At 32.9% G+C, this 144,179-nt stretch overlaps 2 protein-coding genes across 3 annotated transcripts; one reads left to right on the top strand and one right to left on the bottom strand.

Annotated features, from left to right (window-relative positions):
* Positions 1-38,196: 38,196 nt before the first annotated feature.
* WC2_10 (blue light receptor) lies at positions 38,197-98,713 on the top strand (the record flags this gene model as incomplete). Of its 2 annotated transcripts, XM_051215400.1 has the most annotated exons (7): positions 38,197-39,159; positions 82,966-83,166; positions 86,236-86,463; positions 88,828-89,100; positions 91,016-91,261; positions 92,568-92,948; positions 96,648-98,713. In XM_051215400.1, the coding sequence occupies exons 1-7, from the start codon at positions 38,658-38,660 to the stop codon at positions 98,711-98,713; spliced, it is 3,897 nt and encodes a 1,298-aa protein (XP_051073669.1). In that variant the 5' UTR covers positions 38,197-38,657. The 2 variants fall into 2 exon arrangements, with proteins under 2 accessions (XP_051073669.1, XP_012798269.3); XM_012942815.3 differs by lacking the exon at positions 38,197-39,159 and having other exon boundaries at positions 82,740-83,166.
* MGME1 (Mitochondrial genome maintenance exonuclease 1) lies at positions 94,652-109,580 on the bottom strand. Its single transcript, XM_051215388.1, has 7 exons — positions 109,210-109,580; positions 106,645-109,175; positions 106,365-106,609; positions 106,119-106,329; positions 105,217-105,364; positions 99,429-99,557; positions 94,652-94,897 (listed from the first exon to the last, which is right to left on the bottom strand). The coding sequence occupies exons 2-7, from the start codon at positions 106,668-106,670 to the stop codon at positions 94,871-94,873; spliced, it is 786 nt and encodes a 261-aa protein (XP_051073668.1). The 5' UTR covers positions 106,671-109,175; positions 109,210-109,580; the 3' UTR covers positions 94,652-94,870.
* Between the last annotated feature and the right edge of the window lie 34,599 nt (positions 109,581-144,179).

Genomic DNA, 144,179 nt, shown 5'->3' with positions numbered 1-144,179 from the left:
TATTGTAGGTTTCGAACATTTTTAAAGCACAGCTTTAATTATGTGCAGAACTTTCTAATACCTAACAGAGTGGTTTGGGGATGGTCTTACACCGGACTTTTACAATATAAAACACTTGACTCCCGACTGAACATCATCTGCACTCACTGTTCTTGCTCATGAATACACTGAACCTAGCGTTACCACCTTCAGTGATTCACTTTCAACTATATGTGATGATTTTAATTCATGTGATTATATCTTTCTTTCATCACCAAAATGCAGGGAATTTTTCCTCTCGTCTGAATGCCCATTTAGACTTAGTTTTCATTGATGATGTGGGAATATACATGACTTAAACCTACTCCAAGGTCTAGTTCTATTCGTTTTATAATTTGTGTTCTACCTAAGGTGTATGACAAACTTGTAAAGAGCACACACATCAGACAAATATAGTCAAATAGAAGAATTACTCAGAAGAAAATATCAAAAGTCTGAAATACATGTTTCGTACGACTAGTTGGGGATTATTAACAAATGAATCATTGGAAAACGTCATTCATGTTATTATTTGTTATTTTAGATTCCGTCTCGAGATTTGTTGTTTCACTGGAACGATTTTTGTAAGTATTGGGCGACTTACATATCCACAACTAAAACGGTTGCGGAAGACAAAAGAAAGAATGTACAATGAGAAAAACGCCAACAATCGGTTTCTGAATAGCGGATGTCTAACTAAAAATCAGTATCATTGCTCTGCCTTCCATTTATTTCTGCATGTTTGTTCAAATGCTCCTATTCACTCTCTTGTTTGCATGTTTGTATTCGGCCCGAGTTTTGACTTTCTATGTTCTTGTTCGACCGTTGAGAATTGTTTTCTTCTTGTTCTTCCTTCTTCGTATCCTGCCCAGAGTATCGGCAGAAGTTTATCCTTCGTGATGATGATTCTTGTGACCCGGAGCTTCGTAGCGTGTCAAAGTTAAAGCTTCTTTGATGCCGTTGCAGTTGTTTACCATGGTGGTTTCCTCTTCTTCTGGCAGATCCTGTGCGGTGTAGAGCCTGTTGCTGAGAGCTATCTTGAACTTGTTCAGCTTGTCAGTATCTCAAGGGAAGGCTATACTAAGCGGCTGTAATGCTGTTTCTCTAGCTGTTAAGTGCTTCTTCAGCCTCAGTTCCATCTCGATCACAACCAGGTAGTGATCTGAAGCAGTGTCGGCTAATCTTTTTGTTCTCACTTCTTCCAGTAAACTGAACCTTTTAGTGATGTGAATGTGATGGACCTGGTCCTTTGTTGTGTGGTCCGATGAAACCCATGTAGCTTTGCGCATGCATTTGCAGAGGAATACAGTGCCACCCATAGCCGTTTTGTTGAATGCACATAAATATGCAAATCTCTCACCATTCTCGTATCTTTCTCATAGTTCATGTCTTTTAGGTCTTCCATCAGGATGGCCAGATCCTTCCCTGACAACTTCTGTACGATTTTTCCTGGTTAGCGATTTCTAAGTAACGTTCTCCTATACATCACGGGGTTATTGACTTTACGCTAAACGGATTGGGCTGCATATCTGTAGTATATGCTTTTCATGTATTTGGGCGATCACAAATATTATGTATTTCAATATCAGACATTATCGTTCCTATAACAAATTGTTGCGTCTAAATTTACTTACAAACTTCGGCACGTGGAGAACCAAACAAGGAAGGCAAGCAAAATAATCTAATATTAAATATGAAACATATTATATACAAATGAAGAGATTTCCAAAACCAACTTCGTTATTATCACACTTTCTCACTTGACAGGATGATTTATATCAGAAATTTAGACCTTCATTCTATTCATTCCTAGTGATCGAACAGGATTTTCAATAAACGTGAATAGAATATTGTCTTAAGGAATACATCGTTGAGGTTTAAACTACGTTAAATCTAAACATTATAGGTCTCCATAGATAATTTTCATTGCACGTATTGATATTCAACTTGTGATCAGTATTCCATTTACTGATAGTTTCGTTTTACAAAAGTATATTCGCTTCGTACTAATTACTGTTGTGTTAAAATTTACACAGATTTAACTTATTGTGTTATAATACAAACACCATTCAGGTTTTTCTCAAGATGTCCACCACCAACCTAGTATCACCTTAATATATTATCTTTTATGTTTAAACAAAAAAGTTGAAATAGATTTACAGTTTCATACAAGCAATCAGTAAGTTTTATCATTTGATTTCTTATAAAAGTACATGGAAAGTGGAAAACAATCGAGTTATAATGAATCCTATTTTAATTCGAAATATTTACAGATTTATTTAAATTACTTAGATTCGAAAAGTATTTAAAACAAAGTCATAATAGTAATGAGGGAACAATAATTTCAAGTATAGAATCAATTATAATAAATAAAATTGAATGGAGAGTTTGATAATCATGTTCATTTAAATAATACATAACCTTAACGAAACAATATTATTAGAAAGTATAATATTTCAAATACTCTGCTTGACACCATAATATGAAATATCGTATCTGTGTATGAAAATTAAGTTAATTCTGTGAAATTGATTAAACAGCAGGAGATCATAATGACTATATTGTTAGCTTTTTTAAATTGCTTTTCATAAACTATTGATATTTCAATAAAATAATACAAATAATAATGTAATCATTTGTTCTAACTTGATATAATAATTCAGAACGAGATGTAATACATCCCTAGTAAACTACGAAGTAAAAGAGCATCATTTGATATAATGAAGCCTTCAACCAAACTGAGTTACTCTCCATACTTTGAATGATATTTGAATGAGTGAAGGTTATATGCACGTTATAAAATGTTAAGGATACAGTTAAGTTATATTGAGACACTATTGTTATAAATTTAAGCAACTGATTCCATATTATTTATAATCAGTTTTGATTTTTTCAATCTTCGTATTTTCAGCTAAGAAAAAATATGCATTCTTAATAGGGTTTTGATTTATGAATCATTTTTGATATTCACAAGACACTTTTTCTGCTTTATGATGGCAAAGCATACCCTTTCTTATAAATTTAAAGGTTATTAAGCATTGTATAAACAGTGTTTAGAGAATTTTGTCATTGACTGTTACCTTAAACAGAATCACTCCCCAAGTACTATTGTTTACTTGATTATCTAATACCCGAATAAAGCAAAAACACTATTCTCTAATGAAAGAATGAAAAGTTTCATTTGAATAGCACTAAGTGAATAAAATAGCTTAGCTTTATTATAATTTTATCAATAATGGCTTCATTCAATAGTATATTTTTGGTAAAATATAGGATTCACAGCAAAAGGTATTTCAATAAGTTATTTTACCGAGAAAGAACGAAAAAGGTGAAAGAAACCGGTAGCTGTATACATACATAGGTTAAGTAGATAAACTACCTGTAAATCAATGAATTGTTTTTCAAGAAGATTTGAACCTGAACAACATTTTCAATTAGAAACATGTTTAGGAATACAAGCTATTGACTAAGTCAACTCTAACGACCTGTCCGTCACATAATATATTTGCTAGACATGATATTGTAGAGCTTGTATATTTTCGCTTGCGTGAATGTATTCCAATGTATTGACGTCTCGTTCTACCAGACGATTCACAAGGAGACAGATATGAGGGAAGTGGATGGTTTATATCTGATAAGATAACACCTCTCAGGACTTTACGAAACTTAAAATGTCTATCCACAACAATAATAATAATGACCTCAAAAGATTCACCACATACCCTGATAATGGTGTTCAGCACTCCCGGCAATACGGCAAACTTTTCTGCAAATCCGAGAAAAGTAAAATGGAGAACAGTGAAGAAAATTAGGTAGTATACAAGAATTGACAAATTGTAAGAGTAAATGTCATGTAATCCTAAAAGCATGCAGCACCATTATGTAGTACATCAGACGGGAAGCCTTCCTCAATAATAATAAAACATGAGAAGACCAAGAAAGATCAAAGGAAAAACGTACAACAAGGCAAACGACTTTTGACACTGTGTTAACTAAGGAATTTCCAACGATACGAGTTTAACGGGATTCCAATAGGGTGTTCAGGTGCTGTTTGTTATGACATTTGCCCAGTTAATTATCACGTGATATGATCGTCATTTGGAACACGAATTACACCATCTTGACACAGCTAAACAAATGACGTGTTTACCAGTACTAGTGGCGTAGAGTGTACTATGAGTCCTTGTTGATTCTTTTCGCCTAGACCTGTTCGTTTTAATTCAGAACACAATCTTAGCTTCCAGTGTATGAATCATGTATTTCAAACATACTCAGTTTATATATTAGCAAATAAGACCAAACCATAGCATAAAAAAGAAAATAACAATCATACAAGTTCAAGCCAAAAGCGGCTGTATGTGTGTGAGACTGTAACCAATAAACTGGGGATAACTTAAGAATATTAAATCGTATAATGGTAGTCAATAGGTCAAATAAAAGTTTCTGATAAAAGGAATATATATATATATATACAATGATGATGTGAAACCTAGTGAGTAATTGATGATATAGTTTAAAATGAAAATAACATATGAAACTCATCCCTGATTTATTAATAAGTAAATCGGAATTTCTGAAGTTCTAAACAGAGGGAAAAAATAGGAAATCATTCATCAGTATTAATTGATTTAATACACGTTACATTCTAAAACCTTCTATTAAAAGACACTTTCACTATCAGAGATTGATATTCAATTAATTCAAATAATTCTTAAGGTAACTATTTATTCATATACTGATACTTAAACTATTTATCCCCCGTATAAGTTATTTTTTACTTTACATATACGTTTCACGCAACGAATAGATAACTGCAACTAACAATAACCACAGTAGCAACTGTGAAAGTTTTGGTAATCTTCTGAAATTATACATTACTATTAAAATTCGACAATACCCTGATAGTTTAACAACGACTGGAATCAGAAACAAAATAAAATCTACGTAAATTTTAAATTCCTACAAAAAATAACAAATTTCATAGTTTTGTGAGAAGAACTGTTATGTCAGTAAACATTCTATTTATTTTACAGAAATCAAAGTGTATTTATTTATGTCCGTATACGAAACGTTTTTCATTAATATAACCTGTGTAATATGATTTACAAAAACCTAGACCTATTAACCTAGAAAATAATTTCTTAAATGTTTTACGCAAAGCAGTTTATTGTGAAGATGGTGTTGTTTGTTGAAAAAGAAATAATTTCAAACAACACAAATTCAATGTCAACTTGTTTTATACAGAGACAGGAGTCTATGAACAGAAGATATTAGATCATTAGTCTATCCCAAATAACCTTGACCGAATTCAGATTTTTTATTTTGCATCATTAAGTATCTCTATAATATTGAAAAGATATTCCAACCATAACTGTAACAGGTCATTGATACACATATACTTATGGAAATTAAAATAACCAAATCTTAGTCCTCAGATTGAGCAAAACATAATCATAACTGTTCTCCAACGAAGATTCGGAAGTAGATACTGTGTTTTGCTGATGAATTTAAAGATAAGTTAATCAAATAGCTGGCGATCTATATCCTTTTATTAAACCAAGTTCAACCGATTAAAATATCTTTCATAGTGTAGAATATTTTTAACAATTAGGTTCCAAATTCAAAACGCACTTTATCTACTTTGGTTTGGGCAATCGGTTAGTAATATCATCCCCTACGCTTATAGTGCAATTCATACATGAATATTTGGTGAGTGGATTAGTTAGAAAGAATGAAATAGTGATTTTTTTCGGTATATTAAAAGGTTATGTGTAACGAATATAGTTAAGTAACTTTGCAGACCGTCAGCTAAAATTGAAACAATCATTATGGTCATTAAAATATACTTAATCAAAAAAGTCCTTTGATAAGTAATATTACCAGCGTTTAGTAGTTTATTTATAGAAAAATCTCTGTCCTATTTAAAACTACTAAAACAACAAAATATCTTATCAGTATTTAGGATTATTCATTATGATACATAAGAATTTGTAATAGAATGATAAGTTTATTAGGTTATTTGCACTTTAAAACACCATAAAACACAGTTGTAAATATTTAACTGATATGCTAAAATTACAAGCATCAAAATTATGGAATATAAACAGGTACATGGTTCGCCAGTTCACTGTATACTGAATAAGTCATCCGATCAACATTAACAATGTTTAAAGTAGCCATATGCATCAGTGTGTAAGAGACATATGGTGTGAAACGAAAAGTGTTAAGGTAATAGATTGTGTGTATACGTGAATAGTGTGAGGAGCAATTTCTCTGGTCGGTGAATTTTAAGAAAACATAATTTTGTATATGGTATAAATCAAAACTGTCACAGCATGCATAAAATGAAGACATATACAAGATAAATGAATGAATTCAAAGATGGAGAATGTATTTGAAACTGAATGTTTGTGTTATTTCAGTGTTCCAGTTAATAGCTTAACATATTCAGATAAGACAACTGATTAGAACCGTTAAATTTAATTAATGTTATTCAGATAATAAGCGATAGATAAAATGGAATAAGGAGTTCAAGTTTACTTATTAATTATTAGTTGCCATGACACATGTAATTGTATTTCATCTCTCTCATTAATACTGTTTGGATTTGCCCATAAGTGTAGGGCTTCGGCTGTTATTCTTTCTTAGTAAGAACGAAAGTTTTTTTGAAGGTTCGAATCTTGTGGGGGGCGGGATCGTGGATGCGCACTGCTGAGGAGTCCCATACTGGGACGAAGCGGCCATCCAGTACTTCTAGGATTTCCATGGTGGTTTAGCTTCAATTGACTCATGATTTCAACTATTGAAATTTCTAGAAAATCTCCACAAAACCTCTTCTGATAATAATCATCTCCGCACTAGTGACTAACTTCAAGAGGCATTTCCTAGAGTTCTAATGAGAGGCCGTGACCAGTGGAGTTCAACTAGGTTTGTTGTGAGATATCTACTCACTGAAGACAATGGTGTACAGTGGCGTAACGCCGTGGATTGGTTGAAGTTAGACATTAACACCGCTGGATGACGGCTCAGTGGTCTAGTGGTTAAGCGCTCGCTAGCGAGCTGATAGGTCCTGAGCTCGAATCTCGCGAGGCGGGATCGTGGATGCGCACTTCTGAGGAGTCCCGCAATAGGACGGAACATCCGTCCAGTGCTTCCAGGTTATCCATGGTTGTCTAGCTTCAACTGACTCATGATTTCAACCACTGAAATTTTCTGAATATGTTAAACAATTAACTGGAACATTGAAATAACACAAATATTCAGTCACAAATACATTCTTCCTCTTCAATGTTTCACATCAACTCGGCGCCTGAATGCTGTAAATTTATTCGATCAAATTTAGACAAAAGTTCTTATACATTTCGTATGTATTCAACTTTCTCTGAAGAATGTTTCCTCTCTTCACATTGTATTTCACTATGAATAATATAAAATAATTGTAATTAATTTTATATTAACATGCAATGTACTATTTTCACTGATTATTGCTGTTATTAATATCAATAGGACGTTTATAACATAAAATTAAATATCAGTTAATATATGGATATAGAGGCTTGAAATAAGTGGTCTCAGCCTAGAAGCTTAATAACTAGTAAAATTTATACATTTTTGATCAATAAACCTGTTTTTACAACATTGAATTGACTTGTTCTGAAAGCTTTTTTTCTTGATAAATCTGTGCTTGAAACATACAGCTATTTTTGTAGTTCATTGTTTGGGAATATTTTGGGGCTATATTTTAGAAGCGTGTTGAAAGTTCCTCTAAAATATTTCTAAAGCTTTTTTTAAAACCAATTGTTGATTCCCCAGGCTAAATTTTGATTAATCTGTTTTGAAGTATGTACATCTTAAGCATAGTCCCCCAAATATATACTTACGGCTAATCAGAGGCGTTTCGGAGATTTCAAGGTTACGGCGCCAACTTCAGTGCTTGATGCTAACGTACGATCGGTTCACAGAGAATTTTGTACAAAACGTGATAATTGAGCGGTTATAACAAATAAAACGGAGAGACTATAATTTGTGGACGAATCAACAAGGTATAAGATAATAGATCTCGGATTTTAACGCGAAAGCCTTCCATCCATTTGGCTAAATAAATTTCTGGCATTATAGCTGATGTCAGTTCGTGATGAAAACCCTATATATAATTCCTAACTAAGGCAAATTACGACAATTATTGCGAACTGGATAATAAAAGCACCCGTGACACTGGCTGCAGCCAGCTACTACAATATATACGAATGATTGGAGAGCGTACAGACTCATACATAGGCTTGGTTATGTGCATCGTGTCGTTATCCACGAGTGGCATTTTGTGTACTCAACAACTGGAGTGCACACAAACAATATTGAAGCTATATGGTCGAGACCGTATGGATAATTTCCTCTACTGCATGCATTATGATTTTAGAACCTCTGAACCTCCTTCTAACCTTGACAAGTTTTTGAACCATGTATAAGAAGTATATCCACTTTATTTCCTTGGTTTTGTATAACATTTTTACTCTATACTGACTGTTTACTGATTGGCTAATATTTCTCATGGTCACTTAAGATTCGTTCAAGGTTCGTCCATAAATTAGAGTCTCGCCTGTGATATCACTCTAAACTAGTTGAAAGTTTCAAGAAGAAGTAGGCTTTTCAATACTTAATGTCTAAGACAAATGAAATGTTTAAAATATATCGTTTAGAATAGTTATTAATGATGATTATCAATAATGACGTATAAAAAAATAATCCATAAATTGTAACTCATTTTAATTGTAATGATTAAAGATACTTATATTCTTAAACTCCTAGATTAATATTATCTAATAATAATGTATCAATTATGTTTTTACAAAATGTTATTGGTGAAATGCTAAACTTGGAATAATATACTGTTGTTGGATAAAGAAAAAATCAGTTAGTTACAATTTGAAGTAAGAAAAATCGACAACAACAAAAAAATTCAAGAAAAAAACGGAACCTATACATATGTGATGTAAAAATTCAATAACTTAATTGTCTATTCATATTATTGAAATTTAGTAGACCAGACTAAATAACAGAAATCATAATCACATCTGGTAATTAGAAAAAAGAATAGATTTAGAAACATAACAAGAAAGTACAAGAGAGATTGAATGTAATTTAAATAAAATAATGTAATTGTTTCATTACTGACAAAGTTATCTTTAAAAGGGATTGTTCCTTTTAAAAGTAACTTTAATGATATAAACTAATATATTAGATAAAACAGTATTGGATACAAACAAACATTAAATGTCTATTTTTATGAACCTCAAGATCTCACAATGAATTAGTTTCAAATGATCTAAATTTCATTGTAAACAAAATATTTTGACACTATTGAATTCAATTTAGTAGCCTGAATTCTTATTTCGATTAAATAACTATAGAATATGATTATTATCAAATGATATCGGTAATATTTATTTCACTTCCGTAAAACGTGTTAAGATTTGTAGTAAGCTAGTTATGAACACAATGGGTTATTAAAATTTATTATACTTTCACGTACAGATTTGATATATTTATCAATAGTATTCAAATAAAATAAATACATATATAAGTAAAAGAAATAACTATGGTTCGCAAGCTAGTAAATACCATCACTTTTTTTAAAGATCTAAAATGTGTTGATGGCGAACCGATTAGGTAAAAGATAACAGGTTTTAGGTTTTGGCATGAAATTCATTCATCCATTTGGCATAATACCACTTTGGCAATATAGCTGATGTCAGTCCGTAATAAAAATCTCAAATCTAATTCTTAACCTTCACCATCAACTATAAATCATAATTCTAATTCCTCAAACAGGTTTATCTTCATTTGGTTCTAGTTATTAGGTGAACACTCTCAAGGTCACTTTAGCGTCGCTCAAATGTCGTCCATAATTTATAGTCTCACCGTGTTCGTTCAAACTACACCGAGCCTTCGAATTAACTCAATTCTTCTAAGTGAAATGAGATTAATTTGTTAATTGAAAAAAAGTTTGTAAAACCAATTGTTTCAGCTAAATTTTATTATTCATTTGACATGTAAAGAGTAGAACCTTTCAGTTGTTATACTAAACAAGAATGGAAAGTTAAAAAATAATTATATTGAACAACATTGTTTACTGTTAAGAATTTTTAATTTTCCATTGTAATTCAAGACTGTAATTGACTAGTCTCTTTTAAACATTGAGAATTATTTTGAGATTGACAATGTAGCTTCTTAACAAAAGATTGTCGGCTGACTGTACTTAAGTATCCTGACAAATGTATTTTCAAAATGTAATAGGTATATTGTATCTTTAAATTTATTATAGGACTAGTCGTTATCGAAACCATATTTTTAACTTATGAGTTCAAAAATTACTGGATCAATAAAAGAAAACGTAAGACTTCATTCATCTTGATCTATTTTTTTGTTGTGATTTGATCTTTGATTTACTTCACTTTCTTTTCACTTTTAAATGCTTTATCATTGATCGTAGAACGTGTGTATCCGTAATAAATAAGATGTACCTTGTTCTAACATATTTCACATATAAATGTATAAATAATAAATTATAGTTCGAGAGGGGTTTTGTGGGTATTATATTATATAATATCCACAAAACCACTCTCTCATTATAATCATCATATCCTCACCAGTCACGGTCTCCAACAGGTATTTTCTGGAGTTCTAATGAGGAACAGTGACCAGTGGAGTTAAACTAGGTCTGTTGTGAGATAGTGACTCACTGAAGACAAATGGTGAACGGTGGCACAATTGTTTGAACTGGCGGTCCAAAAATTAAGTGTTCTCGCACTCGATCGAGCGTCCTCTGTTCGAATCCCATGCACGAGATTGTGGATGCGCACTGCTGAAGAGTTATATATATCGGGACGAAACGGCCGTTCAGTGCTTCCAGATTTTCCATGGTTGTCTAGCTTCAATTAACTCATGAATTCAATTAACAAAAACATTAAAGTGTATTTCATTTATTTCAAGGTTATAAATACTACGTAATTATTATTTTATTTAAAAACAAAAGCAATACAAGGTATAAACATTATTTGTTTATACAATTATGAATATTCTACATACAACATCTATTTATGCAACACTTTTAAGAGATGGACTGTATAAATGAATATATATATATCGAATCAATTCATCCAGTCCCAGTTGTTCCCCCATTGGATATTTTTATTATTTTTATTACCGAAATCTTTACATTCCTTTTAAAAACACATCAATATTAACAACAAATAAATAAATAAATGTGGGAAAAGTGTAGCGACAAAAATTCCAAGAATGAACAGTAATGAAACTTAGAAAGACAAACTATAAAAACAAAGTTAACATTCCATGAAAAAAAAAAGAACAACGATAAAACAGCAACAACAACAAAAAACACATAGCACATAGTCATAATGATTGTGGAATAGTTTGTTTTATCTAGAAAAGTTGAATATAAAAAATACTACTATTTTAAATGGTAAATAACAATAATTTACTTGTAAATAGTCATTAAAAAAAATGCAAAGATTATCGGATAGTGAGGAGAGTAAGGATGTAAACTAGAAGAAATAATAATAATAATTTATTATCAACAAATACACACACACACACACAAAGAAATTGTATGGATATAATTTTACATGTAAAATAACTTAGTCATTTATTACTTAACTAAATATTCGTAGAAATTATTGGGTTCAATTTAGGAGAGAGAAGAAGAACAAGAATGAAATTTTTATTTATATTTTTTATTCGTTATTATTGTCGTTATTATGACTGTTATTCATATGACTAAGCAATTATACAAACCATATATGTGTTATTTCATTATTATTATTATTATTATCAACATTTTTTCCTCAAAACTGAATCATTTTGGGTTCAGAAAACAAATGAAGCAAATTTTGCTTCCTTTTTAATTTGCTGTTATCCATTTTGATGAAATTTATCAAAGAATATTTCAAATAAACAAATAAATAGATTTAATAGTTGAATTCACAAGTTAATTGAAGCTAAACTACCGTGGTAAACCTGAAAGCACTGGACGACCGATTCGTCATAGTCTGAGACTCCTTAGCAGTGCGCATCCACGATTCCGACTCGCGAGATTCGAACCCAGAACATAATGGTCTCGTGAGCGAACGCTTAACCACTAGACCAATGAGTCGGTATTCAACGATGTTAATGTCTAACTTCAACCAATCCACGAAGTTGCGCCACCGTCCACCATTTGTCTTCAGTGAGTTACTATCTCACAACAGACCTGATTTAACTCCACTGGTCACTGCTTCTCAGTGGGACTCTAGGGAATACCTCTTGGAGAATGTGACTGGTGAGAATATGATGATTATAATCTAAGAGTAGTTTTGTGGATATTATATTAATTTAATAGTTGAATTCCTGATTCAATTGAAGCTAGATCATCATGGAAAACCTAGAAACACTGGAAGGTCGTTCTGTCCCATTAAATTACTATAATACCCACAAAACATCCCTTTCTGATTAAAAAAAATATGTCATGATACAATAAAAATAATAAGTGAAAATATGGTAAAACTATTTAACTGGAAGTTTTTGTAATAATAATTTGTGGAACTGATTATTTCATGAATATTACCGCTTAATGATAGTACAAATACTATCTGATAATGAATACAGTTATAGAGTTATGTATTGGTATATATTTGATTATTATCAGCAGTTCAAAATTTGCCGAGTATTCATTTAATAATCTAATTCAAAATAGCCTTCATAAGAAAGCAATATATGTTCGATAGTCTGTAGGATTTTATGAATAAACTGAATAAATTACATGAGTAAAATGAACAACCTCGTAAACTGCTCTTTAAAGTGATATATTTCACTGATGAACTTTCAACTTTAAAATTCCAATTTTTTTAAAATTATACTCAACCACGTACAGTTGTAAAACCTGTTTCTATTCGTTACACTTAAGGTAAATGGTTTACATTACAGTTGACTATGTGAAATATAAAAACCTACTGAAGTACCATACACTAATTGTAAGAATTTTATCAGAGACTTTTATTTATTTTACATTTAATCCGTGAATTCAGTTTGGGAAATAATATTGTTTAGATGATTCGCTGAAGAATGATTATTTGGGTCTAAAGTTTTTATCATACAACATATTTATTAATAAACATTAAATTTTTTATGTGTACAAAGCAGTGGTTTTTTGTTTTCAAATGTAGATTCAGCTGTGAACACAATTCAGGTGGGCATTACTGACGTCTGAAAAATTCACATTAATGAACAGACTCAAATCATTAGGATTTAATCTAAAGTTTCATTACTCCATTGAATAATCTTGAAACGCATATTGGTAATTTCAACTACTTTTTAATAGTCACTTCGAAGAAAGACATGGGAATGTAAAACGTCTGCCACTAAGAAATATATAAATTATGAAAATGCCAAATCCTTACATTACTTGAAGATATAATCAAACATACCAGTCATAAACCATTTTGTTAAAATTATATGATGAAAAACTAGTGACTGAAACGTTAGTAAATGCTGTCATTAATAAATATGCCCAACAGATTATTTCTCATTTTCACCATTTACTGTCCCATTTCTATAAACCAAATTATAATGCTTTTTCTTTTACATGTTTAGACTTTCCTTCAAATATTCAAACATTTCAAAGCATAAAATTTGTTCTAATCTAACAAGCTTTATGGAGCTACATTATCATAATACAGACTGTCTTGAATTTTATGCAAAAAATATATGAAAGACAAAGACAAAATTGTTGTTGTTGTTGTAATAAATGGTAAAACAAAATAAGTTTCCCATATGATTAGAAACCTTAATTGGTTTATGTAATATGTCATTTTTATTTATACCTTACAAAAGGAATCATTAATCTTTTATCAGTTAGCCGAATTTGTTTAAATTATAATCTGAATCATAACGACTTTTCTAACTACTAACTGTGTCAGATGTACAGTTTACAGGAAAAAAATCAAATGGTATAGGATGAATTTGTATCAGTATAATATTAAATAATTTAGTATATAGAGTATTATAATATTTTCGTTTTTGTCATGTAATATCGAAAATGAAAATGGTAATAAGGCTAGAATTAGTCGATCAATAAATGATAATTCATGATAGTTTGACCAATCTTTAATACGGATCTAATTCTGTTGTTCACATTACAATATAACCATTCTTCTAAGAGATATCACATAGTTACTGGTGTTAAGCAGTTGGAGGTGAAAGGGAGGAATTCATGGGCCTAAATTCAAATTAGTAAGTTATATAACTTTTTCTCAAGAAGTGAAACTATGGAAATGATAACCGTTTGGTATGTAATACAGTGAAAAATTATAGTCCATATTCTAGTAGTATTAAAGACTTTGAAACGATTCCAAGTTCTATCCTAATCTCAATTTCACAATACATGGATGATTCAGGTTGAAGAAAAAAACCTTGATGATACACAGTCACTGATATTATCAGAACATTAACAATAAGGACTGATATTTTAAATGTTAATAACGAGTTCTGTTCACTATGCATGCACATATTACTTATTTTAGGTGAAATACACTGTCATGTTACTCTTTGGTTTAAGACTAAAACCTTTTTAATCAAACCTTAGATTCAGTGAATATTAAAACATCAGAATCACTACTCCACATTATAAGTTTACTAAACTGTGGAAATGTTTATTAGGTTCAGGAAAAATGCATGTCAAAAGAATTAACTATGATAATACAAATAAATCTTGATATAGTTTGTGGAATTAACCGCAGTTTTTAATACATTCTGCTTTAAATGAACGAATGTGGAGCGTTACACTCTTGTTCTCATCCATACATGTGTGGACTAAATTTTATTTTATTAGATCCGTAGCTGATAAAATCAGTCAGCAATTCATCACAACGTATTCGAATGTGGTTTGACAACTTCAGTGTCGGATTCACTTAACTAAAGTAAGGAAATATAGTCACTGTATAGATGGCGCTTGAAAAACTTTAACCATAAAAATTGGTTTTCTTTTCAACCTTACTCGACTAATCAATCATTATATAAATCACTAGCTTGTCTAGTCGTATTCTCCCTTAAAATGAAATATTACATCTATGATGCAGTAATTAACAGCTAGTATTTCAATATAAGCATCCTTCAAAATTTAAGAAAGTCAACAGTTAAATTTAGAAGATGATATTGTTTGTATGTATCCATTTAGAATACTGGTAAATTTAAATGAAGCTCTCGAGTTTGTTAACAATCTGGTACAAAACACTTTGGAAAAGTGATCAATGTTTTAATTTCAATTCTGTGGTTAACTTCGGAATTCAGTGTTGTAACATTATAGTTGACACAGGCCGTTAGAATAATAATAATAAGTTAGTTTACACTATATTAAACCGATCCATATCTATAATTGGCTACTGTTCTACTATATAAGCTATACTACAACGTCCAGGTCGTTCATCCTGTGACGTCATTTCAGAGCAACTATTCATCATTTTCTTTCATTCTAATTGTACTTTAACTATTGTAAAATATATCATACTTAGAAATAGCTTGTTGTTTATTATATTTACCAAGTCAATAACTTTATACAACAATAGACTTTTGATAATTTACATTGTAGTGGCTGTGTTTCGTTGACCAATCGCCCTCGTAACCGTTATCATATAATCCTCAACGGTGTTTGAAATCACAAGGCAAAAAGAAGCAGCAACTACAGTTTTATTAGCAAGATAACTCAGACCACAAAGCAGAGAGGCAATTGAATGAGTCAGCGAACCGAGAGTGTAGAGTATAAATGTACATGTATATATGTACATAGGAAACAGATCATCGAATCAATTAAGCAGCTAATAATAAAGCTAGCAGAATGAATATATGTGTAGGCGGTAAGCAATGTTCAGGCACACATATTTTGTTCAAGCACAACAATAATAAAGGTACGATAAGTTGTTATACTACGTATGACTTTGTTCGCTAAATAAGTTAACAAACTCAATTGCATATGAGTTGCTATGACATTTACAAGAATAATAAATTTGTTAATTACTTTATAGTTGACATTAAATATTAGTAAGTTGAAATAGGGTATATCTATATCAAAGACTAATTATCATTTAAAACAAGATAAAAGATGATAAAACCGACAAAAAACGACGTTGATTAACTTTTTTTTTCCCTCACATATGTTTTGATGAGATTATTGTACAATAAATTTATTGTAGCATTATTTCACTCTTTTTTTATTTCTTTCTTATTTGAACCATCGGCAAAATGAAATAGTTAACCAGGTGGTCTATTTCACTCAATTCAATATCAGTATCAAGAGAAAGTTTACTGTTGGTTTATTTCAAACTGACTATTTTTCTATCAACCATTTATTTTAAAAAAATTGTTTATAAATTCTATTTTTCTTTTTTATACATAATGGGAAATAAACTGAACATACGACATAGAACTAGTACTCTAAGGTTATATGTTCAAATTATTCTATTCAATAACATTTATGATTATATGAAGATTTGTAAATAGGAATTCTAGCAAAATTCTAGTTAGAATACTTTGTTCTTGCTCTTTTCAAAATGATAAAGGGAACTATGTGTATGAAATAGGAATTTTGTTTAATTTCTAATATATCGGAATATTTCAACAGTTAAGATCATGAGTCAATTAAAGCTAGATCACCATGGAAAACCTGGAAGCATCGGACGGCCGTTTCGTCCGATTGTCGTCCATGATGGTCTAGCTTCAATTGACTCATGATCTCAATTATTGAAATTACTACAATATCCACAAAAATCCTTCAGATACAAATCAACATATGCTCACTAGTGACTGACTTCAAGATGTATATCCTGGAGTTCTAGTGAGAAGCAGTGACCAGTGGAGTTCAACCGGGTCGGTTGTGAGATAGGAACTCATTAAAGACAATGGTGGATGTGTCGCTCAATTTCGTGAATCAGTTGAAGTTAGACATTAACACCGTTGGATGCCGGCTTGGCGGTCTAGTGGTTAAGCGTTCGCTCACGCGACCGATAGGTCCTGGGTTCAAATATCACGATGGATGGGATCGTGGATGCGCACTGCTGAGGAGTTTCGCAATAGGACGAAACGTCCATCCAGTGCTTCCAGGTATACCATGGTGGTCTAGCTTCAATTGACTCATGGTCTCATCTATCGAAATTACTACAATTTCCACAAAACCCCTTCTGATACATATCAGAATGTGTTTAGAAAATAAATTCTCTATGACATAATCCATAAATAAAAATAAATAAAATAAAACTTTATCATGTAACATATATGAATTTATTAGCATAATGGTATTTCGATGGTTCAAAGCAAGTATGTATGTTCAGTTTCAAGTTATACAGTTTGAATGAGTTTCAATGATTTAATACGGGTATTAAAAATAGTTGAAGTGAGTTTATAGAAGCTTACATGCAATTGAGTTTGTTCACATTTAATTTGGTTAAGCTTCTTCTGTTAGCTTATTAACGAACAGAGTCATCCGTACAATGTTAACTTATCTACAACATTGTACCCTTACTATTATTACACGTGCATGTATGCTTGAACATTGCTTACTGCCTACGTATATATTCATTCTGCTAACCTTACTATTAGTCGCTTAATTGATCCGATTATTCATTCATTTCACTATGTATATATATGTACATTTTGATTCTGTTAATTGATTCGCTCATTCAACTCGCATGCTCACTCTCTTGTCCGCTTGCTTTTCAGCTCTACTCTTTCATACTTGTTTAGCGTACCTGTAATTTTGGTTATCTGTGCGTGGTGTAATAATAAACTTAATTAACACTTCGTATTCGCCTTCTGATTAATGCACCGTTGTGGCGTTATCTAGTAAAGTAATCAAGACGAACTGTATACTAAGTTTAAGGATTATATTCAATATCAACCACCACAAGTTTCAAAACTTTAATCTGACTATCGTAAGTTCATTCATTCAAAAATTATGTTATTTATTCACACCGTTCATATTTGCGGATTTAACATTCCATTGTCTCTTTCATTTAAGATCATTATATTTTCCAACTTTCAATAATCCAGAAGCTCTATCTAGTAAACTGATATAATTTGATGAATATAAGAGAAATCGATATTTTTAGAAAATGTCTAAACTCAATAGCTGTTAAAAATATAGGATGAAGTAAGCGCTGATGATACTGCCCAGGAAGACAATGAAAATTCTGCATTCGAATCTTCTGGTTCAACGAAAACAACACTAACGGAAAAAAATAAATGTAGTTTAGTAGTTACAATCGTTTTTTTACAAATATATACCCTTTTCACATGAGATTTGTGCTTAAACTAAATGTATCTAAAATACATTAAGCTTTTAATCTCCTAAGCTAATACGTTTTTATAATAATCAAAAATATGAATCATACTAAAAGTGTTCAGTTAATATACATCAAAGTGATTTGAAATTTAAATGAATGTGAATAACATATCTTTATAACTTCTATCTGGATAACACCATGAAACAGAATGATATAAAAACTAGATTACATCTGGAACTAACAAAATTAATTTGTAAAAAAACGACAAATAGAGCGAAGAAATTTATTTTCAATCGTAATAGTTGAATTCATGAGTCGATCTAAGCTAGACCACGGTTGGGAACCTAGAAGCACTGGACGACCATTTTGTACTCGTAGTGCACATCAACGATTCTGCACGTGGGACTTGAACCCAGGACCATTAGTCTCGTGCCCTGAACCTCTGGAACGGTGAGCTAGCGTCCAGAGGTGTTCATGCTCAAGATCATGGATCGATTGAAGTTAGATATGCAATTTAGATTGACTGACGAATTCAACTAATAAAACTTCTATAATCTACCCAAATTCCCATTCTTTTGAATTAGGTTTTAATCATGACTACATGACTATAAATATGATTTACAACAATGAAGTAAAACTCATCGAGTAATCAGGTTACGCAATAATGATACAATTACACACTGATTACAAAATAATATTGAGTAATAGCAAGAGGATTATAATCATCAAAATAATTATCCGAAACATTAAACAGTTGCTACGTTACACAATATATAAAAAGAAAGAACCAACAAAATATTAGGGAATATGTAAAATACAACAGTGGAAGAAATTAGAAAATAGTTTAAATATTTTTGAAGGAAAGTGTTTTATCAAAGATCAGCTACAAATGCACTCCTATACCAATGGCCAAGGTAGAGAAAGTGGTTGAATAAACTCACGTTGGATGCAAAAGTTTGGTCTGTGAACGTGGATTCCGACATCTTCAGTAATGTGCAAAAGACGAACCCATAAACAATGCGGCAAACTTGATAGAATATGGTGGATAGCCTTAAAAGTCAACTTGATGACCTATGTCCACCAAGTGAGACAGAATAGAACTCTTAATCACTCTTACCTATCCTTTACCCAACCAAGACCGATGGTGTTCTGTTATGTGATGACGAACTTGCCGAACTGTACACCCTATATAACTGGCTCCATAGGAGCAGTTAAATTAAGAAATGCACATGGATGTGGAGAATTCAGGTAGTCTACCTTTATTAACCGTTCTTATTATGGGGTTATAGTAAAAAACCGCAGTCAGTCTGGATGCAGTAAATGCTTTCCGTACCACCTTTCTTAACCTTTGGGTTACAATTTCGTCAGCAGCACCACTAAAGAATTTTGATTTTAAGAATAGTACTTTCTTCGGAACAGTAGGTACCCTTGTCCTTCTTTTCATTTTCATGTCTCCGTTGATGAGTTCCGTTGAGTATCAATTCATAATAAGCATGTCAGGAATATTACTCGATTCATCTACAATCGTGTAACTATATAAATACTATGTAACGCAACTACTCAATGAGTATTATTGCATTGTAGTAAATTATATTTTTTTTCGTGTAGAGCTATGATGAGAAACTAGTTAAAAAGAGATTTCTTTTCTCGATTCGTTCTTTTCTTACGAAATGTCGAAATGGGAATTTTCACGATATTGAAAAATTCATATAGTTCAATAAACAAATTGCCTACATTATCTTGATATGATCGTCGAAAATTATGGGAAAAGTTCAATAAGTTATTCATTAATAAGTGTTGAGCAACGATATTTTGGTGATACATGCTTAAGATGACGAGAATGAACCTCTCTTCGACTAAATAAATCACTAACAATTTCTTCAGTTCCATATATTAGCTTACTAAAAAATATACAGACATGTATGACGTAAACATAGCAACTTAACTTTACGTTTGAATCGTGAGTAGAATGTATCAAGGTTTAGTCACATACAACTCACACTTTTTTAAAACCATATGTGTTTACACATGGTTTTACTTAGTGACATTGAACTTCAAAAACGCAGTACATTCATGTTCTAAATAATGATCATCAGTATTGTACAATCGATACTCCAGTTTTTAGAAAATCCCAATGACTTAACCAGAGATGGTAAGTGACAATTAGTGGAATCCAACACGCAGTTTTCGTCCCATTTAGGACTCATCAGCTGGAAGTAAGGGCATCTGAGATAATGTCTAACACGAGACTCGAACCCTGTGCCTTCCACTTCAATCGCCATGGCGTTGTTCACTTAGCTAGTGAATGCAGCTGGCCATTGGCTTGTGCGACGGTGTGAATTTTAAAAAATATATATATTCCCATTGGTGTTTAGGACTGAATTGCGTTTGAAGCAAAAGGTATAAGATTCGAGCGCCTGAGTGAATATTAACTCTGGGCTGTACTCAAATCCATCTGATGAGTCCCAGACAGTACAAAACACGCGTCCTGGAATCCACTGTCAGCCATCATTCATTTCTGCATAAAATGTTTATGATTTAAGGCAATAATGAAACAACTCTCACAAAATGCGCATATCCCAAGAGAGACTGGTCACTTACAGTCCTAATCATCAATAGGTAAATCCAATCAAACAGTATACATGAATTAAAACTGAACGCTTTTTATTTCTCTCATAAAAGATATTGTTTATAAATAAAATCAATCGACGACCTGCAATAATTCAAGATTTTGTGTTTTTCTTCGTTTTCTTATGTAAGCATAAATCACATATAATTTTATGATAAATGTGCTGTAGGTTTGCAAAATAAGTTAGTTCGTAAAATTATTCTATGATGAATAGAATGAAGTACTTAATTTTTTAAAATAAAACATTACCAGTAACTGGATAACTACCATTTATTGATATTCCTTATTTTCAGCATTTCATTTTAGCCAAAGATGTGCTTAAATCAGTAGCATATAAATTATCAGTTAGAGCCAAATAAATGATAGAAACATAAGTATCACAAAATAATACTCTAATAATGCATTGTGATGTACTTTTTCTTTTATAACCTTTGAATTCATCAGTTGTTTAAATTTCTCAATTGTGACCTCAGTTTCCTCAAATCGGAAATGTAGGTCCAATATCCAAACAGTATTGTTTCATTTAAACAATAAACTAAAATTTAAGAAAATTCAAAGGTGAAAAAAAGCGTTTATTGAGTAACCTCTGTCAATTTATAACAGGAAGATCTTTGGTGCTGTGTAAGAAGCCATCTCAATTAACAAGCTAGCCTAATATATTCTGCTGGATCAGGATTTTATTTGGGTTATTATTCTAGAGACACATTGTGAATCTTAAGCGATGAGGGTAAAGAAGAACATAAATGAATACACTTGTTGTTTTTTCTCTTTGCTTTTTTTCTTTTATAGTTAACGTGATCAGAATTAAAAGTGTTCATCAGAGAACAAAACAATGAGTTTCGTAAATCCTGGCTCTGTTAACGAAAAAACGTACAAAATAATCCGAATTCGTTCAAAATAAACAAGTAATCAGATAACAGGAATTAAGTTATGAAAATGGTTTCTCAACAACATTCAAAAAATCATGGTACTAAAAATGTAAAATTCAAAGGAATTTTCACGTGATATCGATTGAAGAACCGATAAATACTGTGATTCACTGATTAACCATCTTGTTCTAATATCACGCTCCTCAGAGGTGTCCAACTAACATCAAACTCTTAAACCCTAGGTCACATGAAGCGACCAATATCACCAAAGCATAGCAGCGTTAACTATTAATTCAAAATTTTACAACCAAGTACATACACATTCTTGTACTATCTAAACAGATTTGTGATGCCTTGAATTGTGCGTATCAGCTGATAAGATTTAGGTTATCTTGATTGTTCAACTTTACGACTCAAGTTAATTAAGGCTAACTATAAACGATTTTAGGTTCAGGTGAATAAAATTTTATTCCGGTAATTAACTTAATCTAATGTATCAAGTTAAAAGAGATATCAAACTAAATAGAACGTGATAAAGCACACTCAGAGTTCAAAAATCGACTAGATCTTAGCAGGTTACTTTAATAGATATAAATTAAGAGAATCACATTTGTAGAGTCAATCGTTTTCGTCTTAGAGGAGGCTTGACAACCATTGATCCACTGGTAATATGATCGGTCAGAAATTATCATCTTTTCATGGTACAAGGGATTTCAGTAGGTATCAAAGTATTTGGCTACCAGTTAGTTTTATTTGAATAGTAATATGCATTTATTTTATGATAGGATGTCATGTTTTTTTTCTTTAAATCAGGAACTGTTTTTTTTGCAGAAAAGAGGGTTTTCAGTCAAACAGTATATTTTCAGTTTATTAAGGTATCAGAATTCACCTTTCGATATGCTTAATAGTAAATAGGGTTGCTGACATCAGTCCGATAGTAAAATAATAAGTGATTAGCTTAAAATAAACTAAATATTCCAGATACATCCATTCAAATGGAGAGTGATGTTCAATAACCAAAGTCTTGAAGTTCATAATAGATTTCAAAACTCTTAAACAAAATTAGTGTCTTTGAAGTTCTCAATACGTCACACCATGTAAATACGTAAAACATTATTCAAAGATAATGTCTTCTCACATAGGATTCGCTAATAGATTTTATTTTATTAAGGCGGCAAATGTAATTCCTGATACCATTATGCAATGTATACACAAAAAATATACTATTCAGTTGTTTGGGGATAATTTGTGATTTTGCTATCTTAAATGTTGCATGTATAAGATATCAGCGTCTAATCACTGAATCAGATCAAGTAGAGACTGAATGACTTTGAATGAAATTTATTTTTACTTACAGATCATATAACAGTTATACTGAACCTTTGTTATCATAGTGGAAACTTTACAAAAATGACGGTAACGATTCTTAATTGTTCTATGATAAATCTTTAGGGTTATCTCAAATGTTTCAAAAATTTACTACGGATGATTTGTCGCCAAATTTAAGTTGAAGTGACCTGTTTAACTTAAGCTTTTTTAAATAAATCTTTTATATAATTGAATCCGAATTCATTTTACATAATAAAATGTTTGAACAAATTAGTTGCATATAGAAAGTATCCAGACGCTCAAATGATATTTTGAAGATCTTATGTACTTGATGAGTAACTCAACATTTTATTTACTATCTTCTGAAAGAGAATAGTGAGATATTATCAACTGGGGTCTACTTTATTCATACAAAGAAAATGTACTACACTCGTTACAAGCCTTTGTGATTTCAGTCGAATCTATTTCCTACCATTTCCATATTTCACATATCTGTTAATTATACTGACTTCCGATTATATCGCCCTTAAGTAATTCTTCAAAAAGTATATTTTGATTTGATGAACGTTGATTCGTCATAATAATCTACCATATACTTCCTAAACGTGGGACTTGTTGTACGGTAGAATCCATTTTCATGATATGATTTAAATAATATTAAGTAACCTGCTTTATTTAGTTCAATCATTAAAAGTACTATCATTTACAAGAAGAAGAAACTTTACCTGATGATCAGTAATCAATGCTAACAGGACCAAATAATAGTAAACATTAAAATTCCTTTTATAAAGCTGTTTACTCAGTTACATATTCTTCTGGTAAGAGGAACTGGAAATGAGGGGTAAAACTAGTACGCTTATGGTAAAAATTCACCATTCACTAATACGAACGGGAGCCAATAGATACATAGACTAATAGAGAATACGTTGAAACTATAAATTTATGAAGCGATCTTATTATCTACCAGCAGCCCAGAATCAAGTTTCTTAAATCTAAATCAATATTGTAAGAGTTGAACTTTGTTTATTCCAAGAGCAATATATCATACTTTTGATTCATAATTTTGGAGACTTATAAAAATAATGACATACTATTAACTTAGAGCAATGTATGCATATTGATCACCAGACTGATACTTAAATGACACTGGATGGGTAACTGAAGTTGAACTTACAAATTGATAGGCGTATCAGTTATGTTTATTAGTAAGTGTTGTAATGAATAACTAACAGCTTCTCAGTTATTTCTCCAATATAGTTTCAATCTTATGACTGTTTTTTATACTCATAAATGTATATTATCATACAATACCTACTCATAAAATAGATAATAATTACTTTCAAATCGGTGTTTATTTTTAACCTACTTTGTTTGTACACTAATCTCTTATAGCATAGACTATTTAAGAAAGCAGTATGACAATACTAATGATCATTTTATTTAATATTATGTGTTTTATATAACAAGGATGCCATCTCAGTGGTCTAGATGTTAAGCGCTCGAGTGGGAGACCGAAAATCCTGGGTTCAAATCCCGCGAGATGGGATCGTAGATACTCACTATTGAATAGTCTCATATAAGAACAAAACGGCTGTCCAGTGTTTTCAGGTTTCCCATGGTGATCTAGTTTTAATTGTAACATGAATTCAACTATTATTAAGGAATTGATATCATATGATTTTCTAAACCATTACAGTATGTAATACATTAAATTTTAGAAAATTCTATTTTAATTAGTATTTTTATATTCTATTAAATAATATCTCTCAATATTATGGTTTAATTGTATATAGAATAGTTTTAACTTAATTATTTAACAAATAATCCATCCATTCATTTAGAGTCATATGTTTCTATGAACTAAATTTAGAGTATTTTTTTTGTTCGACAGTAAAAGCAAAAGATCCTTTTTAGTTATACGAATGAAAAATTCATATGAAAATCATATACAGTTAAATGTTTGAAACCACGCACACACACACCACCGTCATCACCAAAAGAATTAACACTTTACATTAATCTAATGAAATTTGAACTGAAAAATATTCAAATTATAATGTTCATTATTAATTTATATAAATGGAAAATAAATTTTAAAAAAATTGATAATTAATTTGTAGACTTGAAAAAAATTCTAATAATTCTATTAGAATCATTTGATATTGTTTGGCTTGTATCTTCCCATTAAGGTTTTTAAGACTGCAATTGATCAGTCTGTTATTGACATATGTGCATACTGTGCATATGCCTCGATATTGCCTTAATTCACAAGTTTTTTGTAAGCATTGATGGATAGTGGTTAGCAGTAGAATCCAGGACGCATGTTTCGTCCAATATGCCAATAATAGACTAATCAATTGCAGTCTTAAACCTCAATGGGAAGATACAAGCCAAACAATACCAAGTGAATTTAAATTCACCCTATTGCACAAGCAAGTGGCTATCAGGACTCACTAGCTGAGTGGATAACGCGATGGCGTTTGAAGCGAATGCTACTGGGTTTGAGTCCTAGAGTGAACATCAACTATCAGATGCAGGTACATCCAGCTGACGAGTTCCAAATAGGAAGAAACGCGTGTCCTGGATTCGATTGCTAGCCACTAATCATCACTGCTTACAAAAAATTCCATTAGAATTTCTTCTATTCTTTTTATATCTTCACATTTTCTTATAACCCTTTATTTTATTTTTAAAAATTTTTTTTATTGTTATGAAGAGAATAAAAATATCCTTTACGAAGAATATCAAAAAAAAGAAAAAAGAGAAAATAAATTCGTTAATTAAAATTTCATTTCATTTCCTACATGTCACTAACATTCTTACTGAAGTCAGTAAAAGTGGTAAATAGGAAAGTAGGAGAAAAAACATTTGTTATTGTTTTTTTGTTCGATTTATTTGATGTTGTCTTATCATTGTTTTTCCTTTTAGTGTACTACATAGATTTCAATATAATTACATACATGATATAATCATGATTATCTATTCACGTGAAAGATAAATATACATAAATAGTCTTTAAATGGTAGATATTCAATTATTACTTTCATTAAATCAGTAATTTCAATTGACTAAACGCATTTTTAGTATGGAACTCAAACTATTTCTTTATTAATACTGTTAATAATTATATTGAAACAAGAAATATTTTTTTAACTTTCAAACAAAAAAAATGGACAGTATAAGAAACAATGAATATTGAATAGGTTTTTGTCAGTAATTTAATGATTGAATCGTTTTAAAGTTGATTGACTGGTCTTCATTACACATATTTGTATAAAAGATGTTACTATTCCTTAAATTTAAAGACAAAATGTAGAAAAAAAAGAAAATAATCTTTGATTAGCACCATATAAGTAACTACAAATAATATAGATTCAATGAGTAAAATGATTTTATTCAATACAACCGTTTGTTGTAGAGTTATGTTTATATATTCAATAATAACTGATAATCATCGAGTTACTATGGGCTAATTAATCTCAATTTTAAATCTTTATTCATATATATGGAGATGATTATAAATAGTTAGGAAACTTATTTGCAGATTAAATTGAATTCCTTTATTTTAACATTCAAATATATTACATAATAGTTGAGTTGAAACAGAATGTTACATAGGTGACAAATGATATAATAACCAATAAGTAAATTATAGTCATTTTGTAAGAAGTCAAACATTACTGGTACTCGAGTAAGAATGATAAAATTAATATTAAAATCAAATATATAATTGAATTATACAGTTGTAAAATGCTTTGGTACGGCCGTGGGTAGGGAGAGTCAGCTCTCATTCTCGAAATGCTCTCATATGGCCATGCGTATACAGCCACTGTCACACAAGTTATACTCATTGCTTTCTCGTGGCAGGGGTGTTGTTTACGAAATTGAGAAGACGAAAAGTGAATGTCCGGCGCTTTAAACCAGTTGGTGGGTATGGAGGGCCCACCTAAGGGAGTTGAAAAACCATGATTCCAAACCAATGGTGCACACGGGCTCCAGGATCCTGAGGAATGGAATGATGTATGAATCAATTATTGGTGACCGACTACCATGAGACTAGATTTCATTACGTTGCTCTACTATCTTGTGGATCAGACCTTTAGGTCGAAGGCTCTGGGTGTGGCCTCTTAAGGAAACCACCTATTTCGGTTTAGACATCCGGGTAGTATCACAGCCCACACATAAATCAAGTGACCTGCATGGTGCATATGAATTTAATGCCCCTTTGTACTAATATTTATCTGTTCAAACAAATAAATAAATAAATAAAAATTTACGTCAACATTTGTATGCATATATAAAAAATAATGAAGCAATTAAGCTAGTTTGTGAGCCTGTGATAACAATAAAGTAGTTTAAATAACTAAACATAATAACTAGAAAGTACAAATTCATGGTAACATAGCACGTTAACCAGTAGTGATAAGAATAAAGGATATTTGAATCACTGTTTCAACGTAGGAAGTGGATCAGGACTAGAAAAGATAGACAGTAAAATATCAATTACTAAAATTTATTAAGATAACACAAAAAATATTTAAGTGATCAGATAGTGAAGAATATATACAAAAGGCGATGAAGAAAAACGAAAAAAATTGCACTGAGGCAATCAGCACAATATGCACATATGCTACAAAACAGACTATGTTCGAGTTCAGGAGTGAACACCAACTCTGGAATGCGTGTAAACTCAGCTGACAAGTCCCAAATAGGACGAAATGCCCATATTGGATTCCATTGTTAGCTTATAGTGACCAATGAAATTGATATTGCGAATAATTATGTTGAATTAAAGGAAAAAAAACATCGAGATCACTATAGTTTGTCAGATAGAATCGTATGTTTAAATTAAATCCATATTGATGATCAAGATATCAAAAAAAAGTCGTAAAAATGTTCTGTTAACACAAAAATCCATTTCACTACTAAGATTGTCGATGACATGAATTGTATTCAATAAGCGGTTATGTAAAACATGAAACAAATTGGATGATATGCAGGAAATCATTCTAAAGATTATCTTTAGTCAGAATATTTAGTACATGTATTCTTGTGGCTAATAAGTCATGTAAAAATACTAGTCTTATACGTATATTTTGAGAAAAATATAGTATTTTTCTAATAAGAATAAGACTAAACCTGATCAAAACGTTTTGCAGCCAGAAAGGGGTTTTGTAGATATTATAGTAATTTAATGGTTGAATTCATGAGTCAATTGAAGCTAGATCAACATGGAAAACCTGGAAGCACTGGATGGCCGTTTCGTTCTAGCATGAGACTCTTCAGCCATGCGCGTACACGATCCTGCCTCGCGAGATTCGAACCCAAGACCTAGACCTTATCACATTTGGATGCCGGCTCAGTGGTCTAGGAGTTAAGCGCTCGCGCGCGAGATCGATATGTCCCGGGTTCGAGCCCTACCAGTAGGACCGTTGATGCGCACTACCGCGTAGTCCCGTACTAGGACGAAACGGCTATCCTGTGATTCCAGGTTTTCCATGGTGGTTTAGGTTCAATTGACTCAAAACGTTTTAGTAAACATTTAGTGTTCTTAACGAAATATAAAAAGGCAACGTTTTGTCATAGTACACAAAATCCAAATAAAATTCTTCAACCTTAAGAATATTATACGAATTAAGTGACAACAACATTTAGTTTTTTGGGAGAAAATCATAGTTCACCCTTAAGCTTGTCTAGCTATATTTTTAGAAGTTTTATGTTAAGTTGTATAGAATCATTTACACACTGATCAAACAAGGTAATACAAAAATCATGATTGGGCAATTTTTTTCTAAATAACTGAATTTCGCATCACGTTATAATGATATCAAATGTTTTTTGTCATGATAAAAAAAGAATTCTAAAGGTTTTATTCAATCTAAATGTACATATACATTGGTGAAATGAATGACAGCATTATTCTTTATGACAAGTGTAAGCTAAATTTACTTAACATTCATTATGATTATTGTATCATATGATTGTTTTTATACGCAACACCAAATATCTGCATGTAACATGATCAAGATCAGATACTCATACTTAAATTCACTTGATGTTATTTACTTGTAGCTTCTCATTGTTATTTAAGACTGCAATTGATCAGTCTCTTATTGGTATTTGTGCATTCTGTGAGGACTGCCTTGATATAGCCTTAAGTCACAAGGTTTTTAAGCAAAGATGGATAGTGGCTAGCAATGGAATCCAGGACTTGCGTTTCGCTCTGTTTGGGAATCATCAGGTGGATGTACCTGCATCTCATAGTTGATGTTCACTCTGGGACTAGAACCCAGTACAGTTCGCTTCAACCGACTTGCGTTATCCATCTTTGCTTATAAAGCTTGTGGCTTCAAGCAATATTGATGCAGTCCGCACAGAATGCCCAAATACCAATAAGAGACTGATCAATTGTAGTTCTTAATAACGATGAGAAGATACAAGTAATCAACATCAAGTGAATTTAAAAACTTCACCACATTGCACAAGCATATGGCTATCAGGACTCAGTAGCTAAGTGGATAATGCAATAGCGTTTTAAGCGGACTGTACTCGCTTCGAGTCCTAGAGTGAACATCAACTCTGAGATGCAGTCACACCCGGATGATGAGTCCCAAATAGGAAGAAACATGCGTCCTGGACTCCACTGCTAGCCACTATCCATCTTTGCTTATAGACACTCATACTGCTTAGTGTTTTTAAAATAGAAAGTTATTAGTTCTGATAGCTTACACAATATAAAATGGACATTGTTTCATTTAACTTAAAGGTAGAAATAAGTTAAGAAAATGTAATTTAATTTGGGAAATTTGAATATTACTGTCTTGTCACCAGTGTTTTCCAAGATTCAATGTGTGACAAAAATATTTAGCTTACTTAGCTTACTGATCATAATCTGACAACACGATAAAAATGGAATGCCTAATACCTGAGGTATATGTCCATTTAAATCCATATAACTCGCATTATCTGACTGACATCAAACTCAAGAGAATGAGAATGATAAGTTCATGGACATTACGAAATGTCGATGTCAATGAATAATTCAAACTGAGTTTAAGCATAGTTTTTATCAGTAACAGAGACAATAACAGGGACCTAAACAGGTACAGATTAGTTACATCAATATTTTCACTTTTAAAGTATTGGCAATTGAAGTTGTTCAGCATTAAAACATCTTTTGTGATACCTTGTTTTAGGCAGGAACATTGTTTATTATCAAAGTACAAGTACTGTGGATGACTTACCTTTTTACCTGACCATTAATCCTAATTGTTTAGTTCTTAATATAACTATACAAACAATCAGTACAATGAGAGAAAATTGCTTTAACAAACCTCCATTAATTAGGACGCAACATCCACACAAATTAAACTTGACCTTTCATTTTTTTCGAGAAAGAATATAGGTCAGTGAATTTGTAGATCTCTTTTCAATGTCCAATATTTCCAGGATATTTTCCGTTCATGTTGTGGATCAATTCTGCACATAACAGTATAAGTTTAGCCTAGGATTTTGTTTCAAGCTCTAACTTTACTTCATTTACTTTTCTAAACTTACACTTTGTGATGAGCTACAGTGATATCATTATGGAAGACATAAATAGCTTTAGATTATCAAGATGTAACCACGGTAAAATTTACACGCTTACATCAAGTACCCATCTACTAGATGGACGGGAGAATATCTGACAATGCTCGATGCCACGTACACACATTTTACAAAACTGTGTACAGTTAATTCACTTATTGACATCACCTATTCAATCTATTTTCTAAGTAATACTTTGTCTTGTTTTGGTCATTTTTCTGTTTATTTTATACGTAAGAAAGTTATCGATCATTGTTAAAAATGTTTCTTTTGTCCTTGAGTAATGGGTACTAAGTAAAATAGATAATGTTGATGCCCAAGTGTAAACTTGTTTACAGTATCATATAACTTAACTAATTTGATTCTTCTTTAATTCCCTCTTTGTGTGAAACTGCATTTTGAATTTGGTAGGACAGAAATAATGGTTTGAACGTCAGTCAAGTGAATCCTTTTGTTCATTTAATTAGTTGCACAGTTTCCAGACTGATTTTAGCTAAAGGGCCATTCAAAACGCCAAACGCGATTTTCCTTCTAGTTTCGGATTTCTTCGGAATCATTTCCATGTCACAAACGGAACAGGTATCACTGATTTAAGTAGATGATTTTTGGGTAATATTACAAAAATGTCGAAGTCCGAAAAATCGATAACTGGATTTAAACTCAGTGATCTCAATATGACGCGGATAGTTCAGGAACTTGATATCATGTCGTCAATCGTTATTTGGATCATCTCTAGCAAGTATATTTTGTTTGTAACTAGCGACAACCAGTAGCTGCCGTTGTTTTGGTTTCTGTTAGATTTTTTCATTTATATTCCGTATTGTTTAACTAGATGTCTCAAACGACAATGACGTTCTTTGTAGATGCATATGCAGTATAACTCTTTGCTCATCACTTTTTGAACATAATGGGTATTTTAAAAGTGCTACTATTTATACAGCAATTTACCTAATTCTATTAACTTGTATTTACAATATATGTTTTTAAAAATGATTCTTATTATTTATGTCTAACATCTGACTTTACAGATGAGAGACAAATTTCGGTTATTGCTGTAGGTCACATTATCTTTGGTTAATACTGCTTCCTCTAAATATGGTTATCCGGATAGTAGAACATTATATCTAGTCTTTCATAATTTTCACCTTTCATCTAAGACCTCTAACAATTTATTTAGTAACGGGATATGATCAAATGATTGTAACTAAAAGTAAAATGCAATCATCTATCACAAAGACAATTATTTTTCTTTCCACGAATCATCCTCGCTACGAGATCCAGAGTTTTAGGTTTCGTCTCATGTGAGTTGAACGATGCATCGTAATACGGGGTTTTAAAACGCATATAAACAGATAAAAAACTGCCTAGATATCAGTGATCTCAGTTTGTAATAAACTCAGTCATTGAAATCCGGGTGTCGTTAAATGTCTGAATCTCTAGTCTCTATTTATACTTTATTAAATCGTTTATCTCATCACAGTTAAACATCTATAGAACAAAACTTCTGCAAAAAGTAATAGTCTTTCTGCTATCATGATGAAATGCTATATTTATGTGTAAATTATCCTAAAAACAAATTCGTTAATTATACTTGCACTGTTTCGTTTCATACTTCAACTCTATCTAACTACACTAATTAGTTTAGGTACAATCTAATAGAACACATTCAGTAAAATATCATTGTATTATCTACAGACAATATGTAGCTCAATAAAAAAATAATTCGCTTAAATGAATATAAAATATCGATCATGCAATGAGAAGACGAAGTTCATCAGAATTATGATATATTTGCGCAATACATTTTGAACCATATGATCACATATATACCTGTTAAGGCATTTTTACATGAAAATCAAAAGGTCAACTAGACAGTTTAAAGGTAAGCCGCTACAAAGAAAAAATAAAATGCACAAAAACAATGCGATAACCACTCTAGGCAATAGATCAGTATTACCAGGGTAGGTTAAGTGTAAGGATAAATTGTTTTTGAACGTATCAAAGGGATTTTAATTTTTGTATGGCAAAGGCTTCAATAAACCTTCGTATACGTCCTTGAAAGCTTTTGTACAACACTATATATACTGACTTGATGTCAGCCTTATGACCAGTTTCAATCGAAATGTTTCTCAATGGAGAAAGATGTCTATCTAATCTGTGATCTTATTTAACCATTGGAATTCATTTATTTCTGTAAACATTTTGGTATGTGTTCACCCACCTTTAATTGTAAATCATAAATGTAGACTATTCTTATGAATGCAAATTTGGCGTCTAATTCAGTTACTGTACAAGATGTTGATAAATAGTTAATTTATATTTTAAACCAATAAACCTTTGATCAATATATTGTGAATAAAACACCCATTGATACATATGTAACATTTTATTTATTTTCTTTTTTTAAATTAGTTAAAAGGCGACGAAAATTACCTTTCGAGTCATTAAGCAATTTTTCTTCTTTTTGATTTTATTGAAAGAAAAAAAAGTACACATTTCAATGTCGAATATTGTACATTAGTACAATATTATAACAGTTGGTTAGTTTTTCCAACAAACTAAGGGGAAAACATATGCAATTAAGAGAATAATTATAGTTAACCAATTAAAAAACAAATAATTCCGAAATATAAAGTCATTAACATTTATTCATATTGCCAATAACAAAAATTAAAAAAAAAAGAAAAACAAACAAAACAATTGGAGACATAATAATATGGTAATATAGGTTATTTCCATTTGTACAGGACGTTTGTTATTTAATTACGTGAGAAACTATTTATGTCTTTTAACTCGTAGATTATGATTGGTTATCGGTTAAGTAAATTCTTTCATCATTATCTTATGTATACATGTATATTGTTGATATTTATTTTAATGGTATATTGTAAGTGTAAATTAAATTCATTGAAATAATATAAGTCAATACATATGGAATGTTTGTTGACCAACTGCTGTAGTAACAATTAGTCTGTTTTTTTTTGTTCTTTTTTTAAAAAAAGAAGAGCTATTTGCAACAAAAAGAAAACTTTAAACTTTGAAATTTTATTTTATTTTACAAAATCAAATTTGTTTTAATTTTAACAGCAAATTTATATACATTTTAACATTAATTTTTGTTTCCAAGTTAAAGATTAGTTTTACAGATAGTTCATTCGGGAATTGTTACTAAATAACATAGTTGAAATGTGTAAATCTGTTTGTCATTATGATACTATACTGGATATATATATATATATATATATATATATATATATATATATACCGCAATGAAGTACCGTGTTGCCGCCCGTAAAATGGCGTTAAACATCTGTAGCATGTGTAGTATGTAGACATTTGAAATAAAAAGTAAATATTTAAAATAAACGTATTTTCAATGTTGAATGTAACTTTTTTTAATATTTAGCTTGCCTTTCTTTTTGACCAAAACATCGATGAGATATGTGGAGTATTTTTTCAAGCCTTGATTTTTCTTTCTACATTTAAGAATCTGAGTAGTTTGTATGTAGGTTTTAAAACGTTGGATTCGTATACGAAATTATTGAAAAATGACGTTGAATAACATAACATAAAAAAATTTTAAAATTAACTATATTTTTCAATTGCACTATCTATTATTACTATTTTAGGTAGTGAACAGATTCTAAGTAGCAAATGGCAGCAAGAATATAGTCTCATTGTACAATATAACTCTATGAAATTAGAATCCATTAGTGAATAATAATCAATTTGTTTTATAACAAATTTTTAAGCTAATCAAAGTATTGACTTTATCGGTATAGAGTTGTAATGATCATTAAGTTTTTGGTTGTGATCGTGAACCAATTGATGTTAGACGAGCACTGAAAGCGTGGAAGCACTAGACAGACTTTTAGTCCTTGTATGGGATTCCGCGGCAGTGCGCGTTCACGATCCTGCTCTTGGGATCCCAACCCAAGGCCTTCAGTCTTGCGCGCGAACGCTTAAACTCTAGACTACTGACTCGGCATCCAACGCTGTTAATGTCTTACCTCAACCAATCCACGAAATTGTGCAACCATCTTCGATTGTACTGAGGTAGATACCTCTCTCTAGCCGACTAGGATTAACAGAATTTTTCTCAATTATTTTAAACTGAAAAAGATACTTTTACAAATACTTTAATTTAATTATTCACTGATTGTTATACTTTTAAACTATTGGATGTATTTACATTACTTTGTTATATACCATATTTTAACTTACCATACATATTTTGTTCTCCTGTTATTAATCCTATGTACATTGATAAATTATGTTCCTCAACAGATTGTTCTATTCCGAAATTCCAGTTTCTTTTATGAATTTGTGTACAAAAAATTAAAGTTAAATACAGACCCTATGTCTCTCGGTTAATATTTCTTCACTGAATATTAACAAAATATAAAAGAATATTCATGTCATTTAGTTACAGTCACTTGATTCTGTTGAGAAAGAAGCCGAAAAATGGTCAGGAATAAACAAAAAGTTAACTAACAATATCGATTTTCGTAAAAATATAACTAGTTTACTATAGATTATTATTAATACAATGATTGTTTCTACCAAGATTTCTTGATTATTATTTACAAAACTCTATTTCAATTAAGTAACACATTTAATGTTTTTACTTTACTGATGACATATTTTTCCTTTATCATTAACTAACCGTTTATTTAAAATACATAATGAAGTCAAATTTCACATAGTAACTTGTCAAATCCTAACAAATTTTAAATTTTCCGATCAGGATCACAAACCGATTTGAGTAGGACAGCCAATTGTGACCTGAAACCAGTGGACGGCTGGTTCATTCTAGTATGAGACCCACAGTTGAACCCATTCACGCCTCCGCATCTGAGGATCGAACCAAAGACCTTTGGTCTCCCGTGAAAATTGACCCGGAAAACGATAGTTTACAAATCTAACTTGCCATCTAACTTAGACTGGTTCGTGATCTACGTGAAATTCAGTAATGATAATTATTACGTGCTCACTGGTAAGCTACATCGAAAGCAAATATGAAAAATCAAAAACTGTCATGAAAAACCAACTTCTCAAACTTTCGATGTATTTATTATCTGTTACTTTTCTATTACAAGAAATAAACTTCGGCAAAAATATAATAACAGTTATTCTGTCTTTCTTTCTTGTAAATACAACTGTTAAGTTATTCAATGGACACATCTATAGGAACACACTTTATTCATAATCCTGATAAATAGCTCGTTTGAAACTTTGCCAACTAATTTTAATTCTCCGATCGTTCCGATTTTACGCCTGTGAATTTGTCTCGAACGTCTAAATGTCGAGTGTTTGCGAGTGAAACAGAATGTCCTGGGTTCGATTCTCATATGCGGACTCGTGGATCCGTCCTGCTTAATAGCCTTATACTAGGGCGAAACGCCTGTTTAATGTTTCCGAGTTTTCAATGGTAGTCTAGCTAAGATTGGTTAATGGTTAAGCCATAGACATTTTACAATATTCACAAAACCACAGTACTAATAGTAGATCATAGTTGCAAATTAATTTTATTATTAACGGTTAGCTCATTCCGTCTGTTTAATGAGTCATTAATCTACTTTACCTTTTGTTTGTTTTCACTTTCGATGGCTTTCATACACTATCCCTTAAACTCCGCTGGCATGCAATGTAACTTCAGGGTGGACGCAAAGCTACCGAAGGCTGAACGTTGCCGAATACGGCGCATTACTGTGCATTCACTATCTTTTATTGTCTTTAAGTGCTTTCCCATTCATCACTGCCAGAGTACTCTTTGAGTAAATATGAGGATTTCTAAATCATTAAATCCGTAGATTAACTTTTACTTATAATAGAATTATACGTAATATGAAAGCATTAAAGCACTAGGTAAAAAAATAATTCCTATTCATTCTAGTATATTCTTTCTCTTTCCCTCGATTTGGTACTCACTATATAAGTGAAACAGTATGATTTAATTTTTGTAAAAAAAATATAATTTCAGTAAGTTGAATGGTAAGTTTTATATATGAGTAATAATTGATTATCCATAAATTATGAAGCAAAAGAAAACAATGAATGGCAAATAATCAATACTGAGTTCAAGTACCTAACATTCACTGATAAGTTAGATAATATTGATTATTTGTACTTCGGCATTCATAAAATAATTCATAAATATAATCATCTTATTACCATGCATTCAAAGGTACATAATAAAATAACAAGATATTTGATGATCTATTCACTTTCTGATGTTCTCCAGCCGATGATAATACGAGATTTAATCAATCTTATAGTTAAGTGAAAATCACCTAGTTGGACAATATTTTAGTCTACTCTTACAGCTTGTCACAAAATGAATTTATTCGGGTTTGATTGAATAGTGACTTGTGAAGTTAACTGAGTCCTTAACTAGAGAACGAACTTACTAACCATAGTTTTAAAATGTTTCAAATCATCATGCACTACATATCATTTTAAAAATACCACATCTAACACCGACCACGTACGATATATAACAGCCGTTTTACTGAAAATCTCAAGCTTCAATCTCGTTAGATAAGACTACTCATTGTTGCTTATTGGAGATTCTTTGTTAGTGTTGCTTTATGATGTGAACAATATTTGACTAAATATATTTGGTTATAGACTTTTTATCCCAGTTTATGAATCAGTCACTTTGAGAAGCACTGTAAATCAAAGGATATCAAATATTTTTATCATTTTACCCATAGACCCCACAACAGTCTGGATTAAAATAACTCTAGGAAGGGTTCAGCACAGTACCTTAAAGTTTTATGCAACGGGCGATATGGTATAGACAGCCAGTACAAAATCAATGGATCACATCTTTGTGCAATGAAAAAAACTTATCAACGTAAAATTTCAAAAAGATGGTTTCGATGTATGTATCATATGATTACAAATAATTTTTTTTATCATGAATCTCAATCACATGATACAAATTGTTAAAGCGTCAAAATATCATTCCCTAATCACTACTTCGTTTTTAGTTGATCTCAACTCTGACAAAATCAACTAATTTCGTAACATAAACCAAAGCGTTAGTAAATCTATTCTTTAAATTCCCTCAAATGTGACAATTTCTGTGGTTAAAAAGTAATTTTGTTTTATTATCAGAATGTGTTTTGTGTAATTTTGTTTTACCTAATTATGATTGAACTGGTTGAATAGAATCGGTGATCATTTCCAATAGTTCAAGATTAAAATCGTCAAGATACATCACACTGACCTTCAAACATGTCATTTTATTGGTTACATGAAATAAGCTTATCATAAACAAGTGTTTACAGATGGATGAATTTTATTGGTCAGTATGTTTCCTTGGAGTCACGTGCAATATGTAATCATAGTAATCAGTCTAACTATTGATCAAAAAAGAGATTGTAAATGAAAACTATATATATATAAATATGCACAAATGCAGATTATTTGAATCCGTGAGAATACATCTATCGATATGTATATTTGGTGAGGATTGAGAAAATGAATCGATTATTGTTATTATTTATCTAATGTAATACAATAAGGATAATGCATTAATATTTCTCTTCTAATTGGAATAAAATAATTCATTATGAAATGACTATTGCATAATCATGAAAAATTTCTTTTTGAGTCGATAATCTACCTAACTGTTTACTCTTTCCTAAAAGCAGAAGTATATCATATTAACAAATTTATTATGGTTGAGTTTGTTCTTCCCAGAAATCCTAATGCACTAATTATTCCCATATGAAAACAATTTAATCATTTGTTAAGACTATTACACATTAGTGTAAAAGGAGTGTGTCTTTTTATTAAAAGAAAACTTTATATTTCTCTAATGCATAATAATCAGTTTTGATTTCATCTTTGTATATTACATCATCTATATTTACTTTAATTAATTAAATTAACATGACTAATTTACATCGATATTTCTTATTAACAATGAATTATTTATTTTATTCATGGATAATTTGTATAAACGTTAATTGTTTCATTCACTCAATTCATGAACAACATTTAATAGAACAAAATTATTCACAAAATAATGATAATAGTATTATTAATAATCATAATAAACCAGTTGGTTGTATAGATTCAGATGGTATATGGCGTGGTTTATTTTCTACATGGATGGAGAATCCCACTTGTTGGTGTACATGTCAACCAGTATCTAGAATGGCTGTTAGTGTATGTGATGGTTGTGAAATAAGTAAATCAATAAATAATAATAATATTAATAATTTAAATATGAATCATAATTATATGAATGATAAAAATTCATTAAATAATGAGTCTTTAATTGAAGTATTTAATCCATTTGATACAATAAAAACAAATAGTAATGAAATTAATCAAAAAAGATCAGTTGATAATTATCATGATCATAAAATATCATCAGGAAATTCTAACTGTAAGTTGATAAATAATGTTCAAGTTAGTTGGTGAATACGTACTTTGTTATTTATTGAATTTATTGATTATAATCAGAGAAGGGTTTTGTGGATATTATAGTAATGTCAATAGTTGAATTCATGAGTCAATTGAAGCTAGACTATCATAAAAAGCCTGGAAGCACTGGACGACCGTGTCGTCCTATTGTGGGACTCCTAAGCAGTGCGTTTCTACTATCCCGCCTCTCGAGGTTCAAATCCAGGATCTATCAGTCTCGCGCGCAAACGCCCAAGCTCTAAACAACTGAAACTAATGGGTTCGAATCTCACGAAGCGATATCGTGGATGCGCACTGTTTAGGTGTCACACAATAGAACGAAACGGTCGTCCGGTGCTTTCAGGTTGTCTATGATGATCTAGCTTTAATTGACTCATGAATTCAACTACTAAATAATTCATTATACTTATAAATGTTTCATTTCATTGCCAATTATCCAATTTAATCATACAAACTGACAGTTAAGTTTCTATAATTAGAAACATGTTATTTACATTTTTTTTCCAAATATTTAATTAGTTTACAATTGAAATACGAATTGATTAAATTCTGAATACAAAAACGATGTAATACGTGAATAAATTATAATTACTTTTAAATATTTGCCAATGTTTATAATACTTCTTCAGTTAACATTAGTGTATAATGATATAGGTTTAAATTATAGAAAAATCTATACACAATTATTGTAAGTACCAATTAACTTCGAGATAGATTTTTCAAATTTCCAGTTAGATGTTGCTATCAAAAACTTGAAATATTAATAATATTAAATGATTATAAAATGACATGGTATAACAAATGAGATTTACAATAAAGGCTACTAAAAGATTGACTTAATTGTATCATGATTATGAAGAGATATGATGATCTAAACTTTAATCATAAGTATATTTGAACGTTCAGTTTTGTCGATAAAGCATTATCCATGTTTTTCATATACATATATAGCATACGTAGGGTCACTTAGGCACACTACCACAAAATTTACAATCAATAGAGAGATAACGATTCAGCCGGGTCTTATTTATTTATTTGAACACATAAATATTGGTACAGAGGGGCACCGAATACATATGCACCATGCAAGTCACTTGATTTGTGCGTGGGTTGTGATACTACCCGGATGTCCAAACCGAAATAGGTGGTTTCCTTAAGAGGCCACACCCAGAGCCTTCGACCTAAAGGTCTGATCCACAAGATAGTAGAGCAACGTAATGAAATCTAGTCCCATGGTAGTCGGTCACCAATAATTGATTCATACATCATTCCATTCCTCAGGATCCTGGAGCCCGTGTGCACCATTGGTTTGGAATCATGGTTTTTCAACTCCCTTAGGTGGGTCCTCCATACCCACCAACCCGGTTAAAGCACGGAGTTTCACTTTTCGTCTTCTCAATTTCGTAAACAACAACTCCGCCGTGAGAAAGCAATGAGTATAACTTGTGTGGCAGTGGCTGTATATACGTGGCCATGTGAGAGCATTTCGAGAAGGAGAGCTGACTCTCCTCATCCGCGGCGGTACCAGGATATTTGGGAGCCTCAGCCTAATCTGGTTTTTAACTATTCTTCATGGAATAGCGTTTCACAGGAAAGCTCATTTTCATTTGGCAAAAATTTCCTGAATCAATATTAGGATAATTTAATATAATTATACACTTCTGTTTGTTAGTTATCCTGACTAAATCTATTCACTATAGATCAAGTCAATAACACTATCCTTTTATTTCATTAATTTCCAAAATATTTCATAAAGCCTCTTAATAATATTTATTCATGGAATAAAATCTTTGAATAAATTCACGATTAAAATAAAAAGAGTACTGTAAATAATATACTACAAGAAATTATCACTGAAATAGGTTTCATTACTAAGGTCTGACTTGATAATTTCAAATAAATTGAACATTAGGTAGGTTTCTATTAATAAAAATAATATACTTGTAATAATATATTGTAATTCCTTCTATATTAGTGAGTCATCTAGTGAAAACTTGACTCGAGTCAAAGAACAACTAAGGTCCACAAGAAACCACCTAGTAATCCTATAGAACTGGCAACAGTAATTTAGTTGCATATGTTTATAATGTTTATTTCACCAGTCCCTCGTCAGTTCGCAGCTACACACCACTAAGGCGTTCGATACTAGAATAAAACACTTGTTTAGCATTTTCTCATATAAAACGATCATTTAGTTAAAATTAGTTCGTTTAACACAGTATTTTGAGTTTAACAGCCTCAACCAAACTCATCAGAAAAAATTAATTCCTTGCCTACTAAAGCATTATTGGGAATAATTTAATGGCTAAGATTAATTTACAATGGAGTACATTCAAAAATTACAGTTCTATTAAATACAATGATAACGGTACTTTCTAGAGTATATATATCAAGAGGAGGAAACAAATCACACCATATATAACCTCTGCATTAAACTTAAATCCTTACGACTTTGAGTCAGATTGACTTTTGTGGTGTTTTAATGGTACGTACCTAATATTTGGAAGTTTTGGTGACTTTAGTTTGTCCCATAAATATATAAAGCCAGCCAACAAGGAACTTATCTTACAAAATCAAAAGTAGTTCGACCACCAAACTTGACTAACCTCTTTGCTTACTAATCCTGGCAACTTGACATTTTGTCCCCGAATTTCAGAGCGGTCATACATGAGCTGTTCATGGAGGATATAGAGCCGCTAAGATGTGAGACAACCAGGTAGATGATGACCACACACTCTAATAAACTGCAGGAAGGTTTAGATTTTAAATATCGTAGTTTTTATAACCCTAGCTTAAGTATTTATCGGATATAATTGTAAAAATACATATATATGTTACAGTGTGATAGTTTCTTTTTTTAAAAGTTACTTATTATACTAATAGTTTAAAGATCAAGCTCATTCAAAAAGATCTTTGATGAGGATTGTAATAAATGAAAACTAAATTAAATTTCAAAAGAACAGTGAAAACCTTGTAATCAAGCTCACTAGCTTAAATATATCAATGAAACCTCAAAAATATTATTTCAGTTTTAACTAGGATTATGAATGACCATTTTAGTGAAGTCACAAACTTGATTGTGGTAGTTACAAATACCCCGTGATTTACATTCATTCTCCGGCTCATTTAAGTTAGTGATAAGATGTACTCGCCAATTATAACGATTTTTTCATAAAACCACAACAAAAAATTCGTGAATATTGGTTGAATATTATATAAATATAACCGAATGTTGTTAGGTTTAGTTAAAATTTCAATAGTTGAGATCATGAGTCAATTGAAGCAAGATCATCATGGAAAACCTGGAAGCACTGAGCGGACGTTTTGTTCTATTGTGTGACTCCTCAGAAGCGCACACCCACTATCCCGCCGCGCAAAATTCGAACCCAGAACATGTCGGTCTCGCAAGCGAACGCCTAACCTCCAGACCACTGAGCCGGTATCCAACGGTGTTAATGTTTAACCCCAACAAATCCACAAAATTGGGCGATACATTCACCATTGTCTTCAATGAGTTACTATCTCACAACAGATCCGGTTAAACCCCACTGGTCACTGCTTCTCACTATAAAAATTGTAAAGGATTTTATTAAATGAATCATCGATTAAATAATCAGAATATAAATTGATATACTTATGCAGTACAAGTTATAGAATTATCTACTCTGAAATATAGTTAAAATGTTTAAACATTTGTTTACATCTGTTTGATTTTAATTTTCTTTTGTCATTTTAATGAATTGATTTTCTTTCTTTGTTTTGTCATTTTCTGAACTCTGTTGACTAAAGCATCATAGAGTATGCTTTTGTTCATCATTAAAACTAGAAGTTAATTGGGCAGTAAACGTAATTTACTTTTCAAGATTTCTTTTTTTTCTTCCAAGAATTACTTTAATCTTTTCGGCATGATAATTACGTCAATCAACCTGAAATCAAAAAAAGATATTCGAGATCAATAAGACTGTTAGAAATAAGAATAATGTTGAATTTATATACAAATACTATTTTCTATTTGTTCCTTTTTTATACAGTAGACAACGCATAACTTCAAAGTCATTCTGCTGGAGAACTAATGGAAGCCATGTCACACTAAACAAACATTTTATCAAGGTTTGATTGTTTATTAGAGCACTAGAGTTGTTGATAGTATATCGGAAAGATTATTTTTAATTTATACTACATCTCAACATGACCATTATGATGAAGAGGAAGCTCATCATTTTGTAGTCTCAAACTATGTAAAAACATTTCTATTCTGATTTATGGTTTATAATGATCTATCCGACATGACTTCATAATCAACATTATATCTGGGTTTATTTTATTTGATGATAGATATCGGTCTAATATGAACTCAGCAACAAACTGCTCATTTCACTTTAATTTTCAAAAGATAAGTATTTATTAACACCACTAATTAAAATGTTTGTAAATAAATGGAAATAGGAAATACACTGTGTTGTTAAGATATAGGAATATCTTGAAAATATTATTTATTCTGGACAAACGTCAGTTGAATAACCTTGGAAATTAGCCATTTTTTGATAAGACATGTAAATTATGGTGTTTACTTTGTTTAAAGTAATCAATCATCTTTTACTTTATATTCAAATTTAAAAAATGGAGATATAGTGATGCAAATGTTTATCAATTCTTAATTCAATACTGATTTACATCTGCTTATCATAAAGATCATAGTAATATACAGCTATGACAGTCAAATAAGAATAGAAATATAGTTTGTTAGTGGTAAAAAAGTGAAAACTATTACATATAGAATACTTCCGTTATCATACTTGTGAGACTTTTCAGTCCAGACGAATGGTTTGTATCTGAATGAAGTTTGTTACTAATAATATTGATCTTAAAGGTATCCACTGTTACGGATTAGTATAATCCATTTTAATGGCGCCGTCTGACCTAATATACGTCTAATTTAATCATAGTAAATTGATGAAATAAAGAAAATTAAATGTAATAATTAGGTCTTCATTTTACTGACTGTTGTGTATCCTACAAAATCCATACTTTAAAACCATATGTATTTTATACGAATATTCGTCAATATTAGAACGAATAGTTTCACAGAAATTGGGCGCCGAGTATAGAGAAGTCATTATATGTAAAAATTATATTTGAAATAGTCACAGCGATTGAAATTTAAATAATTCCAACGTTTCGTTCAGCTAAGTTGAAAAACTGAGAGCACTAGACGGCCGTCTCATCCTAGTATGAAATTCCTCAGCAGTATCCATCCACGATCCAGCATGTGGGACTCGAATCCAGGACCTACAGTATCGCGCGTAAGCGCTTAAGCTCTATGCGATCGAGTCGGCATCTAAAAATGTTAATGCCTAACGTCAGCAATCCATGATATTGTGCAACCATCCTCTATTGTAAGTCAGTTACGTCTCGAAGACAACGGAAGGCTGCCTGATCTCGTGCACTGATTGGAGCTAGACATTAACACTGTTGAGTGCTAGCTTAGTGTTCTGGAGGTTAAATGCTCACGCGCAATACCGAAGGTCCCGGATTCGAGTCCTACGTGCAGGATCGTGGATGGATACTGCTGAATAATCCCACACTAGGATGAGACAACCATTCAGTGCTCTCAGTTTTTCGATGGTGATTTGAAATTGACCGGTTCATGATCATAATATAAACTCGATCTCTACAACCTCTTACTGCTGATCGCGTTTTTCGAGATCAATGTCCACTTTGGTGCTACCTAGCTCACGGTCTGGTGACTCTGAGAAAGCTTTTGTTAAGGTTTTACAACCAAGAGAATCAAAGAACTGAAATAGACAGAAGGGATATAAAAGTGACTATCCCTCTGAATAAAATGTTTACATATAAGTTTAGGTAATTACAACCGGCTGTCTTGATGTCATGATGTACTATTTCAACTAATACTGGTTTTACAAAATGTGAAAAAGATTTTGATGTATTCAGCATATAATGGTCATTTTATATTCAGACAAAACAGTCACCCGTTTCAGATGCTTCGTGTGGTTTTTTAAAATACATAATCATATTATGGAGATTCTCTTTCCTTAATGTTACTGAACTCAGATTTACAAGTAGTTATGGCAAGAGAAAATAAATGTATACGTTTACCACTCAACTATTTGTTACTTCAAAATTGGGACTATCGAAATAGCTTTTTATGATAAATGATCCCATTCTGACTACTTTTAATATGCCTAGGAAGGTAACATGTTTTACTTACTTATTTATCTATAATGTTCCGAAGAATAATAACACATGTAGGCAGACTGCATTTTATAGTAAACGGATTGCAACTGAGATAGAAAATTAACATAATAATTCGTTGGGGCGATTTGATTGTCCATCATTTTTAACCTATAGATCCACATATTCATCGCGAACAGTTATCTGCTAGAGGATCACTGAAACATGATAGCTCTAAGGATCCATTCCATTTTATTTCAGGATTGCCTAACAACGCGCCAAGAAAACCGTATACATGAATAAACTCATGATGCATAGTTTCCATGATGTTTTAAACCACCGAATTCTTATCCACTGATTCACCTCTCCAAATTCAATCATTTTCCCCTACAGTATGATCCTTATTCTTATTCTGCCTTGAAAATAATAAAATTCTTATCTGTCGATCGAATAATTATCAAGAAATATTTTGCTTGAATTCACTTAGTATTGTTTACTTGAATAGACAATATCGAGGCAATACGCACAGTATGCACATATGCGAATAAGAGACTGATCAATTACAGTCCTATACATAAATGGGAAGATTCAAGTAAACAATATCAGGTGAATTTAAATTCCATCATATCGCACAAGCAAGTGACTATCAGGACTCAGTAGCTAAGTGGATAACGCAATGGCGTTTGAAGTGGACGGTGCTGGGTTTGAGTCCCAGAGTGAACATCAATTGTGATATGTAAGTACATCCAGCTGACAAGTTCGAACTAGGACGAAATGCGAGTTCTGGGTTCCACTGCTAGCCACTATCCATCTTTGCTTATAAGATCTTGTTTGTGTGGGTTTACATTTCTTCGTTGATGACATTTAAAACTGTAATTTATTATGATACAATTGCATTGTGAACCATGATTTTAATATTTAAACTAAAATTTTCATAAATTTATATTGTGGCCTACAATAAAATGCAAAATCTTATTTCAATCTATCTACAACTCTAAAACTGAATGCATTCATATCTCATAGTCAATTTTCACAATAGAAGCTTAAAGTACACCATACACAATCTAACTATGCAGTAAGAATTGTAGTCAATAAAACCAATTCAATATAATTTATCTTTGTCAATAGGTAGCAACTAAAATTAATATCAATTTCATTTAACTGAATTTAATTGAAAAAATATATCAATTTTTTTTAAAAAAGTAATGAAGGATATTTTTTGTGAAAAAAACAATATATAATTTCTATAAATAACTTATAATAATTTTTGAAAAAAGAAAAAATTTTTAGTTTTTTTACAGGAATATTTAGTTTCTATCCAGAACATTTTTTGTATGTTATGATTGGAATTTTACAGGAACTAACATCCTCCTTTTTTTGGATCTACATCCAACCATTGAATGACAAAAAAAAACCTATGCTTAATAAGTTGCTAATGTTTTTTTTGTTTTCAATTGTTTATTTAAAACTCTCACCCACTAACTGATGAAATGAAGCCATTCATTTAGTTAATTTCTATCTCACAAGATGTGATATGTTTTTTTCTAGAAAAAAAAGACAGAATTAATAGCGGATGAACAAATTTTATGAATTTTAAAAACTATATTTATTAATAATGAATATCTGTAGGAAAAGCAAACGAATTTGAATGTTTCTCTTCTACCCTCTGTTGAATATAAGACATAATCCAACTTTTACATTGATATACCTTGGTCTATAATAATTGTTTTACACTGTTGAAACATTTTTAATTATAATCAGCAGGTTGTATAACTAAACATAGGACTTTACTGACAGGAGAAGGTATAAATTGAAGTTTTATCTTCATGGGTGTTTATCAATAAAATATTTCATCAATCAGTTAAGATTTTTTGTAGAAAATCTTGAGCTATCCATTGAATAGAGGAAATGTAAATATATTTAAGTCATTCTGATACATCGCAACGTCTGTATTCAGATTGTAGTATTTTTAATACTTCAGCCAAAAAATCATTAGAATAGTTCCTTGTCATTATCCCCTTATGTGTAACTATCAGTATAAGACAAACATAATAACTCTTAGAAATGAATTTTGTTACTATATTTATCTCATTCATGTCATGATTTTGAAGGTTGTCCACCTGATATAAGGTTGACTTATATAAAAAATTAGCTGGTTAGTTATGTGCAAATAGTGTTAGTTAAGCTAAGAGTTTTTTGTTCAAGTAAATTAAATAAGTCACAGAACTATTCAGAAACTAGCTGTTATACACTCTTGCGAATTCGCATCAATGTAGCATGAGAGAACGCTTTTTTAAAAAGGTCAGAAGAAATGATTTCCAAATCCTTTGGAATTTTCGTCAAATGAACCAATATCGAATAAATACAATGTAAATAATTCAACATTCTCTTCAAAATAGTGATACTATGGGAATAAGATTTTAAAACTGTACTGTAAGCTTGATATCATGAATAATTGACTGAGTCTATAGACAGGATCAAGTGAATATTATACATTTTCTATGTCGTATTTGACATAAAAGCTGACATATAATTATAGTCTACTGCATAAACTTTCTTCAAGTAAACAACTATGCTGAAAGGATGTAATACCGCCAACGTTATTTTATAAGTAAGAACTTCTGTCAACTCTTAATGAATTTAACCATCGGAACATCAAAAATCTGAATTGCTCAATTTCAAATAAGATAAGAAAGAGAAAAAAAGTATTATTTTAAATTAGATAATTTCCAGTGTTTAACATAAACTATATATGGAGATGATATGGTTGTACAAGGCAAATTATTATAATCAGAATATGGAATTGTAGAGAGTATATTTATTTTGATAGTTGAATTCATCAATCGATTTTAGCTAGACCAACATTGAAAATTTGGTCTAGAAGTTAAGGGTTCACGCGCAAGACAGAAGGTTCTGGGTTCGAAACCCGCGTATGGGATTATAAATTCGTACTACCGAAAAGTCCCATACCAGAACGAGACGATCGTCCAGTATTTCCAGGTTTTTAATGGTGATCTAGCTTAGATCAACTCATGGATTCAATTATTAAAATCATTATAAAGCAAACAAATCATTTAACGTTCAATGTAGATCAAACAAGCTCTGGTATTTGCTAAACTCGATGTAATAATAAAAGTTTAAATGAAAGTTTAGTAAAATAAAGATTAAGAATTGATAAAAAAAATGTCAGTCGTTTTAAATTATAAGTTTTCTGACTAAAATTATTGACATGGATCTAATTAGCATCTACTATGGGTAGATCCTTTCATTCTACACACTTCATTGCTACAATTCACTAAATATCATAACACGTAGTGACGTAATGTTTATCATTATTCTTTCATAAATACCAAACGATTTAGAAATGATTATTTATATTATCTCTAGTTAGAATCAAACAAACAACACTAACAAACATACATTAGGTTGATAAAAAATGAGTTAACTTTTATATCCTCTGAACAAGACCTTTTTTTAATAAAGATTTTAAGAATAACCAGTTACAATAAAGTTATCTCTTAAAGGATTGATGCTCTTCTTAAATATCGTTTTCTTCGTTCATACCTTTAAAATTTAAGAAATAAAGAAGCGGTTTAAATTTCATTCACTGTTAAAAATGACTAATAATTTACAGAGAATGGTTAACACCAACTGATTGTACAGTATACATTTTATGACATGTCTAGTCTACTTAAATAAGTTTTTTTATATATCTTACATCTCTTTGTTAGTGAAAGCCTACGATCGAGAATTCGTTATAATTTCGTTATTCACAACACATATAAATAAGTTTCTTTAAACAAATTTATCAAGATGTAATATTTCAATCAATGTATTCACAGTATAGACTTTCTCCTATATATAAAGTCGTCTTGATTATGTATACAACTACAAACATATATTCACTAAGATATAAATGGCTTTGTTGGATATTAAACAAAAAAGAAGCTGATACATGAATCAATAGTAGCATGAACAAGGTGATTCCATCGGTCTCATATATTTCACCATGAAGAATATTTGTGAGTGAAACCGTTTCAATTCTTTTCTTAACGTCCTTATAAGTAATCTATTGTAAAGTTCATAACAAGCTTACTAATATATAAATATATATACATAAGTGACATTTTTATTCACCATGGCTAAATGAAAAGATATAAGATGACTCATAAACATTTTTTTGTGTAACACTAGTGAGAAACAAAAAAAAATTTTTTTTTCTTCATTTTAATCACATATGAATGTCTATGATTTACAAATTTGTACTGTCGGAATAAGAATGTTTTTTTTGTTCTTTTACTTTCTTTTTTCAAAGTACATTTAGTAGAATAATAATTGTGTATTTTTCAAAGCATCAAATAAACTAAATTTATCAGAGCGGGTTTTGTGGAGATTTTAGAAATTTCACTGGTTGAAATCATGAGTCGATTGAAGCTAGACCACCATGGGAAACTTGGAAGCACTGGACGGCCGTTTCGTCCTAGTATGGGACTCCTCAGCAGTGCTTCAATTGACTCATGATTTCAACCAGTGAAACTAAATTTAATCATAGAAGAATCATGTTTATATTTGTACAAACATATATGTATATACAGTGAATAATGGTTAATGGTTTATTTTTAACTATTCCATATATACGTATAAATAGATGCTGACCTGGTAACAAAATTAAATGCATGATTAATAGTTAATTCTTAAATCTAGTCTTAATTCTTATCAAAAATTAGTTAGAAACATATTGATAAAACATTTATCATACTACTCAAATACATAATGTATAAGTTATTGAATTACTTAACTGTAGCATGTATTTCTCGAGACCTTTTAAACAATCAATTCAGACTGTGTCTTTGTGGAGTTTAAACTATGGATAAATAATATATATATATATATATATATATATATATATATATATATTTGATTGATGCTATCGAATACAAAGGCTTTTCTTTTTAATTTATTAGACAATAATGATTGGACTGAATACTTGCTAATGAATCTCATTATTAGTAATGACTTCATTTAGTATTTCAATATATATAACTCATTTTATCTCTATGTTGTAAAAATTATAGTTAATCTTTTAAAATGTCTATTGATTAATTATTTCAGCATTTTTGTTAATCACGCAAACAGTTACAGAATTCATGCAGTTGATCCAAAACGGTCTAAATGTGAAATGCTTTATGGTTTTACTGTTGTTGTTGTTTTTTGAATCTTCTGCTCTACATATTCATCAGAACTTGTTGGTTCCTGTGAATTATTTCCATTTTTTTTGTTTTATATGTGATGAGTTTACTAGTTTAAAGAGTTAAAAATATTACATTTCAGGTAGGTTACTAGTGATTGTTAGTAGTCAGATTAAGGCCTCAGTGAGCGTATTTTGAGTCAACATTTATCAAATCCTTATACAATTAAAATTATCACCCCTATATAAATAATGCTCAATAAGAAATTTATTTAAAATCAAGAAGTGTTATCTAAACAATACAAGGTTACTTTTTCAGAAACGTGATAACTTAAGGGATACAATTCAGTAAAAGGTAGAGGTTGGAAGTAGTTGACGGGAAACTCTGTATCTTTGTTTCGTGCCACTTGACACTCATCATCAAGGCGTACTTGAAATCCTGAGAGAACTAATACTCCCTGGTGGATTCGATCCTGTGTCAAGTTTGTAGGTACAAATTACTGATGAGTGCCAACTAGCACAAAACCTAGGTCAAGGGTATCCTTTCAGCTACCTTCAACCACAACCATACATGTCAGCATAGTGCACACATTGTTAAGTCATCTACATTTAGTGATCATATTGCAACTTAATCAATAGAATTCGATCAGCGCTAAGAACTTGACATCTATGAAATCGATCGACACTCAGTGATCAGTCCACTTTAAACAATTCAATATGAAAATTAGATTTTAAAAAAACTCAACGTATGATAACAATGAAATTTGAATTCATTGCTACTATTATGGTTCATACTGTGAAAAGGAGAATTTCATCGAAACTATATGATATACAAGCGAAAGACGTTTCGGCCGATTTAAAAAGACATTAATTCATTAAGCATATAAAAGAAATTTACAGAAATCCAGATAAGTTGGAATAAAAGAAGATACTGAGATAATAAAGAAAAAATAATATCGATGACGTGCATTCTAATGTACTTGGTTTTAAGTTACAAGATGTTTCTAAAGAAGGTTAACAATATAATTCGGTAGAGTCAATTCTAGTAAATGAAACACATTTTGACTATAATACTAAGGAACCGAAAACTAAAATAAATTAATCACTAAGTTGCAACTTTGCTTCTGCCATAGAACATAGTCTTTATTTTATTTTTCAACTTTTCATTTGGTTACTACCCATGAATATATCCGTAAGGAGTAAATGTTTATTGGATTAATTTTTATATCAGTTTGGTGAAATATATTCATTTTAAGGATTCAGTGAACCTGACAGATTATCTTTGTTAAACTATTTTACTTTTAAATATCAGTAATTAATTTAGTTGATTATGCAATGCATAAAAAAGATGAAACCAATGTATAAACATTAGTTAATGTATCACTCATTTGTCTGAAACCAGCGAGTCATGATATATGTTTTATATTGATAAACGAAAGAAAATATTCAAGACTAACTTTAAAATACTCTTGGAAATCCACTAACCAGGTATGAAAAACCATCATTCTATTGTTGGTAATAATCATACCTGTAGAAATCGCATCATTGTTGTCTCGAAAAAACTGACTGAAACAACACGCCAAGTTACCAGTCGGGATCCTGTTTCTAATTCGGTCGATTTCGCGTCTACTAATTACTCTGCAGTTTCTTGTCTCTGAATTGGGCAATTACACGCTCAACCATCACAAATGATCCTGAGCCGATCACTAAGTTCTCACTGGCCCACTACTCTCTAGATCTTCCTTATGCTCTGTCTTTGAGTTCAGAAGTCAACAATCAGCCTTTACTATAAGTGTATTTCAAACAGACATGGATTATATACACCGGACTACATCACATCACAAAATGAAAAATAACAATTATACATAAACAAGCCATAAGTTACTGTGATTTAGAGGAGACTGTGAATAGTTGACTGGCAGCAACTTAGAAAAAGTAAACCAAACGATAATAGATTATGGGTTAACCGAAAAGCTTATGACACACGGAATGCATAAACATACTGATCTAGTTACTTAGTAGTCATACAATAAGAACATATATAATAATAACAGTCCATAAATTAGTTCTGGACGTTACCATTCCTTCGATCTTCGTTTTGATATATTAATCACATCCAAATTAGTAAACCATCTGCATATACTACTAGCTTACAAGGCTTACAAAAAATAAACAAAAACTCGATACAATTCAAGCTGTTATTCATAAACTAATTTTTTTTCATATATGGGAACTTAATTACACATTGGTTTAAACAAAATGATTTTTTGAAAAAACTCCGTTGCCAAAACAAACAGTAACATAATACTATTCTTCACTATATACTGCTATCGTCTGGAAAAATACGATTTAAAATTATAATAGGCCTTAGGATAATTCCAGTACCACTTGCCCATATAGCTAAAGCTTAAACCAAGATTGTACACAAGATCGAGTACATGACATTTAAGTTTTGTAGTGATCATTATATTATAAAACTACTGAGTGAACAATGAATATGTCATATTCATAACTACTGTCTTAATAATTCACCGTCTAACTATTGACTAAGCTGACTCAACAGGTTACCATGTGAAATTCGAATTCCAAAAAGATCATTAATAAAAAAGAAATTAATTTAAGCCAGATGTTTTTTCTGAAAAATTTAATGATAACTTTAAATGAAAGTAAACTACATGGTAAACAAATTAGTTTTACCAAAGTAATAAGTTTTATGCTATACAGAGGAAATTTTGGTTATTTTGAAATATTACCAATTTTTAACAGAAATTCTCATTAATTGTCCATTTTATTTGTTTTTATCGCATTTGAACGGTTTTTCTTTTCATCATGAATGCTATGATAGAAGCCGTGACCCGTGGAATTCAACCAGGTCTGTTGTAAGATAGTAACTCATTGAAGACCATGGTGGACGGTGGCACATTTTCGTGGATTGGTTAAAATTAGACATTAACACCGTTGGATGCCAACTCGGTGGTCTAGAATTTAAGCGTTCACACGCGAATCTCGTGAGTGGGATCGTAGACTCGCACTACAGAGTAGTCCCATACTATGACGAACTGGTCGTCCAGTGCTTCTAGGTTTTCCATGGTGGTCTAGCTTTAATTGACTCATGAATTCAACTATTAAATTACTAAAATCTGCACAAAACCCTTTTCTGATATTGATATTTTTGTTTGAATTTGTAAACATATTTGTTGCAAACAATATAGATGTAAGAGTGTATTGATATATTAAAATTGATATAGATCAGTATATAGTTCCGTTCATATATTATTAAATGTAGAATTTATAAAGTAATACTTTTACATTTTCCACGTATGATATTTAGTTTGAATTTGCAGAGATCGAATGTTTGACAGCAGTAATACTGAAATATCTGTATTATTTCTAATAACATAATTTTTACTATTACATTAATTTCCTTTAAGTGTAGTTATATATATATATATATATATATATATATATATCGCACGTTGCAAATTGTTTGAATCGAATGTGAATAGCTAGGTAACAGCTTAAAAGTCAAGAGCCACATTGCTTGGGACTAGAACTGAATGCTCTAGATTTGTTATCATATATAGATTTTTTCACTGTATAATTTAAAACTAAAAAAACAATTATCTATTATTGCTTGGTTGTTATTGTGTTACAACCAAACCTAGTTTCTTGTCAAAATTACTTCAACTTGGAAATGTTAACCAAACTGCATAATAAAGGTGACTGGACCTAATAAACAAGACGATAACAAAAATATCTGATAGGTTCCAAATTAATTTATTTCTTAGCTAGAACAGTTAATCGGTATTGGTATCGTCTGAAAATCGTTTGAGGATGTCTCAGCCTCATTAGATATTGCAGTTAATAACCTTAACAATTTCTATAATATCTCAAAATCTGTATTTCTAGCCCAATTGTCTCACGATGAATGAACATTTCTTTAAGGACACTAATATTTAAGCGTTGCGCTTATCAAACGAAAATAAGTCTGTGATTCATTAACTTAAATTCAACAATCTCCACAGCATCCTACAATGACAACCACCATGTGCTTACTAGTGCCCAATTTTGATATAAATTCGTGCAATTCTAGTGAAAAGCCGTGACCAGTGGAATTCGATATTGTCTTCTGAGACAAATCTCATTGCTAATAATAAATTATTGCCACCCAATATTGCCAATCAACTGGAGTTGCAAGTACAAATTATTAAACACCGACTCGGTAGTATGAAAGTTAGATGCTCAGTGAGGCATACAGACTCTGGGTTCGATCTCTGGCTAGTTGGTAGATACTTAACGTTGAAAGGTCCATAGCAGTAAAGGACACCTATCTAATGTCTTCTAGTTTCTCATGATTGTTTCATTAAAGTCAGTCAATGCAGTGAAACTTCAAATTCAATAATTTCAAATAACACTATGCGCCAACAAGAATTTTATAACAAACTATGAATTCTAAATGAAACTTTAGTACTAAAACTTCGTAATCAAAAACATTCACCACTGAAACATGCAAAATAACCGCAAGTACAATTAACCATGTTATACATTTCAGTGTAAAATATATTGAATCAATATCAGAAAATTTGATCCTCTATTAGTTATTTCACCACTCGCTATGTAAAATGTTTGTATAAAACAGTATTTTAAAGAAAATAAAAATAGATAACTCATATTTTTCATCTATAATAATCAATAATCAAAAGCACAAAAGTTTTATTAGTTTTTTTATTAAACATGAAATAAGAGTAAAACATAAGTATGGATGACTACATGGTAACCTTAAGTTTATTAAATAAAAATGGATTTTACAAAAAGTTGTATAAATACATATCTCTTATTTTAAATAAAGCATTATACGCTAACTGACTATTATATATTGACCGATATCGCGTGGTCTAAACCTGAAGCGAAATATGCATATGACTTCTACGATTCTATCCGAAATCTCATAATAGATGCCAACAAGGGAGAAATTGACTTATAGGGATTCTTACAAATTGTCTCCGACAATTATATAAATAACTATTAGTCTTGTGACAATCTATTCCGTTTAAAAATTGTCGTTGTAACTTATGAAATAAAGCTCAGTTTCCTATAAGGTTTTAATCAGTTCAGTGAAAGTTGTGAATTTTGATGGCAAAGATTTATCAGAATGTTGAATACGTATACTTACACTTGTTCACTTGTTTTTATATATATTGAGCTGTCCACTGACTTAATGTTATAGTTAACATATATTCTACCATAATGCAAACATCATTATAGATGGTTAGTCATGATGAAATGTTTCTTAACACGATTACTTCAAGTTGATAGTCGTTAGAAATTACATTATGTTTCAACCGATGTGTAGTTAAAAGCTAGCCTGATCCATTCTGAAACTAGTCAAATTACATTTGTAACGGTTAGAATTTAAAACTAGCAAATATACCATGAAGTCATTAACTCTGGTTATGGAGAATAACATATATATTCAACCATAATCTGTTCATAATTCGGATTAATGCTGTGATCTTTGCGTTGATCAAATTGGAGTAAACTTTAGTATATACGTCAGTCAAGAAATATGAGACCTTTCACGGGGATGTATTAGCTCATGTTACCACATTTATCATTAATACAGCGAAGGAAATTAATGAAACGAGAAGTAGAAGAGTAGCGAAACACAAGAAAATATAATTCAGAAGAAATCTATGGTATTGAATGAAATGGTAATTGCTCAATATTAAAACGAAGAAAAAGGATAGATTCATCCAAATCTTTATCGTTAGCCCTAAGTCATGATATCCAACGCCTCGAACCATGAATTACGATTATCCTCAAATTTTGAATGCAAATTTTGTACCTAAGAACATAATTCAGACCAATAACCAACAATACTATTGACTGATCCATTGTTCTACTTTGTCAGCTTCTCGTTTATTAGAGCGTCATTCGATACCAACAAGTAAAAAATGAATAAACCAAAAACCTTCATAAAGATTTATAATCTCACTGATCAACTGATCATTTCAATTTCAAATCGTATTCGTTATTCATTTGATTATTTCATCATACAGAAGGAAATTAGGTTTTTTTAACTCAAAATCAAATGAGTTACTATTTTTGTAAACAATAAAGTTGATAAACTCTAAACTAAAAAGCTACGTTTAAAATTCACTTGGTATTGTTTACTTGAATATTCTCATTGATATTTAAGACTGTAATTGATCAGTCTCTTATTGGCATATGTGCATACTGCGAGTATTGCCACGATGTTGCCTTAGTTCACAATCACTATAAGCAGAGATGAATAGTGGCTAACAGTAGAATCCAGGATGTGCAATTCGTCCTATTTGGGACTCGTCAGCTGGAGGTATGTGCATCTCAGAATTGATGTTCATTATTGGACTCATAGTCAGTACCGGACACTGATCATTTGCAGTTCTAAGCACCAATGGAAAGAGTCAAGTAAACAATATCAAGTGAATTTAAATTCCACCATATTGCACAAGCAGGTGGCTATCAGGACTCAGTAGCTAGGTGGATAACGCAATGGCGTTTGAAGTGGACGGTGCTGGGTTTGAGTCCCAGAGTGAACATCAATTGTGATATGTAAGTACATCCAGCTGACAAGTTCGAACTGGGACGAAATGCGAGTTCTGGATTCCAATGTTAGTCACTATCCATCTTTACTTACGTTTAAACTGGGTTTTTTTTAAAGACGCTGTTATGTGATTAGGAAATGAATTAGTACCATTTATGTATCATTTTAATTTTCAGCTAACAATTCATCATTCAGTCAAAAAAAAATGGCAACAGCAATGCCAAAATTCTGATAAGATACAATTACTTTTCAAATACAATGATAGATAGGTAGATAGATGGATATATATATATATATATATATATATATATAGATCGTAATCAGTAAAAAAAGAATATATCACAGTGAATTGTTACAAACTGTCTGAATCAATAAAATTACAATAAAAATATTAGATAGAATATTTACAGACGAATTGAATACCTAGTTGGTATATTTTAGTGAATAATTATATTATTAGACAATTCAATTTCAACTTTCCCTATTTTCATTATTAACAAACACTTAATGGTTAAAGTACTCAATTTTAAACCATTAGATTACAATTTCAAACGTTATTGAATTTGATTCTATCTGGGGGGGAAATGAATTGGATTAATGGTTTTCATTTAAATAGAACGATTCAAAATTATGCATAATAATCAATTACTTGGTAAATAAGGTTCATTTTAAAGTGGATGATATTGTTTTAGTAGTCATTCTATAGATAATAATTATAATAATAAATATGGAACTATCATGAATACAACATGATATATGATATGTCAAGTATGCTTAAATGAGCTTTCTTAAAATATTGAATTTTATGATCATTATTGAAAGTTAAAATTTAAAATAGTTACCAGGACGACAATATAATATTGGTCACTACTTTATTATTTGTTTTTATATAATGTTTGATGTTTAATTTTCATTATCCTATTAAACACATAATAATAATAATATATCTAAATAATTATAAGCACATTTCAAATCAAACCGATTTTTCCTATCACTGTTAATATTAACAGAATGTCTGAATAGTGTATTTTATTCATCTACTAAATGGTATAAAATGTATTAAAATCACATTAAATATAATCTTATGAATAATAAGTCAAAATGAAATGATGAATTACATACTAACGTCATTTAAGTAAATATATACTTAAATTATTTTATATTTATTCGTCAAATTTAATAGATAACTGAAAACTATACTCTATTTTTAATGATCGAAATATTTAAGTTTGAGTATATAAAAAGTTTCAGGGGTAAATAGTTTTTTTTCAACTATTTTTTCATTGTGACTTTACACTGATAGGTCCTGAGTTCGAATCTCGCGAAAGGTGGGATTATGGATGAGCACTGCTGAGGAGCCTCATACTAGGACGAAACGTTTGTTCAGTGCTTCCAGGTTTTCCATGATGGTCTAGCTTCAGTCGACTCGTAAATTCAACCATTAAATTTATTGTTTAGTTACACAAATTAACTACTTATATACAGTTTCTTATTTGTCGTTTAAACATACAATAAGTCAACTAAATAAAGCTTCAAATTACTTTTTTGTAGAATTTGATTTACTATTCTAGTGAAACCAATGGTACAATGAAAAATGCTAACGTAATATATTTTTAATTCTAAATATACATACCATTTTGAATTTGTAGCTTTTTTGATGTTACCATTTGATAGTTAATAAACCCATAAATGTTTTAATATTTAAATTTAGATTTAACTAAGCTTTATTATTACGTACACTCATTTGATATGAACAGTGGTCTGTTTGAAATTTACTATGGCTATTGTCTTTACAGCTGTTCAAGATATTGTATTAATTATGATCATCTTTTATTTGATGTATTATTACCAAGATTTGGTTTTATAATTTCAAATGAATTGTTTTTAATAAGAAAATAAAAATATGCTTGTATATCATATAATTACATTCCTTACATTTCACAACTTAGTGTAAGTCGTTTTTTCAGAGAATAAAAGTGACTTATAGTAACTTACAATTCAATTTTTCATTTGTTGGGATATTGCAAATATATGGCTGTTTTATCATCACTTTCTATCTGTTTAAACTAAATTATAACATCTACTAATGACATTATTTAAAGGTATTCCTTAAGAAAACACTAACAACATATCTTTGTAGTAGAGACTCCAAAGCTTAAGTTGAAATAACATCTAGTTCTGTATACTTTCCGTGTATGGTTTAAAACATTTTATACACACAGAGTGTAGTGAACTACTCCACAACACTTTACGAAACATTCACTATCAGTTGATAATAAAGTTGTGAATGCAAAACTACGACAAATCGTATACGATTGAAAGTATATAAATACCAAATTGACCTGACAATTCCAGTGACCATTGTACATCAATGATTGTTGTTAACATCATAATTCCTTTCTCTGCACAATAAACATTAATTCTGTTGATGGATTAATTGTAATACACTTTACTGGTCATAATTGTTAGGTACGATGCTCTTGACAATCATGATAACAGTAGTAGATGCCAAATCTTACATTAAGTTAAAACATTTAAATAGATTTTCATTCAGTTCATTCAATCAATGGTTTATATTTATCATTAAAGAGTCTGACATCATTGTTAACTGCTTTTTAGCTGTTATTTGATGCATATCAATTTCTAATGCTTTCTTTATTTAAACAAGCTGAAATCATTAAAATTAGGCAACATTTACTGAATGGTATTTTGATAATTTCACAATATTTTAAGAGATTTTCATACTAAATACATACATCAATAAATGACGTCCTTTTAATTTTTGTAAAACTAAACACCTGAACAGAACTAAAGATCATTACTTGTTTAAAGAACTCAGATCATTATATTTTGTTATATGATACTCAAAATATAACTACACTTTGACTATCTGGTATATATTACTAAAACGATGAACAGATGACAGCTGTAAAATCATTGAAAACCCCAAGACACTTAATTTGTTTCAACTTTGTTTGGGAAGTATACATTATACAGCCATGACTCCAGATAGAATTGAGCCCTGGATTTCTAGGTCTTGCAAATATCGTAAAATGTTTGGAATATACAGAAGTTCAGTATATCAATCTCAATCACTTGGAGTGAGAACTGGAGAGTAAACCAGAACTAGAACAATATATTTGTTCATCAATCCCTGATTTTCAGCGGAGCCCATATTAGATGTTATTTTGTGATAGGAATCATAATAGATTCAAAAAATGTCATCGATAATTAATTTGTAAATGTGTTGGGTACTGCTCAAACTTCTGATCCAATGGTAATCACTGAAAATAATGTAAAAGATCAGAATTCATCTTTACAATAAAAACTATAGTATAACTATGAGTTTTATTTATAACAGTAGACAACGTTTTAGACTCATCAAAGAAGAATCTATGACTGTCTCGCAACAAGATGAGACAAAGATTCAACCTCAACCCAGCAAACTGGATAACGAACAGAACACGTTAAAGAACACTTTCACTGATCTTCATCTACCCTGTAGTTGCCTGTTTATACCATGCAGCCTGAAGTGGATGTCAACATAAGCCCTCTGACGAAGCTAGGAAACATGCCAACTCCTGGTGGATTAATTCTTTAGATCTGTAAGGATGATTTCCAATTTTAGCCGTCAGATTGGTTAAAATCTTAACTAAAGTTTGGGAACCGAATGTAATCCCATCTGACTGGCATCGATCTCTGATCGTTCCAGTCTAAAAGAAAGGACAAAATTCCTTTTGTGATAACCATTTTAATACTGACACTTTCTTCTCAGTGTTCCTTGTATATTATACTATTAATCCTGTCACGATCTTTAATACTCTGAGATCGCTCTGACAATCCCATCTGAATATGTCAACTTGAACTGATATACACATGTGCTAGCTTCCACGTTGCACCTGACTAACTGAAGTTTTTTAAAATATTTCGCAATACATTTTGAAAGAATCCTAAACAACACCGCCTTCATTTTACAAATAAAACATATTTCAAACATCGAAAGTATATGACTAATGACTTTCTGAGTTGAGTCATTAATTTAAATGTTAACTGGTATTTAAAAGTACATCATTATACTATTGATTAACAGATTATAAATTTTGGTGAACTCAGTTTCTTAATGCAGTAAAAATGTTTACACACTGAGATTATAAGACGTACTTTGATGATTACATATATTTGACAACTGACCATTCAAAAAATCATTATATTTCTAAAGATGAAAGCATCATTTTGGTTACAAAATACTATTTTAGTAATGTATGTTTCCATATGTTCTAAATATGTATTTGAGGTGAACATACGAAGAAAACAGACATTTTTGAGCTTAATTGATTACATAATTTAGTTAAGATCCATTGAGTGTTATAAAGTTAGAAGTAGTACTGAAGTAATCAAAAACTCAGGTGCATAGACCAATTTATTATCTAATGCAAAGTTACAAAGTAGACTAGCAAAACGTGCAAATCATACATTAAATGCATCACTTGCGTATCTTCTGTGCTTTGTCCCTGACCTACTCCATCATTCCACTATTTCTGTTGTTAGTTTGATTCCTATCTGATTTTCTTTCCGTTTTCTTTAATTCGGTCTTCTACTACCCAGCACTCCACTTCCGACCGACCACGTACTACTTATATCTATCAGAGAAAATAGCACACACTACAGTACAGATAAAAAACCTTGAAATAGAGAAATGAGCCTTGATCGATCTAGTTTTTTGAATCGTTTTTCCGGTTAGCTTTTTTTAGCAAGGTTGTTTCCTACGGGATGGGGTTACCGATCCCACCCCTAACCCTCCTCATTACCCGAGCTTAAGACCAGCATTAGCCCTAGAAGAGCTGCAACAATTGTTAAAGTGATTGGTGGACCGTATATACATTAAGCATTCAAGCCAACTAACGTTAGTATCATCAGAAAAAATTACTTCATGCTGGTTATAAAAGTGTAAAACCTAGTCACCACTTGTTCGATTGTATTTCTAACTAGTAATGATTTCTCCTAGAGATTTTTGAAGTCCATTGTTTCTTTAAATTTATTGACTTCTTATATGACGAAATGAACTGTCTTGTCGGCTCCAACAATATTGAAATATGTTAGTTTCATTTAACTTTGTTTTCAGTAACACGGGATAAAGTTGCACAAACATGCAATTGAGTTGAAGGAAATACTTCTACTTATAAACTGACATAAAATATAAACATTTGAGAAAAAATGACAATTAATTGAAATTCAGTACTGAGTCACAATTAAGTTTTAAGCAAAGATGGATATTAGCTAGCAGTAGAACCCAGAACGCGCGTTTCGTCCTAGTTCGAACTCGTCAGCTGAATGTACTTACATATCACAATTGATTTTCACTCTGGGACTCAAACCCAGCACCGTCCACTTCAAACGCCATTGCGTTATCCACTAAGCTACTGATCCCCGGTAGCCAAATGCTCGTGTAATGTGGTGGAATTTAAATTCACTTGATATTGTTTACTTGAATCTTCCCATTTATGTATAGGACTGTAATTGATCAGTCTCTTATTGGCATATGTGTATACTGTGCATATTGCCTTGATATTGGCTTGATTCACAAGCATTATAAGCAAAGATGGATAGTGGTTAGCAATGGAATCCAGAACGCGCATTTCGTCCTATTTGTCCTATTTGTTCTAATATGTATAGATTATATAATTTCAACAAAAAAACTAGCAATCATATCTGTTCTGAAAAAACAAAATTTATCGCTTTATTTATTCTTAATTTAGCTAACAATAACAGATAGAATATTGAAGTGTGACAGAAAAAAGAATCAAAGTGAACATTCAACACAGACAAATGAACATTTTTTCAATTCGTTTAAATGTTTGTTTCAATAACTCCTCATATTGTACGAAAGTGCCGCTTAAAAGTTTTATGGTTAATGACTCTGTGACATTATAAACACTTAATGAAGCATTTCATCATCGAAAATTCATACTCAATAAATAAAATTGGGGAAAGTCGGTCTTTTTCTTTAAAGATGATTTTGATTATGACTGACCATTAAAAAAAATCAGAAAGCACTGGACAATTGTTTCGTACCAATATGAAAAGACCATAACGGGTTCCATTTTCTTTCGAAATGCCTATGTCTAACCCATTTTAATACTTTGTAGCAAGTGCGACAGTGAAAATTATAATCATCAATCACTTCCTTAATTCTAACTGTTCTCTAAACGATATTATTCAGTGGATTAGCTCACTTTAGAGTCTACATTAATAACAAACAAATTCATATAATCTAATCAACTTTATGAATAAATTTGATTATTTAAATAAAAAGTAATTCTGTTCTAGAACTAGAAAAACGTTATAAATAAATCTATAGTGGACAACTGGATGATTGGTGAAGTACTGTTTCCGATTAGCAATCGAACTAAGGTTGAAAAGTTAATCATACATTGAATATTTATTGAATTCTGACTATTTTAAAGGTGAACTACATCCATACCAGTGGTTAAAAGGTTTTATTCATCACAAACGCAACCTTATTATATTTTGATTCTAACACCTAAGAAGTTGTTTAAATAAACATCTTGCTCCTTCAAGTGCTCTTTTTGGATCAGGACCTCTTATATTTTATCTTCTGAGGAAAAGTATAATTCGACTTACGGAATTAATAATAACATCTCAGATATAATTTGATTATTTATTTGCTTTGGTCACAGTAGATCAAATATTCTTAAAATTAGGATGATCATGAAAGTACAGCGTATTCTGTTTTCTGATCTCGATTTAAAGTGTATTCCTCAGACTCTCAGCATTGTTCTAAATTGTAAAATTTCTTTAGTTGTCACTAAATAATTAAATTAACGTTTTAGCTCTGTGTTCTCAGTCTAGTAATCTAGGCTGATTATTTACTCTTCAAGATGATGATATAATTTGCCATCACTACGGTGGAGTTCATAGGATTTCGAGAATAACCCTTCATGCTACTACGCTTCCCATCGTCTTTTCCAGGAGCCCTATCATTCAAGAATGTGTTAAAGATAAACTCCCACATTTAGCCACATAATTTTGTTCATAGATAAAATTGACCGCAAAAAGCAAGCGCTTTCTAATTGCAGCTCTAAACATTATCCCGGGTAGCTTTTAAAAGGAAAATGTAAAACAATCACTAGTTCGACATTGAAACATCCTGTTCAGTATAATCACACGGGTTCACCTGATATACATCCCTCAAAATCAAACGACTAAACTTAAGAGTACGGTAAGTCAATAACATGTGCATCGCAGAAGCGTTTGTAATCCATTTTGTCAAACCTGAGCACTACGTGGAAACGAGAAACGTGCAAGCTATCGTTCTTCAATGGCCTTAACACCTAATTTGATTATTAACATACCATTCTATTGTCTTCTAATCTCTTTAATCTTAATTACTTGTTATTATCGCTTTCACGTTTCTAATTTACTCTCCATCTCTCTCAAACTCGTCAAGCAGACAGTTATCCACACAGAAGTATCTTTAATTTTCCTTCAACAACAACACGAGTTACTTTCGTTAAATTATTATGTGTCATTAAAGAAAACAGTCTAGAAATAGTACACTTGAGATACGTGAATTCAAATAATCTAAAGAAATCACTTGTTCATGCCTAAGGTATAGTTATACCGTATTTATAAAATGTGGCTGATTGTCGAAATCCACTTTAATAACACCACTAGAATATTAAGTCAAAACGGATTTAGTTCGAATCTCGCGAGGCAAGGTCATGGGTGTGCACTGCTGAGAAGTCTCACAATAAGACGAAACGGCCGTCCAATGCTTCCGGGTTTTCCATAGTGGTCTAGCTTCAACTGATTCATGATCTCAACCATTGAAATATTTTTCTCTTAAAAAAATACAAAATTTTTGATCTGATGATTTAGAATTTTTTTGGTATGTGATAAGTGAATTTTTGTTTATGTAAATATTTAACTAAAAATAGAAACTGTGAGGTTACAATAGATTGTAAATTATTATGTTGTGAATGTATTTTACAGCCTTTACAAGTGAAAAACGTTTTAAATTGAAATCAGATAGTGACAATTTGTTATTAAGACACTTTTAAGATTACATACAATCCATTTTGTTCAAAAGTTCATTTAAATGAAGTCAAAATAACACTACTGAGGAGTCCCACAATAGGACGAAACGGCTGTCCAGTGCTTCCAGGTTTTCCATGGTGGTCTAGCTTCAATTGACTCATGATCTCAACTACTGAAATCAAATAATATGAATTTGTTTCATTACATGATTTCTTATAAGCTACTTATAACCAGATTTCTATTAAAATGTAACCGTACTATATAAAGTAATGTGGAGTAATAATCATTGTAAAGGCTTTAAGTAATGCATTTAATTGATAGAGGGGATATTATTTAATATCCTAAGGACAGATCAAAGCAACTGCTCTTTGTTTTGCTGAAGTAATGTAGTAGTCAAAACATTCAGATTGAATTTATATGTTCAGAAAGAGATAATAATCAATTCATCATTACCATGGTAGATACACAATTTTGTTTGAAGTTACCTATAATTTTTAATATTGTTATAATTATTATTATTACCATAACTATCATTATTATTTTATTATTGTATATACTTTATTATCCAGTCCCCACTAAACCAATTTTTATTTCATGTATTCTAGAACTTGAGATTTTTACAGTGATAAAAGATGTAACGTTTCGTCAGATGCTTATACCCATGAAATGACTAACAAATACTGAAAACGAAACAATAAACCTCCTATAAAGTTTTGATAACCACTATCCAAAATGTAATCAATTCCCAAATCCAAGCAATATCTAAGTATTCATCCAAAAAGACAAATTTCAACAGCATACACTGTTTCATTCAATTTTATATATTTACAATAGGAATTTACCAACTGTAAAAGTTAAAAATAGATATTTTACAATAAATATACTGAAATCTGTCTTAAGGAAATTGACTCAAGTTTTTTTATGTCCATATACGTGAAGAGTATTCAGAACAGATGAAAATAAAAGAAAACCTACTGTTTATCACTAACAGTAAGGATTCTAGTTATCCTGTTACTGATACTGCGGACTGAGTCATTACTGTTGATATATGTGCATTAGTTGTCCCCGTTGAAGAAATAATTACTGGATTCGAGTCTCAATATAAATATCAACACTGTGATCCAGGTATAATTCAGCCAGTGCGTCCTAAATGCCATAAAATAAGCGTACTGAACTTCACTGATAGCTACAATCCATCTATTCCAAGGAGTCGTTTCACTAATATTTCTTATTCAAATTTTAAAAACGTTTAAAAATCTAATATTTTAACCAAAATAATAAATGTTACTGCAAATATACATACTATTGTGATATAATATAAATAATCTTTTCTTTTCTTTTTAAATACAAATATAAAATGTAAAATTATTATTCAACTTATATTTCATAATTTAATAGTTGAGATCATGAGTCTATTAAAGCTAGACCACCATGAAAAACCTGGAAGCAGTGAACGGTCGTTTCGTTCTAGTATGGGACTACTCAACAGTGTGCATCCACGATCCCACTCGTGGGATCCGAATCCAAAGCTTATCGGTCTCGCGCGCAATTGCTTAACTTCTAGACCATTGAGTCAGCATCCAATAGTGTTAATATCTAACTTCAATCAATCCACGAAATTGCGCGACCGTCTACTATTGTCTTCAGTGAGTTACTGCCTCAGTTGCCCTCAAATAATTTCAAACTATAGTACAATAACAACGAATTAAGGTCTTGATTCACTTATAACTATAATTATATCAGTTAATTAAATTGATTTTTGACAGTTCAATCATTCTTAACTTTTAATATACACGCTACTTGAGGAACAATCTAAATAATAGACAAATCAAATTCAACAAATTACAATCATTTCCTACTACCACCACCATTACCACCCCGCTCTCAATTTTTACATTATTTGTTTTCCATTTTTATTATTCATGATGTATATTCTTTATTTGTATACACATTTTTCTTTCTTGTATACTAATTAATAGAATTTATTGGATATAAATGAAGTCATTTTGAAATGATAACAAAAACACAAATATTAAATTGCCCAACGTGTTTTGTAACATGTTTTGATCTTCTTCAGTTATTATTACTCTTCATTCCTTTGTTAAAAAGTCAGATATATATTCATATTAACTTTCGTTTTGTAAATGTTGCAACAGTTTGAATGAACCATATATACATATATGGGTCTCCTCATCACAAAATTAGGTTAACTATGTTAGCATTTATTTCTATTGTATCATCCATTGTTTGCTATCATTATAAATCAATAATGAAAATTTATTTATAAATAGTATGAAAGTGATTTATAACCCAAATAAGAAAAGAAAGATATAACCATATACCTTGACATTCATTTTCATATGTTTTTTTTTAAGTAATATGTATTCCTTTCGAAAGTGAACAAACAGAGATATGACATGTAAGCAGATATTATATCATAAATGATAAATTTAATAGTAGTATATACACAGTATGATTTGAATAAGAAAAAGAATTTATTTAGTTTATGAATGTTTGCATCACAATGAAAAAGAATTATTAAATAATAATGAGGACATATTATTACAGTGTGCAACAGGAAATATGATCTGAAAGGTTACACTTTATGTGATTAATTGCATAGATTGGAATTTTATAAAGAATCTTATTGAAAACATCTACTTGGTGTGGACTAACTTAAAACGTTGGTGGATAATAAATATCATTTATTATGTCACTATTATCTATATAACGCGATCAAACAAAATAAATCTATGTCTGAATAAATGCTAAAAGTCTTAGTGATAAAAATATATGGGTTGTCATTTCATTCAAAACATTGTCATGATGATTTCAAATTTATAGTTGCATTTTGGACGTTTTTTATGCTAGGAAAAGTAATTAGTTAAACTGCTTACATCAGATATCTTCAGTATAATAATAATCTTGTAACCATGTGAAGGAAAATTAATGAAAAGTAAACATTTAATACATTCATCAAAGTATACTGTACTTCTCATTCTTAGCTACTTGTAAAATTAATAATAAAATTGCAGCAAATTACTTATAAACTAATTTCAAATAAGATTACATGAAAATGTTCCCGTTGTTGATATCAGTCATAAAAGTTAAAATCCTATGCATAAACAAATACTTTAATGTAATATTTAAAGTACATCCAAACAGATATGAATCTACCAATCTATTGTAAATTTTAGATTGAGCAAAGCAATGATATTACGATTTGAACATCTAAATATAATTAGCATACATACTTTGATAAAGTAATATGAAATCAGAGTCGGCCTGTCGAAATTTGTAATTGAGACTAATTATATATATATATATATATATATATATATATTGTTGTGACTTTTGGTCGGTTAATTTATCACGTGGTAAGGTAACCAAGCAGAATATCACTTACACAATGTTATCACTGTGCCAAACCAATGATGTGCCGACCAGTATGAAAAGCCTAGCGTCGTTGTTGGTTCTTTTCCCTGGCTAGCCCTGCCTGCTGAGTCCAGGACGCAAATAACAGTTCCCACCACGTGGATCACTTATTTCAGACACACTTGGTTTAATTACAAGCAAACCAGACCACACCGTACCATAAAGTAGGAAATAACATTTGTACAAAATCAAGCAGCAAAGTGACTGTGATTGTGAGACACTGTGATAAATAAACTGGGTATAACTTGATAATATTGAGTTGTATAATAATAGTCTATAGATCAAAATAATGCTTATAATAAGAGGATTATAAATATACCTAATCTAGTTACTCAATAGTTATGAAATAAGAATTAATGTATAATATTAGTCTATTAATGGCTCATAGAAGTTACCCATAATTTAATCTTCACCAGGATACAACATATAGATTTGCCTGTTGAAATAAGAAAGGAGAATTCCTGATCAATAGATTACACTCAAGGATGCAATATGTACAAACGATTACCACTCACCAAACCGACTTATTGATATACGCTTCTAGTTGTAAGGATATCAGAAGACAAAACTGCTCAGTAGTAGAGTCTTTTCCTGAGTAAATTAACGTGCATATTTACAAATATTAACAGTAAAAATAAACGTGATTAAATATTGGAGCTGTATGGTAAAACCTAACTCTTTAACTCGTTTAGACTTTAATTAATTAAAACAATGCTTATTATATCACCTAGCTAGCAAGAGATTTCAGTTAAATTACTCGCAATTAAGGTGAATAACTTTAATTATTTCTCTGACTTTGTATACCCTTATACTTTTACTGATTTGATATTTTTAACTGTTTTGCAGTAAATATCCATAGGTATTCAATTTATCATTACACTTTAGAATTTTTACATTAAACTATAAATAAATTAAAAAAACAAATCCATTTACAGATGCATTTAGAACTATTGCTTTATTCATATGTACATAACAATTAGTTTACTGTTTCTATTTCCTGTTATTTTAAACAGTAGGTACCTAATTTTCCCTCACCTTTATAACTTACATTAAACTGTGATATATCATAATGAAAGTTAGATTATTTGTTTATTTAAATATAGAATATTTTAATCAAAAAATATATATCAAACGCAATAATAATAATAATAATAAGCAAAATGTATTGTCTGTAAGTAATCTTACGTCTTGTTTATATTAGCCTCTAATCTGAAAATTTCAAACCTAACAGAATAATACATCATTTTATCATGCATAATAATAATTTATTTATTATTTATTTATTTAAATACATAAACCTCAGTACAAGAAAGCACCAAATAGATATGTGCCACATAAGTCATTCGATTTGTCCGAGGGCTGGGATACTGCCTCGGTGCTCAAACCGAAGCAGTTGGTTTTCTTAGGAGGCCTTACCCCAAGCTTTTGACATAAAGGTCTAATCCATAAGGCAGTGGAGCAACGTTAGATGCAGTCTCATGGTAGCCGGTGTCCAATAATTGGTTTATATGCCATCTGTTCTCTGAGGATCCTGGAGCCCATGTGCACCACTGTTATGGAATCAGGATTTTCCAACTCCCCTGAGTGAACTCACCATGTCCACCAACCCGGTTAAAGCGTCGGATATTCACTTTTCGTTCTCTTAATTTTGTAAACAACACCCTCGCCTCAAGAAGGTAGTGAGTAGAACTTTCCTGGCAGAGGCTATATATGCGTGGCCATGTGAGAGCATTTCGTGAGGAATAGCGGACTTTCCCGACTCTCGGCCATACCAGGGCATTTGGGGGCATAATAATAACAATGAAAAACGAAATGTTAATGAAGCTATACAAAAATAAATGATAGGAGTTATAATAATAATACCAAGAAGAAAGAAACATAATGAACTTTGAATGAATAAATAATCAAATGTAATCTGTTAGAAAGTTTAATTGTGGTCATTAAATTAATTGTCGACATTTAACATTAAAATAATGTTTAATAGCTTAATTAATTTCGAATAAATTGATACTATTCTTGTGTTGCTTTTTTGTGTTATTTAAAGTTAGATGAATTTTAGATTGATTATTTATTTTTCCGAAGAAGTGACTTATATTAAGTCACGAAACATCGGAAAAATTTTTTCTACCTATTAGAATATTACAAATACATGAATTAATTTAATTTAATTATTTATCTATATAGATGATAATATCCTAACTTGATCAATAAAATTTAATCATTATTATTAAATATGATATGTAATTACTATTCAATATTCAATTAATATTAACAGTTTCAACATGAATTACAAATATAATACTGTACAATATTAGATTTTTCTTTTAAAAATTACTGTGAAGAAACGATTTTGCGAGAAAAAAAGAAAAGAAAAAAGGGAAATAACATCTGTTAATTGAGTTAATGTTTATAGAGAGATAAAGTAAAAAAAAAAAGAAAATATTTTTCATTTAAAATTTAGTTGTGTTTTTTTTCTATACAAATAAAAAATCCATTTTATCATATGAAAAAGAATAATTAAACTGGTATATATATAGATATATACAAATGATTCATCATTAATAATAATAGTCTTTTTTTCATTTTGGCATGTCTTCAATAGTATTTACGAATAATTGACTTAGTTATTCATAAGGTTGATACGTTTTGTTGTTGTTGTACAAAGAAAACTAATTATCTAAATAATATTGACTTATATTATATTTCGGTTAAGAATTAGAATCACATTTATGTATTATTCATTATTATTATTATTATTATTATTATTATTATTATTATGAATATATAAATGCAATTTAATTAAATTTAATGAACTACCCTTTTTAAAAAGAAAGAAATTACAATGGATACATAGATTAATATACATTAGTTTGTTTATATAGAAACATGCATTAACATATATATATATATATATATATATATATAGAGAGAGAGAGTTACGCCTACTCATATAAACTATTTGGTAACTATTTTTTTCTGAGATAAGCCAGAATATATATATATATATGATTATATATTCGTAGATTTATTGATAACATATGGTTATCAGTAATATCTTTATGGTACTTAGTTAATTTACTATAAAATATTGCATAGAAATAGATATACAATGAAATATATTGTATTCAGAAATCTATTTATACATATATACTTTAATCATAATAAGATTCACGTTTAATTATATAGAAAATCTGTCCACTGAATAGTCAAACTATAATCATAGAAATTTTATTATATACAATTTATTGAAGATTAATTTTTTTGTTGTTGAATGTAAATGGATCTTTAATTATAATAATGCAATTATTTTACTTAAGTTTCTTTTGTTTGAAATATACATAGAGATCAGTATAAATCAAAATGTTCAGCTAATATGTCGTTTATTAGGTGAGACTATAATTTATGGACGAATCAATCAGAGTTACGATAACAAGTGTTGAATTTTGGTGAGAAATTTACTCATCCACTTGGTTAAATAGAGTTTTGACATTATAGCTAATGTCAGTTCGTGATGAAAACCCCATATCTGATTCCTAACCTCAACTATCAATAGTAAATATTATTCGTAATTCTTCACGTTGGTTTATTACCTTCATTTAGCCATAGTATGTAGGTGGACATCCTCAAGGTCTTTTTAGCTTCGGTCAAAGGTCGTCCATAAATTGTGATCTCATCGTTTATTATCTAAATCAATCCTTAATGTTTTGTTAAAAATCATATAAACAGGTAGTCATTTCTGAATCTACTTTATCAGTAATCGATTTGACAATGAATAAGAGATTAAAAAGGATAAGAAAAAGCAGATGTATGATTTTTTTAATCAACAAAGAAGGTTGGTGGTCACCCTCACCTTGTTTCACCCTTTAATTCTTCAGGCTGTTTAAGGAAACTCTTAACTCACTTAAAGAGTAGCTTTCTTGAATCTGTTGTCTTTCTGCAAATTTCATGAGAGTTATCTCATGAGTCAATAAAGAGAATTCAAATATTGTTTTGCATATTTATTGAACAGAAATTAGACACAGGTTATCAAATAGCTTTTTCTTCGTAGTCTGAGTTTCTTCGACAGTTCGAACTCCCTATAAAAATCGTTCCATTCTCTCTGAAATCACTCACTTGTTCAGTCAGTATTCAAACCAGTATTCAAATTTTATTTATTTTCGCAAGAATGCAATACAAAATAAGTAGTCATCGTTTTTGTTTCACTATTCATCATTCTGATTGCCATACACAAAAAAAAGAAAGTGTATTTTATGTAATATATCTTATTAACCACAACGGATACCGAATAATCTTTTACAGTTATAAACAGTTATTTGATCAAAGTGGGACTGTTAGAACATACGGAGACTGACTTTCAGAAGATACCAATACTTACCATGGAGTACATACTTAGAAAATACAAAATCATTTAAAATAAAATCACTTGAGTAACCAACTATAGATCGTACCTGACTAAATGGTTATCATCTCATGTGCTGGTATATATTTATTCATGTTTTATTTTATAAACTTTAATATTTTTATATAAACTATCATTTTATAAAACGTTTAATACAGAAATTCATACTCAAAAGGTTGAAAATGTCCATAGAAAAATCTTAAAATATTATTACTTCGTCCCACATTTCAAGATAATTCTATTTTTACATAGTTTACTTAATGACGACTTGACTTTATCTAAACAGTACAGTGTTTATATACATGTAAGTGTGATATAAACAAGTTCTGTCACATCATATATATATATATATATATATATATATAATCTTTAAAAAGTACATTCTGATAAACCAATGTTTTGTCTAAAATTGAACAAACTCTATAATACATCATGACGATCAGCCAGCTACAAAGTAGAACCTGGTACGCATTTACATCAGTCCAAGTTGCCACACCCTAGTAGCAAAGGTAGATGAAATTGTCAGGACTAATTTCAGAATGGCGGAGGTAGTAAAATTATCCGTGGTGATAGAAAACACTAGGTATCGAAGATACGATACGAAAGAAAAATATAAGTGAGTAAAAACAAAGAACACTGCGAGGGTCTCAGAGGCTCGGAATTTAAAACAAGACTTAGAATGTATGCACCTGCGCCATTGCAAATAATTTTTAGCCATGTCATTCAAAGTCTTGAACCATTGGCTACGATAACCACGTGGACTACAACCAGGTGGTCTACAAATATTAACATATCGTTAACGTTTTTTTAGGAAGGTTGTGTTCTATGGGATAGGGTTGTTGACCCATACCCAACCTTCCTTCTCTACCCAGACTTGAGACCGGATGTAACCCTAAAAAAGCTACGGGCGGAGTTAAATATTAACATGGCTCAGACCAACTTTCAATGACCTCATGAACGAATCACGATAAGTATATCTAAAAAATACATAAATCCTTATATACCATCCTAATAAACAAATACCGTCGTTTAGGTCATAAGTTCCCAACTCTTCAGCTTGATTCTGTGTAAGTTGTTGGTAAGTGGAGTTGAGAAATACTAATTCAAAATAAATCAGTGATATAGACCTAACTGTTAAGGATTCATTATTTGATGACAGTCTAAGCTATATTTAAATTAAAAATACAGCATGTCAAGTTATACTATCTAGATTCATTATAATGGTTAAGTTGGCAATAAGTGTTACGAATTTCATGAGCCAATTACATCATTTTATTATCCCACTTTATGGAAAGTCTTATAGTACCGTGCTTCTCTGACTCAAATTGAAATGATACATAAAACTATGTTTGTTATTTGAGTCTTAGTCATTTATTATAATTGTATCCATGCGAATGAATTCATCAATATGATGATGTGATACATGTTAACAAGTATTTTCTATTGTAATTATTAAACTTATAAGCTAAACAAACCAACTTTCTATAGTCATTAAAGAGGAAGAATGTATTTGTAAAATCTCAGCGAAAGAATTTGAAGTAAATCCAACTTTCCATAGTATAATGTCTGAGTCAAAAAGTCACGTTTCTATCATAAAAGCAACCAAAATGATCGTTAAATGAAATGATAAAGACATTTAACATTCCTATATTTATTTTAACTAGACTAACATTCTTCTGTGTATTCTTAGATTGTACATCAAAGTGTATTCATCGGAACGTGTTTCAACTTTTTTTCTGTACATTTTAATAAAGTGAAATAATTACTACACAAATATCATTATGAGACAAATACTTTCAAAACATACATCCGATTTTTTGATCATTTTTATATGAAATAAGAAATTTTCATCATTTCTTTAATACTACTAATTTATGAACCTTGTTTAATAGCACTTCTATCAGATAATTAGCAGCCTTCACAATTATCCAGTCAATATCATTTTGTGCTTTTTTTTTTTAAATTCTTCATTAACATCATTTTCAATTGATACAATTGCTTTTTTATTTGAAACTAAATATGAAAATTGGAATTTACGATTATTATGATATTGAACTATATTTGTCCATATGTGTTTTTTGGCAATATTCATGTTTCATTTCTTTGATGTAATTGTGAAACATGAGGGGTTTTTTTAAAGGTTTTAGTTTACATCTAAATAAATTAGATTTCCAAGTAAACATAAAATTACAACTCGTACATGACTCCTACTAAAAAAAATCTATCTTCTTTTAGCGTTCTTACTCGTCAATATGCTGTTGGCAATGTGTAAAATTTTGCGATTAATCCCATCAATGAATTCATGAACTGATAAATTTTGGACCACTATTAAAAACTTGAAGCATTAGATGGCCGTCTTGTCCTAAAATGTGATTCCTCAGCAGTGCCCATTTACAGTCCTTCACATTTGACTCGAATCCACGACCTTCGGTCTCGTGCGCGAACGCTTAACCTCTAGAACACTAAGCTGGTATCCAACGGTGTTATCGCCTGATTTCAATCAATCCGAGCGATTGCGCGACCTTCTTCCACTAACACTGTTAGACACCAGCTCAATGTTCTTGCGCAAGAGACTGAATGTCTTGAATTCAAGTCTTACGTGCAGGATTGTGAATGAACACTATTGGAAAGTCTCATACTAGAATGAAACGGCCGTCTTGTGCTTCCAGTTTTTCAATGGTGGTCTAACATTGATCGTCTCACGATTCCAGTAAAATTTTAAAATTAACTATGAACAACAAGTAAAACATTCTCATGAACTGTTGCTAACATTATTCATTCGTAATTCTCATAGATTTTCAATACATATCTACTACTTGTTGGTTCTTTTAATTAACGTATCTATTTATAAATCTGTTTACTGTATCATTATAAATTTTTAATAAACATTTATTGGCAACCTTTAATAACTATTATTGACTGTAAGTAAGGCAGTATAACTAAGTACAATGCACTTTGAATGATATTTTGTGACTATTGATCAATTGGATAATATTATTCATTATGAAGTGGTATCATTTAAGGAATCACTGAAAATTACGGAGATATTTCGTCCTAGTATCGGAATTTCAAGACCACTAATATCAAGTATGATGCTGATACCTAGTTGATATCTACTTTACATTGCGAATAGACCAATGTTTATAATTAGAACCATTTTATTATTACTCAGTGATCTTAATCAGTCATATTGATGAGTCCCTGAGAATAACCTATTCCCTGGATTTACAGGGGTTTTTTATCTGACATCTGTCCATGATGGGAAATTATGCTCGAAATACACTGAATCGGTTGTGTGTGTGTTTTTCATTTTTTCTTCAAACTGATTGTTCTCTGTATAGTTGGTGTTTGTCATTTTTCTATTGATTCATTAATGTAAATATATCACAATCTGATATACTATGACTAATCAATAAAAATAGTGTTTAGTTATGTAAATATCAACTTAGTAACTAAAATATTTTACTACAAACAAGTTTTTTTAAAAATGTATATGTAGTTTGTGATAAATAAAAGTACTTCCATTAAATACTGTTGATGAACTAAGTATTAAACTATAAAACATTCATTATTTTTGATAAAATTCCATAAAAACAAGTGATATTTTGAAATCAATTATAAATGTCAACGACACGATAATCCATGACCATTACACCATTAAAACCTACTGTGGGAGAGAACAAACCGGATCACAGCGGGGGAAGAAATCAGGAAGAAGCGATGGAGGCGGACAGGGCACACATTGAGGAAAGCACTCGACTGCGTCACAAGGCAAGCCCCCATCTGGAACCCTCAAGGCCAAAGGAGAAGAGAAAGACCAAAGAATATATTACGTCGAAAAATGGAGATAGATATGAGAAGAATGAACTAGAAAGGAAGGCCCAAGACAGAGTGGGTAAGAGAATTCTGGTCGGCGGCCTATGCTTCACTGGGAGTAACAGGCGTAAGTAAGTAATGAAGTCATAACAGCTTTTTTGCATGTAACTTATTGAAACAATCACCGATAAATACTAGTGCAGGATAAAACTGAAAACAGGTAGTCAGAGTCTAACTCAATAGACTAGTATGCTGTGCAAACTTATAAAATATAATCTTAGTCACTTTTAATACCTAGTTTCGTATTCGAACCTTACTTGCATGTTTCATGGACATCTATACAGTATATATCATATACTATTTTATCACTGATAAGAAATATTACGTCCTAATATCCAGATGTTAACTAATATATCTGAATACTTCATTATATAATTTATTTAAAGCGCCATATGAATTAAAACTTCTTTTTCTATCATTTAGTGATAATATGTTTGACAATGATGAAGAATAATAGCAAGTATAACACCACTTCGTTCTCAAATATTATTTGAATGCTTTTAATAATAGGGTATGTCAGATTTATCTTTTGAAGCGTTAGACTGAAATTTTCTATTCTGTTTCAAAGTTGAAAGGCATTTTCAACATAAATGTTAAACTTTTCTGGTATCTTATTTACAATTGTTTAATTCTTCAAAATTATGTGAATGGATGAAGTAAGAATTACTATAATTTTACGTGGAATGGTCACTATAATATGTTTAACTCATTATTTTGTCAACTAAATATTAGTGGTGTAATAGAAGTGATTGATTGATGTAACTTAATATCCAAGTATATTGCCTTGTATTCAGTTTTAATGCATACTTCATGTAAGATAGATAGTGATACTACTAGATCACTCAAACCCCCAAAAAAGAAACTAAGTTCGAATCGATGAGTTAAGGATTAAAAACAAATAATTCAACTGTTAAATAATAGTTGGAGTTCTTACAAATCGTCTCGTCATAAATTTACCTGATTTATTAATTACGTTAAGTGATATTCATAACTTGCACGACTCAACTAACATCAGCAAATAATTTTATAAACGTTTAACAAATGATGTTACTTTTTTAATAGTTGAATTGATGATTCAATTAAAGCCAGACCACCATGAAAAACCTGGAAGCACTGGACGGCCAGTTCGTCATAGTATGGGACTACTCAGCAGTGTACATCCACGATCCCACTTGTGCGATTCGAACCCAGGACCTATCGGCCACACATGCGAACGCTTAACCTCTAAACCACTGAGCTGGCATCCAGTGGTGTTAATGTCTAACTTCAACCAAATCACGAAATTGCATCACCATCCACCATTATTTTCAGTCAGTAACTATTTCTACAACAGACACGGTTGAACTCCACTGGCCACGGCTTGTAACGTACACAAAATATTAAGTGATATCAATTTATATGTTGTCATATGCGATATACTGTTTTAATTTTAATTAAACTAACAGTGTTATAATAATTTCTTTATTTAATTGAATACTTTTCACAAACATCTTTAATTCATAATTCATTCTCAATATTATTATTCATTTTCAGCATGAATAAACTAATATTCAACTTGTCAATTATGCATTAAAATATACTATACTAAATTGGTTACAAATATATTGTATAAGGTATATAATTAACAATATAATCTTTATAATGATGATAAAAAGAATACGAAAAGATGCATAGTGTGTAAGATTTTATTGACCCTTCATGTTTTATTGTCATAGAGTATTTACAAATATTATAATGCTTGCCAATCAAAATTTAACGCTAAACTAAAATTAAGAATTAATGGAAATTTTAGATAAATTAGATTATCACTATTGATTTTAGAATAGCTAGCACAAATATCTGTAAACATAATATAGATATAACAGGCAGACACTGATATGTAGATTCTGTATTGATTTGCAAAGAGATAAGTAGAAATCAATCATTATCATTCTAAATTTTGATTTTATTGTTAAAGTTATCCTACGGAATATGTTCAGCACACCTATTATGATAAACGAACATCCAGGTGGAGAAAACTAATTTATTTATAATGCTTGTGACTTAATGTAATATTGGGGCAATCTGCACAGGATGCACATATGCCAATAAAAGACTGATAAAGTACAGTCCTAAATATCAATAGGAAGATTTAAATAAACAATACACAGTAATTTAGCAAAATGTGAAAATCATACATCAAGTACATCAGTTGCACATCTTCTTCGAATTGTCTCATACAAGCGTCATCGTTCCTTAATTCTTGTTGTTATCTTGAATGCTTGTAGTTTTCTACTTTCTCTTCATTCCTGTCTTCTAAACTTTCTGGTCGCAGATGTTCCACTTCTGACTAGTGTTACATACTACTTATATTTGCAAACATAAGTAGTATACACTACACGACATTGAACAAAGTTAATCTTTTTCAAAATTATTCCACAAGCTTTAAACCAATTCGTTCTGATGAATTTGTTTGTGATTACCTGTCTTTATATAAAACCTGTGATTATCATATGACTTTTCATTCTTATCGACTACTTATTAACCTAACTACGTAATTAATTGACTTTATATTTTATAGACTGGATGTCTGTTGATAAGTATATTAACTACAGATCAATCCGAATGTCATGTTTCCAATATTTTGCTAGTTTTCAAATGAAAATATAATGTAACTACACAGTTAAATTTAGTGTAGTTGTAAAATTCCTACTGACAATTATTAGATCAATTAACAAATTGAAATAATACAATTTCATTATGTCTCCTTCAGTTTTTTTTCTTTTTTAACATCAAGCAAACTTATCATACCACGTGCTTTGTGTCCATATACTTGAAAAGATAATAAAACTAAGATTACTACTTTCGGGTTTAGTTAAAATTGCTGTTAGTATATTGAAGAGAAAACTATATATAACGCCTACATATCCAAGTAAATAGTTCAAAGCATATGGAAACGATGTTTTATCTTGTCCCATGTTTGATTTAGATCCACAAACTCGCAAAAAACTATTGATAAAGAAACACATACAGTATATTGAAATTTCGTTGTATTAAGAGTTATTCACATTGTGACTAATTATAGATCAATGCGTCATTTACAACATAAAAAGCACCAGTAAACACTTGGTTAGCTTCTAGTCTTATAAAGTACATCGATATATTAGTGGTTATGCTCATGACTTTTAAACACAATGATTCAAATCCAGTCCTCGTTCTACAGTTATATAAAATTACTATTTCTGATTCATAAAAAAATGTATATCACAAATTTATGGATATGACTGAGTACTTAGTTTCTGAATTACATCATATTACATTTTTTATTATTAACGACCTTAAAAGTTTTACGGTCAAACTTGAAGTTTTCATATCTTGCAGATACAGCGTTATCGTTAAATTAGTAAAATAAAGAGTATAATCAGAGTTCATTGAACTTCAATAAATTACGATTAAATTTATATTCTATGTACCTGTTGAAACGTGTTACAGGAAATACAGAAAGCTTCATAAATAAACTATACAATTTACATAAAGTTTATCACTTATGCTATATTCACTTGGTATTGTTTTACTTGAATCTTCCCATTGATGTTTTAAGACTGAAATTGATCAGTCTCTTATTGGCGTATGTGCATACTGTGCGCATGCCTCGATACTGCCTTAATTTACAAGCATTATAAGCAAAGATGGATAGTGGCTAGCAGTGGAGTCCAGGACGCGCGTTTCGTCCTGTTTGGGACTCGTCAGCTGAATGTATCTGCATCTCAGAGTTGATGTTCACTCTGGGACTATATGTTTACACTTGATATGATCATAAAATGTTACATACTTAAAAAACAAACGATAAACTAATTTACTTAAAGCAAAATATAACAATACTTACATTTGTTTCTTCTTAACTTATCTATATAACTAAACTTCAAGTGAGTAATCATAGCGAAACAATAGATATTACACTCTTCTTCAATTGGTATTTTGTTTTAGTCTCCTTAACCTTGTTCAATTTTCAAAATCTTCTGTATTAACCACTTCATGTAAAAACATGCTCATGATTAAAATAATAAATACAGATAAAACTATAGTCTCCTACTGGGTTGCGGTTTTGTGATGTATGTGAGATTCCATATTTTCTTAGCTCTAGAAAATAGTACAGCCTTTGGATTTTTTATTAAAAATATAAATGATCGAGACAGTAAGCTAAGTAATTAGTTTCTAACTACTTATTAAGAAGATTTACTTTATTCATATGCATACTTAAATCAAATTGGTTTCTTTCTTTTACAAGTATAAGCTTACAAGATTCGTACTTTTTCATAGAATATATGTCGTTGAAATAGGATATATGTCTGTAAATCTTTAGTACATCCGTTCTTAAGTGTTCATTATGTGTGATATCAAGCATTTCCCGGCATTTTCCATCCATGTAGCGAGTGAGTGCTGAATATGAAAATAATTTTCACCGAAAATTCCATTTCCGGCTCTAACTTTTACTTTATTCGTATATTTGCATCCTACAAATTAGACCATGCTATAGTGATGTATTCAAAGAAGACATATATGATAGCTTTATATGACTAAAATCCAATTCTCAATAAAGATAAGTACTCACTCACTAAATAAACATAAAATTACCCGAAAATTCTAGTTATTTTGCTTTCGCTAAACATTTAAAAAATGGTTATGATCATACATGTTAGAATAGGTAAATATTTTTTTAATGTAGGTGTTTGTAGATACTTCATCATTCGAAAGTAAGTTTCCCTAAAAACTGATATCAGTTGGAGATCTAGTAAAATCTAAACAATAATAAAAAACCATTTTATCTTCGTTTAAAACTCCAGTTGATCATATTCATTACTGTAAATAGAATCAAACTTATAATTTCAGTTCATCAGTTGACAATGAAAATGTATTTAATTAATTTCACTATATGAAATCATATGATTATTACTTTTTAGACTATAGAAAAACAATGTTCATCATAAATTTATGCACGTCTAAGATATAATGAATGTTGACAATATTACATTTGTATGAATAATACCGTTATAAACAATCTATAATTATTTAAATCCAAACAACTGACTGAAGATTAATTAGTACTAATTACTAATATGCTAATATTACTAATGTGCTGAGGAGTCCCACAATGGGACGAAACGACCTTCCAGTGCTTCCAGATTTTCCATCGTAGTCTATCTTCAGTTGACTCATGATCTCAACTATTAATATCACTAATTTGTTGACATTTTAAATCCAACTAATTTACGAGAGGTACTTTTAACGATTAAGTTAAACAAATAATGTTCACATATCAATGAATTAATTCACATTAAATATAACGGTTTGTTTTTTTTGTCAACTCATTAGATAATTCGACTAAAACGTTTTCTTACTTCCAGTTGTATAGATGATATCATATTTTTTTCATTAATTAAAACTGTCAAACTATAATTCATGGTATAAAAACCTTAAACAAAATCAAAAAAATCTAACAAAAGTTTTATTGGATTCAACTGATTTGTTTGAGGATATTATGTCCACCCTACTGGGTATCATGAATAGATATTAGTGGATTATCTTCCAGAAAATCCCTAAAGCTTCATATATCAATCACCCTGACAACTGTTATTAGAGAAATCCCAACAATGTATGGATTTTAAAAGCCAACACGAAGCGCTAACTACATTTTATTAATGAATAGCAAAAATCACTAAGCCACAAGCCTAACAAGAGAATTTGAGCAAAAATACTGATGCGAGCGGGCATATATATATATATATATATATATATATATATATATATATATATATATATAAGCCCTCACGTTCACACAGACATGATAGTAAAACCATGATATAAAAATTGCTACTGATGGAATAACACTGTTAAATAAGTGAATGAAGGGTTTGACAAAATTGAACTTAAAAGCGAGTGCAGGAGAGGTGCTGTAGTATGTTATAAAATTATTTATGGAATTTCTCATAAACCTATTTACTTGTAACGGACATAAATTATAGTAATGTTTTATTTATTTCGTTTCTTTATTCAGCTTGTTATTACGCCGTAACTAATACTTATTATCAGCATAAAGATATATGGATGTCTGCTGAAGTACCATGTGTAAAATGTAAATGTCAGCACGGAAATGTACATTGTGTTGGTGAACCTCATCAATGTCCATCAGTATGTTTACCTGGTCAATATAGTCAACCTGCCGGTCCATGCTGTCATACTATATGTAAAGGAACAGGTACGTAGAACATATGACTTTAATTTTCACATAAATGAAAACTAATTTCATGCTTATTTAAAGGCCAATAAATAAAAGTTTTACGTATCAATGAACTAGAATATCATAATAGTTTTTAAATTATCCTAGTATGATCTTCCAAATCCGACAATTATATTTCTTTTGTATAAAAAAGCTGAAGCTCTATAGAAATAAAACCTAAATTCTTGCTAAAGTAAAGAAAATTTGTAATTTCGAATATTTCGGTTTCGATCCAGCTATCGAATAAATTTTCATTGAAGGCCACCCATCATATTTGTCCCGTTAAAAATCGGTTATCGTTATAATATTTAGTATATATGTGAATGTTATGAATTGACATTACTAAATCAAAGACACTTTATCAAAATGTATGTGACCAAACAATTGAATCCGTTTAAATGTCATAACCATAACTGATAGTGCAACTGTTAGGCATGAATCATATAATTACAAACAATAAATGTATCATCAATATATCTTCTGTAGAACGTTACATCTTCAACCGAAAAGAATACGAAAAAAAATAGCATAAATTGAAGAGTAGCCTGCAAAAAATGAATATCCAAGAAACTTTGTTATAAAATACGAAAAAACAATTACAGAACGTTCTAAACAAACGACTGTTAACAGAAATCTTGTCTTCACTAGGCTTGCATTCGAATTGGAAGAGATTTCAGGCAGGATCGATAAAAAAATTAAAGCAGCGCTAAAAATAAGCTTTCATGCAACTCATCTATTTTCCGCGTATACGACCAGATGTTCCTTAAATCAATCAAAAGTGGATCATTACCCTTCTGAGATCGTCGCCAAATGTATCTATGAATTTACATGTATCTGTGGAGACAAGTACATAGGAAAAACTGAAAGAGGGGCATCTACAAGATTTTAGAAACATATTACACGTAAGTGGCGTCTGAAAGGAAGTAAAACTATTAAATGCGACCACCGAACATTTAATGGATAGCGGACAAAACGTGGATGTCTCAAAAGTATTCACAAAAATTAACAGGCGACATACACCATTTTCACTCCGTTTCTCAGAGACCGCTGCTACCAAAAGCTTTCGACCTGACCTTTACATACAAAAAAGAAGTGTGGTAAACCTAGTAAAATAATCACATTATTTTAACTCTAGTCAGTTACATTGTTTCTTCATTATAACTTAAAGTAAGAAACCCACTGACATTTACTCAAGAAGTTAAATTTAATGTTATGTCGAATCGGTGCTTTGATCATCACTCAGTGATATTCACTCAAGAAGTTAACTTTAATGTTATGTTAAATTGGTGCTTTGATCATCACTTATTAACAACTTGTTTTTATTCATTGTCTCCTTATTATCACTTACAACTTCACCCCCTACTTCTCTTTTTATGATTTCATCTTCAACAAATAAATACCCATCAATCTTAACTAATTTGTTAAATATGTTGTTTCTCTTTCTTTCTTAAGTCGTTTGGTATGTAATACTGTTAGGAATGTCCAGAAAATTCTTCGAAAAAAGACAAAAAGCGCTCTGAAAATGCTGAGAAACATCTTATCAAGTCATCATTCAATATAAGTTATGCCAGAAACATCTAGAAAGTGAAAAGTCACACGTCATGTTTCTGATTGAATGATAACCTATACTGCCACCATGTTTATTAGCGTTCCAGAATTTTCCGAAAACCTAAGCCCATCTAAAATACTATAGATTTTCTGTAGATAAACGAGCCTTGGAGTAAAAAGCGTTTCTTTCATATTTCCTGCCTTTTCTCTCGTGTTCAATTCTCTGTGCAGATTTAGCCTGGGGGTTACTAGGAGAGCTTAGGAACCGAATCTAGCGTTCAATTAGAAGACTTATCAAATACCATTTTTACAATATTCCTATTATAAATGTGGGCCGTTTGCAGCTGATGAGAAGCCTTTAAATATGGTGGATTCATTTTATTTTTCAATCATTGTTCTTGCTTGATTTAAGGTTATGAAGGCTTCATGATGTTTGAAATTCTTGAAAAAATCTCCCTTATATCGATTAGTTTTGAACGTAACCATTAACTTGAGGGAATTAATACCTCAATTCACTCTATTTAACGTTAGCTGATCTGATGTAATCGACATGAAACTCTAGATCATCGTTCTATATGAAAATTGTTAAAAGAGCATAAAATCAGGAATCATAAACATTTCATTAGATTTACTTTTAGTTACCATATTCACGTTTGTCTCCTTAAAATAATATTTCACTTTCACTCTTCTGATCAAACAATTCAATATTCACATAAATAAATTTATTCATCTGGCTTTATTTCATGAGAACAGTGTAAGAAATATTTTATCTTATATTTTTTTTATTTGGACGTGTTATAAGCGAATACACGGGTAAGAGCAATCAATGTATTTTAGTACAAATTACAGAGTATCTTGGTCAAATACAAGAACCATACTTCATTTGCAGATATCCATCATCTGTCTTTCACATTCTGTATGATTCCTCTGATTCGCAATTCCTTTCTAATTCCGTTTCTGTCTTCTTCGAGTTGATACTTATAGCCTTCTGTTGCCAAGTTTTTGGCTTCTAATCGGTGTTACATACTACTTATGTCGACAGACATAAGTTGCATACACCACAGACGTACTCTCTTTTTATCATTTCTTATAGTGACAACAAAGATTGTTTAACAGTTTTAAGTACGAAATAATGAATTAATTCTGTACTTCATAATCTTCAGATTCACATTATTATTGATAATAATAAAAACCTGCAACTATGGGCAACACCAATACATCCACTTGGTTTGTACATGTGCCATCAGAGATTGACCAAATAAAATCGTAAACATCAACAGTAGAAACATAAAAGCCTTCGTAAATTGATACTCTATAGCTTTTTACAATATTATATAAACAGTATAACATCTTAGGCTTTAAAATAAACGTTGATTTATACAAGTGAAATGCAAGGGGAAAAAGTTAGCAAGTTAGAAGTACAAGAAAGTAAGAAGTCATCAATTAGTGGTTTTTTTGTTCTAACACAGTACTTTATTCTTTATTCTTTTTATATCCCAGTATCGAAAGATATTACTTTCGAATTCGCTAGCTGTTTAAAGATAGGTGTCGATACTTTGCATTCACATGGTGAAATGATTACACTTACTGGTATTTGTGTTGATCAAAAATGTCAGTGCGTCAATGGCCGATGGAATTGTTTCGATTATTGTACACCATTATCAGAATTATCTTGCCCTTCAGATGAAATGATAATATGGGATCCTTTTTGTTGTCCTAGATGTCGAGGTAAGGAATAATTTGGTTGTAAAATTTATAGACTATATAGAAATATTTCGTATTTTATTGATGCAACTTCAATCTAGCCACAAATAAATATTTGAAGTCAGTGATTTTTTTCATATGATCAGCAAATACTCTAATTCATCAAAATTTTGTTGGTAGCGCAATTCATAATTCAGTTTCACAATATCACATTTTGTAAGGATTAAAAAACGTGAGACCTTCGACAATTATCAGAAATGAAATATTTATCCTATAAAGATGCACAAATTATGCATCGAACTGAAGCTCACACTTCGTGATATATTCTGTACATCACATTAAAGATAAGCAATATTCCTTGAAATGTTACAATGCATACGATAACTTACCTATCGTTAAAATTTTCTTTCGATAATAACCTTATCAGTATTATCATAAAATCTGTTCTTAATAATATGGGAGTGATTTTACGTTGTCGGAGGTAGCTGTTAAGAAAATATGAACATTTTTGCGTACTAGCTGACACTCACCAACAAGATGCTCCTCCAAATTTTGGGGAACTAATTCCTTCAGTGGAATTCGAACACATGTCACACGACTAATTGCCAGTTTGCATTATGTTAACATTTTATAATTATTACCTTTCATGAAAACTAAAAAAAACAATGTCGATTATTTCCAAGAATCTTATTAAGACTGTTAGAATAACATTTGTATCTTCTGTACAACGACAAGTACTAAGCAACACTGCTGACTTACGTTTAAGGTTTCATAGTTATAAGACTTGACATTAAATTAACCACTTATTTTCATCTAAATACTTATAAAAATATCTGGTAACTCGTAAATAATGTAGGTCCTGTTATAAATTTATGTTTACCGGTGTTACACCTAAGCATCATCTAACTGCGAGAAAATTAATGACATGCAAAGAAAGAAACCGAAAGTAATAGTATTGTGGTGTGTGCTACTGAATTCGACAGATATAAGTAGTATGTATCATCAAACGCATGTGAAATGTCTGGCGGCAGAAGGTTAAGGAGATTGAAAAAAGAACGAGAACAGAGAATGATTGGTGCGGAAACGAAGGAACAATCAAATCTGAGACGATTGATTGATATTTTGCAAATGGAAGTATTTACTGTATGGTTCTCATATTGTATTAAGCTGTTCTGTAATTTTATATTCAAATACACTCGATTGTCCCACTTGTGTTTTCGTTCACCACAGTAGAACACATTATGATAAATCATAGTTCATAAGCATGAAAGAAAATAAGGAAGTAAGAAATGTAACTAGTACTAAAACCCATGATTTAAAATAAAATATAGAATAAATGTAAATATGCACATTATAGCAGACTTCACGACATATTACGTCAAGTCTACAACCTTTATTGACAAGTGTCTCAACGAACTCAATCTGTAAATCTGAACATCCTCACATGTGTCAGATCTGTGGCCAGTGACTTCAAAGATATGGTCCCAAGTCTTAGTTTCTGTATTCTGATTCACAACCCCAAAGATGTATATCCTGTGGGAAAGATTTTGCATTCGTAAATCTCAAAAGTTAAACAAATTGCTGGTTTTACCTCCCTTCATATAGAATAACCAACATTATAGTGTTTGATATTTAGCATCCTGTTTTCATTATTTTGGCTTATGCTAATATAATAACATCAATGTGGTTACATATAAGTGAAAAAATATTTTATCAAATTCTTACAACGAATTATTCAATCATTAACATTTAAATTCCACTTGGCTTTCAACTCTTATACAATGTGATGAGAATCGTTTATTGAAGTAATCATAAATACCCTTAGTTGTCAGTGTTGATTTTATTGAATCATTTTCTTACTATCATAATTTGAGAATATTCTCTTAGTCTGATGACAATTTTAGTCATAAACTGACGTGAATAGTAAACGAGAGTTCGACATCTGCTTTGACTTAATCTAAGGCTTGTCAAACCTCTTAACCCTTTTTAAAGCCCAACTTAGATCTATCACTTGTCATGGTGAATATAAAATCTTGAGAAAATTAATATGAAATTCAATGATCCATATTTTTTTATTTCAAATATGAAAGTCTTGTGTTTAATCAAGTGTGAAGTTGTTGGCATGTACTAGTGAAAGAGAGAAAAAATACGGATTAAGACATAACATTTATTCAATACTCTTTAGTTTTCTCGAATTCTCCAAACGATATGAGTTTATGATGTAAACTAACTTAGAATTTTCTTTTCAATCTCTTCTTGATAAAGATCCTACTTTTATTTTCATAATAATAAACTATGTTTTTATAGTGATTACAATTCATAGTAAAGTTTACATTTAGAAAAATCTAACAATTAAATGAAAAATGAATTATGCATACATTTTCTTAGGTGATCAAACATGTTCAGTAAATATTGATATGAAAAATTGGTTATCCAATCCAAATGAAAAAACTATAGATACATTTAAAAGACTTGATTTGAATTCAACCGAATGGTCACAATCATTAAATAATCAACAAGAAAAATTATTATTTGAACCAATTACAAATATCAATAGTAAAGTGAATACAGAAATAATTACAATTCAACCTGGACAACAGATAGTATTGGAACAAGGACATTGTTTTTGTTTAAATGCAAGTATTTATTGCCCAAGGCCAGGTGAAATGATTTTGAAATATTATGTCGTTATCATTTTCTACATATGTGTACACATATAATAAAGTTGTATATTGTGAGGAAAATCAAGTTGGATATAATGATTATTTTTTTAATATTTATTTGAACACATAAATATTGGTACAAAGGGGCACCGAAAACATATGTGCCACACAAATCTCATTTGATTTGTGTAGGCTGTGATACTGCCCGGGTGCCTAGACTGAAGCAGGTGGTTTTCTTAGGGGGCCATACCCCAAGTCTTCGACCTAACGATGTGATCCACAAGGCAGTGAAGCAACGTAAGGTGATCTAGTCCTATGGTAGCCAGTGTCCAATAATTGCTTCATTCGCCACTTTTTCCCTTAGGATCCTGGAGCCCATGTGACTATTAGTTTGATTTCAGGGTTTTTCAACTCCCCTAGGTGAACTCTCCGTGTCCAGTGTCGGACTTTCGCTTTTTGTCCTCTTAATTTTGTAAACAACACCCCCGCCTGGAGAAGGCAGTGAGTAGGACTTCTATGGCAGTGGTTGTATGCACGTGGCCATGTGAGAGCATTTCGTGAGAGAGAGAGCGGACTCTCCCCATCCTCGACCGTACCATGGCATTTTGGAGGCGGATATAGTGCTGAATACTATTTATTATTAAAAATACAAGTAGCCGATTAAATATTATTGACATTAGAAAGTATGAACTATTAGATTCATGGTGAATCCTAGACCACAGAATTTGAGCTTATTAGGTCGGATCGTGAAATGAGTTAAAAATGTGAAGTTCTTATAAATTTTTAACTATAGAAAATAAAAAATTGCCTAGTAACAACAGAATCCTAGTTGTACTTCGGTTAAATCATTTTTGAATGGTTTTTCAATGATGAATAAGTAATTGAGTAAGTAAGTACAACAACTACATTTATTTATGTGTAATAACTTATTTCCTGGAAAAGTAAATCATAATACTAAATGTAAAAAGATTTAGATAACATGTAGCAGTAACTCCATATTGTTTTGAAATAATTCCGTCACATAATTTAAGTTTCAATCCAATGATCAGCTATTAATAATTTCATCTAATAAACCTTTAGAATAATCGTTCATAGAATATAGTAAGATTAAATGTCTTGATTCTGAAGTATATTGAAGTGAAAATAATAAAAAAATAAAATCTGAATAGAAAAACACCTTGGAAATTTGTAATTTAACTTTTTGTAAACATGATAAACAATTTAGTATGTAGTTTAAAAATCAAGGGATCAAATAATTTTTGGAATAGTATGAGTGATAAAACTTGGGATAAGTTGATGTGAAAGTATCTGGTGATACTGATTTTAAGTTTTCCTATATATTGTACTTATAAGACAAACAATAATCCAGTAAAATACATTAACTGTCTGGAGGGAGTAAAATATTAAGTACAGAAATGAATAAATGTTAAACTACTAAACTATTTATTCAGTGAGGACTGAAAATAAATTCCATAGATGATTGACCGTTCATGTTTAGCTAGTTAAATAGGTTAAAACTAACGGAGTCAGTATTAATTTATTGAACTAAGTTGGGGAATTGTTTACCATTTTAGCATTTTATAATGTTAAAGCTATGTCAATGAATTATTTGGACATGATTAATTCGACTCTGAAGTATAGGTACATTTAGATAAATAACCTGTCAATTCATTTGTTGTATGATAGATGCATTTGCTAAATAAAAACTTTACTCTTTAACTTATAAACTACGAGATTAAGTATAAATATGATTTGTCATAAAACTAATTATTGTAAGAAGAGAATGATGGAATTATTGTAGTTAACCCACAAAAATATAATTAATAAGGGCAAACTGTTTTAAACTATATTCTAATAATTACCTAATAAAAGCATTTCTTTTTTATTATTTCCGTACTCAACAAAAAGCATAGGTCGCCTAATCTGGCATGAGGATGATTGTTTTTATATGGATGGACAAGAAATTACATATCATGCAGTTGGAACACGATGGATTCCAAGTTTTGATCATTGTACTGAATGTATATGTGAAATAAACCGAACATATCGTTGTAAACGACAATCATGTCAACAATTATTTCTCTGTCCACCTGAACAGATACCAATGGCAAGTGAAGATGAATGCTGCCCTTCATACTGCGCTCTACCCTCTCAAAAAAGTAAGTTATTTAAATAGTCAGTTTATAATTCATAAAAGCCAATTACATTTACGTCTAGTAAGTCATATCGATCATTCCTCTCTTATTTAAATATCAAACATATTTAACACGTAATCTTAAACCACGAACCGACCTCAGCTAGGATGTCAAGTCAATGGTGTAAAAGTAAAGCGCTCCATGGAAACTCTTATGGTCCTTGGTTCGAGCACTGGCGGGGTCGAAGGTGTTAACTATTGGGCAATCCAATTCCATAAGCAGTTGGCTAGTGCTCCTTAGTGTTTAATAATTGTCCAAATAAATTAAGTTTGAGATGTAAAATCACAAGATTCAACAATCTCCACAAACCCTATACGCAAATATGTAATGTTGACAGGGAAGACAACTTATTCCATAAAATACAACTCAAATTTAGGACTTCGGGTCGACATATGATCATCATTCCATGAAGGTGATATTTTTGTCGAGATTTTTCAACTTTGATATTGGCTGTCATCTGCATTTACCCTCAGCTAGTCTGAGAAAAGGATAAGGGAGTGATCATGTCTAAACAGTATCCAATAAATCAAGAGGTAAATTAAACGTCAATATTCATAATCGGTACCCAATCGATCTCTGTGAATATTGCTAAGATTACTAGTTTTCGTAATACATTTCAAATCGTTATATTCTAATAATAGTTTTAAAATGACTATTTTGAATAGTGACTGGCGACAAATCCAGGACGGCGTTCTGTCCTATTAAAGAAATATGGTTTGGAATTACCTGTATCCTACTATTTATATATCAACTGATTTAAATTCAGTATCCCTTGCTTCAAGCGCCAAAGCAGTACTTACGACTACCATCATACTTTCGACGAGTATGGTATATGGTAACGATTGAGGTTTACTTAACGTCATTGTTGATATTGACTGGATTATTTAAGCTCCACTGTCACGTACTCAAAATCCAGACTTATTTATAAAACATTACATCCGACGTATCTAAATTCTGTATCCACGATGCTACTCAACAGCAATCCCGACTGGACAGTGTGACTTTGTGAGAAGCGTTCATGTACACGAATTCACTAGGTCTTAATTTACTTGCCCAATGACTGCATATCAGTATTTCCCAGAATTTACAGAGTAATTCTAACGATATTATACTATTGGCTACACTTTGTGATAGTTTGAATTCTTAGCCTTCAACCAGTAACTTCAAGGTTTGAACCCCTAAGTGTTTAATTCGTTCTGTGCAGTTGGATTCACTACCAAATAGCTAACTTTCTATCATTAATTTCTATCCATTCGTTAACATCGTTCAGATCGAGAAAAACCAAACAGTTTCAAGCAGGATATTCAAAAGAATGATGAGTTGAATACTGATTCCGTGAAGCAACAAAATAAAATGATCCAGATATTAATGAATGAAACTATTCCACAAAAGCCATCATCACCGTTAACACCACGTAACACTGGATGCTCATCACTGATAGACAATGAAAATATTATACAATATCCAGATGTCTTTCCTTTTGGATCTCGTCTTTTATTATTTCGTACATGTCGTAGTTTACTGTGTATATGTGCCAAGGACAATAGATGGGTCTGCACAGATCACTGCCCACCATGTGAACAATCTGTGGAATCTATTGAGAATTTAAGACATATATTACTCCCGCCAAGAGATAAATGCTGTGAACGATGTAAGTAGAATCATATTTTATACTTTATTATTAGTGTGTACAAACAACACTAATGTGATAATTAATTGTATAGGGTTACACTACCGCGCTGAACCTTGAACCTAAAAGTTTAATAATTCGATTGTTCAATTATAAGCTGTCTAATGGTTAAGTGTCATTATCAAGGTTTGACGCATAATTTCAAATAAACTGAGCATTGGGTAAATTGTTATTAATAAAACTAATACGTGATATCCCAACGGGTATGAAAATTTAATTTTTCTGACGTTTCGTGTTTCGGATGATCTAGAGGACTTTGAAATTAATCGATGAATTCCACAAATAGACCACTGCATAACAGACAGTTCGGTTCCCTGTAACACCTTGAAATAGGTCAAAGGGGGTAACCCTTGAAGTGTAACAACTTCTTTCAGAGAAATAAATTGTTAGTATTGTAGTGAACGAGAATACAAGTGGGACAATCGAGTGTATTTGAATATAAAATTACAGAACAGCTTAGTACAATATGAGAACCATAAAGTAAACACTTCCATTTGTAAAATATCAATCAATCGTCTCAGATTTGATTGTTCCTTCGTTTCCACACCAATCATTCTCTGTTCTCGTTCTCTTTTCTTTAATCTTTTTAACCTTCTGCCGCCAGACATTTCACATGCGTTTGATGATACATACTACTTATATCTGTCGAATTCAGTGGCACACACCACAGTATCACTTAGAATGAACGGAAATTTGACTTAGTTAAATACAAGGAAGTGGTGTTGTGATACACTCTGAACAATCCTCAACAATAATAAAATTATGGAAGGAGCTCAGATCAAAACATGACAACAATCCATAAAATCAGTGACTTCACATTCGTATCGTGTCGAGTAAATCAACACAGATTATCGAGATGTTATGAATTAATGGTTGAAGATCTTAGTAACATAACTGAAGATTGATGATAATGGGACTGACACCACAGACTTTGTAAGCCCTGAACATATTAATATTCTACATCTACCTGTTTAGCTTATATACACTTTCCTGCTTACTGATTCATATCTTTTTCAGAACAGTTACAGTGATAATCAAAACCGATGCACCTATCACGTTGAAATTTTTTCCTGTACCATGTAACGTCACAGACAATTAAGAGCTATTTCAGAAATCTAAAACTGTTGAGAAGGCATACATGATTAATTATAAAACCAAACACATGACCATTAATTTGTAAGAGGACCATCTTAAGCTTATGAATTAAAAATAGGCAGCGATTGACATTGTACTACTAAATCGTAAGACATGGTGAAAAATCACCAAAAAGTAGTTAGTTCACATCTACTACCGATTACCTTATTTAATGTTTTAAATAATTATAACGTAATCTTCCCAGTACGAAATAGACAACTAGATAAAGTGCTCTTGTGTTTCTATCTTTTGAAAACAATTTGAAAAACTGCCAAGGATGACTCTCCGTCAAATACCGTGTTACTTTAAAGAAACTCAACTGTAGTTATCTGGAGATGCATAGTTACTGCGTAACATTTCATAGGAAATTATTGAAAAACAGACAGTTATATGAATGATTTACCACGTGGCTCATGTCTGAATTCATTCCTAAAACCTTTAATAAATTCTTGTTGGTGCAAATGATTGATATGTGTATGAGAAAGAGAGAAGTTAGCTAAGTCGACCAATTAACAAACGTTACACATCGGCAAACTGAAGCAGTCAACTGTCTATAGAAGAGAACAACAAATAAGAATTAGGCAAACTATGAATTAGTAATTGTATATACAATTATAAATTCCAATTAAATGAATATATAGTTTTAAAAAATAATGTTTCTCTTATTTCATTTAAACCACTGATAAAATGATGATATTGCAACAAATAGATATGGATATATTTTGTGTATCCATCCAAAATTTCAATTCTCATTCTTCATTAGAAGGATTGTTGCACTAAAACAAAATAAAATATAATCAAAATAAAAAGTGTTTGCTTACTAATAATAATTCACTCAAAAATATACATTAATGATTCATCAGTTTAGTACATATTTGGATTTTGTATATGCAGGTGAATGTTATACTTATTCACTTAAAATCAGAGAAAAATAAGCAAGTTTACTTATCACATAAATACACTCAAGAAATTAAGACTACTATGCCTTCAGCCATATTGTTACTGTATTTGTCAGTCAATCAGTCATCTACAACGTAGGACCAGGCACATTATATACATTGATCCAAATTGCCACGCTTCATTAGCACAACAAGATGAACACCGAGTTTACAAAAGTAGTTACTTCAATAGTAGTAATATATTTAAAAAAAGAGATTGCATATAAGGATATGATATAGGGAGAAGGAATTAGTTCGTAGAAAGAAAGGTATAAAACTATTTTAATCTCACGGTTTAAGGGGAGACAGTGAGTGTATACACTTGATTCTGAGCCTTGTCACCCAGAGTTTCCAACTGTACTTTATTTGTACTTAATTCAAGTAACTTCAGCAGGGAAAAAAGGACTAGGATTCATCAATATTCTATGAACATTTATAAAAATGAACTTTACAAGCTACATTATTATAAACAAATAATTTTGTATATGAACCTTATTCTTATAAGGGACAAACAAGCAAATATCACGAGTATTCACATAAAAATTAATCAAACAAAAGATTATTTGAATAACAAATACAAAAAACAAACATTACAAAATAATTTTACTACTATTTCATTTATCAGGTCAAGATATATGTAATTGGCTTCGAGCCACATTTTAAGTGAAAGGGTTAATATTACCCAATTGCCTCGACCGAAGCAGATGGAGCGGAGTTCGAATAAGCAACATAGGGACTGAAAACTAAGCGATTTAACTACTGAGTCACAGTATCCACTAGCAAATTATCTTCAGAATAATCCAGTCTAGCTTCTTTTGAAACAGTTGAAAGGGTAATATTTTTATGGAATAGTTAAATTAGGCAGTTCAGTCAAAATAACATAGAATGAGCCATTAAAATTAAAAAAAACTTGATGGTTGTTTCATTGCATTTTGAAATTTGAGTTATGAACAAATAATCAAATCTAGGGATTCTAATTATCAGTAAAATACTCTTAAAGCACCAATTCGAATATGAGCTAAAACAACTTCACTGTATTAGACATGCAAAATCAATTTGACTGAACTTCCATGATATAAAAAAAATATTGAAGGAAAAAATTTGACAGATGAATTTCACACGTCTAATCAGAGTAAAATAGACGTTTATTTATTTCGAAAGTACTGATGAGAAGTATAACATTAATAGTAATAATAATAATAATAATAATAATAATAATAATAATAATAATAATAATAAACGAATGTAACTCATTTACAAAGCACAGATTTTTGTACTTGGATTTAAGTCACACTGTCTGTGTAACAGCTAGTTGATGATATTACCCGACCCTCAAGACCGAAATGAGTGAGGCTGACTTTGAATATGTGGCCTATTGATTGAAAGCCATTAAGTGACTGCTTTAGACTAATATTAAATTTATAAACAATCCATATTTAAGACAATTTTAGACTGATTTTGGAAATGTTAGCTTAAAGGTGATCAAGTTTAGATAATAAGTATTTACTATTACTTTATTTACTTTCGCAACTATAAGAAAATTATTTAACAATCCTACTTTTTTTAATTCCTTTAAATTTTTATTTAGGCAATGAAAAGACAAATACCATACACATAACTAAGCAACTAAGTCAGAATGAGTTAAAAAGTCAGGAAAAGATTTTTATTCAAGCAAATAATCAAACAAATCCTCACTATTTAAACAATGAACAAGCAAATATTTCTACAGAAATGAGACTTAAATTAACACTGAAAATGTATATTTTAATATTTAGCATAATATTAATTTGTATATTTGGATTACCATTTTCTATCTTGATTGGATGTTATTTAATGAAAAGTCGGTATGATCATCGTCATCGCCATCAATATAAACGCAAAAGCGATTACCATCAGTATACTACGACTACTACTGCACCGAAAACAACACGGTCAAGATATCGTCGCTATTACCAACGGTGTTATTCACGTGTTAAACCTTTTCTAGTAAAATCGCTACATGATTATAACAAGGATCAATCGGAATTAGAAGCATCAATAAAATCACCTATTTCAGTATCAACGTCGTCATCATCGTCATCAGTGTCACCATCCTCTTCACCAGTTTTAATATTAAAAGAATCTTATAAAACAAATAATCGAGCGAATTATAACTTGACATCAATGCCATCCACAACAAAAATAACAAAAGTATCAGAAAATGAATGTAATTCCAAATCTATACATCATCGTTATCGTCAGCATCATCACCATTATATTCAACATTTGAAAGCAAACAAACGAGAGAACACTATCATCAACAATGATGATATAAAGTTAATTCAACCGTCATCAACAATATCCAACACTAAATTAAATGAACTTGTCAATTCAAATGATCATCATCATAATACTGTTAATTATGAAAATCAAAATAGTAAAAGTTATAGTCCTATTAAAAAATTTAATGATTATATACTTCCAACAATGAATACAACTGTAGCAAAAATTACTAATTCACCTGTAATTATTAGATTGAAATCATTGAATGAAACAAATTATACATTGAAAAAACAACAAAATCAGTCAACTTTAATTAAATCACTTTCTATAAATGATGATAGTAACAATTGTAATATTAATAATATTGAAGATCATCAAATAATTGAAAGTAAACATATAAAAGATACAATTCAACAACAATATGACAACAATAAAAGAAATAATATTGAAACAATGAAAGAAATAACAACATCTAGTTCACAAGACAAAACAAACTGTAAATCAACAAATCAACAAAAAAGTTCAAAAGAAATTTTATTAAAAAATTTGATATTATCAATGGATACCAATTATCATCACCAAAATAATAACAATAACAATAAACATATTACTTATAACAATGATAATAACAATAATAATAATAGTCAATGTATATCACATATAAAAAGTGAACCATCTACACCAAATATTTTTATGCATAATGTAACATTTAATTCGTATTATTCTACTACATGTTCATCGCCTTGTTGTTCACCTAGTCCAATAACAGTAAATGATTATAACAGTTCACAAGATAAGACTACAATAACAACTGTTTTAACTATGAATAATAAACACATGAATTCAATTGATAAACAACAAAATAAATTAAACCAATTGGAGAATGGTGATAAAAAAGAGGTAATAATCATGCGAGAAAACATGACATCATCACAAATAATTGATAATCAGTTGAATAATCAATATGAATCTGATACGATCAAAATGAAACACGAATACAATCAGAATAATGCACCGAGAACAATTGAAAATATAATAAAACAACAAATAGAGAACTCGAATCACCAGCATCATCAAATAATATGTGATGAAAAGAGTTTAAATAATGAAATATGTTGTACTACTACTAATAATAATGACAATAATAATAATAGTGATAATAATAATGACGATATTTTATTGACACATTTACTAACTGAATCGAATGAAAACATACCATTGTACACTTGTTATTATCAACAATGTAATAACACTAACACTACTGAACAGTTTTACAATATTCCTAAAAAGCAGAACACTTGGTCAAATGGCAATAGTAACAGTGATAGTCATGGACCAGTCACATGGCCAACTATACAGCATTTCACATCTCATCCTATTCTACACAGATAAATACACATACTTATATATTTAAAATTCAAAATGTAGGTAACAGTACACTCATCATTACTTTCATCATCATTTCTACATTACACACTTATTGTTACTATTATCATTATCAGCATATCATCATCTCCAGTAATGATATCAAAATTTAATTAATAACCAAGCAGTTAAAACTACTCATTCACACACATTACAGCTTTGTCTACACTTCTATTAACTTTTATTCTGTTTAGATTTGTTTTTCTCCGATGTTGTTTTTTCTTTTACACAAACAGAAAGAAAACGAAAGACAAAGATTGGACCGTAAAAAAACACATGTCCTAATGAATAAAAGCGTTAAGATCATTACCATATTTTTTTACGTCTTCCAGATGAGATTTTTATTGCATAACTCATAAAAACTCTTATTCTGTTAGCAATTTTCTAAGCAAATTAGCTAGCCTAATAATTATCAGCATCGTAAGAATATTTTACACATATGACGGAGAGAAAGTAGAGAGATGTAATGTACGGTACAGTTAGAATAAACTATAAATGGTGCGGTAGAGTTAGAGATAGTTACCGCGGATTGATAACATACGTAAAATAACTAATACGGCACATTATCACAAAAAGATTGTCGAAAAAGATATTAATTTCCGAAAAATAAACATGAACCTGAGGAAATTTTAAAATTTAGTACTGCACAACAAAGGTCAACCAAACATGCTAAACAATTTACCTGATCATAATAAGCTTGAACACGTTCACACCACAACTCCCAGTAATGTAACAAGTTAGTTTCGTTTAAAACAAACCGAGCAGCTGGATAACCATCACCATAAGAATACACCAGCATTCCTTTTTTGACCTAAGTTAGATTCAAAATACATTGTCACCTATTTTGAAATAACAATGAATTAGATGCTAAGAAACGTGGTTAAAAATTATAAGCATATTTTTAGATGGATATATGGTGGATGAGCTTCCCAGAAACATATAGAGCCAATAAAATAATCTTAAGTATACGGGAAGTTCCATCGTTTTCATAACTGGGTTGATTTAATTAAGTTTTAAGAGCTGTATGTAAATATCATGTAAGCTGTAAACCAATGTGCGGTTGTAGTACACTAAACACTAAGTAATTACAACCATTACATCACGAGATCAGACGTTGACTTATTTAACAACCAGATCTCTCCATTGTTTTGTAACAAACAACAAATTCGTCACTTGTTTTGCTAGCAATGCCTCCGTGTATGGTCTTAAACTATTTGCATTTCTAGATTGCGCAGATTAACAAGTCTTTATGTTCAAAGTCAAAAGTGAAGTTACGTGCATCAAGTTAAGAATTAAGTTTTTCCTTAAACAATTATTTCGACTGTTAAGCAGTTCAGCCTAAAGCAGCTTAGGATAACTAGACGAACCCTTTGTTTTAATTTTACTCGTCAACACCTACAAGAAAGAAATGCCAGTCATAAAAACAGTTATGCCTTTACACAGTAAATTGAATAAAAATAGGAAAAGCAAGTACTCAAGAGTATGTAGATTAACGTGTTAGTGGAAATCTCAAAGTCTAGTGTTACATTTATTCTACATACAAAACAATACATATATACCTTAAATGCTTACAACTAAGTAGTTTTGAGAAGAACAGAAAACAGAAAAAACATCATATGACATGACACACTGAAGCGAAATTGAAATAAGTCCCACGTTGCGAACTCGTCATGAAACAAGACATTAGCGTAGATAATAAACTATTGAGACACATAACACTGTAATGCAAGTAAGATGACATTATAATTTGTAATTAACAAGTGTGAAACTAATAAGAATTAAATAATAACTGACACTTATCGTTCACAATACTAAGAACTCAGATAATTGGTGCAGAAAATAGGTGATGCTTTTGTTTTTAGACAGTGACACGAACTAAGTTCTTTGATATGTAACATACTTCAAAATGATGAGATAGCAACATTCGCACACGCTGAGTGTAAACTATGAACCCATACCATCTTCCCATGTGCATCTTGAAACGTGAATATTGGCAAAGTTGGTCAATTTACGTACACTCATATAGAAGTGATCCACATATAGAATACGTGAGACCAGATTTGGAACAGAGTTTACTTTGTCAAGTCGTTTACCACCCGACCGAAGCTGCTACCTTGACGCGGTGGTCAGGCTTGCCTATCGTGATGACCCAACCGAGCTATATTGGCTGGAACATATGTTCCTGTAGGTTCTACCATGCCAGGCAGGTCGATTGGAGAACGGTAAGAATAAAAGCAGCAACTCAAGATCTGAGGGCGAAGTCGTACTGCTGACTGTAGAGAGGTGTGACAGCAATAAAGTGTTTCCCTCGGACAACCAGCATCTGCAGCGATGCTGCCATTCCACAAGGAGGGGTGGGGTTAGAAAAAGTCGGCCCTAAAAATGTCACACCTCACCTTACCTCACGGATTTCCGTCTCCGGCGGTAAGGCCCTTTGAAGAACGGAGCTAACATAGTAAAAACCTCCCACGAAAAGGCCGTGCGCGACCGGCCTCAAGCAGTCGTCCCTTGGGCTCTGCGGTCACGCTCCCAGGTCGTCAAGACCAACACTAATCCAATTTCCTTTTCAGGTTCCTCAAGAAATACCCTTCCACGGTGTGGGCAGCCGGGAAGTTATATCAGCCCTCATACTCGTAACAGCACACGAGACCAAGTTGGTCACATTCAAATCCTTCCTACACCTCCTAATACCTATCTTATCTCCATGACTAACCCTCCTCACGTCTCTTAATCACCTCGCACCGCTAGGGCAAACGATTCAAGTACGTGGAACGCTATTCCTGGTCTCCTGAAACCACGCTCTAAACTACACGTAGGAGCTTTTAACGTACGAACACTGTGCCAAATAGAACAGCAGGCTTCCTTAGCTAAAACTTTAGAATCTCGCACCATCGATGTGTGCTGCGTCTCCGAAACGCGCATACAGGATCCAAGTAGTGTCATTCATTTGACCTCACCATGCCAAAATAAAGAACCGACTCGATTTACGCTTCATGTATCTGGAAGCCCTGATTCTGCTTCCCGTGGCCTCGCCGGCGTAGGTATAGCATTGAGTCCTAGGGCAGAACTAGCTCTCATAGAGTGGATCCCAGTAGACAGTCGTTTGTGCGCTGTCCGACTAAACGGAACAGTAAGGATCCGGAAAGATAGGGAAACTCGTCGTTGCCTCTTTGTCGTCTCTGCCTATTCTCCCACTGACTGCAGCTCAGATAATGTAAAAGATGAGTTTTACAGAAAGCTTTCCGACCTTCTCCGAAAAGCTAGGAGCTCTGATGTAGTAATAGTGGCCGGTGACTTTAATGCTCAAGTAGGTAAACTAAGCGATAGGGAAAGACACCTAGGTGGATCTTATGGTGTCGTGGCTCAAAGAACAGATAATGGCGACCGTCTGTTGCAGCTATGCTCAGATAACCGCTTGTTCCTTGCAAACACTAACTTTAAGCATAAGGAAAGACATCTTTTAACATGGGGACCCCCTAATTCGTCCCAACGTTGGACCCGAATAGATCACATCGCTATCAGCCACCGATGTAGGGGCTCGATAGAAGACTGTCGCTCATTCTGGAGCACATGCTTAGATTCAGATCATACTCTAGTGCGAGCGCGTATTTGTTTGCGTCTTACTGGACGTAGGAAAGACGCTGCAAGGAAACCTCTTAGGATCCTACTTAATGATAGTCAAGCTAAGAATATATTTCAGGAACAACTAGGAAAACAGTTAGGCAGCCATGTATGTGATGCCCACCCCGAGGCAGCATGGAACGATATCCGAAAAGCTGTGGAAACAGTAGTGATATCTGCTAGTAAGGTAAACCGTAAAGTTAGGGAGAAACACTGGATCTCAGCAGCATCTATCGCACTGATAGATGCTCGGAAACTCATTCCACCTGACTCTGAACATAATGAAGAGCGGAGTCAGCTCAAGCGCAAGCTGACAAGAAGTTTACGCAATGATCGCGAACAGTGGTGGGTAGCGAAAGCAAGAGAGATGGAAAAGGCAGCGGCAATAGGTAATAGCAGACAATTGTTCAGACTCGTTAAGAAAACCGGAATTAGGAACCCGACCGTTAGCGAAACAATCTCAGAGAAAGATGGACATATTATTCATTCTCAATCCAGGAGATTGGATCGATGGGCAGAACACTTTAGGGATCAGTTCAACTGGCCTTCAGACACACTTCGGTTTCCCACGATCTCTAGTCAACCTGAATGGCAAGTTAATGTAGGTCCTCCGTCCCTTTACGAAGTTGAAAAAGCCATAAGAAATCTGAAAGGAGGGAGAGCAGCAGGCCCTGACAGGTTTACTCCTGAGATTTTAAAGGATGGTGGTCCAGTATTAGCAATGAGATTAACCGAGGTCTTAGGTAGGATTTGGGAACTGGACGCAATCCCATATGACTGGTCTCAATCACTGATTGTGCCAGTCTATAAGAAAGGACAAAAGTCCTCTCGTGACAATCAGAGGAATCAGTTTGACTAATATAGTGTCTAAAATATTAGCTTCAACAATACTTCGACGCCTAACCAAAGCTCGTGAAGAACAGACTAGAGAAAATCAGGCTGGTTTTCGACCTGGACGTGGTTGTATAGACCAGATATTCACACTACGTCAGGTTCTAGAACACAGACACACGTTCAGACGCCCCACAATCGTAGTATTTCTCGACCGTAAGGCAGCATTCGACTGTGTTGATCGTGAGGTTCTATGGCAGTGTTTGTCACTGAAAGGAGTACCAAAGAAGTACATTAACCTTATAAAGGCTCTCTACTCGAACACAACTGGTCGAGTGAGAGCTTATGGCGAACTGTCATCAGAATTGATTACCTGAAGTGGTGTTCGTCAGGGCTGTCCACTCTCTCCATTCTTGTTCAACTTTGTGGTCGACGTACTTTTAGAGATAACACTTTCCTCGTCTAGATTTCCAGGGGTTGAACTTCTACCGGGAGGTTCACTTGTTGACTTAGAATATGCCGATGACATAGTCCTATTTAATGAAGACGCTGACAAAATGCAGTCTTCTGATCACTCTAAGCAACAATGCAAGCATGTTCGGGATGAGATTCTCCCCACCGAAATGCAAAATGTTACTTCAGGATTGGGTTGCATCGACACCCGAACTAATTATAGGGAGTGAAGTAGTTGAGCGTGTCGACCGCTTTACTCATCTTGGAAGTCTCATCAGCCCTTGTGGTCTGGTGTGTGACGAAATCTCAGCACGGATACAGAAGGCTCGACTAGTTTTTGCCAACTTGCGTCATTTATGGCGTAGGCGAGATATCCGTCTATCAATCAAAGGACGTGTTCACTGCGCAGCAGTTTGTTCCGTCCTACTTTATGGCAGTGAAACATGGCCGCTAAGAGTAGAGGATATTCATAGGCTACTAGTATTCAATCATAGGTGTCTTCGAAACATTGCTCGTATATCCTGGGACCATCGAGTAAGTAACACAGTTGTTAGGAAACGGGTACTAGGTAAGGATGGCAAATCAATTGATGAAGTAGTGAAACTTCATCAGTTGAGATGGCTGGGACACGTGTTACGTATGCCCAACCACCGACTGTCTTGACATGCTATATTCAGTGGTATAGGAGTAGGTTGGAAGAAAGCTAGGGGCAGCCAGACCAAAACATGGCACAAGTTCATGAAGTCACTGACAAGTGGACTGAGTCATGTTGGTAGGTGTAGACTACCTGGTTGGGGACCGCGAGATGAAAGCAACCAATGGTTAGAGACCTTGAATGACATGGCTCAAAATCGTTTGCAATGGGGCAGGTGCATCCACTCTTTGTGTTCTCCCAAATTCTAATCTTCTGATTTCTTCATTTCCCTTTCTTTTTTCTCTTTCCAAACTTATTTCACTGGATTATAGTCCTTGAATAACATCTTCAAACCCTAATTTTTCTGATTACAGCTTATAATCTTACTACATCTAGCACTACGGGATTTGAATCGACCACTGCATCTCTGTGCTAATGTGGTGTGGCAACTCGAACTGATGTACGTACGTACGAAGTTCTACGTTGGTACTGACTGACTGAGTCGTTTACCATTAACTTGAGCCGTGTAAAAAGGCACACACGTTTACGTAATGGCCCACAAATTAATCGTAACAAACGGTTGGATTTAATTATTAGTTGACTTCCTAATTCATGAATATTGTATCACCGCATACTTTTCATTCCTCAAATTTCACAGATCTTATTTCTCTCCTATAGTTTTCCACTACGACTGAGACTTTTTTATTTCTCGCTTTGCCTTTTGTTTATTTTTTCACTCCGTTTAAGTGAAGCGTGACAACTTGGATTGACGCATTCATTTAGATCTGTTCGTTTAAAAAATACGTAATTACTACGAAAATTCAACAGCTCTCTAAATAAAAGGGAATTTGAATAAAACCAAAACCTTTTATGTTATTTACAGCCAGCAGTGTGCTTTCAGTAGCAAAAATTCTAGAAAATGTAAACTTACAGGCAAAGATTCAGGATAACGAGTAAAGTTATAAGCTCCAATATACGCGGCAACTTGTAATGGACTATCATAAGCCTGCTCAATAGTCAATATTCTTTTGGATTCGTGTACTGTTTTCCATTCAGTCAAAATAGGTTCGTTTATATCTCTAAGTTTTGGTCAAGAAATAATGCTTTGTTGGATAAATGAAACAAACGAACTGATAGTTGAATAAAATGATTTATACTCGGTTGCCTACCCTTTTTCTTAAATCGAAATGCACAACAAATATTTAATTCAAACGTCAATCAGAAAACAAATGTACATGGTTAAATACTGACTTTCGAGTTAACTTGTGCGAGGTCAAATGAAATCGAAGTATATAGAACAGATGGATTTACAGTTAAAAGTCAAGTGTTTTACTCACCAAACCGCAATTTCACCAAGATATTTAATAGCTGCATAGTCTCAAAAGAGATACCATTTGAAATGCTGGCACTGCATTCCATAGGTTAATAGCACCATCACAGAATTACTAAATTAATATGTTGAATCAGTTACAACTACGGACATTCTCATTGAAAAATACAAAAACTGATCACGGAAGAGTGGGTAGATGCCGTAATATTTATGAGCTATAAGATATATATATGATTGGTTGAAAATCAAATCTAAACAGTTCTTTATAGTAAGACATATGCTAAAGAACTTCAGATGAGAACAAATGACCAATAAATAAGAAACTTGAATCTAAGGTACTTTGAATAAATTGTTTTAAGCTACGGAATCCTTCACAAACAAATATATTTTGTGAGAAAATTTGTCAATAAGAGAGATACGTGGAATACTAATAAACTTTGGTAAACATACGGACTTTGTATTCAACAAAAAAACGTTAACGAGTTTGTTAAACTCAAACCTACTTTGAAAACACTATACTATCAAACCTCCCGCGATACAAAAGCTGAGGATGGAAGCAGTTAGTTTCTACTGCAGAAGACTTTAAATCATCCAAGATATATTTTAGACTTTCACAATATTTGGAAACATTTTCAGGTAGATTAGAAGGAAACTTGCCCTTTATAAGTCGTGCTTCTACACTGGAATGAACACTTTTTCCTAAAAGCTGAAGTTCTATTTAACAAAAACATCTGTCTAATGGTGTTTACCTCTCATGTACTCCTGAAACCCATCTTCGCCAAGTTCATTTTTCTTTTTATCCTGCCATTTTCGGAGTGCAATTGTACTTTCCAAGGGTGCTGTTTTACTTAGTATAGCGGACACTGTTGGGACATTACGAAAATCTGGCTGATTTCCGTCAGTATGTTTACATGTGTTCCATGAATCAAAGATAGAAACTTTGTAAGGCTTGTTAGAAATAACAGCGAAGCCACGTCTAAAGATCTTAATGAAGCTACAACCCAATAATTAATTATAGTCCTAACTCACTATATTTGAACTCCTCCGATATTCATCCTGCTATAAAATTAATCGATTCAGATATCGGGTAAATTGAGCTAATTAACAAATCTTCAGATGTAAGCAAATATGTACAAATACCTAAAATATGAAAAGAATGATATCAGAATATTGAGAACCCGTAACATCAAATGTTGGTGAGATTTCGAGCGCTGCTTTTTTATCTTAACAAGCATATTATTCACTCCACCGAACCGCATTTCACGGATCATTTATAGAGATTGTTAACTATGTAAATAAAGCTAAGTAAATAACGGAACCAGAAACAGTATGATCGTTTGCCTCTTCCTACAACCTGAAATGGTGTCAAGACATATAAAGTGATGATCTAACTAAATGCCTGCTAACAGTTTTCTACGACGATAGAAATAATCGTTAATCATATCAGTCACTTATTAATCGAGTGAATTTATGCAGCTTTGATCTGAACAGTTACTCACATTTAAAATCAGGGTAGGGATTCCAATTCCTTGTTGAGGTCATTACGCGCACCTTCAGAGAAAATCAGTGAGTATACTCATCATCATGAAGCTCCAACTAATGAAAAAAAAATGTACGTGACACCAACTTTTGCTTCAAATATCGAGTATTCTATTGACTTCTAGGTAAGTCATATTTTCGTACGCTTTAACCGATGTGACCAGTTCTTTACACTGTTCATCACATGTGTACTAATGAATGAAAATGAGTGTCTAAATAAAGCAAACACTGTAACCTTTTATTTGAAAAGTAAATTTCATAACTCTTGTCCCTTAATACTGTCCTTATCTCATTATGACAAACTGTATTTACATGGTATGGTTGTTTGAACTGATGAACATATATGTTAAGTTCTACCTTTCTTATGACTTACCGGCTTTATAAACCAGGTAATAAACACGACAAATTTTCAGGGGGATTTCATTCCCCTTTAAAACAAAAGGTTGGGGCTTTTAGTTTCCCACCCTTAGACGTTTCGGTGTTGTATAAAAAGTAGTGAACACATTTTGGCATATCCTAATACGTATCCTTAACAATCCCTACTTGAGAATATGACTATTCAGTCTTCTGAATCTAAACATCTTGATTCGTCAGAGAAATTAGGTTACGCGACAACGATAAATCTTTACATAAAGCACATATTCTTCGGTATTAACATGAGTTACTCCAGTTTATTTAGAACAAGTTACAGGAATGAGTTCATATTATTAGAATAGTCACGCCATTATGCTATTTCTATTTATTGTCAGTCAGTCAGTCAGTAACAACGTAGAACTTCGTAAGTACGTGCATCAGTTCGAGTTACCACACTACATTAGCACAGAGATGCAGTTGCCCACTGAGGAACTCCTGGAAAGTTTGTTGAGCCACTTCAAACCGAATTTAGCTTACACTGACTACTAGTAATATATATATATATGTTTTCAGTCCGACCTGCTACGCAACACTTCAGATTCCCAGTACTCCCTTCAGACTTTTTATTAGAAGAGAAACGAAGTAAGCGACTCAGATGGTTCTCAATGATGTACAGAATGTTGTAGGTCAAAATAAGCCTTCCTCTGAGTACCTTATATTCTACGGAATAAAGATAGAGTTTTAAGGAATTCCTGGCAGGGTTTTAGTTTGAGTTCATGAACTGATTCCATGTTTCATCTTAGAAGTATTTATATCCCTTTGAGGTGGATGAACTTACGTTCCCATTCTATAGGTCGCGTTAAGCGAAACCTAAAAACTGAATGGAAAGTACTATTATCAAGCTAATCAAAATCGCTGTTCAAAGTAATTGGTTACCTCTAAAGGATTTTTGTAACAAATAGAATATAACTCTATATCGCAAAAAAAATGAAGACGTCTATATCTTTTTCAACAAACGAAACTTCTAGTGGGGAACTATTTAGGTTATACACGAAGTTCGAATCATGCCACAGATGTGCTTTCCACTTTACAGAATTAAAGAAAGTCCATGGTCGTTTACCCACCTTAGAGGTAAAGTCAGACACTCCTGAAGCGTTAGTTTATCCTTTTAGTCGTTAACTTCTCTTCAAAGATTCACATTAGGAAAAAGCAACACTCCAGAGGATACCTAGACGAATATCTTCGTTCTTGGGGAATCCTTAGTACAGAAAGATGGATAGTTCACCGTGACGTTGGATAGCATATTAGTTGACCATGACTAAAACCAGTCAAGCATTTTGATAGGTATCTACACAAGATAACTGATAAGACAAGTATGATCGACCCGGCCTAGAGGCTTCCAGAAGTCGAGAGACAGTACATCAGTGACGAAGCTGAGTTACATTAATAGTGAGTATTTTAATTGTTTCTAGATCAAGCAAAGAAGTGAGTTAGGTTGAGAAACAGAGTTAGCGTCTCGATTACGAACTGACATTAGCTACGACGCAAGCTTGCATCCTAGGATCCTAAAGTCCATATCTCAAGTCCTAGTATGTTACGCAGTTCATACATCTTCACTTTCTCTAGATTCACAAAAGAGATTAAGATTTTAGAGCGTCCTACTAAAGCTGTACAATATAGTAGGTAAGGTAATTACCTTACCCTTACGATCGAGGATATTAGATCCGGTTATCTCTAGAGGTTAGTAGATTCGTGATGCAGTGAAGTTCAAAATTTATAACAATACTTTTTTTCAAATTCCGTACTAAAACCTTGATATTACAATAATGAACAAGATTATTTTAAAACCACGTGACAGCCTGGACACAGTAAACCACACATCCGAGGGACGATTGCTGAGACCTTGAAGTCAAATGTTTGGCGTGACTACTAACAAATACTAACAAGTATTCCTAATAATTTATGTAACCACAAATCTAGGACCATATCTTTTCTTTATTTGCGATGAATTTTGCTTAATCATTGTTCTTTATGTGTACCAACTGTGAATAGACATTATTGACGAGCACATAGGGTCAGTGTAATGTCACTAAGTCCACCAGATACACACACTACTGTCGATTTTAAAGTAAATTTCATTTAAGTCATTCACTTTTCCGATTTATTGGCCACGGCTTTTGTTTCAAGATAACAATATTCTTATATCATTTTGGGCAGCTGTACACTACATTGGACTCGGCCTGAATTATCATACAGTAATGCTATCGGATTTATACTTCACGTAATCAGTGTTGACTGTGAAGATGAACATACGCTGATCGAGAAAGCTCCATTTTCGGTGGCTATGTCATAAGGAGCTTTCAAGTAACATTTACATAACGGTTATTGTTGAAGATGGCACATGTATTCAGTGTTTGACAACGCTTCAACCAGTAACACCTAATATGAAGCGTACACACCAAGAGAAATCAAAAGACAGAATCGAAGAGATCAGGAGTTGTATCTGACGATTTTCAATATATCAGAATTGTCTGATCTAGTCTAGCTAGCGATTTCAGCAGATGTTGAGCACGGCGTTCCCACTTGTGATCTGGTGCGGATGCATGACCGAGTGCCTTCAGCTAGGTGAGTCCACTAAAACTAATGTGGTCACCATCCAATGTCGAAAACGTACAGAGCTATTTATTTTGGGGATTTATTTATCGCTACAGATCACTTCCTTCTAATGAAGTAGTGATGACCCTAAGACGTGTCCAGCCAGAAGTTTAAACTCAACGAGTTTGTCGTTGGTAAACACTCTTCTGATAGCTTGCTAGGTTTAGCAGCGTCTGGTCGTCTTTCCTTACTATAAGGGACCATAAAATACAGTGAGTAATAAAAGTAATATACAATGAAAAGTTTTGGTACCTCCTTAATCTCATCGTTCTTTTACCGTCTTTTCCAGCCGTCCTGGAAAAGAAAAAGAATATGTAAGTGCATGTCGAAGTAAACTCGCACGCGCCTCAACACACAAAGTGGGCGAAAAAAGGAAAATAGAGTAAAAGCGATTTTTACAAAAATTTTTTTTAAAAAATTATTTAATATACATATTAGCCAACTAATAAATATATATAAATATAAGCATATAAATTTTTTTTAATATTATATATAATGCCATGGAAAATCGAGATGAAACAAAATGTTAACTAGTGTCTTACGTGCAATAGTCATTTAAATGTTCTGGAAATCTTACTCTTCTTCCAGAACGCGCTGTTTTAAGTTTAGTTTCAGATACTGTCAAAGTATCATCGTGCGTGTTGGTTGTCGGATGAGGTATTATTAGCGTCGGAGTCGTGTCGTTCGATTGTACCGAAGGAAAATCGACATGGATATGATCTCCTAAATACGCTGCGTTGGGGCGATCGATGCTGATGCTATCGTTGGTTCCGTCCTTATCGATTATATAGTACTTAGGTTCGCGTTGAAGAACTTTGAAGGGTCCTTCGTATGCTGATTCAAAAGGTCGTCGATGCGAGTCTCGACGAATGGAAACGTGTGTACTATATCGTAAGTCAGGTTGAACAAAAACATCAGTTGATTGAGGTCGAGTGGGAACAGGTTTAACTGAACGCGTTGCGTTTGTAAGCCTGTTCGTGTAGGAGGTTAGATCCATGTTCATTGAAGAGGATGAAGGACCCACGAATTCTCCTGGAAGTCGAAGTTTCGTTCCATAAACGAGTTGAGCCACAGTGTATCCAATGTCAGCTTCCACTGCATTGCAAATACCTAGTAAGACGAGTGGAAGAGCATCGGTCCGTTGTGAAACGTTTACAGCTGATAGTGAAGCTTTAAGTTGTCAGTGAAAACGTTTTACCAACCCGTTTGCTTGTGGGTGGTAGGCAGTCGTTCGGAAGCGAGTGATTCCCAAAAGTGTAATCAGACAACGGAAAAGTTCAGACTCGAACTGACGTCCGCGGTCTGTAGTAATAGTTGAAGGACAGCCGAAGTTTGCTACCCATCGTTTGACGAAGGTTCAGGCCACTGTTTCAGCAGCGATGTCCTTGATAGGTACTGCTTCTGGCCATCGAGTGAAACGGTCTACGCAGGTTAAGAGATAAGAGTATCCATTTGAATCTGGTAAATGTCCTACCGAATCCAGATGAACATGGTCGAATCGAGCATCAGGAGTTCTAAATGAGCCTAAGGGACATTTATTGTGTCTGATGACCTTAGATTTTTGGCAGCTTACACAGGAGCGTGCCCACTCCCTCACGTCTTTATTCATTCCAGGTCAGCAAAACCATTCTGCTATAAGCTTGATGGTTGCACGAACACCTGGATGAGAAAGTTTGTGCAATGTGTTGAAGACATTGCGTCGATAACGTTTCGGCACGATTGGGCGATACCTACCTGTAGATGTGTCACAAAGTAAGGTTTCTTACCTGTTTCCATCTGTATGATGCGCGGCTTGAGAGTTGCAGACGATAACTCGTGTTGAAGATCAGTGTCTACTTTTGAAGCTGGGCGAGTTTAAGAAGGTCGATTCCTTGGAAACTGTTCGAGGAAGTTATTCGAGACAAGGCGTCTGCGACTACTTTGTTTGCTCCAGAAATGTGTTGAATGTCCGGAGTAAACTGCGAAATGTATTCCATTTGTTGAGAGTCACAAGGTCAGTACTTGTCTGAAGAATAGCTTAAAGAAATGGTAAGCGGTTTATGGCCAGTGAAAAGGGTAAATTTGCGGCCTTCGATATAGTGTCGAAAATGCCGTACAGCACAATACATAGCTAGGAGTTCCCTACCGAATGTGCTACACCTCGATTCGGTGTCTAGCAACCGTCTAGAGAAAATGCCAAAGGTTGCCAGGAGTTGTTAACCCATTGTTGTAAGACTCCTCCGATTGCTGAGTCGGATGCGTCTACCGCGATACTAATGGGTGCTTGAGTGTCTTGATGTGCAAGCATTGTTGCTTGAGCGATGAGTTCCTTAACTGTGGAGAATGCTTTTCGCGCGGTGTCGTCCGCCTTGATGGATTTCGCATTTTCACGTAGTTGGTCGGTTAGCGGTTTCATAAGTAACGCGCATTTCGGTATGAATCATCTATAGAAACTTACAAGGCCGATAAACGTGCGTAATTGCTTGGTGGTGGTCGGTTCTGGGCAATCCAGAATGGCCGCCACTTTTGTTCTTAGGGGTCGAATGCCTTGAGCACCTATAGTGTGTCCTAGGAAGTCTAACGAGTCAGTTCCGATTTGGCATTTCTGAATGTTTACAGTAATGCCATGTTTTTGTAGTCGGTCGAAAACAAGATCCAGATGCTTGAGATGAGATTCTTTGTCCGGACTTGCTATTGGACAGTCGTCAACATACGCATGTACGAAGTTGAGACCTCGAAAGACATCGTCTTTTAACCTTTGGAAGGTTTGTGCAGCGTTTCTTAGACCGAAAGGCACTCGCGAAAATTCGTAGAGTCCGAAGGGAGTTATGATAGCTGCTTTCGGAATGTCGTCAATGGTCATGGGAATTTGGTTATACGCTTTAACCAAGTCAATTTTCGAAAAGACAGTTGTACCTTTCAACGTAGCTGTCAAACCGTGAATGTGAGGCAACGGGTAACGATCGGGAATGGTTTTCGCATTCAATCGCCGATAGTCACCAGTTGAACGCCAATCGTTGCTGTCCTTTTTAGGGACCATGTGCAACGGAGATGCATATGCGCTATTTGACGGTCGTATGATTCCTAAGTCTGTCATGTGGTCAAATTCATTTTTGGCCAACCTTAGCTTTTCTGGAGCTAGTCGACGTGCTTTAGAGAATACAGGTGATCCTGTAGTCGTGATATGATATTTAGCGTTGCTGGTTACACATGGTAACTTCGTTTGCGTTTGGTGTATCCCAGGATACTTATCGAGTGGTGGTTGATAAAATGGGTCTATCGTGTGCTCAATTGTGACTGGAGATAATCTGCAACCAGAAATAGAAGTTACGCAAACGCATAAATTAGTGTTTACTTCTACTAGCCTCCGTTTGCGCGTATCCACGATCAGATTGTGATGTTGTAGAAGGTCCATACCAATGATTAGCATAGAAACATCTGCAACAACGAAGATCCAGTGAATGGGTTTGCGTGAACCCACGTTGAGGTAAACGTACCTTTTACCGTACGTGGCGATAGGCTTTCCGTTTGCCGCCCGTAAGTTTAAAGCCGATTCGTGAAGTCGGTCGTTGGAATTCGCTGGGAGAACGCTATCTTCTGCGCCAGTGTCGACGAGGTAGCGAGCTCTTGTTGCCACACCTGTGACATACAACAGACGGCCATGTTCGCCGGCCACGGTTGCCGTTAACGCGCGCCGGCTTGGAAGGTTCCCGAGTTGTTTTGCGTGTCATTCGGTTTTGAGTTGGGAAAATTGCAGAGTTTTCTGCAATTTCTGGAAGACTTTCCATACTGGTTATGATACCAACACAAGTCGGGGTTATCCGTCACTCGTGGTCTAGGGACAGATCGCTCACGTGAAGTGCTTCTACGTGGGTGTGTGATCGCTAACGGTCGTTACGAAAATTGAGATAACGCGTAAGTATATGACATAAATCGGTTATGAGTCTTTTCTTTGGCTAATAAGAACCTCGGTATTGGAAGATTTTGTTATTTCTAAAATGCGGTCGGCGGATGCAGCCAGCTCGTCTAAGGCGCTGTTGTGGAACGAGACAAGCACAGATTGCACCTGATGAGAACGTTTGGACAAGAAAAGATGTTTGAACAGGCCATAATCAAAGGTTCTTTGACCGATAACCTCTCTCATTCGTTCCAACATGTCGGCCGCAGAACAGTGTTGCAGGTCGATGTTATTGAGGAGTTGGTCTAACCCTTGCCTGTCGGTTAGGTCTCCGCGTTTAAGAATAGAACGTTTCGGCGTTTCGTAAGGTTTAGAAACATCGCAAGTAAACATACTAGGTATTACGTACCCGTTGAATTCGTGCGGTATTGCCTTGACTACTGCGAGGAATTGTGCACGTGTGTCGTTCACACCGTGCTAGGAGAAATCGGCTTCTGCGTAGTAAAACCAGACTTCGATGTTGTCTGGCCGGAAGGACATCAGTTGGAACGAAAGTGGGTACAAAGTCTTAAGCTTAAGTACTTTGGGTGTGTAGTGTCAGTTACTATGTTAAGCCCATATACTGTATTCTAACTTTCGGACATCACATTCTATTCATTCTACTTGAGTCATACTTTGACCTTGTTATTTATTCCCTTATCAATCTAGACTGTTTTTATATGAGCGTATATGTGTGTGCCCTTCTTATCCCATTAATCACATGTCTGTAGCTTTATTTTGTCTGACTATAAATATTGAGTAACGCTTGACTAAAAGGGAGTTGGCTTACCAGCCATCTCCACTGAGCATCATTTCTACTTGGCTTCACCGTGTGCTTGCTTGCTGTACGCTTGCGGATTTTTATTAATCATTAACAATAAATTATCTCTACAACGGGTGTTCAGGCTTCTGAATAATATCGAGTAAATCCGTAATTCTACTAGGAGATTAAGCCTACCATAAATAATCGGCTTAACTCCGCCTGGAGTCCCTCTGGGGGCTGCTGCCGGTCCCAAGCCCGGATAAAGGAGGAGGGTTGGGCATGGGGTTAGCGTCCCCATCCCGTAGAAAACTAACTCGCTAAAAAAACACTAACCAGAAAAAATTATTCAAACCTTTTAAACTCTGCCCTGGGAGTCAGAAGGTCTTCATTTAGAATAATTATGACGCCTCATGATGAAAGCCGAATTCCTTCGGAAGTAACGAGGCCGATGCCCCTGTAGTGGCATTAAACAATAACCGCACAATCCACAAAGCTGAACACGAGACTACTCAGAAAATAGATATTCAATATTTAACGCGGATAAATACCTAACGATGGAGAAGGCGCGAAGAAGGAATTGAATGGACTGAGTTGATCGAGTGGCATGGCTCGGCCATGCAGGCGTGGTCCATCTGAATGTTATCTTATATCTTCTATTCGTATTAAATATATTGTTCCTTCTCTAGCTTAACGTTGTTCTACATCATGTATTGGTAATTGATACGATACAGTGAGTTGGTGTAGTCGATGGTGTGACTTCCACGTAAGATCTTATAGATTAGGCAGTTATATCATGACAAATCTACAAATTTAGGATTAGGTCTATTATTAGAGCAGTACTAATATAATAGTAGACCATAATTCTACATTGGTGAGCCCAACTAAAGAAACGCAACCTATTATTATTAATCCTTATTTCCACTTCAACTTTCTCGATCGATTTTATATTTATGTTAACTCTGTATTCTAATAGTCCTCTGATTAATGCTCACATGCATTATCGTAATGTTATATTGATTAGTCCTCATGACAAACTAGCTCAATCGATAATAAAAACTGGTCGTCTATATTAACTAATTAGCTTTGATGGTTTGTTAACAAGCTGTAATAGCATTTACATGCTTCAGCGACATAGTCTTGTTTAAACATCAAGCTCTAGCAAATATGACCTGTAAATAGCGTAAATATGCATTGACTAACAATGCAATCAAGGATTGAATAGTTATCTGGATCTAATTCTTAGTGTTCCTTCGCCTAACACCTCATCCTGTTTTAAACTATGCACTATCCTGTAATATCTTTTCTTCCGACCACTGCCTGCCTAATTTCATATTCTCGAGTTCCATTGCCAAACAACAAGGATGACACTTCTCCAAAAAATACGGTGAGTTCCAGCTATAAGTTTTCTGCAATCATAAGTTCATTTTAGATGGCTCATTCAGTGGCACACACAATTATCTGGATTCATTCAGTTGTTCTGATCAGAGCGAGTCCCAAAACCTCAACAACATCAAGCACCCTGGAAGTGATTGCCATACTGCATGTTTTATTCTGGATACTTTTGGATCATTACTACTCCTCACGAATGGCGTTATATATGTCGTCCACTGAATAATCTAATTTTCAAAAACAACCCAGGCGAGTTCAACTATTTTACTTGATGATTTTTTTTTACTTAACATGTATATGTTTTCCGGTTCCTTTTGCTATATATTTGTAAGTGTCCCTAGGCTAAATGCAGTAACTTCTTATGGAATGTCTATAACGCATCATATTCCTGCCTGAAGTTTCATAAGCAGTCTTGACTTTAAAGTTACTTTCCCTGGTCATGTTCATTATTTTTAAATTGTCATATACGTCAACAACCTGCATGTTAACCTGGCCCATACATACGTTACACTATATCTCCATGTCTTGTAAATTTAGAAATCATCTGGATCGCCTTTAACATTTATCAATAAACCCATCATAGTAGCAGCCTAAAATGCGGACATAGTTTAGATAATTAGATTACAAATTTAGGTACTATCAACGGCACTAGTAAAATAACTAAATCCCCAGATAGCTGTTGACTAAACAAACGTTTAAAACCAAAACTGCGTAGCCTACTTAAATTACCACTAAACGAATATTTCTGAATTGAAAATTATAATATAATTAGGCGTCTCGGATTCTTTAACGTTACAAATTTCTGATAATTTCGAATCACCTAAAGCAACAATACCTATTTTTCCACTGACTAATCCTCAATCAACACTATAACTAGTTAAATTTAATAGTTTCAGGATATCGTCATAAAGCATTGTCATGACTTGACAATCACGTAATATGACTGATAAAATTAATGAAACTATTAACGAAATCGGTCAACAAATTGACTTATAATTACCGTTAAATGGTGTTGTTTTCTTGGTATCTTCATCCATCACAGATGATTACAGTATGTTTCTCTCTCAGTTGCTCATTCAGTAAATATCTCAAAACCTTGTCAGTTTAATTAATGGTTTAGCGACACAATCATGCATGCAAATAATCAGTATAAGCAGTCGAGCAAATCTCCTGCAAACTGAAAACATCAATGTCGAATTTACCCCAACACTGACTAAGGTTCAAGCCATTATCATAGACATGAGTTGGGAGTGTACTCCCCTGGTTACAACTTATGTTCTCCTGATAATCACATGAGCATCACTCACTATTAATCATCTTGTAAAAACTTAGCTAAATACATCTTGCAGCACCACATCACTTCGTCATATGACACAGGCCTAACTGATTTTAATAACTTATAACCACTATATCTCAATTAAATCGTATTCCGCCTTATGATAAACTGCATACTTGCAACTGACTTGTATGCCCAATCAGCCGGCAAGTATAAATATAAATAAATAGTCTGCCACAGATCAGAACATTGAGTCTAGAGCATGTCTCTTACGAATACACTCATGTTTAACGATTTGTTCCCAGCTATCTGTCCAAAATTCATATAATTATCACTCATGTATTTAAATTTTGTTTTGATAACCATTCATGTGTATTAGTAGTATTACTAAATTCTATCACGGTCAAGTAAAAATGAGGTTGAGAAAATCTCCCCGTAACTAAATAAACCGTATCAAACTAACTGAAACACTAGTTGGAATTCTTTTCCATGGTAATACTTTTGTTCTTCCAGTTAGCCTACTAATACAGATGCAATTGGAAATCACATATGGACGAGTTACCGGCATATTTGTTAATTGGTTTCATAATTTAAACCAAAACTAATACCAATATTAACATTTCTACAATATTCATTACTTTAATATTTCTAAACACAAAATACTTACTACCTATACGTCAAGTTATTAACCAACGGCTATTAACACGCATTGTTTTATTATTATTACTGTAATCTCATTTTTTATAGCTCAAATAATCTTCACCCAAATTGTCATTTTAAGTGTGTTAAGCATGAAGGCAGATTTTTTAAAAAATTATTACATGTATTTCCCGACCAGATGCTGCCGCCTTCTTTTTGATTTATCTTTCAGCTTATCATTACCCGGGGGATTCTTCCTAGTCTTGGTAACCTTCGGCGCACGACGATCCCATCCAATTCGGTATCGAACCAACATCACGTTGATTCTGGTGGGAGAGTAGTGTAGTGGCATTGAACAATAACCGCACAATCCACAAAGCTGAACACGAGACTACTCAGAAAATAGATATTCAATATTTAACGCGGATAAATACCTAACGATGGAGAAGGCGCGAAGAAGGAATTGAATGGACTGAGTTGATCGAGTGGCATGGCTCGGCCATGCAGGCGTGGTCCATCTGAATGTTATCTTATATCTTCTATTCATATTAAATATATTGTTCCTTCTCTAGCCTAACCTTGTTCTACATCATGTATTGGTAATTGATACGATACAGTGAGTTGGTGTAGTCGATGGTGTGACTTCCACGTAAGATCTTATAGATTAGGCAGTTATATCATGACAAATCTACAAATTTAGGATTAGGTCTATTATTAGAGCAGTACTAATATAATAGTAGACCATAATTCTACATTGGTGAGCCCAACTAAAGAAACGCAACCTATTATTATTAATCCTTATTTCCACTTCAACTTTCTCGATCGATTTTATATTTATGTTAACTCTGTATTCTAATAGTCCTCTGATTAATGCTCACATGCATTATCGTAATGTTATATTGATTAGTCCTCATGACAAACTAGCTCAATCGATAATAAAAACTGGTCGTCTATATTAACTAATTAGCTTTGATGGTTTGTTAACAAGCTGTAATAGCATTTACATGCTTCAGCGACATAGTCTTGTTTAAACATCAAGCTCTAGCAAATATGACCTGTAAATAGCGTAAATATGCATTGACTAACAATGCAATCAAGGATTGAATAGTTATCTGGATCTAATTCTTAGTGTTCCTTCGCCTAACACCTCATCCTGTTTTAAACTATGCACTATCCTGTAATATCTTTTCTTCCGACCACTGCCTGCCTAATTTCATATTCTCGAGTTCCATTGCCAAACAACAAGGATGACACTTCTCCAAAAAATACGGTGAGTTCCAGCTATAAGTTTTCTGCAATCATAAGTTCATTTTAGATGGCTCATTCAGTGGCACACACAATTATCTGGATTCATTCAGTTGTTCTGATCAGAGCGAGTCCCAAAAACCTCAACAACATCAAGCACCCTGGAAGTGATTGCCATACTGCATGTTTTATTCTGGATACTTTTGGATCATTACTACTCCTCACGAATGGCGTTATATATGTCGTCCACTGAATAATCTAATTTTCAAAAACAACCCAGGCGAGTTCAACTATTTTACTTGATGATTTTTTTTACTTAACATGTATATGTTTTCCGGTTCCTTTTGCTATATATTTGTAAGTGTCCCTAGGCTAAATGCAGTAACTTCTTATGGAATGTCTATAACGCATCATATTCCTGCCTGAAGTTTCATAAGCAGTCTTGACTTTAAAGTTACTTTCCCTGGTCATGTTCATTATTTTTAAATTGTCATATACGTCAACAACCTGCATGTTAACCTGGCCCATACATACGTTACACTATATCTCCATGTCTTGTAAATTTAGAAATCATCTGGATCGCCTTTAACATTTATCAATAAACCCATCATAGTAGCAGCCTAAAATGCGGACATAGTTTAGATAATTAGATTACAAATTTAGGTACTATCAACGGCACTAGTAAAATAACTAAATCCCCAGATAGCTGTTGACTAAACAAACGTTTAAAACCAAAACTGCGTAGCCTACTTAAATTACCACTAAACGAATATTTCTGAATTGAAAATTATAATATAATTAGGCGTCTCGGATTCTTTAACGTTACAAATTTCTGATAATTTCGAATCACCTAAAGCAACAATACCTATTTTTCCACTGACTAATCCTCAATCAACACTATAACTAGTTAAATTTAATAGTTTCAGGATATCGTCATAAAGCATTGTCATGACTTGACAATCACGTAATATGACTGATAAAATTAATGAAACTATTAACGAAATCGGTCAACAAATTGACTTATAATTACCGTTAAATGGTGTTGTTTTCTTGGTATCTTCATCCATCACAGATGATTACAGTATGTTTCTCTCTCAGTTGCTCATTCAGTAAATATCTCAAAACCTTGTCAGTTTAATTAATGGTTTAGCGACACAATCATGCATGCAAATAATCAGTATAAGCAGTCGAGCAAATCTCCTGCAAACTGAAAACATCAATGTCGAATTTACCCCAACACTGACTAAGGTTCAAGCCATTATCATAGACATGAGTTGGGAGTGTACTCCCCCTGGTTACAACTTATGTTCTCCCTGATAATCACATGAGCATCACTCACTATTAATCATCTTGTAAAAACTTAGCTAAATACATCTTGCAGCACCACATCACTTCGTCATATGACACAGGCCTAACTGATTTTAATAACTTATAACCACTATATCTCAATTAAATCGTATTCCGCCTTATGATAAACTGCATACTTGCAACTGACTTGTATGCCCAATCAGCCGGCAAGTATAAATATAAATAAATAGTCTGCCACAGATCAGAACATTGAGTCTAGAGCATGTCTCTTACGAATACACTCATGTTTAACGATTTGTTCCCAGCTATCTGTCCAAAATTCATATAATTATCACTCATGTATTTAAATTTTGTTTTGATAACCATTCATGTGTATTAGTAGTATTACTAAATTCTATCACGGTCAAGTAAAAATGAGGTTGAGAAAATCTCCCCGTAACTAAATAAACCGTATCAAACTAACTGAAACACTAGTTGGAATTCTTTTCCATGGTAATACTTTTGTTCTTCCAGTTAGCCTACTAATACAGATGCAATTGGAAATCACATATGGACGAGTTACCGGCATATTTGTTAATTGGTTTCATAATTTAAACCAAAACTAATACCAATATTAACATTTCTACAATATTCATTACTTTAATATTTCTAAACACAAAATACTTACTACCTATACGTCAAGTTATTAACCAACGGCTATTAACACGCATTGTTTTATTATTATTACTGTAATCTCATTTTTTATAGCTCAAATAATCTTCACCCAAATTGTCATTTTAAGTGTGTTAAGCATGAAGGCAGATTTTTTAAAAATTATTACATGTATTTCCCGACCAGATGCTGCCGCCTTCTTTTGATTTATCTTTCAGCTTATCATTACCCGGGGATTCTTCCTAGTCTTGGTAACCTTCGGCGCACGACGATCCCATCCAATTCGGTATCGAACCAACATCACGTTGATTCTGGTGGGAGAGTAGTGTAGTGGCATTGAACAATAACCGCACAATCCACAAAGCTGAACACGAGACTACTCAGAAAATAGATATTCAATATTTAACGCGGATAAATACCTAACGATGGAGAAGGCGCGAAGAAGGAATTGAATGGACTGAGTTGATCGAGTGGCATGGCTCGGCCATGCAGGCGTGGTCCATCTGAATGTTATCTTATATCTTCTATTCATATTAAATATATTGTTCCTTCTCTAGCTTAACGTTGTTCTACATCATGTATTGGTAATTGATACGATACAGTGAGTTGGTGTAGTCGATGGTGTGACTTCCACGTAAGATCTTATAGATTAGGCAGTTATATCATGACAAATCTACAAATTTAGGATTAGGTCTATTATTAGAGCAGTACTAATATAATAGTAGACCATAATTCTACATTGGTGAGCCCAACTAAAGAAACGCAACCTATTATTATTAATCCTTATTTCCACTTCAACTTTCTCGATCGATTTTATATTTATGTTAACTCTGTATTCTAATAGTCCTCTGATTAATGCTCACATGCATTATCGTAATGTTATATTGATTAGTCCTCATGACAAACTAGCTCAATCGATAATAAAAACTGGTCGTCTATATTAACTAATTAGCTTTGATGGTTTGTTAACAAGCTGTAATAGCATTTACATGCTTCAGCGACATAGTCTTGTTTAAACATCAAGCTCTAGCAAATATGACCTGTAAATAGCGTAAATATGCATTGACTAACAATGCAATCAAGGATTGAATAGTTATCTGGATCTAATTCTTAGTGTTCCTTCGCCTAACACCTCATCCCGTTTTAAACTATGCACTATCCTGTAATATCTTTTCTTCCGACCACTGCCTGCCTAATTTCATATTCTCGAGTTCCATTGCCAAACAACAAGGATGACACTTCTCCAAAAAATACGGTGAGTTCCAGCTATAAGTTTTCTGCAATCATAAGTTCATTTTAGATGGCTCATTCAGTGGCACACACAATTATCTGGATTCATTCAGTTGTTCTGATCAGAGCGAGTCCCAAAACCTCAACAACATCAAGCACCCTGGAAGTGATTGCCATACTGCATGTTTTATTCTGGATACTTTTGGATCATTACTACTCCTCACGAATGGCGTTATATATGTCGTCCACTGAATAATCTAATTTTCAAAAACAACCCAGGCGAGTTCAACTATTTTACTTGATGATTTTTTTACTTAACATGTATATGTTTTCCGGTTCCTTTTGCTATATATTTGTAAGTGTCCCTAGGCTAAATGCAGTAACTTCTTATGGAATGTCTATAACGCATCATATTCCTGCCTGAAGTTTCATAAGCAGTCTTGACTTTAAAGTTACTTTCCCTGGTCATGTTCATTATTTTTAAATTGTCATATACGTCAACAACCTGCATGTTAACCTGGCCCATACATACGTTACACTATATCTCCATGTCTTGTAAATTTAGAAATCATCTGGATCGCCTTTAACATTTATCAATAAACCCATCATAGTAGCAGCCTAAAATGCGGACATAGTTTAGATAATTAGATTACAAATTTAGGTACTATCAACGGCACTAGTAAAATAACTAAATCCCCAGATAGCTGTTGACTAAACAAACGTTTAAAACCAAAACTGCGTAGCCTACTTAAATTACCACTAAACGAATATTTCTGAATTGAAAATTATAATATAATTAGGCGTCTCGGATTCTTTAACGTTACAAATTTCTGATAATTTCGAATCACCTAAAGCAACAATACCTATTTTTCCACTGACTAATCCTCAATCAACACTATAACTAGTTAAATTTAATAGTTTCAGGATATCGTCATAAAGCATTGTCATGACTTGACAATCACGTAATATGACTGATAAAATTAATGAAACTATTAACGAAATCGGTCAACAAATTGACTTATAATTACCGTTAAATGGTGTTGTTTTCTTGGTATCTTCATCCATCACAGATGATTACAGTATGTTTCTCTCTCAGTTGCTCATTCAGTAAATATCTCAAAACCTTGTCAGTTTAATTAATGGTTTAGCGACACAATCATGCATGCAAATAATCAGTATAAGCAGTCGAGCAAATCTCCTGCAAACTGAAAACATCAATGTCGAATTTACCCCAACACTGACTAAGGTTCAAGCCATTATCATAGACATGAGTTGGGAGTGTACTCCCCTGGTTACAACTTATGTTCTCCCTGATAATCACATGAGCATCACTCACTATTAATCATCTTGTAAAAACTTAGCTAAATACATCTTGCAGCACCACATCACTTCGTCATATGACACAGGCCTAACTGATTTTAATAACTTATAACCACTATATCTCAATTAAATCGTATTCCGCCTTATGATAAACTGCATACTTGCAACTGACTTGTATGCCCAATCAGCCGGCAAGTATAAATATAAATAAATAGTCTGCCACAGATCAGAACATTGAGTCTAGAGCATGTCTCTTACGAATACACTCATGTTTAACGATTTGTTCCCAGCTATCTGTCCAAAATTCATATAATTATCACTCATGTATTTAAATTTTGTTTTGATAACCATTCATGTGTATTAGTAGTATTACTAAATTCTATCACGGTCAAGTAAAAATGAGGTTGAGAAAATCTCCCCGTAACTAAATAAACCGTATCAAACTAACTGAAACACTAGTTGGAATTCTTTTCCATGGTAATACTTTTGTTCTTCCAGTTAGCCTACTAATACAGATGCAATTGGAAATCACATATGGACGAGTTACCGGCATATTTGTTAATTGGTTTCATAATTTAAACCAAAACTAATACCAATATTAACATTTCTACAATATTCATTACTTTAATATTTCTAAACACAAAATACTTACTACCTATACGTCAAGTTATTAACCAACGGCTATTAACACGCATTGTTTTATTATTATTACTGTAATCTCATTTTTTATAGCTCAAATAATCTTCACCCAAATTGTCATTTTAAGTGTGTTAAGCATGAAGGCAGATTTTTTAAAAAATTATTACATGTATTTCCCGACCAGATGCTGCCGCCTTCTTTTGATTTATCTTTCAGCTTATCATTACCCGGGGATTCTTCCTAGTCTTGGTAACCTTCGGCGCACGACGATCCCATCCAATTCGGTATCGAACCAACATCACGTTGATTCTGGTGGGAGAGTAGTGTAGTGGCATTGAACAATAACCGCACAATCCACAAAGCTGAACACGAGACTACTCAGAAAATAGATATTCAATATTTAACGCGGATAAATACCTAACGATGGAGAAGGCGCGAAGAAGGAATTGAATGGACTGAGTTGATCGAGTGGCATGGCTCGGCCATGCAGGCGTGGTCCATCTGAATGTTATCTTATATCTTCTATTCGTATTAAATATATTGTTCCTTCTCTAGCTTAACGTTGTTCTACATCATGTATTGGTAATTGATACGATACAGTGAGTTGGTGTAGTCGATGGTGTGACTTCCACGTAAGATCTTATAGATTAGGCAGTTATATCATGACAAATCTACAAATTTAGGATTAGGTCTATTATTAGAGCAGTACTAATATAATAGTAGACCATAATTCTACATTGGTGAGCCCAACTAAAGAAACGCAACCTATTATTATTAATCCTTATTTCCACTTCAACTTTCTCGATCGATTTTATATTTATGTTAACTCTGTATTCTAATAGTCCTCTGATTAATGCTCACATGCATTATCGTAATGTTATATTGATTAGTCCTCATGACAAACTAGCTCAATCGATAATAAAAACTGGTCGTCTATATTAACTAATTAGCTTTGATGGTTTGTTAACAAGCTGTAATAGCATTTACATGCTTCAGCGACATAGTCTTGTTTAAACATCAAGCTCTAGCAAATATGACCTGTAAATAGCGTAAATATGCATTGACTAACAATGCAATCAAGGATTGAATAGTTATCTGGATCTAATTCTTAGTGTTCCTTCGCCTAACACCTCATCCCGTTTTAAACTATGCACTATCCTGTAATATCTTTTCTTCCGACCACTGCCTGCCTAATTTCATATTCTCGAGTTCCATTGCCAAACAACAAGGATGACACTTCTCCAAAAAATACGGTGAGTTCCAGCTATAAGTTTTCTGCAATCATAAGTTCATTTTAGATGGCTCATTCAGTGGCACACACAATTATCTGGATTCATTCAGTTGTTCTGATCAGAGCGAGTCCCAAAACCTCAACAACATCAAGCACCCTGGAAGTGATTGCCATACTGCATGTTTTATTCTGGATACTTTTGGATCATTACTACTCCTCACGAATGGCGTTATATATGTCGTCCACTGAATAATCTAATTTTCAAAAACAACCCAGGCGAGTTCAACTATTTTACTTGATGATTTTTTTTACTTAACATGTATATGTTTTCCGGTTCCTTTTGCTATATATTTGTAAGTGTCCCTAGGCTAAATGCAGTAACTTCTTATGGAATGTCTATAACGCATCATATTCCTGCCTGAAGTTTCATAAGCAGTCTTGACTTTAAAGTTACTTTCCTGGTCATGTTCATTATTTTTAAATTGTCATATACGTCAACAACCTGCATGTTAACCTGGCCCATACATACGTTACACTATATCTCCATGTCTTGTAAATTTAGAAATCATCTGGATCGCCTTTAACATTTATCAATAAACCCATCATAGTAGCAGCCTAAAATGCGGACATAGTTTAGATAATTAGATTACAAATTTAGGTACTATCAACGGCACTAGTAAAATAACTAAATCCCCAGATAGCTGTTGACTAAACAAACGTTTAAAACCAAAACTGCGTAGCCTACTTAAATTACCACTAAACGAATATTTCTGAATTGAAAATTATAATATAATTAGGCGTCTCGGATTCTTTAACGTTACAAATTTCTGATAATTTCGAATCACCTAAAGCAACAATACCTATTTTTCCACTGACTAATCCTCAATCAACACTATAACTAGTTAAATTTAATAGTTTCAGGATATCGTCATAAAGCATTGTCATGACTTGACAATCACGTAATATGACTGATAAAATTAATGAAACTATTAACGAAATCGGTCAACAAATTGACTTATAATTACCGTTAAATGGTGTTGTTTTCTTGGTATCTTCATCCATCACAGATGATTACAGTATGTTTCTCTCTCAGTTGCTCATTCAGTAAATATCTCAAAACCTTGTCAGTTTAATTAATGGTTTAGCGACACAATCATGCATGCAAATAATCAGTATAAGCAGTCGAGCAAATCTCCTGCAAACTGAAAACATCAATGTCGAATTTACCCCAACACTGACTAAGGTTCAAGCCATTATCATAGACATGAGTTGGGAGTGTACTCCCCTGGTTACAACTTATGTTCTCCCTGATAATCACATGAGCATCACTCACTATTAATCATCTTGTAAAAACTTAGCTAAATACATCTTGCAGCACCACATCACTTCGTCATATGACACAGGCCTAACTGATTTTAATAACTTATAACCACTATATCTCAATTAAATCGTATTCCGCCTTATGATAAACTGCATACTTGCAACTGACTTGTATGCCCAATCAGCCGGCAAGTATAAATATAAATAAATAGTCTGCCACAGATCAGAACATTGAGTCTAGAGCATGTCTCTTACGAATACACTCATGTTTAACGATTTGTTCCCAGCTATCTGTCCAAAATTCATATAATTATCACTCATGTATTTAAATTTTGTTTTGATAACCATTCATGTGTATTAGTAGTATTACTAAATTCTATCACGGTCAAGTAAAAATGAGGTTGAGAAAATCTCCCCGTAACTAAATAAACCGTATCAAACTAACTGAAACACTAGTTGGAATTCTTTTCCATGGTAATACTTTTGTTCTTCCAGTTAGCCTACTAATACAGATGCAATTGGAAATCACATATGGACGAGTTACCGGCATATTTGTTAATTGGTTTCATAATTTAAACCAAAACTAATACCAATATTAACATTTCTACAATATTCATTACTTTAATATTTCTAAACACAAAATACTTACTACCTATACGTCAAGTTATTAACCAACGGCTATTAACACGCATTGTTTTATTATTATTACTGTAATCTCATTTTTTATAGCTCAAATAATCTTCACCCAAATTGTCATTTTAAGTGTGTTAAGCATGAAGGCAGATTTTTTAAAAATTATTACATGTATTTCCCGACCAGATGCTGCCGCCTTCTTTTTGATTTATCTTTCAGCTTATCATTACCCGGGGATTCTTCCTAGTCTTGGTAACCTTCGGCGCACGACGATCCCATCCAATTCGGTATCGAACCAACATCACGTTGATTCTGGTGGGAGAGTAGTGTAGTGGCATTGAACAATAACCGCACAATCCACAAAGCTGAACACGAGACTACTCAGAAAATAGATATTCAATATTTAACGCGGATAAATACCTAACGATGGAGAAGGCGCGAAGAAGGAATTGAATGGACTGAGTTGATCGAGTGGCATGGCTCGGCCATGCAGGCGTGGTCCATCTGAATGTTATCTTATATCTTCTATTCGTATTAAATATATTGTTCCTTCTCTAGCTTAACGTTGTTCTACATCATGTATTGGTAATTGATACGATACAGTGAGTTGGTGTAGTCGATGGTGTGACTTCCACGTAAGATCTTATAGATTAGGCAGTTATATCATGACAAATCTACAAATTTAGGATTAGGTCTATTATTAGAGCAGTACTAATATAATAGTAGACCATAATTCTACATTGGTGAGCCCAACTAAAGAAACGCAACCTATTATTATTAATCCTTATTTCCACTTCAACTTTCTCGATCGATTTTATATTTATGTTAACTCTGTATTCTAATAGTCCTCTGATTAATGCTCACATGCATTATCGTAATGTTATATTGATTAGTCCTCATGACAAACTAGCTCAATCGATAATAAAAACTGGTCGTCTATATTAACTAATTAGCTTTGATGGTTTGTTAACAAGCTGTAATAGCATTTACATGCTTCAGCGACATAGTCTTGTTTAAACATCAAGCTCTAGCAAATATGACCTGTAAATAGCGTAAATATGCATTGACTAACAATGCAATCAAGGATTGAATAGTTATCTGGATCTAATTCTTAGTGTTCCTTCGCCTAACACCTCATCCTGTTTTAAACTATGCACTATCCTGTAATATCTTTTCTTCCGACCACTGCCTGCCTAATTTCATATTCTCGAGTTCCATTGCCAAACAACAAGGATGACACTTCTCCAAAAAATACGGTGAGTTCCAGCTATAAGTTTTCTGCAATCATAAGTTCATTTTAGATGGCTCATTCAGTGGCACACACAATTATCTGGATTCATTCAGTTGTTCTGATCAGAGCGAGTCCCAAAAACCTCAACAACATCAAGCACCCTGGAAGTGATTGCCATACTGCATGTTTTATTCTGGATACTTTTGGATCATTACTACTCCTCACGAATGGCGTTATATATGTCGTCCACTGAATAATCTAATTTTCAAAAACAACCCAGGCGAGTTCAACTATTTTACTTGATGATTTTTTTTTTACTTAACATGTATATGTTTTCCGGTTCCTTTTGCTATATATTTGTAAGTGTCCCTAGGCTAAATGCAGTAACTTCTTATGGAATGTCTATAACGCATCATATTCCTGCCTGAAGTTTCATAAGCAGTCTTGACTTTAAAGTTACTTTCCCTGGTCATGTTCATTATTTTTAAATTGTCATATACGTCAACAACCTGCATGTTAACCTGGCCCATACATACGTTACACTATATCTCCATGTCTTGTAAATTTAGAAATCATCTGGATCGCCTTTAACATTTATCAATAAACCCATCATAGTAGCAGCCTAAAATGCGGACATAGTTTAGATAATTAGATTACAAATTTAGGTACTATCAACGGCACTAGTAAAATAACTAAATCCCCAGATAGCTGTTGACTAAACAAACGTTTAAAACCAAAACTGCGTAGCCTACTTAAATTACCACTAAACGAATATTTCTGAATTGAAAATTATAATATAATTAGGCGTCTCGGATTCTTTAACGTTACAAATTTCTGATAATTTCGAATCACCTAAAGCAACAATACCTATTTTTCCACTGACTAATCCTCAATCAACACTATAACTAGTTAAATTTAATAGTTTCAGGATATCGTCATAAAGCATTGTCATGACTTGACAATCACGTAATATGACTGATAAAATTAATGAAACTATTAACGAAATCGGTCAACAAATTGACTTATAATTACCGTTAAATGGTGTTGTTTTCTTGGTATCTTCATCCATCACAGATGATTACAGTATGTTTCTCTCTCAGTTGCTCATTCAGTAAATATCTCAAAACCTTGTCAGTTTAATTAATGGTTTAGCGACACAATCATGCATGCAAATAATCAGTATAAGCAGTCGAGCAAATCTCCTGCAAACTGAAAACATCAATGTCGAATTTACCCCAACACTGACTAAGGTTCAAGCCATTATCATAGACATGAGTTGGGAGTGTACTCCCCTGGTTACAACTTATGTTCTCCTGATAATCACATGAGCATCACTCACTATTAATCATCTTGTAAAAACTTAGCTAAATACATCTTGCAGCACCACATCACTTCGTCATATGACACAGGCCTAACTGATTTTAATAACTTATAACCACTATATCTCAATTAAATCGTATTCCGCCTTATGATAAACTGCATACTTGCAACTGACTTGTATGCCCAATCAGCCGGCAAGTATAAATATAAATAAATAGTCTGCCACAGATCAGAACATTGAGTCTAGAGCATGTCTCTTACGAATACACTCATGTTTAACGATTTGTTCCCAGCTATCTGTCCAAAATTCATATAATTATCACTCATGTATTTAAATTTTGTTTTGATAACCATTCATGTGTATTAGTAGTATTACTAAATTCTATCACGGTCAAGTAAAAATGAGGTTGAGAAAATCTCCCCGTAACTAAATAAACCGTATCAAACTAACTGAAACACTAGTTGGAATTCTTTTCCATGGTAATACTTTTGTTCTTCCAGTTAGCCTACTAATACAGATGCAATTGGAAATCACATATGGACGAGTTACCGGCATATTTGTTAATTGGTTTCATAATTTAAACCAAAACTAATACCAATATTAACATTTCTACAATATTCATTACTTTAATATTTCTAAACACAAAATACTTACTACCTATACGTCAAGTTATTAACCAACGGCTATTAACACGCATTGTTTTATTATTATTACTGTAATCTCATTTTTTATAGCTCAAATAATCTTCACCCAAATTGTCATTTTAAGTGTGTTAAGCATGAAGGCAGATTTTTAAAAATTATTACATGTATTTCCCGACCAGATGCTGCCGCCTTCTTTTTGATTTATCTTTCAGCTTATCATTACCCGGGGATTCTTCCTAGTCTTGGTAACCTTCGGCGCACGACGATCCCATCCAATTCGGTATCGAACCAACATCACGTTGATTCTGGTGGGAGAGTAGTGTAGTGGCATTGAACAATAACCGCACAATCCACAAAGCTGAACACGAGACTACTCAGAAAATAGATATTCAATATTTAACGCGGATAAATACCTAACGATGGAGAAGGCGCGAAGAAGGAATTGAATGGACTGAGTTGATCGAGTGGCATGGCTCGGCCATGCAGGCGTGGTCCATCTGAATGTTATCTTATATCTTCTATTCATATTAAATATATTGTTCCTTCTCTAGCTTAACGTTGTTCTACATCATGTATTGGTAATTGATACGATACAGTGAGTTGGTGTAGTCGATGGTGTGACTTCCACGTAAGATCTTATAGATTAGGCAGTTATATCATGACAAATCTACAAATTTAGGATTAGGTCTATTATTAGAGCAGTACTAATATAATAGTAGACCATAATTCTACATTGGTGAGCCCAACTAAAGAAACGCAACCTATTATTATTAATCCTTATTTCCACTTCAACTTTCTCGATCGATTTTATATTTATGTTAACTCTGTATTCTAATAGTCCTCTGATTAATGCTCACATGCATTATCGTAATGTTATATTGATTAGTCCTCATGACAAACTAGCTCAATCGATAATAAAAACTGGTCGTCTATATTAACTAATTAGCTTTGATGGTTTGTTAACAAGCTGTAATAGCATTTACATGCTTCAGCGACATAGTCTTGTTTAAACATCAAGCTCTAGCAAATATGACCTGTAAATAGCGTAAATATGCATTGACTAACAATGCAATCAAGGATTGAATAGTTATCTGGATCTAATTCTTAGTGTTCCTTCGCCTAACACCTCATCCTGTTTTAAACTATGCACTATCCTGTAATATCTTTTCTTCCGACCACTGCCTGCCTAATTTCATATTCTCGAGTTCCATTGCCAAACAACAAGGATGACACTTCTCCAAAAAATACGGTGAGTTCCAGCTATAAGTTTTCTGCAATCATAAGTTCATTTTAGATGGCTCATTCAGTGGCACACACAATTATCTGGATTCATTCAGTTGTTCTGATCAGAGCGAGTCCCAAAAACCTCAACAACATCAAGCACCCTGGAAGTGATTGCCATACTGCATGTTTTATTCTGGATACTTTTGGATCATTACTACTCCTCACGAATGGCGTTATATATGTCGTCCACTGAATAATCTAATTTTCAAAAACAACCCAGGCGAGTTCAACTATTTTACTTGATGATTTTTTTTACTTAACATGTATATGTTTTCCGGTTCCTTTTGCTATATATTTGTAAGTGTCCCTAGGCTAAATGCAGTAACTTCTTATGGAATGTCTATAACGCATCATATTCCTGCCTGAAGTTTCATAAGCAGTCTTGACTTTAAAGTTACTTTCCTGGTCATGTTCATTATTTTTAAATTGTCATATACGTCAACAACCTGCATGTTAACCTGGCCCATACATACGTTACACTATATCTCCATGTCTTGTAAATTTAGAAATCATCTGGATCGCCTTTAACATTTATCAATAAACCCATCATAGTAGCAGCCTAAAATGCGGACATAGTTTAGATAATTAGATTACAAATTTAGGTACTATCAACGGCACTAGTAAAATAACTAAATCCCCAGATAGCTGTTGACTAAACAAACGTTTAAAACCAAAACTGCGTAGCCTACTTAAATTACCACTAAACGAATATTTCTGAATTGAAAATTATAATATAATTAGGCGTCTCGGATTCTTTAACGTTACAAATTTCTGATAATTTCGAATCACCTAAAGCAACAATACCTATTTTTCCACTGACTAATCCTCAATCAACACTATAACTAGTTAAATTTAATAGTTTCAGGATATCGTCATAAAGCATTGTCATGACTTGACAATCACGTAATATGACTGATAAAATTAATGAAACTATTAACGAAATCGGTCAACAAATTGACTTATAATTACCGTTAAATGGTGTTGTTTTCTTGGTATCTTCATCCATCACAGATGATTACAGTATGTTTCTCTCTCAGTTGCTCATTCAGTAAATATCTCAAAACCTTGTCAGTTTAATTAATGGTTTAGCGACACAATCATGCATGCAAATAATCAGTATAAGCAGTCGAGCAAATCTCCTGCAAACTGAAAACATCAATGTCGAATTTACCCCAACACTGACTAAGGTTCAAGCCATTATCATAGACATGAGTTGGGAGTGTACTCCCCCTGGTTACAACTTATGTTCTCCCTGATAATCACATGAGCATCACTCACTATTAATCATCTTGTAAAAACTTAGCTAAATACATCTTGCAGCACCACATCACTTCGTCATATGACACAGGCCTAACTGATTTTAATAACTTATAACCACTATATCTCAATTAAATCGTATTCCGCCTTATGATAAACTGCATACTTGCAACTGACTTGTATGCCCAATCAGCCGGCAAGTATAAATATAAATAAATAGTCTGCCACAGATCAGAACATTGAGTCTAGAGCATGTCTCTTACGAATACACTCATGTTTAACGATTTGTTCCCAGCTATCTGTCCAAAATTCATATAATTATCACTCATGTATTTAAATTTTGTTTTGATAACCATTCATGTGTATTAGTAGTATTACTAAATTCTATCACGGTCAAGTAAAAATGAGGTTGAGAAAATCTCCCCGTAACTAAATAAACCGTATCAAACTAACTGAAACACTAGTTGGAATTCTTTTCCATGGTAATACTTTTGTTCTTCCAGTTAGCCTACTAATACAGATGCAATTGGAAATCACATATGGACGAGTTACCGGCATATTTGTTAATTGGTTTCATAATTTAAACCAAAACTAATACCAATATTAACATTTCTACAATATTCATTACTTTAATATTTCTAAACACAAAATACTTACTACCTATACGTCAAGTTATTAACCAACGGCTATTAACACGCATTGTTTTATTATTATTACTGTAATCTCATTTTTTATAGCTCAAATAATCTTCACCCAAATTGTCATTTTAAGTGTGTTAAGCATGAAGGCAGATTTTTTTAAAAAATTATTACATGTATTTCCCGACCAGATGCTGCCGCCTTCTTTTGATTTATCTTTCAGCTTATCATTACCCGGGGATTCTTCCTAGTCTTGGTAACCTTCGGCGCACGACGATCCCATCCAATTCGGTATCGAACCAACATCACGTTGATTCTGGTGGGAGAGTAGTGTAGTGGCATTGAACAATAACCGCACAATCCACAAAGCTGAACACGAGACTACTCAGAAAATAGATATTCAATATTTAACGCGGATAAATACCTAACGATGGAGAAGGCGCGAAGAAGGAATTGAATGGACTGAGTTGATCGAGTGGCATGGCTCGGCCATGCAGGCGTGGTCCATCTGAATGTTATCTTATATCTTCTATTCGTATTAAATATATTGTTCCTTCTCTAGCTTAACGTTGTTCTACATCATGTATTGGTAATTGATACGATACAGTGAGTTGGTGTAGTCGATGGTGTGACTTCCACGTAAGATCTTATAGATTAGGCAGTTATATCATGACAAATCTACAAATTTAGGATTAGGTCTATTATTAGAGCAGTACTAATATAATAGTAGACCATAATTCTACATTGGTGAGCCCAACTAAAGAAACGCAACCTATTATTATTAATCCTTATTTCCACTTCAACTTTCTCGATCGATTTTATATTTATGTTAACTCTGTATTCTAATAGTCCTCTGATTAATGCTCACATGCATTATCGTAATGTTATATTGATTAGTCCTCATGACAAACTAGCTCAATCGATAATAAAAACTGGTCGTCTATATTAACTAATTAGCTTTGATGGTTTGTTAACAAGCTGTAATAGCATTTACATGCTTCAGCGACATAGTCTTGTTTAAACATCAAGCTCTAGCAAATATGACCTGTAAATAGCGTAAATATGCATTGACTAACAATGCAATCAAGGATTGAATAGTTATCTGGATCTAATTCTTAGTGTTCCTTCGCCTAACACCTCATCCCGTTTTAAACTATGCACTATCCTGTAATATCTTTTCTTCCGACCACTGCCTGCCTAATTTCATATTCTCGAGTTCCATTGCCAAACAACAAGGATGACACTTCTCCAAAAAATACGGTGAGTTCCAGCTATAAGTTTTCTGCAATCATAAGTTCATTTTAGATGGCTCATTCAGTGGCACACACAATTATCTGGATTCATTCAGTTGTTCTGATCAGAGCGAGTCCCAAAAACCTCAACAACATCAAGCACCCTGGAAGTGATTGCCATACTGCATGTTTTATTCTGGATACTTTTGGATCATTACTACTCCTCACGAATGGCGTTATATATGTCGTCCACTGAATAATCTAATTTTCAAAAACAACCCAGGCAAGTTCAACTATTTTACTTGATGACTTTTTTTTTACTTAACATGTATATGTTTTCCGGTTCCTTTTGCTATATATTTGTAAGTGTCCCTAGGCTAAATGCAGTAACTTCTTATGGAATGTCTATAACGCATCATATTCCTGCCTGAAGTTTCATAAGCAGTCTTGACTTTAAAGTTACTTTCCTGGTCATGTTCATTATTTTTAAATTGTCATATACGTCAACAACCTGCATGTTAACCTGGCCCATACATACGTTACACTATATCTCCATGTCTTGTAAATTTAGAAATCATCTGGATCGCCTTTAACATTTATCAATAAACCCATCATAGTAGCAGCCTAAAATGCGGACATAGTTTAGATAATTAGATTACAAATTTAGGTACTATCAACGGCACTAGTAAAATAACTAAATCCCCAGATAGCTGTTGACTAAACAAACGTTTAAAACCAAAACTGCGTAGCCTACTTAAATTACCACTAAACGAATATTTCTGAATTGAAAATTATAATATAATTAGGCGTCTCGGATTCTTTAACGTTACAAATTTCTGATAATTTCGAATCACCTAAAGCAACAATACCTATTTTTCCACTGACTAATCCTCAATCAACACTATAACTAGTTAAATTTAATAGTTTCAGGATATCGTCATAAAGCATTGTCATGACTTGACAATCACGTAATATGACTGATAAAATTAATGAAACTATTAACGAAATCGGTCAACAAATTGACTTATAATTACCGTTAAATGGTGTTGTTTTCTTGGTATCTTCATCCATCACAGATGATTACAGTATGTTTCTCTCTCAGTTGCTCATTCAGTAAATATCTCAAAACCTTGTCAGTTTAATTAATGGTTTAGCGACACAATCATGCATGCAAATAATCAGTATAAGCAGTCGAGCAAATCTCCTGCAAACTGAAAACATCAATGTCGAATTTACCCCAACACTGACTAAGGTTCAAGCCATTATCATAGACATGAGTTGGGAGTGTACTCCCCTGGTTACAACTTATGTTCTCCCTGATAATCACATGAGCATCACTCACTATTAATCATCTTGTAAAAACTTAGCTAAATACATCTTGCAGCACCACATCACTTCGTCATATGACACAGGCCTAACTGATTTTAATAACTTATAACCACTATATCTCAATTAAATCGTATTCCGCCTTATGATAAACTGCATACTTGCAACTGACTTGTATGCCCAATCAGCCGGCAAGTATAAATATAAATAAATAGTCTGCCACAGATCAGAACATTGAGTCTAGAGCATGTCTCTTACGAATACACTCATGTTTAACGATTTGTTCCCAGCTATCTGTCCAAAATTCATATAATTATCACTCATGTATTTAAATTTTGTTTTGATAACCATTCATGTGTATTAGTAGTATTACTAAATTCTATCACGGTCAAGTAAAAATGAGGTTGAGAAAATCTCCCCGTAACTAAATAAACCGTATCAAACTAACTGAAACACTAGTTGGAATTCTTTTCCATGGTAATACTTTTGTTCTTCCAGTTAGCCTACTAATACAGATGCAATTGGAAATCACATATGGACGAGTTACCGGCATATTTGTTAATTGGTTTCATAATTTAAACCAAAACTAATACCAATATTAACATTTCTACAATATTCATTACTTTAATATTTCTAAACACAAAATACTTACTACCTATACGTCAAGTTATTAACCAACGGCTATTAACACGCATTGTTTTATTATTATTACTGTAATCTCATTTTTTATAGCTCAAATAATCTTCACCCAAATTGTCATTTTAAGTGTGTTAAGCATGAAGGCAGATTTTTTAAAAAAATATTACATGTATTTCCCGACCAGATGCTGCCGCCTTCTTTTTGATTTATCTTTCAGCTTATCATTACCCGGGGATTCTTCCTAGTCTTGGTAACCTTCGGCGCACGACGATCCCATCCAATTCGGTATCGAACCAACATCACGTTGATTCTGGTGGGAGAGTAGTGTAGTGGCATTGAACAATAACCGCACAATCCACAAAGCTGAACACGAGACTACTCAGAAAATAGATATTCAATATTTAACGCGGATAAATACCTAACGATGGAGAAGGCGCGAAGAAGGAATTGAATGGACTGAGTTGATCGAGTGGCATGGCTCGGCCATGCAGGCGTGGTCCATCTGAATGTTATCTTATATCTTCTATTCGTATTAAATATATTGTTCCTTCTCTAGCTTAACGTTGTTCTACATCATGTATTGGTAATTGATACGATACAGTGAGTTGGTGTAGTCGATGGTGTGACTTCCACGTAAGATCTTATAGATTAGGCAGTTATATCATGACAAATCTACAAATTTAGGATTAGGTCTATTATTAGAGCAGTACTAATATAATAGTAGACCATAATTCTACACCCCTTCTGACAACCTGAGCGACCATTTATTTAGGTACATGGAATGTTCGTACAATGTGGGACACCGGAAGAGCCTTCCAAATTGCTGCAGAAATGAGAAGGTACAACCTAGAGGTACTTGGAATCAGTGAAACACATTGGACACAAGTTGGACAACAACGACTAACTACAGGAGAGCTCCTGTTATACTCCGGCCATGAAGAAGAAAATGCACCACATACACAAGGAGTTGCATTGATGCTGTCCAAACAAGCACAAAATGCGCTTATAGGATGGGAATCTCATGGACCAAGGTTCATCAAAGCCTCGTTCAAAACAAAGAAAGAGGGCATTTCAATGAACATCATCCAATGCTATGCGCCTACCAACGACTACAATGAAGACGCTAAAGATCAATTCTACAATAGGCTGCAGTCAATCGTCGAGAAGTGCCCAACAAAGGACCTGACCATTCTGATGGGAGATTTCAACGTCAAGGTTGGAACGGACAACACTGGATATGAAGACATCATGGGACGACACGGACTGGGAGAAAGAAACGAAAACGGTAAGAGATTTGCAAATCTATGTCCCTTCAATAACCTGGTCATAGGCGGCACCACATTCCCACATAAACGCATACACAAAACCACATGGACTTCACCGGATCACACCACGCAAAACCAAATCGACTATATTTGCATCAACAAAACGTTCAGGGGGACGATGGAGGACGTGAGAACCAAGAGAGGAGTTGATATAGCATCAGATCGTCACTTGCTGGTCGCCAAGATGAAATTGAAACTCAAGAAGCACTGGACAACGGGGCGGACAATATCACAAAAGTTCAAAACGGCCTTTCTTCAGGATACTGATAAACTCAACAAATTCAAGATAGTCCTCAGCAACAAGTTCCAGGCCTTTCATGATCTACTCAATGGAGAAGGAACTACTGTGGAGAGCAACTGAAAGGGGATCAAAGAGGCAATCACTTCAACATGTCATGAGGTCCTGAGTCACAAGAAGCACCATCACAAGGAATGGATCACTGTTGATACACTGGATAAGATTCAAGAAAGGAGGAAGAAGAAGGCAGCAATCAATACCAGTCGAACAAGAGCAGAAAAAAAACAAGGCACAAGCTGAATACACAGAAGTGAACAAACAAGTGAAGAGGAGCATCAGAACTGACAAACGTTAATATGTGGAAGACTTAGCAACGACGGCGGAAAATGCTGCAAGAGAGGGAGAACTGTATGACACGACAAAGAAACTTTCTGGAAATCACCGTAAACCAGAACGACCAGTGAAAAGCAAAGAAGACAAGGTAATCACCAACATTGAAGAACAACGAAGGTTGATAGAACACTTCAAAGAACTCTTAAATCAACCAGCCCAACTGAACCCGCCCAATATCAAAGCAGCACCCACGGACCTCCCAAACAATGTTGGCTCACCAACAATTGAAGAAATCAGCATGGTCATCAGACAAATCAAGAGTGGAAAAGCACCAGGACCAGACAAAATTCCAGCGGAGGCACTGAAAGCAGACGTAGCGGAAACTGCAAGGATACTCCACATTCTCTTCAATAAGATTTGGGATGAGGAACAAGTACCAACAGACTGGAAAGAAGGACTTCTGATCAAAATACCAAAGAAAGGCGATCTCATCATGTGTGATAACTACAGGGACATCACTCTTCTCTCAATACCGGGAAAAGTCCTCAAGAGGGTATTGTTAAACAGGATGAAGGACTGCGTAGACGCCCAACTTTGTTACCAACAGGCAGGATTCCGTAAGGATAGATCGTGTACAGACCAAATCGCAACTCTACGGATCATTGTGGAACAATCAATTGAATGGAATTCATCACTCCGCATCAACTTCATTGACTACGAAAAGGCATTTGATAGCGTGGACAGAACAACACTATGGAAACTTCTTCGACACTACGGCGTGCCTCAGAAGATAGTCAATATCATACAGAACTCATATGATGGATTACACTGCAAAATTGTGCATGGAGGACAGTTGACAAAGTCGTTCGAAGTGAAGACCGGTGTCAAGCAAGGTTGCTTAATCTCACCCTTTCTCTTTCTCCTGGTGATCGACTGGATCATGAAGACGTCAACGTCTGAAGGGAAGCGCGGGATACAATGGACATCTAAGATGCAGTTGGATGATCTAGACTTCGCAGATGATCTGGCCCTTCTATCCCAAACGCAACAACAGATGCAGGAGAAGACGAACAGTGTGGCAGCAGCCTCAGCAGCAATAAGTCTCAATATACACAAAGGGCAAAGCAGGATTCTCCGATACAACACAGAATGCACCAATCCAATCACAATTGACGGAGAAGATTTGGAAGATGTAAAAACCTTTACGTATTCGAGCAGCATCATTGACGAACAGGGTGGATCTGATGCAGATGTGAAGGCGCGGATCGGCAAAGCAAGAGCAGCATATTTACAACTGAGGAACATCTGGAACTCAAAGCAACTGTCAACTAACACCAAGGTCAGGATTTTCAATACAAATGTCAAGACAGTTCTACTATATGGGGCAGAAACCTGGAGAACTACGAAAGCCATCATCCAGAAAATACAGGTGTTTATTAACAATTGTCTACGCAAAATGCTTCAGATCCATTGGCCGGACACTATTAGCAACAACGTACTGTGGGAGAGAACAAACCAGATCCCAGTGGAGGAAGGAATCAGGAAGAAGCGCTGGAAGTGGATAGGACACACATTGAGGAAAGCACCCAACTGCGTCACAAGACAAGCCCTCACATGGAATCCTCAAGGCCAAAGGAAAAGAGGAAGACCAAAGAACACATTACGCCGAGAAATGGAGATAGACATGAGAAAAATGAACAAGAATTGGATGGAACTAGAAAAGAAGGCCCAGGACAGAGTGGGTTGGAGAATGCTGGTCGGCGGCCTATGCTCCATTGGGAGTAACAGGCGTAAGTAGGTAAGTAAGTAAGTAAATACTCGGCTTACGGGATATTATTTATTGGAAACAGATATAGAGGACATTAGCCTCAACAGGTGTCTGTTCAGTCATGATGAAATATGAAGTACGAGAATGAATGAGCGAAAGATATATATATCGAAAAACACGAAAAAGATATCAAAATATATACAAAATTAAGATACGGCAATGATATACAGAACCCCAAAAATGAACAGACACATAGTTTACAATTTGGTGTACCAGATTACGTTAGGCTCACCAATGAAGATGCCACAAGTATTTGGAGTTTGACAACGTTTTAACCAGTAACACCTTCTAGTATGATGCGTACCAACCAAAAGAAATCAAAAGAGAGAAGCGAGGAAATCGGAAGATATATTTGATAGGCTAATAAAATATCGAGAATCGCATGATCTAAACTCCCTACCGACTGCAGGGTTGTAGAGCAGGACGGTCCGAAACGTGATTTAAAAAAGCAGAGTAATCTCTTGCCTTCAGCTATGTGAGTCAATTATAATGCATGTGGTCAAAAAAATAAACAAAAAATTACAAACAAGTTAACACGAGAAACTAGGTAACATTAAAAGCAAACAAAGAGTAAGATATTAAAAAGCATACGAACAAATTGGATTCATTAATCAATCTGGTGTCTCACTATCAACCAATCGCAACGTCTGATCCCTGCAATACACGCACATCGGACCAGTGTGCTCAATCCAATCTCGTGTTTTCACTTGGACTCCGTGTAGCATTCCACATTCCCCTCCATCACACCTTCACTCACATTCAGTCATTCACTCTCCTTCCATTTAGTTCTCTCTGTCGTAGTCTGTCTTAGTGGTCAGCACATTCAGCTGCTGGCAGACTGTAAATCATGATGTCTAATGAACCAGGTTGATTGTTGCATGTCCACATTGAATTCGATGGAAGTGTATTATGATTGAATGTGTGGATTCTTATTGACATTCATGTGAACACATCACATACACAAGTGAAAGTACACACACACACACATGCATGCATGCATGCATGCAATCACTCACTCACGCACTCAATTAATCAATCAATCAATCGATCAATCACTCACTCACACACACACACACAGACGAACAAACATGTGTGGCCTTGCAATCTGTGGAAGTAGGTGGATAGAATTATGTGGAGGCGTGGTGTTGTTCCCGACAATTTATCAGTCGGTAGATCAGTATCTGTGACTTCTCCGTCCAGATGTTGTTGTTGTTGTTGGTGGTGGTGGTGATGGTGATGGTGATTTTGTTGCCGCTGTTGTTCATGATATTGATGATGATGACGACGACAATGTCGTTGTTGGGGATGTTGTTATTTGAATTGGTGATGAGTATGCTGGAATAGTGCGTTTTCGATGCTTGTGTGATGAATGTTGTTGCGTATGTGTTGGTGATGTTGATATAGACTGTAGTAGTATGTGGACATATGGTGTATGTGCATGTTAGTAATTGTGAATGGATGATGTGTGTTGTTCTGTTGGACAGTAGGTTGTCCCGCGTGGTCTAGTGGTTAGGATTCCTGGTTTTCACCCAGGCGGCCCGGGTTCGATTCCCGGCGCGGGAAAGTTCTCACATCTACACACACACACATACACACACACACACCAATCTACACAACACTCATCAACACTAGATCAACACCAACAAACACTTCCCGACCACTGACACTAGCATCCGTCACGTGCCTACATCGATAGGCAAGCACAAAATGTAAGCAAAATGTTCGATGACATATTGATTAGTCGTTCCACTTGCAGTATGTCGACAATATTCTATTCACACACTCGCTTCAGCACGTATCAAGAAACACACAACGTGTCATGGGAATTCACACTGAAACTTCGAACAATTCAATTCTCCTCGACTCATTCCTCGATTCGTGAAAGTGGAGAAGGTGAGGTAAGACACAGTGAGCCATTGCAAAGCATACGAACAAATTGGATTCATTAATCAATCTGGTGTCTCACTATCAACCAATCGCAACGTCTGATCCCTACAATACACGCACATCGGACCAGTGTGCTCAATCCAATCTCGTGTTTTCACTTGGACTCCGTGTAGCATTCCACATTCCCCTCCATCACACCTTCACTCACATTCAGTCATTCACTCTCCTTCCATTTAGTTCTCTCTGTCGTAGTCTGTCTTAGTGGTCAGCACATTCAGCTGCTGGCAGACTGTAAATCATGATGTTTAATGAACCAGGTTGATTGTTGCATGTCCACATTGAATTCGATGGAAGTGTATTATGATTGAATGTGTGGATTCTTATTGACATTCATGTGAACACATCACATACACAAGTGAAAGTACACACACACACACATGCATGCATGCATGCAATCACTCACTCACGCACTCAATTAATCAATCAATCAATCGATCAATCACTCACTCACACACACACACACAGACGAACAAACATGTGTGGCCTTGCAATCTGTGGAAGTAGGTGGATAGAATTATGTGGAGGCGTGGTGTTGTTCCCGACAATTTATCAGTCGGTAGATCAGTATCTGTGACTTCTCCGTCCAGATGGTGTTGTTGTTGTTGTTGGTGGTGGTGGTGGTGATGGTGATTTTGTTGCCGCTGTTGTTCATGATATTGATGATGATGACGACGACAATGTCGTTGTTGGGGATGTTGTTATTTGAATTGGTGATGAGTATGCTGGAATAGTGCGTTTTCGATGCTTGTGTGATGAATGTTGTTGCGTATGTGTTGGTGATGTTGATATAGACTGTAGTAGTATGTGGACATATGGTGTATGTGCATGTTAGTAATTGTGAATGGATGATGTGTGTTGTTCTGTTGGACAGTAGGTTGTCCCGCGTGGTCTAGTGGTTAGGATTCCTGGTTTTCACCCAGGCGGCCCGGGTTCGATTCCCGGCGCGGGAAAGTTCTCACATCTACACACACACACACACATACACACACACACACCAATCTACACAACACTCATCAACACTAGATCAACACCAACAAACACTTCCCGACCACTGACACTAGCATCCGTCACGTGCCTACATCGATAGGCAAGCACAAAATGTAAGCAAAATGTTCGATGACATATTGATTAGTCGTTCCACTTGCAGTATGTCGACAATATTCTATTCACACACTCGCTTCAGCACGTATCAAGAAACACACAACGTGTCATG

This window comes from Schistosoma haematobium, chromosome 1 (genome assembly GCF_000699445.3).
Source record: "Schistosoma haematobium chromosome 1, whole genome shotgun sequence".
Classification (NCBI taxonomy): Eukaryota; Metazoa; Platyhelminthes; class Trematoda; order Strigeidida; family Schistosomatidae; genus Schistosoma; species Schistosoma haematobium.
The sequence above is the reverse complement of the archived record's forward strand: the minus strand, read 5'-3'. Positions and strand labels throughout refer to the sequence as shown.

Bases quoted from the DNA above. Each gene is read 5' to 3' on its own strand.
- MGME1 (XM_051215388.1), bottom strand. From the start codon at position 106,670: ATGAATATCGGAGGAGTTCAAATATA. The intron at 106,610-106,644 runs GTGAGTTAGGAC...ATTGGGTTGTAG, and splicing joins ATCGGAGGAGTTCAAATATA to CTTCATTAAGATCTTTAGAC. The intron at 105,365-106,118 runs GTAGGTTTGAGT...ACCAAAACTTAG, and splicing joins GATAGTATAGTGTTTTCAAA to AGATATAAACGAACCTATTT.